Source organism: Sebastes fasciatus, chromosome 8 (assembly GCF_043250625.1).
Source record: "Sebastes fasciatus isolate fSebFas1 chromosome 8, fSebFas1.pri, whole genome shotgun sequence".
Classification (NCBI taxonomy): domain Eukaryota; kingdom Metazoa; phylum Chordata; class Actinopteri; order Perciformes; family Sebastidae; genus Sebastes; species Sebastes fasciatus.
The window spans coordinates 6,979,146-7,103,409 of record NC_133802.1 but is presented as its reverse complement, the minus strand read 5'-3'; the positions used below and the strand labels follow the sequence as shown (position 1 = coordinate 7,103,409).

General features: G+C 42.2%; 7 protein-coding genes across 19 annotated transcripts; 3 read left to right on the top strand and 4 right to left on the bottom strand.

Moving 5' to 3' along the window:
• Positions 1-6,903: 6,903 nt before the first annotated feature.
• On the bottom strand, positions 6,904-19,670 carry LOC141772239 (histone-lysine N-methyltransferase SUV39H1-like). 3 transcript variants are annotated; one of them, XM_074643028.1, is made up of 6 exons: positions 19,535-19,670; positions 18,620-18,765; positions 13,857-14,516; positions 10,730-10,876; positions 10,190-10,319; positions 6,904-9,640 (listed from the first exon to the last, which is right to left on the bottom strand). In XM_074643028.1, exons 1-6 carry the CDS (start codon positions 19,578-19,580, stop codon positions 9,507-9,509), a joined length of 1,263 nt encoding a protein of 420 aa, XP_074499129.1. In that variant the 5' UTR covers positions 19,581-19,670; the 3' UTR covers positions 6,904-9,506. The 3 variants fall into 3 exon arrangements, with proteins under 3 accessions (XP_074499129.1, XP_074499130.1, XP_074499131.1); XM_074643029.1 differs by lacking the exon at positions 19,535-19,670 and adding an exon at positions 19,314-19,467; XM_074643030.1 differs by lacking the exon at positions 19,535-19,670 and adding an exon at positions 19,010-19,154.
• Positions 19,671-22,643: 2,973 nt separating this feature from the next.
• Positions 22,644-29,980, bottom strand: LOC141772238 (organic solute transporter subunit alpha). Of its 2 annotated transcripts, XM_074643026.1 has the most exons (8): positions 29,893-29,980; positions 29,691-29,787; positions 27,441-27,592; positions 27,235-27,308; positions 26,816-26,971; positions 25,177-25,288; positions 24,519-24,771; positions 22,644-23,099 (listed from the first exon to the last, which is right to left on the bottom strand). In XM_074643026.1, exons 2-8 carry the CDS (start codon positions 29,752-29,754, stop codon positions 22,678-22,680), a joined length of 1,233 nt encoding a protein of 410 aa, XP_074499127.1. In that variant the 5' UTR covers positions 29,755-29,787; positions 29,893-29,980; the 3' UTR covers positions 22,644-22,677. The 2 variants fall into 2 exon arrangements, with proteins under 2 accessions (XP_074499127.1, XP_074499128.1); XM_074643027.1 differs by lacking the exon at positions 29,691-29,787 and having other exon boundaries at positions 29,893-29,954.
• A 463-nt stretch (positions 29,981-30,443) lies between these two features.
• LOC141772237 (protein-serine O-palmitoleoyltransferase porcupine-like) lies at positions 30,444-42,676 on the bottom strand. Of its 3 annotated transcripts, none has more exons than XM_074643022.1 (13): positions 42,573-42,676; positions 42,017-42,159; positions 40,735-40,927; positions 39,849-39,892; positions 39,460-39,641; positions 39,240-39,370; positions 37,963-38,088; positions 36,968-37,068; positions 36,371-36,447; positions 35,587-35,650; positions 35,310-35,395; positions 33,547-33,657; positions 30,444-31,960 (listed from the first exon to the last, which is right to left on the bottom strand). In XM_074643022.1, the coding sequence occupies exons 2-13, from the start codon at positions 42,150-42,152 to the stop codon at positions 31,859-31,861; spliced, it is 1,353 nt and encodes a 450-aa protein (XP_074499123.1). In that variant the 5' UTR covers positions 42,153-42,159; positions 42,573-42,676; the 3' UTR covers positions 30,444-31,858. The 3 variants fall into 3 exon arrangements, with proteins under 3 accessions (XP_074499123.1, XP_074499125.1, XP_074499126.1); XM_074643024.1 differs by lacking the exon at positions 42,573-42,676 and adding an exon at positions 42,303-42,566; XM_074643025.1 differs by lacking the exon at positions 42,573-42,676 and adding an exon at positions 42,309-42,566.
• A 3,565-nt stretch (positions 42,677-46,241) lies between these two features.
• LOC141772236 (uncharacterized) lies at positions 46,242-47,666 on the top strand. The gene is made up of 5 exons (XM_074643021.1): positions 46,242-46,400; positions 46,493-46,545; positions 46,740-47,048; positions 47,109-47,474; positions 47,581-47,666. The coding sequence occupies exons 1-4, from the start codon at positions 46,384-46,386 to the stop codon at positions 47,447-47,449; spliced, it is 720 nt and encodes a 239-aa protein (XP_074499122.1). The 5' UTR covers positions 46,242-46,383; the 3' UTR covers positions 47,450-47,474; positions 47,581-47,666.
• Positions 47,667-52,669: 5,003 nt separating this feature from the next.
• Positions 52,670-73,233, top strand: myt1a (myelin transcription factor 1a). Of its 7 annotated transcripts, none has more exons than XM_074643016.1 (23): positions 52,670-52,949; positions 53,903-53,971; positions 54,146-54,200; positions 55,905-55,944; positions 56,048-56,113; positions 56,555-56,829; positions 58,036-59,190; positions 59,948-60,067; positions 60,903-60,993; positions 61,514-61,627; positions 62,438-62,658; positions 63,253-63,455; positions 63,562-63,777; positions 63,910-64,058; positions 65,364-65,426; positions 67,396-67,464; positions 67,733-67,795; positions 67,886-67,969; positions 68,726-69,001; positions 69,418-69,509; positions 70,392-70,495; positions 71,341-71,484; positions 72,068-73,233. In XM_074643016.1, exons 3-23 carry the CDS (start codon positions 54,146-54,148, stop codon positions 72,209-72,211), a joined length of 3,744 nt encoding a protein of 1,247 aa, XP_074499117.1. In that variant the 5' UTR covers positions 52,670-52,949; positions 53,903-53,971; the 3' UTR covers positions 72,212-73,233. The 7 variants fall into 7 exon arrangements, with proteins under 7 accessions (XP_074499117.1, XP_074499119.1, XP_074499116.1 ...); XM_074643018.1 differs by having other exon boundaries at positions 52,672-52,949; positions 58,033-59,190; positions 68,780-69,001; positions 72,071-73,233; XM_074643015.1 differs by having other exon boundaries at positions 52,672-52,949; positions 58,033-59,190; positions 72,071-73,233.
• Positions 73,234-75,499: 2,266 nt separating this feature from the next.
• asxl1 (ASXL transcriptional regulator 1) lies at positions 75,500-94,323 on the bottom strand. Of its 2 annotated transcripts, none has more exons than XM_074643011.1 (11): positions 93,869-94,323; positions 88,994-89,077; positions 87,257-87,376; positions 85,872-86,073; positions 83,314-83,483; positions 82,953-83,037; positions 82,638-82,804; positions 80,984-81,080; positions 80,395-80,500; positions 78,631-79,726; positions 75,500-78,535 (listed from the first exon to the last, which is right to left on the bottom strand). In XM_074643011.1, the coding sequence occupies exons 1-11, from the start codon at positions 93,923-93,925 to the stop codon at positions 75,962-75,964; spliced, it is 4,758 nt and encodes a 1,585-aa protein (XP_074499112.1). In that variant the 5' UTR covers positions 93,926-94,323; the 3' UTR covers positions 75,500-75,961. The 2 variants fall into 2 exon arrangements, with proteins under 2 accessions (XP_074499112.1, XP_074499113.1); XM_074643012.1 differs by lacking the exon at positions 93,869-94,323 and adding an exon at positions 87,472-87,528 and having other exon boundaries at positions 87,257-87,374; positions 88,994-89,065.
• Positions 94,324-96,997: 2,674 nt separating this feature from the next.
• On the top strand, positions 96,998-116,812 carry LOC141772231 (zinc finger protein PLAGL2-like). Its single transcript, XM_074643009.1, has 2 exons — positions 96,998-97,918; positions 106,772-116,812. The coding sequence occupies exon 2, from the start codon at positions 107,218-107,220 to the stop codon at positions 108,511-108,513; it is 1,296 nt and encodes a 431-aa protein (XP_074499110.1). The 5' UTR covers positions 96,998-97,918; positions 106,772-107,217; the 3' UTR covers positions 108,514-116,812.
• Positions 116,813-124,264: the final 7,452 nt, after the last annotated feature.

The following is a 124,264-nucleotide window of genomic DNA, read 5'->3' as shown; positions in this document are numbered from 1 at the left end:
CGGATCATGATCCGGATCACCACCAAAATCTAATGGATTGTTCAATGTGCTACACCCCAACCCTCCAAACAATTTAATTTAAAGCCCTTGTAAAAAAAAAAAAGCAAAATGACAATGCAAGTAATGTGATCGGTGAATGCCCCGGCTACCGCCGGTAACCTGACTACCGCGGCAGGCCTAGTAAGTGGACAGTTCAACTGCTTTCATGGTTTAGACATCAGCTGACGTTTAAGCGATCACACATCGACTGATTCCAACTGCGTTTAGCTTTCACACTTCAAATGACACCTTAACTCCTTTCAGTGCTTGCAAATGCCAATATAAAGAGGGAGAGAGGGAAGATAGAAACATTATACACACCAAAGTCCTTCAGTTCACATATGGACATGAGTATTGAGTTAAGAAAGACTTGGGGGGGGGGGAAAAACACAATCACCCTTAAAGCCCCTTCTAGCCAGCGTCACTTCCTGTTTGGATAACTTTCTTTCTCAAACAGAGAATGGGGGTGTTGCTAACAGTCCGACGTAATTCATTGCCATGACAACCAGATTTCATCGTTTTTCAACCCACAGACCACAAATGAGACAAGAATTAGCGCAACACACCGACTCTCTATCACTCGCTCTCTTCTTTTACCGTCTCCTCCCTGCGAGGCGGCCGTCTGGCTGCTGCAGCAACAAGGAGCCACAGCGCTTAGAAGGACGGATAGACATGTTGTCGAGGTCCACCATTTGAGAGGCGAGCCGTCCACCAGCACCGACCGCTCTCGCCTCAGCTCCTAGCACCGACACCACAACGGGCTGCACTGAGATTCATTTATTTCTCTAACGGGACTTTCCTCTTGTTTTCTTTCAGGCTGAAAGTTGTGTTCCCCATCATTCAGACCTGTTAGAGGTATCGCTTCTTTCTGTTAATTTATCTCCAGCAGGAGGAGACGGTAAAGAAGAGAGCAATTGAGAGAGTCAGTCTCTGTAAGGTGCTAATTTTGTATTGGGATTTCGTATAATTCGTTGTGTTGATTTCACCCGTTCACAAAAAATGCCATAGTGAAAATACACACACAATATGAAGGTGGAGGAAAATAAAAATAAAATGAAAACCCTCAGTTAGCTAATGCAACAACTGGGCTAGCTAACTACAGCTAACTAGCTAACTAACTAGAAAGACAAACTGACAGACAGATTAACATATTTATCAGTTTGCCGCTGCTCAGACACAAACGAGTGCGCCTGCACAAGCTTGGAGGATGACCTTTGACCTGCAGCTTCTACTATAGTCATATGTCATATTCCCAGTTTACCAACAACCTTATTTATTTTTTTTACTTTAAGCACAAAATTAAGTAATTTGTCAAAAAAAAAAGAATGTCAGTGTGGCTGATCAACTTAATCAGGAAATAAATATTACATATTATGTCAAAATACACTGGAGGGGGGGGCTTTAAATCTTTTCAGTTGATTTTTGCCATCATGAAATACATGCAGACATCACACAGCGCATCATTCAGTCAGGGAATAAGAGCCACACAGTAAGTGATCCAACTGTTCCTGAAAGCTTCCTCTGTGGTTTCATTTGACCAGACACAAGCTATCTGTCTGGCATCAACCACCTGTGTCTCTTCACTTGGAGCTCGGGAAGTCCTGATCCTCCACAAATCCAGCAAATCCAAAGCAATCCCTGCCACATGAGGTGAAGTAGACACTCTTATGGTTAGATGGTTGGCTTTTACCAAGGACACGCTGAACACCTATCTGGCCTATATTCTCATCCAAGGAGCTTTGAGAGCAGCACGGACCAATCGCCAAGCTGATTCAGGGAATTAGTGTCATGACCCTCCTTCTTCCATGCTAATCTACCTCACTGGTAGCCTAAAAGGTGCCAGAGTGCATTAAAGAAAGGCATCAAAATAGAGCTTTTTTTTTTTTTTTTTAAATGATTGAGGTAATGTCTTCAAATTCTATAAGCGCCCATGGTGGTAGAGGTCTCATTGAGCTGTAAAATGTATCCTAGGAAGTAGAAGGAAGTAGGAATTTTTGCCCAATGATGCCAAAAACTTGTTGCCTACCGAAGCTTTAATTGTCTGAATTTTCAAAATGCTGCTGGCGACTTGGACCAAGCACGGTAGACTGATCATCAGCTCCTTTTCTAGAGAGGAGAACTTAACTACTGTTTAATAGTTCAGAGTAGCCTACTATACAGTCCATTTTTTGCCTTCTGTAGCACACCTAGTTAGCATGTGTGGTATCTTTGTTTATATATGTAGTACTTCTAAAGGTCATTGGCATTTTATAGATATTTTCATTATTGTTACTTCTCATGACTAAAGTCAAAAATATGAGTATGTTTCAAAATGTGATTATCATTTGTTTCTCATACTGATACAGCTCAGTCTCAAGTTTAGCTGAAAGTAACTGAGGTGAGACAGCAGTTATTCCTACAGGCTGCAAAACAAAATCATTTGGGTGTTTGAGCTTTGAGTTTGTTTTCACATTCATCTGCTGAAGAGGGGACGTTTCTTTATGCTCACCATACATCTCAGTTTAACACCTGGATGCAAGTGTGATGTGGAACTTGAAACTTCCAATGTAACTGAACAATATTTGCATATTCACAGATCATGGATTTTTCAATGAGGAGGAGACGGAGATTTTTTTTAAGATTTTCTATCTAAATCAGGGGTCTCAAACTCGCGGCCCGCGGGCCAATTGCGGCCCGCAAGACGATATTTTGTGGCCCCCACCTTGATATGAAAGTTTAATGTTAGTGCGGCCCGCAAATTTTTTTTTTTTTTATAAAGTTTTTTATAAAGTTTTTTTTGGGGGCATTTTTTCATTTTTATTGACAGGACAGTGGATAGAGTCTTGGAAAGGGGGGAGAGAGAGAGTGGATGCGGAAAGGGCCACAGGCCGGATTCGAACCCGGGCCGCCGCGGTCAGGACCAAGTCTTGTTACATGGGCGCCCGCTCTACCAACTGAGCTAACCAGGCGCCCTCGGCCCGCGAGTTTTATGTGAATGGCAGTTTGCCGTGGAAGGTCCCTTTGTTGCGCGAGCCCGAGCTGAACGAACCTACCAATCACACTGGGGTATATGGCTCCCGGGGACGGGCAATCGGCCGGGCTTGATGCAAGCAGAGAAACATTTCACAACAACTGTGGCGGCGCCCGTGTAACATCGCATAAACTCGATTAAAGCTTGATTTATACTTCTGCGTTGAATCGACGCCGTAGCCTGACGTGCACCTCTCCAGAAATGTAACTACACGTCGCGGCGACGCAGACCGCAACAGCTGTGATTGGTCCAGTCTCTCAGCGATGCTGAGCGGCCAGGACCAAGTTCTACTTCTCTCTGCCTCCATCTTTTCAATGTTTGTTCACACAAATCCACTCAGATATATTTTCTCTTTTCGGCGTTGCAGTAATGTCAGTAAAAGTTCTGTGGTTCAACAGTTATTAGCTCCAACTCCCTCAGTTTCTGTTTGTAGTACAAGAAGAAGAAGGAAACTCATAGAGACGCCGCCGCCAACTAGCGGTTTGGTGGTGTAATTGCAGAGCAACACAAACACAGCAGGCACAACTTTATTGCGGAGTGACACCAAGTGGAATGAATATATATCTTGTCACACAGCCCCAATCATGTCTTTTTCAAAGCCTGCAGTGAAGAGAAAGGTTGGTGACGAGCACAGACAATTTCAGGAAAAGTGGGAGACGCAATAGAGGCCATGTTCAGAAGAACCGTTCATGTTCTTCAATGTTCCATTAATGTTCAGGACAGTTCATGTTCAGAAGAACCCATTCAAGTTAAAGAACTGTTAATAATGACGTTTGAGAAGATTGTTGTTTTTTTTAACAAAGCTTTTTTTGTGGAATACCTGATGCGGCCCAGCCTCACCCAGACTCTGCCTCCAGCGGCCCCCAGGTAAATTGAGTTTGAGACCACTGATCTAAATGATGATATGTAAAAAAAAATTTTATTTGACCTCACTATATAAATGACCTGTGGTGACCTCTAAGATAATCACAGCCTCATGAAACTTTACAGCCACAAGCTAGAGGCCTACAGCATTCAGAGGATGGATGGCTTTCTCAGCTAGATTGATAATAAGGGGGTTTCTGAGCAGTTTACACAGCAGAAGTGCTCGCCATCCAATCGTCAAAAAATGCAATTCTTGCAGAAATCTCAAAATGTCAAAAGTTTTTGATACTAAATCACAGCATGGCTTTTTCTATGGTATTCCTCAAAGGTCTTGGTGTCTTAATGTGGTATTTTGGAGGGATTATTGATAATTTTTTTATCAATTCTCGAATGGAAAAAATTGCTAAATTTAGCACCAAATCTGTGTAACAAATCAATCAATCAACCGAAAAATTGCTGCAACAACTTATGAGACATAATAGAGCATGAGGATGACCATCATATACTTCTATCATCATGTTCTAAACCCTTATACACTTTTACAATTAATTAAAAATAATTAATTAATGTTTATTTCTCAAATTAATCTTCATGTTCTCAGCTTTCAGATGATGTACACCACTTCTATGTGACATCTACTGTGATCTTCTATCTGACGGGTGTATTGTTGGTCTCAGAGTGTTAAACATGACATAAAGGGGATCTTCAATCGTACATTAATTTTAATGTAGACTTTGGAACGAAAAAAGGAAGTACAAAAAGAAACACGTGTTTGGGTTGGGGCAGAACCTATATGACTAAGTGTGCTATTTATTGTAATCACAGTATAGAATGTAGGAGGTTGGCTGGTATGCAAACTCATATGACCTATATTTAAAGATTGTTGGTGGAACGACGATTTAGTTGCATCAAATTAATTTGTCCCACACTGAAATTATCTTTGTCTACCTGTTTCGTGTCTGCAGGGTCATCCAGGACCAACCCTCCCGTCTGGAAAACATCACATTATAGATTTTATGCATTTTATTTTTCAATCATTAGTTTTATAAAGGACATATTGTGGAAGTAGTTAACATATTTTTCAGATATGAAGCAGATAATTGTTGTAATGGAGTTAAATGCCAACAATTATGCTGGAGGAAAACAACTCAAACATGTTCTGTATAACGTGGCTATAGCTGGTCCAAAGCACCACCTAGTGGTAAAAAGTGTTGCTTACTTTGAAAGTGAGGATTAGTTTTTTATCTCATTCGCTTTGGCTCAATTCTCAATTCTGAGGATTATTTTTTTTCAAAACGATGAGCTCAGATCTCTGAACAATGACTTTGTTGTTCACAACAAATTAGAATTTCTCATTAATTCAAGCAAATTGCATGTGTGCTAAAGAGTTAGTGCAATTTGCACAATAGCCACTTGCACACGTCTCTCTGCTTCCTCTTCTCAACTTCTAAACATTCTTTCATCGTTTGAGCCGTCACATGCAAAATGATCCATTCAATCATCAATCTTACATGTATATTCCATAAATATCTATGACATGGTGTAACGAACTGTGAGGAGGTACAATTAGTTTTTTACTGAACTACAGCAGGTTCTTTCACTGTTGCAGGGTTTGTTTTTTGACATGGATGTCAGTTTTTGGCACATTTTCTGTTCTGACTTTATATGAAAGATCAAAGGTGAATTTCTCATTTATAATACATGTAACATTGCTACACAAATACATTTACTGTATAAACACGGTTTCTGTGTACTACAGTATTGACTTTTCCCAGTAAACGTTGATGTACTGTTGAAATGAGAATCTAAAACAGCATTCAGCTAGACAGAACTGACATTCTGGTGTAGTACAGTAACAAGTCAGTGTCAACGACAAAGTAGAACAAAACAGAGATTTGTATATAAGACACATGTCTAGGGTTGACAGCTGTGGTAAAAAAAAGAACATCTAAACATTTTGACCAGTACGGCTCACACGATGACAAAACAACTTTTCATTTTGGTGGCGTTGGCCAGTTTACTGACACAGTAACTAGGTTTAGAAGCATGAATGAGAAAGACTCATAATTCAGCAATCGCTTCTCACATTTTATATTCCAAATAAAAACATTATATTACACATATATTAAATAAGGCTTGTTGAATATGTGACATCTCCACCAAAGAAGTCCCAATATGATCAAACTGTTTGCTGAGAGAAGAGCAATGGATTTTTTAGTACCCTCCTATGATCATATAAAGTATAGTTTACTGTACATTAATGCAACCGGAAAGTTGCATCAAAGGACATTTGGACAATGTCCTCAATATTTTAACTTTCATATAAACCTTATGTCTCTACATATCTTCAGTGGATTAAAAACAATGCCAGAAATCGTATGCTAGCTGTGTGGTGATGACAGTCTTCGGAGCGGACTGTCGGTCCAGAAGAGTGACATTCTAGTAGTAGTAGTAGTAGTAGTAGGTCGTGAAAGGCTCAGGGCTCAATTTGCCCTTTTCTATCCATAAGCAGTCATCGATGGAGGAGGAGCCCACTCGGTAGGGAGGTTGTGTGGCCACTGCCCGGCCAGTTGAGTAATTTTTTTATTATTATAACAAATAAAATACAATGCAATATGATTAAAACAAAATGAAATAAAACCGGAAACCGGAGTGACATTCTCCCCAGTGTACAGAATTTATGTAAATCACTCTCTCCTTGGCCTCTTCCCTCCACACCAAAAGTGACGGAAAGTAGAAACTGAAAAAAATGATCTAAAAAAAAAAGAACCCCCAGAGAGTTGTTAGCGTTGAAAAAAAAAATGACACTGAAAAAAAGTGACATTTAGAAGAAAAAAAAATCGAAAAACAAATCAGAATGCAAAAGATTTAATAATTTGTAATGCTTACGTTTTATTTATCAGTGGAACTTTTTTCAGTGCCAAGCTCCATAACCAGCATGTACTATAAAACAGAGTAAAACTACAAGAATTACAACATGAAACCATCAGTTAAAACCACTTTAAAGCCATTTATTTACATTGTTTTTGTTCTCCACATTTAAGAAAGTCATGCACTGAAGTACTAATAACTACAATGTTTTTATATACATACTGTAAAAGAATCACCTATTTGACCACAAAATAGATACTGTACAGTCACAGGAGTGACGGAAAGGAAAGTAAATGGAAAAAGTAATTATGACCCCCCCCACTCACTTTACAATCAGTTCGCCATAATCACAAAAAATACGTACTTATCCCTGCAGTGTGGTGCACTGGCACTTTGACTACGGTTACTTATCAGTTCCATTATTTTAGTAGAATGTGGTGACTGTGTCTGCCTGGAGCCTTTAGTGACAACTGTATGATCATTTCACTAGATGCAAGTAACAAAATACAAAAGGAGAGTCATTTCCTGGCAGTTTGAGAATTACTCTGTAAACGTCCTCGGAGCTGTGTTGGCATTCTGAAATGAAGGTGTGAACAGTGCCGAGTTTCAACACATCAACACAGGGTGCTACAACAACGTCAGGGGGTGAAGCGGACCATTAAAACTATGCAGTTGTGTAAAAATCATCTCTACCAGTTATGGCATTGCACTGACCAAGTTAATAGCTGAGATCTGGGAACACTAAAAAGAATCCCAAGAGGTCAAGAGGTCCCAAGCAGTCGGACGACCAGACAGGTTGAAACAAACCGACAGCTTATCCTGATTATTTAAACCGCTTTCTTCAAAGGTCCCATATCCTGCTCATTTTCAGGTTCATACTTGTATTTTGTGTTTCTACTAGAACATGTTTACATGCTGTAATGTTGAAAAAAAACCTTATTTTCCTCATACTGTCAGCCTGAATATACCTGTATTTACCCTCTGTCTGAAACGCTCCGTTTTAGTGCAGATTTAGGTAACAGATTGGGTCCATGTTTACTTCCTGTCAGCTGATGTTATTTACATACACTGCAACGAGGAAATAAACTGCGACACATTTAGAATGTTTATGTTTAAAATTGTGCAATGGTCTAAATATTGTATATTTGTGACATCACAAATGGACAGAAATGCTAACGGCTTGTTTCAAACGCACAATTTCTGAATACGGGCTGTGTATTTCTCCGTATATTGAGCGTTTTGATAGTTTAACAGTATTTACAAAGCACTTAAACCTGCTTTATAATATAAAAGACATGAAAATCTCACTTTTTACAATATTGGACCTTTAAAAGGACAAACTGGACGTGAGAATCTAGTTATGTTGCTAATAAATCCTCATTGCACAGTACACTACAGTAAGTACACTAGGTCAAAGCTGACGCAGGAAGTGTGTCTGTAAACTGTGATGTCACAACTTTACTGTTTGCTTTCATTTTCTCTTCCAAATAAGTTTGACTAACCTGGAGTGTGTGTGTGTTTCTTCACCCATCAGACTTCCTTTTAGTGATGGGGCTTTTTTTCCCCCACATCTAAGCTATTAAATTGGTGAGCACAGTGTTTTCACTGGTAGAAATGACGGTCAAAAAAAAAGCCCCAGTTGTAATAAACCAGAATTATCATTTAACAGGGATGAAAAGGCCTGGGCAAATACCCGTGTCATGTAATTGTAGATCACATTTTAGAGCATGGAAAAAGCAACCACAGAATATGTTTTACTCAAAAAGTAAATAGGCCGTTCATTCTTGTACTGCTACTATACACGCTCACTGATCTAGCTTAATAGAAATATGTTTAAAATCATTGGAATTAAAGCTGAAGTAGGCGACATTGGCGCAAATATGATTAAAAAAAGTTATTTTTATAAAACGGTTGCTATATCGTGACAGTAGTACATGAAGCAGGTGCCCCTAACGGCATCTGCAAGATTTTAGAGACCGGAGGAAAACAAGCAGTAAGAGCTGATCTGAGGTCCACTGTCCTATGAGAGCCGGCTGTCAATCACTCTCAAACTCCGACCAAACGGTCAAACTAGGCAGCGCTGATCAAATATGAATCAATATTATGTTACATTAATGCCTATTTCTCACTTCAAATTTTTCAGAATCATCTTGTAGTGTACTGTTTAGCTGTAAAATGAGAAAGTTTGTGACGCCGCCGCCATTGTGAATTCAGGTGAAGGAACGCAAAGTTACGGTCACATGATTAGAGCACAGCCAATAGGAACGCTCTCTCAATGAAATGACCTGTGATTGGCCAAAGTCTCCTGTCATGGGCTAGATTTTCTAAAGCCTGAAAACAGAGCCATGAGGAGGAGCAGAAGTCTAGTTTTCTCTCAGAACACTTGAATTACAATATGTTGAAAGGTTATTATGGAATTTTTGCCCAAGATGCCAAAAATATACTGCCTACTGCCACTTTAAGCACTCAAATAATCCACTGATGCAGCCTTCAATTCACTGGAAACCAAGAAGCTCTACATTCTGTTGGAATAAATCATAGATTTGATTTGATTGGGGGTTTTCATCTCGGAAGGGTTTGTCATGTTCACATATAAAAAGTTGATGGTGAATTTAAGCTTTCATAAAAGATAAAAAAGAAAATAAAAAAAATTATATACAAATCTGTACAATTTTGTCCATCTTTGCACAGATGACAGTGTTGCGTTCCCAGCAGTCCTTTGTCAGAACAGGTATTTTCGACACGAGTCCGATCCACACCGACACTCCACTCGAATCCTCTTCTTCGGAGAGCTGGGGAGCCCCGCTACACTGAAACTGGAGTCCATTTTGGTGCTCTCTGTGTCGACTGGATCAACTGGAAAGAAACAGAAGTCGGGTTGGAGGGGGTCTCGGTTGATAATCCGGCAACTTAACTTTTGGTTTTCGCTTTTCTGATCTGATCCGATCTAATCAGCTTGAACACACGTTGGAAATCATCAAAACAATTTTGAATATTTAGCGTCTATTTGGCAGCGATTTTGAAAAATGGCCAAACCTCCCAGGGGCAAAATATGCAGTGCCCCGATATCTATATCTTTTCATAACATATAAACCTACGTCTGTGCCAAATGCACAATTATTATGAATATTTCAGCATAGCTGCCCCACTGTAAGCTTTAGACCGAGTTTAGTATCTCCCCTAAATTTAGAATTAAAATGAAACTGCTTCACAATCTTCCCTGGTAAATACAAGCAGAGGGCAGGGTCTCAGCAGATATAGACACCGCCACACACTTCTGGATGATTGAGAGGGATTACTTTTGTATGAGTCTAGACGTTGTTTTTTTTAGGAAAATGCTGTATATTATACCTTTGAAGCCAGCTGTTGTGCCAACTTTAAATCTGCTCAATCAATGACACTTACTTTGCATCTTGTAGTCGAAGGTGAGCTCCTCTCCTGCCCGAATAGCCCGCGTTGAGAATAAAGCTATTCTTGGGAGCCTCTCGTCGATGTTGTCGATGAACACATTATATACCTGAAGGTTGGGGTTACACTGCAAAAAGAACACAACTTTGTGTCAGGAGCTTTTCAAATTATGGTTTAAAATAGGAGCTATGCACACACTGCAAGTTACACGTTCAACAAGTCACCGCACGTTTATTCCTTTGTTTTACATTGTGCTGCAGAGAGACTTATGGATCCTTTTCAAGACACTAGAGATGCCAGGGATATGATTTATCCACATATACCGTTCATACATACACCGATCAGCCATAACATAAAGACCACTGATTGTATTGGTGATTGTATGCATCAAAGGGTTAAATCTAGCATTTATGAAGTGCTTAGAGGATATTTTAAAATATCGCGTTATACAGTATATTGTGTATCGCGATATAGCCTAAAAATATTGCGATATTATTTTTAGGCCATATCGCCCAGCCCTTGTTTGAAGATACTCACACTGTGGTTCACAAAGTGGGAGATGTTGCCTTGGTGAGCCGCATCCACCGTGTACACGTCCTCCACATAGTCCAGGTCAAACAGGTACGTAGAACCTTGGCGGTCGTACACATGACCCCTCCTCTCCGCTTCATCTGTTGTGATGATCTGGAGGAAACGGGAAAGGACATTACTGGAACAAAAGCCTCACTCATTTTTGGATCCAACACACAATTATTATATTTATTAAAAATAACAAAACAATAAACAAAAACTTAAATACCCACTCTGGGTATTTACTGGAAGTATCATTATCAGCACGCACAAACTCAGCCGCAAAAAATTATTTCAATTCTCAAAAAACTGATGTTGACCACCATTGCTAAAGAGAAGGAAAGTGGCATCAGCACTGGCCAAACATGGACAATGAGTGACTAGACAAGTAGAAGCCTCTGTGCAATCTAATAGAAGAGCCCTGCATTAAATCCTACCTTTGTTTAACTCAGTGGATTCAGTTTTTTGTTGACAGTTTCAGAGAGGTGTCATATTTGTCAGCGGTGGTGTTGTATTGGATACATTGTGGTAAATGGACTTGCATTTATATATCGCTTCTCTAGTCTTCCGTCCACTTAAAGCGTTTTACACTACATGTCAGCATTCACCCGATCACACACACACATTCCTACACGGATGGCAGAGGCTGCCATGCAAGGTGTCAACCTGCTCATCAGGATCTAATCAAAACACTCATTCACACACACCGATGGCACAGCCTTCGGGAGCAATTTGGGGCTATGTGTCTTGCTCGAGGACACTTCGACATGTGGACTGGAGGAGCTGCGATCGAACCGCCGACCTTCCGCTTGGTGGACGACCTGCTCTACCTCTGAGCCACAGCCGCATTAAAAAGGCAAGAGTGAGCATGGCTCACATACCCCCGCTCACTGCTTGACCCCTACTAAAGTAGGGCCAACGGTTTTGCCCTTTTGGAACTAATGGCATTAATGGGCATTAACTAATTAACTAATGGGCACCCTGGACTTCTAAGCCCCAAAAGGCGCAACTAGACCACACTGTCAACCATCATACCAAATCTGAAGTTCCTAAGTTAAATAGTTTCTGAGTTCTGCTCCGAAAACGAAAGTGTGACACGCGAACGGACGGAATTTCTAGTGTTTTTTCCCATCGTTTATAAGCATGGGGTAAAAAAAAAAAAAAATGTTAGAAACACCTTTCAATGTAATGCCTTGAAATACAACCATGCTTCTCTAAATGACTAGTAATGAAAATAATACTTCGGATTTGTTTAATCATCTTTAAAAAGGGGAATTTATCAGCCAACGAAACTGACATCATGAAACAGAAAATGCTTCAAAGCTTAAATTATTGATACGATACTGAGTCAAATTTAACTGGAAGACTACGACAGAAACCGCCATGAAACGATTAGCTAGAATGAGGACTCATCTCTGTTGAAAGCTGTTGCAACTGCAGAAACACCCAGTCCACTCGCCAGTGTACATCGACGTCACATAAGGAAGCTTGTTTTATCTCATAAACATTATTAAAATGAGTACAGACATCAGCTTGCAGGGAGCACAAAAACCCGCCAACATCCAAGTTTAATTTTGGCGTGTCATCAAGTTACTCACAGGATTAACGTTAGCGTTATTTAGCGCCATCTTATATGACCTCCCGCTGGCGACGATTGTCATTTTCACTCACATAAGATGTGAAATGCTGCACTGTAAAGCTCAGCTGTCATTAAGGAGAGCAGCGCTGCAACACCAGCCGGCTGAAGTGACGGAACACAGGAGAGTTCAGTAAAGAAAGGACAGGATAGATATCTAAGATCGACCTGATGGATCCTACGCTGGGTTCGGCTTATTACATCTCTGGTAGACGAGTTGGAAATCACAGTGATGACAACAATTTATCTGTGCCCAGGTGTTAAGCTCGCTGGAAGCAAAATTATTGCTTTGAATTGAAACATTGAAGACACAGTGAAGCTCATTTTCTCTGAATGAAAAACAAATGCGTACAGTAAAAAGCACCTGTGTTTAAAGCCGCCCTCGTCAAATGGATTGATAAGCCATGGTCACGCAATACCCCGAAATTGAACTTTATTGATCCTCGACCGGCTCTGCAGCACCGCAGCCTCTGCAGCACACGCAAACCGGTGCCCGTCTCCCTCCATGCTTTTTTTTTTATTATAAAAATCATTCGCTCATAGTGATCAATTTGACCTGGACAGACAGGCTCACTATAAGCTGTAGTTCCCTCAAACAATGTATAACGAAGATGAGCATCAGAGGGGATTTAGAAGTGGGTGACCGACTGAACCAGAGTCTGTGATTGTTGGAAAGACTTACCGAGATGGTTTTGGTGAGTTGTATTTTGTTTCTGTCGAGTTTGACTGGAGTGTGTTTTATGATGCTCCGCAGCAAGAACAGCTGATCTCCCAGCTGAAACTACAGCAGCGGGGGGAGGGGATGTGCGCACCGTGCAACAAACACACCTAATGTAGGCCTACAGCTACATGTTGCAAAAGTTACTTAAGGAAAAAAAAAAAAAGAATCTTTTTAATGTAAAAGGTTATATGAAAAAGTTGTTTCATAAGTTTGTGTGATTGAATCGGTGCAGAATTTCATAATCGGTGCATCCCTGACAATTTTTAAATGATGTGTGGTTTACCTGTTCACATGCTGCTAAAATGCAGACAAAGTGATCAAGCAGCTCTACCACATCAATTCTGTAATATCAATAACTGTAATTGCTGGCTACTGTATATTTGGTGCACTCTGCACATGTCTCACTGATGATAATGAAGCATGATGGGGCATGTTTTGACATACCAACAGCAAACAAAAAAAGGGCTGCAGTATATAGCAATCCATCAACAAACAAGGATTGGCTTCAGACAGCTGCAGTAGTCATAAAACAAAACAGTGAGCCTGCAATATCATTTTAACATGACATTGTTTTAATGTTGTTGTCTTGTGACAGTTCATGTAAACTTCAGGAGTCTAGTGTGTTCTAATTTATTACTTAAGATGGCTTTTTCATGATTGAAAGCTGTATTAAGCCAAAAAGTTTAAAAAAATGACAGGACAGAATGACTTGAAAGCTGTTTCTGACCAGGTCTTACCTCTCCCACGTACTCCATGATGAATGTGTTCCTCTTGATATGCTGCAGTGCGCGGACGCCCCATCCCCGGCCGTTCTCGGTCTTAAAGATGCACAGGTCGAACTGGATGCCCTTCTGCACCACTCTGTTAGGACAGTCGGTGCAACAGCTGCATCGGGTGTTACACTCGTATATGGGCTGTCCTGCTCGGATCCGGACCTGCCCCCTGTCGTTGTAGGCCATGCGGTGCAGGGAGGCCCCGGGGCAGCAGCCATTCACCGGCTCCTCTAAACAGTTCTTACACTCGCAGCCCACAGCCATCTCATCTAACACGATGCCCTGACCTACTTTGTAGTTGTTGATGTAGGTGAAGTTTTTTGGAGGGCCCTCAAAGTCCACTTCGTTCCTGACAAAAATGCGACCCGGGTGATTGCGTGTCTGGTTCAAATGGGCCTCCCAGCGCTGCAGACGCTGACGGAGTTTGGCTTTTTGGACCAGGAATGAGGCAACTTCCTTATCCAGTTTTTTAGGGGTGGCGCGTCTTTTGTGGCGCCTCAGCTCCTGATCCAGGTCCAGGTGGAACTGCTTCATCAGTTTGGCACATTTGAGGTTCCTCTTGGGTTCCCAGGTGTTATCGGACTCTGGGAAGGTCTTCCACTTTACCAGGTAGAACACCTCTTCCTGAAACACACAACTTCTATTAGAAACTATCCTGCTCCGGAGCAGGTAAGGATACAGATAACAGATCAACTCGTATAAAAGCACCGCCTACTGACAAATCAGAGCTCGGTGCGTGGATTGTATAATAATATTACACAAAGACGAAGAAGTTTAAGTCATAAACCAGGCTAAAAACATTCACAAACCGCCGGAGTCGGGGACGCAGCTGAAAGAAGGCTGAAATAGTCATACACGCCACATTGTTGTCAAAGGGCGTAATGAAGTCTTTTCATTCATTCTACTCTGAAAGCTTTTTATAATATCGCTGACCCATCTAGCCGACTATATCGGACTTTCCAGGTCGTTAAATTAATAAATCTGTTCATTTACGCATTCACACATCGGTATTTTTTCTTTTGCCAGGTGTCCTTCCTGCAACTGTGTTAATTTTAGCCTGGATTATGTGTTTTAACTTCTTCGTGTTTGTCTAATATTATAGTTTGTAAAACGTGCCACTCTGCTGACAGTAGTCTTGTCCATGTTTGTGATTGGTCACATGCTGCAAACACCACCCCTTTCATGTGAACGCGCTCATAGTCAGATAGAGAAACCCTGGGGAGATTTACCGAGTTGATAAGCACCGTCGTAGGACCGTTTAGCGGGAGGTCGTTTGTTAGGGTTAGTTAAGCCAGATAACGAGAAGATACCCTGGGTATGTTGAACTCGCTTCGTAGTACAGGCCTCAGATGTTAGTGGTTTGACAACTCACAGCCCCCAACCATCATGCCAGGCTTAATGTTTACGATATGATTCCATTGATTCAAACTATTTGTATCACACAAAATCTTTTTCACCACCTAATAAATTCATTTCAGCCCTCTCAAGTACATGTTTACTTTAGTTTTGTCCAAAGAGTTCAGCAGCTAGTCTTTATTTATTTCAGTCCTCTGTGAGGGTGGGGGCTTTCCAATTTCAAACGTGTGGCCTTAAACCTCAAATGCACTTATCTCTCTGTGCCTGCTGAACGTTTCCACCCTAAACATGTAGACCAGTTCATTTTCTCTCTGAAAAACCTCAAGATAAAGCACTTGCTAATCTGCACTATGAGACAGGGATATGTGAAACTTTTGAACGACAGTTTGTGATCTCCTTCCACAACGCTTGACTGGGTCTAGGCAGATGTCTGAGAGGACTTCCTCTATATGTTTGAATGATCTTTCATGCTTTTAGGTTGTAGAAAGTCCACTTTACTAATAGATGCTATTTAGTATGAAGGGTTTGTTTGCAGAAATATAAGGGATTGATACCACAGTATGAACGGAATGGCAAAATCTCTGACAGTTGTTGACAGAAGTATAATGTCTCACAGTATAGTAACCTTATTATTAGGAACAATTCAATTGTTATGTTAGAGAAACAGTATTTAACAGAGCGTACTCTGGGTTTGCAACACGTTCACAAATTGCCACTAAGCCCCTGAAAGTGTTTGTCTCTATAAAGCCATTTGGATTTCTGCAAGTCTCACTGAAAAAAAGAAAATTGTTGTGGGAAAGTATTTCAATTCTGCTGTCATGGTGGACTTAGATGACTACTGGCTTGTGCTCCATGTTGCAGTGTCAAATCAGACCACTCACACCACTGGCAAAGTGGAAGTGAAAAAAGGCAAACTGCATACACCACAGTCCGTTAGATTGAGACTTCCTGGTTCAATTTTGACCTGCCATACTTTCAGTTTTATAATGCAATGGAGGATTCACAGATTCACTTTCATATAAGTAGTTCAGATATTATTTGTTGTGTTAGAAGCTAGTAATATTAGTATTATAGTAGAAAGCCCAAAAGTATTCCATAAGCACCTCTGCATTTTAAAAGATACAGGGAAACCCAAATTTATTAAGGATTTGTCACAATCTACCCTGCATCTGATAGTGGTCACTCCACTTTATCACCGCGAATATTCGGATTCACTTTTTTATCAACCACATTAACTAACTGAGGGCATCTGAGACTGCATCAAATAGAACCAAACCTTTTTGCATATTTCACATTAGTTTTTGGAGAAAAGGCGCTCAATGAACACATGACTGTTCTGCCTGGAGCAAAAGACACACAGAATGCACTGGAGACACCGTGGTGGCTGCCACACACTCTGTGTCTTCTCCAGGCAACTCCATCTGACACATCTTTACCTCACACATAGACAGACTGTGAAAATGAGGGAAACACTTGCGGTGTTTATTGTTTCCTAAATGTTGACTATCTGATTTTATCAGCTGGATATGAGCGTATAAAGACTCTTAACAGATATGAAAGTGTGAGCCACGCAGTGTGCCTGTTCAGGATGCACCGGTCAGACTTTTTCAGCCCAGAAACCGATAACAATACCTGGGTTTGGGTATCGGCCGATACCGAGTAGCGATCCGACACCAGAGTTAATTAATAAGCTGTATGCCTCACTGCGAGGAAGTGACTGGGATCATTCTTTTATGTGTAAGGCAACATCAGGCTGGACTTAAACATTGCTTTCCTAACTTTGTAAAACAAAATCTGACAAATAAATACATAGATATACATTTACTGAATTGTAATTTATTGGTCTGTCAATCGATTGAAATATTGAAATCACGATTAATCGCATGATTGTCCATGATTAATCACAATTTTTCTTATCTGTTCAAAATGTACCGTAAAGGGAGATTTGTCAAGTTTTTAAATACTCTTGTCAACATGGGAGTGGGCAAATCTGTTGCTTTATGCAAATGTATGTATGTATGTGTATATATATATATATATATATATATATATACACATATATATATATATATATATATATATATATATATATATAGTTTCATATGATGCTACTATCTTCAATCTACCGCCAAAAGATCGATTGCGTTGTTGCGCAAAATAAATTTGTGGCGTTACGATTTTGCGTTAACGCGTTATTAACGCATTAACTTTGACAGCCCTGGTAATTTATTATTAAAATAATAAATCGTACAAAATTCCAGTATATAACGTATATAGTATATAAATATAGAATTGAATTGAATAGGTCGGCTCCATTGTCACCGATACCGTAACCCTGTATCGGTGCATCCCTATAGTGCCTGTGTCCCTACCAGTCCATACTCTGGCAATATGCATTTTGGAGTATGCCTTTTTCGTTTTTTGTGTGCACGTACAATTTTGGTATGAATCCTACGCAGTTTCAAGAACTTTGATGTGATACCTTGTCTCCAGGAGTACGCAGTACACTACAGAGCAATGAATGGGTGCAAGATAAGCAGCAAGGAGGCATTCATAAGGGAAAAGAAAGAACCCACGGAGTAGACGAGTACACAAGCTGTATAAGTCAACTTCTGACTTATACAGTGGTTATTGTAATAACCCATACTGTAATAATAACACAAGGAAAACTGGATTAACCAGCTGCTACATTTATATTATAACCTTGAGCTCATTCAATTGTACAAGGAATTAATCGAGCGGAATAAATGTGGCCTGGAGCTTCAGACAGTGTCCTGAACAGTCAAAGTATAGTGTAGAGGCTATGTAATGCATACTTCTTAACACGAGCAATCAGGGAATGAAATTAGCACCTGCCAAATACAGGGTAAATGTTGGTTGTGGCAGGTGAAAATTGGTAATTAGGTGATAATTAGCAAGTTACCTATTTGAAATTTCTTTGGAAGTACTGCCAAATTACCCCGATATTTACCTATACATTTATTGAAAATTACTTTACTATAAACATTATTTCATAATTATATTCCGCTATTTCCCAATAAGTGGTAATTTATTTAATACATTTCCAGGAAAAGAATACAAAGTTAATTGAAAAATTAAGTGTTACCAAATATAGTCATGCATTAAGGTTACATGATATATTCCATAATTCTACGGTCTGGTACCGCTGACTCAGTGTTTACAATTTTAAAACCTAGATTTCAGAAGTGGGAGACAAAAAAAATGAGTGGCCGGTAGAAATGTTCAGTGACCTGCCCCAGTGGCAGAAGAGGAAAACGGTTAATTTCAGACCCTGCTGGCAATGTACCATGAAAGAGCAGAGCTTGTTAATAGTTAGTAAACAGTCATGTGTCATAATACTGATTATTTACCTTGACCCTCTTGTAGTCACACAGGAACTCCACATCATACTCGTTGACGTTGGCTCTGTTCACCCCCAGCTGTGGACAGTAGAGTCTCTCTCTGCGACACAGGGCTTGCAGCTCATCCCAGGACATCTTCCACGGCACGCTGCAACCTGACAACAGCAAACTCCCTTTAAACTACAGAGTAACAATGCAGCGAGGCTACACACCAAACTCCTGTTAAAAGTCAGTGGATTTAAACCCACACTGCTCATTGCTGGAGGTGCAAAGCAATATCACACGACTATTAACATCGTCTGGATGCGTGGGTTCATTCTGCATAACGCCATCACACAGTGAGGAGCGCTTTATCTCAATACAAATCACATTTTCATGATGATAACTGCACTTTTTTACCGCCTAACAGGTCAGTTGAGGATGATCCGGAGACCTAATCGACACTGAGACCAGAACCAATCTTTGGTATAAGAATCGCCTCACGGAAACACCAAATGATCAGCCAGAAACACACACATTGACTTCCATTTAAACGCATGGCGCGTTAAACTTATCCACAGTTTTGCCCGCTAACGTAAAACCACGCAGCCCTGCCGTAAAACACCACGCTTTAAACTAACTAACTAAATGTTTTTTAAATAGATAGCATGTTTCTAAGACTAGTCAAAGTTAATCTGAATGCACAAGCGGAGCATTTACTCACAAAGGAGTCTGAATTAGACTGGAAGTACTCGGGATAAGTAACTTCCTACTAGAGTCGCGGTAGTGATCAACACCACCGCGCTCACTCACGTTACGTGCACGAGAGGGCAAGAAGGCGTATGTGACGTCTTTAAAGGGTTTACGATGATACCTGAACAAATAACAAAACTAAACACACACATATAATGAAATATAAAGTCATATGTAGTCTCCATGAGTTACCTTTCAAATTTTCCGCCATGTTTTGCACACAGCCGCCAAAATACATGAAGCTACTCTGCTGGGGAGGATCCTGCTGCGGAGGAGACGGTAGCGGCCGCTGATTGGCTGAGCGTCATGTAGCAGCTTTCTGATTGGCTGAGCGTCATGTTGCAGCTCTCTGATTGGTTGAGATGTAGTCAGGAGGGTTGGTCGGAAGAGACGTCTTACGAAGCTGGTTGGATTCACTAAACAAGTTAGGAAGCCTCCGTAGTGACGGTGGTCTGCCTGCTGGCTGCATGGCCGGCTGTTGTTTGTTGTTAAAGTGGTAACATGGTGGCAGGCTTTGAGTAGGCACATCATGTAGACACAACTAGTACAACATAGCACAGTTCCTCATTAATAGATGAACATTCAACACTAGCGTAGAGCTGAATGCGTCGCTCATCCTGTTGAAATTTAAGCCCCTTTAAATGTCACAATCCTGCGGAGCCCCCTAGACCTCCTAGGACAGGGGTCAGCAGCCTTTACTATCAAAAGAGACATTTTAGGCAAAGAAAATTTAAATAAATCTGTCTGGAGCCGCAAAACATTTAAGCATTGTGATGAAGGTAACACAGCCTATAGTCTAAGTATATAGTATATAAGTCTAATGCAGTGAGGGCCAAAGTGCAAATGTACTATGGAGTATTAGGGCCACATTGAGGGGAAAAACATCTGAGATTCACAGAATAAAGTCATAATTTAACAAGAGAAAAGTTGTAATATTACGAGAATAAAGTCATAACTTTACAAGAAAAAAGTCATAATATTACGAGAATAAAGTCATAACTTAACGAGAAAAAAAGAAAATAATATGTAAAATTACTACTACTTCGTTCTCATATTACGACTTTTTTTCTCTTAAACTTCTGACTTTATTTTCATAATATTATGAATTTATTCTCGAAGTCTCTGATTTTTTTTTTTCCCCCAATGTGGCCCTAATACTCCGCCGTACCGTCGTACCACAGACCTACAACAATGATAAATAAAAATGAAAATGTAAACAAAAAACAGTTATTCAATTCCATTTTTAAAAATCCACAGGGAGCCACTGGAGAGGAGCTAAAGAGCTGCATGTGGCTCCTAGGAGAACATTTTTATGAACTCATTCACTCAAGTAAGTTAGTCTTAATTAGTTTAATAAGTATAATCAGGACGAGACCATTGATGTGTGAAGTGATTTTGGTGGTACTACACTGCATAATACTGAAGTTATTGAATATTTTTCCCATTAAAAATTCAAAAGAATTATGCAAAAGCATATTTTTCCAAACTAAGTATTGTAGTACAACTATGAGGAGATCATTGATGTGTGAATTCATTTTGGTGGTACTACACTGTATAATACTGAAGATATGGAATAGTTCTCTCTTTTCGGCGTTGCATTTTGTAGACGGCCCCTGACCACTCGTCTCTCAGCCAGCTGCGCATAGAGACCAACGTTATGTGTTATGTGTTGATTCAAATTAGGTTGTAGCTCGTTGTCTACCTTACTATGGTTAGAAAGAGCCGTTGTTTGTGTTTACAATGTTTCTGTTATGAGTTATTGATCCAGGAAGTTTGAATCTGTCAATATCTTTCCCACTTCATCAAAGTACATCAGCAATGTGTGGACAGTCAGGAATGATTGGAACGTTACAATAATAAATTATTTGCGTTGTGCCAATGAGCATGGTGAAGTGATGGACTATTGTTACACTGCTACTCTTAGCGTTAACTATAAACTTGATAGTTACTGAATTAAAACTACCCTTCGGGACGTGGTTAAAGCAAGAGAGATATCTTTAATGTCCAAACTCAACAGTGGGACAACTGAAAACTGACAACAAATTTACGTAAACGAACGTAATCTACAACACAAATCATCACAAAAAATAAATGTACACTATGTTAAGTACATTTACTCAAGTAGCCTACTGTACTCTTAAACGACAGTGTGGCTTCAAATATGCACTTTCTTACAAAAGCTTTTAACGCTGTTTTAAACAAGAAAAACAGCAATTTGTTTGTTTTAAGAGTGACCCCCGGCTCCCAGGAGTTTGACATCACAATCTGCTGGCTCTGAACCCTTTGAGTTTCTGGACAAAAAAGGTCTCCAGAACCTCCTGACCACTGCAGACCGGGAACATCCAACAAGAGCTGCAGTTCTGGAGATGCTCTGAACCAGTCGTCTAGCCATCACTATTTGGCCCTTGTCAAAGTCGCTCACATCCTTACGCTTGCCCATTTTTGTCTGCTTCCAACACAAAGTTCAAAATGTTCACTTGCTGTCTAATATATCCCACCCACTGCCATGTACCATTGTAACGAGATAATCAATGTTATTCACTTCACCTGTCAGTGGTCTTAATGTTATGGCTGATCAGTGTATGTAGCCTATTAACCAGGTGAAGTGTAATTCCTGCACTGCAACACCTAAGAAATCAGTGAAAATCTCACTACTATGCAAATCATTATTAAATTTAAATGTATCTCTTCTCTGTACAGATCTTTCCTCAAAGGAGAGTACAAGACATGTGATTTACACATCAGATATGTATGCTGTAGCACATAAAACAAAGCTGTAATTACATTTCAGTTGGACTTTAAATGTAGAGCCTGTGTACAAACTGTCTACGCTTGGAGAAAAAAGAACCATCATTCATTTGGCAGATGCTTTCAGCCACAGTAGATCAAGGAGAAGTAATGTTGCAGGAACATGCAGCAAGGCAATTTATCTGTATATTGTTACACAGGATTTCAAAAGGCGTCAGTTTGTACCCCTTTGAAATCCGCCTGTATTCATCAGGCCTTATATTTTCCACAAATGATAATTAGTGTGTGAGGTATACACGACTGCAAAGCAAAAACATATTCAGAATACATTACAAAAAACACATCTAGGGATTAAAAAGAGCAACATTTCTCATGACTTTTACATTGATGAGACCCAGTGTTGCAGCTTGTGGCAGCAGTTTATAGTTCGCAGTTTCCTATATGTCCGGTAAGTGTGTCACTTTTTGCCCTATTTATCATAGTACAGGGTGTGCAGTCCTCAGGGCCCCACATAGACCCAAGTCAGTACCAGCATCTTCAGTGCTTAAGACGTATTTAGTCTTTTGTTAAAGGTCTTGCATAGTTGGTCAAACCACAGTGACGTCCCTAGAGTCCTGATAGTTAATATCAGCTCTGACAGTAATGTGGGTCAGATCTACACCAGGTTCCTCTGCAGACCTGCGCTCCACAGGTTGTGGCCTCCTTGGCCGCTGACCTCTGACCTGAGGGAAGGGGAAACCATCCAGAGGTGCATGCTCTATCCTGCACAGGCTGTCCTCGCTATCGCTGCTGTAACCGGGATTGGAGGCGCTGAAGAGACGGTGGCCGAGCTGGCCGGGCTCGTGATGCGTCGTCTGAACGTCGTCTGTTTGAACACCCTTTTCCATCTGCCAGACACCGACGGGCCCCTCCGCGTCATCCGCCACGCTCGGCTCCACTTTACGGAAAGTGTGGCGGGCGTACAGGCCGATGCAGAACATCTCCACGATCACACAGTAGTGGTAGATCACTGAGGTTGGACAGAGAACACAACACACAGGTTTAAAAAGGGCATCAACCGCCGACGTCTACAATGTTTACATGCAGTTAATTAAGGAGGAAACAGCCTTGGGTTTCTTTGCCTTCTTTTCAACTTCTCTGGCAAAAGTGTCATTTCAGTTTCCATTCGGAAAATGCTTTTTATTTGTAATAATATGATGTCATACAAGAGAATTATGTCTATTACCTTCGGTTACATTTTATTTTTTAATTCATTTGAAATTTTAGCACTTGAGTATTTAATTAACTCGTAATTGTATATGTAGAAGGGGTGCATTTAGGATAAATGCAGAATGTCTTATGAGGGAATACCACGGCTATAAAAAGTGTGCTATGTGTAATGCGTAACAACAAAATCTTGTCAGTTACTCCCCCCTTAAATTCATTAGAGAAAGTTGGAAAGACTATGCAGGTGTTTGGGGAATAACCTACTGTACAACATCGTTTTGAGAAATACTGTTTTTCTTTTAAAGCTGCAGTAGGCAGAATGTTTTTGGCATCATTGAGCAAAAAATGCATAATAACCTTTCAGCATATTGTAATTCAAGTGTTCTGAGAGATAACTAGACTTCTGCACCTCCTCTTGGCTCTGTTTTCAGGCTTTAGAAAATCTAGTCCGTGACGGGAGACTTCAGAAAGAGAGAGAGAGCGTTCCTATTCCACGGAAGCAGCTGTAAATCACTCACAAACTCCGATCAAACGGTCAAACTTGGCAGCGCTGATCAAATATGTCTCAATATTCTGTTACTGTAATGCCTATTCATGACAGAGTTTGCTCCGGCTGGTGGGCGGTGCTTTGTATTTCCTCAACGGATCTCAACATGGTTGCCGGGTCACAAACTTTCTCATTTTACAGCTAAACAGTACACTACAAGATGTTTCTGAAAACATTTTACGTAAGAAATATGCATTACAGTAACCGAATATTGATTCGTATTTGATCAGCGCTGCCTAGTTTGACTGTTTGATCGGAGTTTGCGAGTGATTGACAGCTGCTCAGAGACGGCAAGGCTCCAGCTCAGCTGTGATTGGTTGTTTTTCTCCGGTCTGTGAAATCCTGCAGATGTCATTAGGAGCACCGGAGGACACAGAGGCACATGACTTTTTTTTTCAGATTACCTGTCTCATGCAGTACTGTCAGGATATACTGACCGTTTTATAGAAATAACTTTTGAATCATATTTGCTCCATTTCTACCCACTGCAGCTTTAAGTGTGATTAACTGTGCATACTGGAATGTGAGGCCAATAGAACATCTGGGAAAGAAACTATGCAAAAACAGGGTGGTTTGGAAAACCCAGTTCTATGAGACCTGCTAGTTGTTCTCCTAAACTACAGATGGAATGATTTGAGACAGAGATTGGAAGAGGCCAGATGTGCTGGGACTTACACTGGGACCTGGTCAGGACGGAGAAGGGAGGCGTGCAGGGGATAACCTCCAGAGCACCTATGGTCTCTAAGATGCCGCTCTGCAGGCCACACAGCACCAACACCACAATGATGCAGATGAACTTGGCTCTCAGTCCGTAACCAGGTAGAGCACTCTTAGTGGCTTTGTAAAAGAGAAGGTGGCCGTAGAAGGACACAAAGGTCGACACGCATATGATACCGTTCACGTATAGGTTGGGGTTGACTGAATCCACCTGGAGAACAAGAAGGTGGTTGTCACTGATTTTATCCTTCAACTTATCCAGCGCTGTTGAGAGCAGGAATTGCTCAAGAGTATACAGTCAGCCCACTCAAAGCCGATGATTTCAATGATTGTTAGTTTGAATGGGATGGATATTGCAGCTTTGGTAGGCTGCTATTTTGACAATGTTTTGAAATACTCAGATATAAAGACTCAGTAAAAGGAAAAAATATCAAACACCTTAACAAGGTAAAGCACTGAAAACCATCTACTCTCGACTAGCAATTTACTGTGATTTAAAAACACAACAACTGTGTTCAACCAGAGCGTGTAGAAGAAAAAGATCCTCCATACTATAAAATACAATACATTACACTGAGAGAATATGCACAGATCGAGGTTTGAACAAATGCCTCACATCACCGTAGTCGTACTGTTCATCTGTCCACAGGACCAGAGTGACAAAGAACAAGATGCTGCGGACAACAGAGAGCTGCAGCACGGCGGCCATCATCCAGCCAAGGCTGGTGCTGCACACACAGGAGAAGAGAAGAAGCTTTAACATGTGAGCAGCATGTCAAGTCACATTGTCTACAGACAATCATACAACTAAAAGGACTGTTTCAACCTTATTCCTAGCCCCCATGATGCCTTGCTTGAATTACGGGTGTAATTTTCAATGCGTCACTGAACCGGAACCGGCGTTTTCCATGCTAACGGTACACTAATCGTCTCTCCTAGAGCGGTGTATTAAAAAATATAATAAAACATGTGAGAACACCACCTATTACAACTCAGATGGGAAAATGTGATCATAGCTCTGTCTTCTATTATGGAGGGATGGGAGGACGACCTGAAGAAGTGGCCTCCGGGTTTTCCTCCGTTGGATCCTTGTCGACAATGAAATGAGCACACATAACTTAAAGGGTTTATGGTGGTCTCTTCAAGTTTAGGTTTCTCAGCCACATACTTCTGGATTCCTCGTCTGTAGGTCGGCGATGGAAACTATACCATCGGTCACAAGAACAATCCCTTTTTGTTTTGGGTGCAGGTTCAATACACTGTTGTTGAAGCCACAAATTTAGCTTTGTGTGGTTGTTAGTACAGCCGCAAATTTAACGTTAGTTAAATATCTGTTAAAAAAATAAAGCAGGATTTGCTAAATTGAAGGCAAATTACTTTTTAAAAAAAAGCACCGCTAGCCTAAGCCCCCAGGAAGAGCGCCGGTCATTGATCCCAATTTTCGTAGTGGCCAAACGGTGGTACTACAACCTCCGTGTCCGTCACGTGATGCCATTGGGCCCAAAAATACTTTTCCCGTAGACTTACATTGGGAACGAGACGTCTGTAACTCAGCGGATAATTTTTTTTTTGACGTAAATCAACTTCCCAGTACGAACACTCTAATAGCCCTTTTTTAAATCATTAGGTTTTGAAGTTATAAGACGCACTAATAGCCGAATACAGAGTTATTTCCCTTCCTCCGTTCATGTGAGTGAGACCCAGACCGAGGCTGGAGTGCAAGCCGTGACGACGGCGTGACACTGGGACCCCGTGATCGAGTCATGTGACCGAGCGGACGCTACTGCGCATGTTCCATGTGCCCAGGATCCGGGTACTTCTCCAGGCGGAGTGTCGAGCCATTTTGTCTTCATGCGCCTCTGAGAAACTTTTTTATAGGAATGAACGAGGCCCCACCTCCAACGCTGTATCCAGTTCTCTTAATACATCCATTGCCCTTACATCCACGTTAGCCTATGAGACTAACTAGCTTACTGCTACTTCCGCTACCTCACTGGAAGTTACGCCCATGATCATTTCTACAGTAACGAAATGCATGTGCATGCACTTCATTGTGATATTGTCAATAGTTCTACAAATATATACACAAACACAGATGTGACCCAAGCTGCCACCATCGCAACTGGAAGTTCTCTTAAAATGCCGCACCTATGATAGCCACTAGCCGTTGGCTCCAAAAAAAATCTTGGGAATAAAAGCTAATAAAAATTCAATGCACGTGTAGTTTGTGACACAGATCATTGTCTGGTGTGTACCTGTTGATGGCCACCATTGGGAGACAGCAGCAGCAGCAACAGGGGAATGGATCTGGAGATACCCGTTGTCCAGACAAAGCAGCCAGCATGCGAGCTTTCCCTCCAAAGAAGTCTGTGATCAGTCCCATGAATTTCAGTATGGTGATGGAGTGATACCTGCACAGACACACACATTCAGGCAGGGCAGCAGATGTGATTACAGTCTCTCAGTACAGTCTCTCAGTACAGTCTTAAATCTATGATAGCATCCCCATAGGAACGCTTGTTTTAATGGCTTATTATTATGATTCATTACTTTACTTTATGTCCTAAGGTGCTCACTGTGTGTGAGTGGGATGTTTGTTGTTTTTAGTTTAGTGTGAGCTCACCAAAACAAATTCATATCATATATCTTTGAATCTGAAGACTTGCTAACTCACAGTGAGGCAATGAAATTACACAGCGAGGAAGAGCGTGGCACATACAGCGCTATGAGGGAGGTCAAGGCAAATACCTATAAGATAAAAACAACATTCAAAGATTGAGACACAATGCAAGTGCACCTTGGACCAAAACAAATTTAAGATTTCTTTTTTTGCACTGAGAGAGGTCTGGCTGATTGTGGGAATGAGGAGTTTGACATTACCGGGTACATTCCTAATATCCACAGGTAGAGCCGTTTTCGTCTGGACGAGGTGATGTGGCGCAGGAAGAAGCCCACTTCCTCCAGAAACACCCCCAGTAAAATGACAACCAGGCCGGCTGGGATGAGGAAGAGCCATAGTTCATCTTTAATGGCTGAGAAAAGACAAAGTCACAAAGCGTGATTGAAGACTCATCTGGAGTGTCTCATTTTACTACCGCCTGATAGTCGCACTGAATTTCCATTTAATTTCACTTGATTCATTCAGCCTGACATCGTTTTCATCTTAACCAATTTATTTTTGACAGGATGGGTTGTACTGTTTTGTTTTGGTCAAACCAATCAGTAGCGACTGACATATCGACATAGCTGTTGCTTGTATGCCAGACCCACAATAGACCAGAAAAAAATGACCAATAATCCCTCCAAAATATCACATTAAGATACCAAGACCTTGAGGAACACCATAGAAAAAGCCATGCTGTGATTTGGGATCAAAAACTTTTTGAAATTTTGAGATTTCTGCAAGAATTGCATTTTTTGGTGATTGGATGGCGAGCACTTCTGTTGTGGAAACTGCTCAGAAATCCCCTTATTGTCAATCTAGCTAGGACAGCCATCCATCCTCTGAATGCTCTAGGTCTCTAGTTGGTGGCTGTAACGTTTCATGAGGCTGTGATTATCCTAGAGGTCACCACGGGTCATTTTATACAGTGAGGTACAAAATACACTCTATACATAGTAAACGTTATTTAGTACAGGGTTTTTTGTTTAAATAAAAGAATAAGAGGATGTATATCATCATAAAGAGGACATAGAAAACCATCCCAGCAAGCAGCGTTCTCGTCAGTATCAAAATACAAAGCAGACTCGCCGGAACAAGGTGCTAAAGAAAAGCCGATTGGTCTACCTGCCCATACAGTTGAGGATGAGGATTTCATCCTCATGATGGAGACCATACCCAAGAAAACTAAATTAAGCGACTCAGTTGACCAGCTTTGCAATGATGGAAAAGAAAAATTCAAAGAAAGACACAACACGCAAAACAATTTGGCTCTACATATGGACAAAAAAAAGGACTTACAGCATCATTCCTAGTAATTAGAGCATACTACCTTTGCACTCAGGAGAACAAAGTGAAGCACATATTGTTGACACTTGACCAGATCTCCCACCCACATACTGTGGGTGAGTGTATAAAGACTTGTGTTGACCAATGCACGGAGGACCGGGGGATAACAAAATACAAAGACATCTGACAAACTGATATCGAAAGCGACATGGTTGCAGCATTCAAAAACGAGGCAAAAGTGAGCATGGCTCACATACCCCCCCGCTAACTGCTTGACCCCTGCTAAAGTAGGGCCAAAGGTTTTGCTCTTTTGGAAAAAATGTTGGGCACCCTGGACTTCTAACCCCCAAAAGGCACAACTAGACCACACTGTCAACCAGCATACCAAATTTGAAGCTCCTAAGTTAAATAGTTTCCGAGTTCTGCTCCGGAACGAAAGTGTGACACGTCAACGGACGGACAGAAGGACACGCGGAGCGCTATATACCCCCGACTACGTTGTCGCGTGGGTGTAATAATAATGAAGGTCATGATGAGCCCAGCAGCTCTGAGGAAGAATCCCAGGAGAGTGATGAAGACTCTGACTCCGAGGTTGTCAAAGACCAAAGGTAAATTCTGTAACACTTTCTATGAAGAAGACCACATCTGTAGTGCGTTATGAGGGCATTCATATTGAATTATAATACATTTATAACGCTTCATGACTGACTACACTCAAACACACATAAAACAACATAGATGTGACCTACAAATGTCTTATGGGTGCTCTTGACTAGTTATAAATTAGAGGTTTCGTTCAAAAATGCTAATCAGCTGTTTCAATACAGTTTTTGAGCTTCACAAGTAGAGGCTTTATACTATATTTAAGATTTGAAACATTCATTTCTGGCATGCTGTGTACAAGCATATGTAAAAAAAAAAGAAAAAAAAATCCATAATTGTGTAGCTTGTATGCAAAGAAAATTTAAGCATTTTGGAAACGTGTAATTTGACAGCATATTCTGTGAAAACAACATGAATTATGTTAATGGTATAGTCCACAACAGACGAATGTTGTGCTAATTGTGTTTTTGAAAATGTGGCTACAGATTGGACGAAAGGATGTTTTCGATTGTAAAAAAAACTGTGATGTCATTTCCCCTTAACGTTCAACTATTACTTAAGTAGAGACCTTTACTTACCACTGAAGATCTGAGATGACAGAGGGATCTCAGGGCCAATCCAGCTACAGTTTGCTCTTCCCATTCTTTAGATAAGGCTTCTCTACACTCTGTCCGCCTGTCACACAACAAACATACACAGACGGGCAAATGTCACACAATCAACTACAAAAACCTGCTTTTGATTAATGGCCAACTGAGTGACACAGCTCACCAAACTCACCTTGTAATGTCACCTGGATCAGGGATGAGAGGCCGGGGCTGTTTGGATTCTGTCCTGTTGTTTCTGTGTTGATCTGAACGCTTCCTGTCTGATTAATGATTGACTAGATACAGGTAAGTGGACAGGTGGGGGATCCAAGTCCATTCTGTAAGAGGCTAGATGTTCATCTAAGAAGAACAAGTAATTCAAAACCTGCATAGGTTAGTCAAAGCGCCACTAGTCAATCAATAACGTGAACGTTTTTTAGTCTGATTTAGCATATTGTTTTCGGATTTACGGCACATTTACTGCAGCTGTTGTCAGTGAATTATCTCTGATAAACCCACCGTATACACTACCTGTTCAGCAGTAGACAGATAGAGACTAGTGGTGAACACAGAAGAGCATTTAGCAGCTAAAGAGTTAATATTCCCCCTCAGTGTGTGGAGACCAAAAACAGAGCTTCTGTTCATTAGGTGACACAAACACCACTCCAAATGAATGTGAATGTTAATTAATTCAACTTAACCATTAATGCCTATTTGACCATACAAATACACCTCAAGTGCAACTTGTTTACATTTTATTTATTACATCTAGCCTACCTATTTTACAAGTGCAATTACCTCCGTTTACATAACATATATTTTTATATTTTATACTTTAGTGTAACACTTCTGTTTATACTTATTTATTACATCTACTTTACCTGTTTTATATTGCTTTATAACTGTGTGTTTTACCTGTTATATGTTTTATCTGCCTCGTTTAGTCTTGTCAAGTATTTGTTTTAAAGCACTGACCAGAAGTGGCAACTGTGAATCTCGTTGTATTTAATACAATGACAATAAAGCTTTCTATTCTATTCTACCAGCTTCTCAGTTGCTCAGTTAACTCTGGCTCACTCAGACATGTAGTCACAGGTGATTCATTAGGGACTGATAGTTTTGTGTTTGTGTCACTGTCACTGTGTTGTTCTGTTTGTATGTTACAGTTGAGTTGTGTGTATTTATATAAAAGTCCATTTGGAGACGGCTGTTGCAGACTAGATTTAAGCCGTAAATGCAGCAGTACGTACCGGTCCATGCTATGTACCTGTCCCTATAAAAATACATTACATAAATGTAATGATTACTCACTTTATTAAGTGTTTTTCTTCTTTTTTTTTTTTTTTTTTTAAATCGAGGTAGGTGATTATAGTTAACAAAAAATATATAAAATATAATAACCAGAGTTCAGGGTTACATCCTGGCTGTGTCAGTATGATGTTTACAGACAATCACAAACCCAGAGTTTGTTTGACATTTACAGAAACATTTAAAAAGAAAAAATACAAAAACATAACATAATAGCAGCAGTACAAAAATACTCCGTTGTAACAGAAGAACATACAGTATGAATAATGACAGTTATGGACCCTTTAAAAAAAACTACATGTATCAAAGCATGCTAAACTGCTGAAATGTTTTTTGGACATGGACATTGTCCAACAGCAACATTACAATGGAACTAATTCTACGGTCCAAATACAGTTACCCTTGCCTGTCTCCAATCAGTTGTCTACAGGCAAAAGTAAATGGATGCTTTGCCGGGTCTGTTCGGAGGTCATGCACAGAGTGTTCTTTCTTTTTTCTTTCTTCCAGTCATATTGTCAATGCAATCAAACCATTGGATCCTTCTCTGCAGTTCATTTCACAGGGCTCGTACAGTATACTGTAGGTATCCATCTCTCCTTTAACAATTAGTCACAGTTCTAAACGGGTCTAAAGAGGTTTGTTTATTAACACCATCTTCACATCCAGAGATCTGTGAAAACCACCTCAGCACACCTCAGTCCTCCGCCTGTCCCACATGTCCTTTCCACTTGAGCAGATCCTCATCCTTCGTTCCGTTAGATAACGACACTCCTGATATTCACCGAGACAAACCCGTCGTATTATGAAGTTTCTGGTGTCTGCCGGCCTTCCCAACTGCTGCTCTAATGACATCACTGAATTAGACGGTAGAAGACCCAGCAGGCGAACACCACCCAGTGGCTCGCCCAGTTCAGCTCAGACCACCTCTGGATGGTGTGGATGGCTGCGTAACCCTGCAAACGGGAGCAACAAACAAGCACACGTGAATGGAAAAAGTAACGCAATAAGACCTTCTCTCAGTCTGTGCAGGCCTGATCATCATTGTGGTGTGTGTGTGGTGCAATCATGTGCTCTGGAACAATAGTGAGACTTCAAATCCAAAATTTAAATGCATATTGTAAATTCTCCAACAGTTACCTCAACTGCAGAGAGAACCAGGCCTTTGTTTGAATCTGGCTAACATTAGAGAGAGGCCTTTATTCTAATCCATCTATCCATTATCTATAACCGCTCATCCTTAGAGCAGTGGTTCTCAAAGTTTTTACATCCTGTACCACCTCAGAAAATATTTGGCTCTCCAAGTACCACGCTGGTAACGCAGGAGGCAATATTATTCCTAATAATAATATTACTTATTGTTGACTTTTGTCAGCCACAGCCACGCTGTACAAAGGGGTAGCACTAGAGCTGGCATTTAAACTCTTCCATAAAACCATAATAATAGTTCCCGTTTGGAGCCACGATTGCAGTGTTCATCATTTTAGCTACCTTCGCTTACTATCTTGTCATCACAGTTTAGCTTGTAACTAATCGTGGATGTTTGCACGCACTACTACCCAACTACGTAGCTGCTACGTGGCGGGGTGGCAGAGTGTGCATACCTTTTTTTGTTTCAAAATAAAAATATTATACAGACAAGCCAAAACTTATTTTAAATCCCATTTCAATGATCTCATTGTTACGGTATTTTCATTTGTAGTATTTTGATAGTATTATATGTTTTTAAATTAATTTTATTTCATTTGTAAAAAATATTTCAGAGATTCCTCCGCCTACCACTAGAGGGAGTGTACCACCACCAGTGGTACACGTACCATAGTTTGAGAACCGCTACCTTTAGGGTCACGGGTCGGCAGTCAATCACAACCATTGATGCTCTCATTCACACTGACAGGGATTTAAAAGTCACCAATCAACCTAACCTGCATGTATCTGGACTGTGAGAACTGCTGACACGGGGAGCACATGCAAACTCCACACAGATGGGAGTGGGTGCTAACCAAGAACCCCCGTTGCTGTGAGGTGACATTGCTAACCACTGCACCACTGCCCTTTTTATCTCTAATGTCCCTGTTTTACTAGCACATGCCATCATACTTTAGTTAAAGCCACCCTGTTTTCTGATCTACTTTCTGTTTGAATGTTGCCGTCAATCTAAACCCAACACATCCTCCATGTTTACATGAAGTCTTGATACATTCAGTATAATGTACATGTCCACAGCACTAATTCCATCAGTATAACAGTCGTGTCATACTCGCCACTCTCTCTTCGCTTCTTTAACACGAGTTCTGTTTCCTTCACTGTATTTTTGTAATCTCTTCACTTTTGCTGTTCAGCCTCCGTCAATTAAACTCAACACTTCCTGCACAGATGTTTCACATTAAAAGCCTTCCAGCAACTCAAAGGGCATAATCCCTCCCTTTTCCTGGTAGACTTTCCATTTCACAAGTGTCCTGCGTTATATCTCGTTGACATTTACAAGGCATATAAATATTCCTTTTTCCTTGGACTCCTTGAGTCCTCAAGTTGCTCTTACCTCTTCTACTTCCTGTTCGTCAACTCCAGGATCAAACATGGAGCCCAGGTAGGTGAGGTGGAAGATGGCCAGGAGGCTGAAAACCAGATTCAGCAACATCACCCAATACTCCTACAGATCGAGAGAATAAAAGAATAAACTGTGAAACAGCCACGAGACGATCTTCATAGTGTCTGTCAATCTTTTTAATCCTTAAGAAGCAACTTAACACCCCCTGAAAATCTTTGCAGACTTCCAGTGGTTTAACTTCTCCACTTGCTGCAGAGATGTAGCTAGGTGTACTCCAGGACCCTGGGACATCTCTGCTGGGTTTGGTTACAGGTGCAACAAAGTCTATTTCTGACCACATCCAGCAGTGATGCTGAAACTTTCAACCAGAGAAGGCAGCAAAACATTGCTTTTTAACCTGAGGTTAAGTTACTCTTCAAAGCTTCTGGACACTTAATCTACTATTATGTTTTTGAGAAGCAAAATTGTGACAAATCATCCAACAGATAAAAAAACACAACCAGAATTTTCTCACATAAGACACCAGACACCAGTACAGTGGGCATTCAATTCAAATGAAATCAAGAAGGTCAAGTATATAATGCAAAGAACCTTAAAGTGCTACACCACAATAAATCCACAAGTATTAAGCGAACAGAAAATTAAATATCATGAATTTGTAATTACCTAAGCATTAACTGTATTGGTGGCCATGCCATCAGCTCTTAGTGAAATACAGTTTGTCATTCATGAGGTTGTTCAGGGGATTTGGTGTAGGTGACACACAAAACAGTCATTCCTCTGTGTATTTATACTCAGTGTTCAGCAGAAACAAACAAATATTTACATATGTAAAAACACGGTTTTATGAATGAAAGTGAACCTGTAAACATGCGACTATCATCCTCCGGTCAGGAGCAATTACACCAAATTAATCACAGACGTCATCCGCTGCACACTATATGTACCTCGCACACCCACACACTCTCCCTCTCTCGCAGAATTACAGAGATGTGACAAGTTAAAGTAGCAGTAGGCAGTATATGTTTGGCATCAGCAGGCACAAATTCCATAATAACCTTTCAGCATATTGTAATTCAAGTGTTCTGAGAGAAAACTAGACTCATGCACCTCCTCATGGCTCTGTTATCAGGCTTTCAAAAATCTAGCGTTCCTATTGGCTATGCTCCAGCTGGTGGGCGGTGCTTGGTATTTCTTCAACTGATCTCAACATGGCTGCCGGGTCACAAACTTTCTCATTTTACAGTTTAACAGTAAACTACAAGATGTTTCTGAAAACATTTGAGGCGTGAAATAGACATTCCAGTAACAGAATATTTATTCATATTTGATCAGCGCTGCCTAGTTTGACTGTTTGATTGATGTTTGCGAGTGATTGACAGCCGGCTTTCATAGACAGGCAGCTGGATGGCAGATTTTGTGTGAGAAACAACAGCGTGGTAAAACAGTCTCAAAAGGATCTTCAGAAATCCGATGAGATTCACAAATACATTCCCATTTAAAAACGCTAAATTGATGATTCGTAAATGAATATGAGGGTTGTGCATGTTATTAAGCCAAGCAAATGGGGATGTTTTGGGGAATTAGACAATGTATTTGTACATCTGTTATTTATTTACAAATGATGTTAATAGGGTGGGAGGGTGGAGTGTTATTGGGTGCAAGTGCTCCGTCTACAGACGGTAAAAGATTGATGCATGTAACGTGGAATTGTTCAGCATCGCTCACACAGCTGAGTAGAGCTTAAGCCGTACCTTCTTGTGCTGATGGCTGCAGTCAGAGGTGCAGGGTCTGGACAGGATACAGGCACTGAAGATGGATGCAAGCTTCTTTCTCAGAACTGAGGATAAGAAAAAAGAAAGAAAAATCACAGTAGTCCCTAAGTACATCATACAGAGCACACACAGCCCAGAGTAACCTGCTTTAGAGCAGTCTTGGGTCAGGTGAAAGTGATAGTTCTATTATACCTTTCAAAAGGTTCAACTTTCACAGTTAAGTACTCGGATGTACAAGCGGATATGTTTTTCATACCGTGTTCAACATATGTGATGAAGCCCAACGAGAGTAGAACAGCTCCCAGGTGAAAGCTCAGACCCTGAAGAAAAAAACCCAGCACACATTAGGTTCAAGTAGTGACAGTCAATCATTCAACATCTACCGCCCACATACATATATCTCTTAGGGCTGGGCGATATGCAGAAAAAAATCAAATATCATTTTTGACCAAATACCTTAATATCGGTATTGCGACGATTATGTAGGATTGGTGTTTTCACAAAATATTTACACAATGACATTTTTTGGTAAATAATCATCAGTAATGTGGATATAATGACTAAGTGGGTAAAGGCAAACAATAAGAACAGCTAGAACAGTCTGGTAAGCTCTAAAAATTACATCATTTTACTGTAACGCAGCCATTAAAACATATATCATCATCATCATCATCATATCACAATATAATATATAATATCGATATATTGCCCAGCCCTAATATCTCTAAGCAAATTCATTTTTTCAATGATATGCACTTCTTATTACAACATCAGTATCTTATGTTCAGAGAAAAGTAGAACTACAGATGGTCTACCTGTGTGTTAAACCTTAGCATTCTCAGCTTTTCTATGAGTGAACAATTAAAACCACATGGCACAAAAGGATGGCAAGAGATTGTAGTTTATCATGTGTTCCATACTGAAATATAAGCGGATGGGCTTCCAACAAAAGGATAATTGTCTCTAACATACTGTATCTTAGAATGGATCCAAATACTGTAAAGGGCTCTGGAGAAAAGAATATATATCATCTTACTAACATGCAGTAAGGCGCTGGCTGTGTACGTCACCAGGATGGCTGGAAAAGTCCCCAGTTTCATGGCGTTTTTAAAGGCATCTGTTGAACATGGAACAGCACACAGTAAACAAAATATAATGCCTATACTGTATATAATTAAACAATTTGAATGTAACTTTTATAAAAAACATGTAAATACGATATTGTAAATGTGTTTTAATGCGACAATGAGGTGATACTACCTAGTAGCAGCCGAACAGTGTAAGTACCAGAAGGCCTGCAACTAGCTATTTTTTTCGTTATCGAGTAATCTGGTGGGGAGGGGTGGGGGGGTTGTGTTTTTGATATCGATATCGATATCTCGATAATATTGTTATTGCGAATTCTTTTGGCAAGGCTAATCGAATAGATTAGAGAAAGAAAACATCATCTGGGAACCATGAATGTCTGGCCAGTAGTTCTCGCTCTATGAAGTGCTGGATGGATCGGTGTGTGACCAACTTCACCATTCTTAAGTCCAGCATCTAGCAGGGTAAACAGACTGTGGGCTTTGTGTATCGGGCAGTAGTGTTTAATGATTCTGGAGTGTTTAACAGACTGAGTGGAGGCTAGGACTTACAGGTTTTCAGCCATCGGGACATGGGGATGTTCCAGGACGTCACCACCAGCACCATGGAGCGAGGCATTTCCACACTGAGAGGCTTCACCACACTCATATCCCTGCATAATAAAACACACAGATACATAGTATTAGGGAATATAGTATTAGGCATTCACTCATTCAGCCCTCCATGTGGTCTGTATGGGGGTGTGCTACTAAGCAAGTTGGACAGAGCCAGGCTTTCTTTGCGTTAGCTGGCTCGACAAAACCTAAAGCCCTATTCAGAGATAATGGGTACCACGACAGTAGTTATCAACTCTCTGTTAACCAGGTTTTCTACATCAAGAACGGGCAGGGAGGCATCCGATTGGTTCTTTCCAAGCGGACCACGAGGCAGTGATTGGTAGACGTTTTTACAGGATAACAGCAACTCTTTTAGAGCGAGCACGGGCAAATGGCCAGAGAACACTACAAACATATTTAGTAGTTCAGTGAGAACAAGAAAAACCTGGCGAATAGCACGGCACACAGTGTTAATATTCCGATTTTCTACATCACCAAGTCAATGCATGCAAGTTCCCGTGGAAAAAAAGTGCAACGCAATGCATACAGATTGCACTACTGTAATTGCACGGCTTTGTTCAGATGCATTAGTAACGTACAACTTTGCATATAGTCCCTCAGATGAGAATCTATATTAGAGATTATCGTTTGGAAAAGCCAGCGGATCTATTTGGTCTATAAAAACTACCTCTTACAGCTCAGGCATCAAGGTCCACGGGATTTAGCAAGAATGGTGATGCCATTACCAAATGAGTTGATTAGTGAAAGACGCTTTGTCTGATTTAAATCTGAAACTCCTCCGGAGCAGCAAAAGTGACCATGGCAATCTAGCCGGGTTAAAAGAGAGCCACCTTTTGTGACCTTCCTGACGTTAGGCTCAACATACCTCGCTAACCCACTAATCTCATTTTGTAGTACACCCCCTCAGCTCAGCTTCCAGCTAAACTTACCATTTGACGTTGTCTTTTTCTTCAGTGAAGCCTGCTCCAGCCAGCATGGTGGTGCCTTCGCTGAGGTGGCCCACAAAGTAGTTACTGAAGTGGAAGGACACTGCATTCTCATAAGCTCGCAGCCACCTGTACAGCACACCACACACAAGTCAAAGACATACGTTATCTTTAGTTTTGCTTGGCAACTCAAACACTTTGATCACTTTCACTTGAACTTCTTCTAAGAGGACATCTTAACCTCCTCTGAGTTGAAGTTCGATGTTCCTCTGGCACAGATTACTGACTGGCACTTAAGTTTTCAGATTTCTTCCCCACTTTTCTGCAGTAACATGGATTCATAGACATACAGGAAGTCCATATGGAGTAGTGAACTTCAGTCGCATGATAACAGCCAATACACATTCATTTGTTATCGCATGACATAAAGGACTATACTGGTGGTTTTGCATGTTAAATCCAAATAACTACTATCTGCTTACACCCTCCGTTTGTGCTGGTCATTCCAAAGTGTGCTGCTTTTGTTGGGTAAAATATTTTTGAGACTCTAATTGTCCTTTCCCTGTCCAGCTCTGCACGCCTCTGTATGCTCTGGCTCAAACTGATACACTAAACCAGTTGCTCTGTGGAAAGTGTTATCATCTTGATCATCCAATGATAGCTCACATCTGAGTTTGATATAGTTGACCCCCCCCCAGGTAAACACTGTTAGCGCTGTTAGCACCATTAGCTTCGAGCCGCCATGTAGACAGCCGTGCGGAGGCAATAGAAATGCTCTGAATTTCGCACCTTTAAGATCCAAACATATGCCACATGATGACACCATCTACATCCACTGATGAAGATGCAGTTGAAAGCTCCAGAAAAGACTAGTAAATGGACCTTGAGTTCAAAATGTTTTGTCTAAGTACCTGATCGTGGATTACTGTAGCATCATACTGATGATATAATCAAGCACAGTACCCTTTTAAACTGACCTCTGGACAGATGCCAAGTGCTTTCTAGCAGTAGGAACACAGTAATGACGGGAGCAGAGCAGCCAGATCCAATAATCATTTGTTTTTAACACACTGTAGTAGACTTATGGGACCCTGTGGGGGGGGGGGGGGGGGGGAGCAGTAAATTCTAACCCTGAAAACAAGCCTTACCTTTCTCAAATGTATCTTGGAAGCAGGGAAAGAAAGACAGACAGTATATGTTCACAAACCAGTGTATTGTAACAGCTGTTGTATTGTCAAAACTACCTTAGTTGCAGGAGGACAAATGAAAATTTGCCTTACTTCTGAGTGACTGCGTTTCCATAGATGGGGATTAACAAAGGGAAGAGGTAAGGGGCGATGCAGGAGGAGACCAGCAGACAGATCTGACTCTTCAGGAGGCTGAGGGAGGAATTACGCAGCCACAACCAACTCTGAGGAACAAACCACCTCATTACCACCACAGCACTATACATGAAGAATAGCATGTGCACAGGGGAAACTGGAAGCATGAACTACTCACAAGTTTTTTGCCCTCAACGGCGTTCTTATAACTGGAGAAGCTGATCCAAGGACCGAAGACAACAGTGCCCACAAAGAAAACATAGCCCAGGAACTCAGCTGGGGAGGGCAGGCTGCCCACTGTTCCTCTGTCCAGGTCGAAGGCAAGAGAGATCGCCTTCATGGCCACCACCATCTGAGAGCCTGACACACACACACATCATCATCATCACTTAAAAAAACCCACACTTGGACAATACTGCAATTTATTTTTCATCATCTAACAGAGAAGCTTTATCCCAGACACAACGTAGCAGCTATGGAACACTGCAGTAGTGTAGAAAACAAGATTCAAATCAAGAAAACAACTAAGCAAAACAGTATTCTCAGAAAAAATGATGGGATATTTACCTCTTATTTTGTGCCAGGTCACCATGTCAATCAAATGCAGCTCTCTGAAATGAAGAAGAAGAAAAGTAATATTACAAGACTTGAATACTACACAGAAATGTTGTAGGTTTGCAGAACTTCTTATGAAATTAATTAATGGGGAATTTGCACAAAATTACTGAGGAAATTGTTAAACTACAAAAGGTAATGTCGACGTTGACCGTGCAATAATTCAAGCAGAAGATAAAGTGGGATATACTGCAATTCATTTTCATTTGGATTGTATTAGTCCAGTAACCTGGAGCACTTGTATTTTGAGATTTGTTTGAGTGAGAGTGAGAGAAGGTCCTATAATCCTGTTCCCATTACACAACTTTAGCCCCAAGATTATTTATCTTTTAATACAAATTTAAAATTTTTGTAAATTTTACCCTGAGGTATCAAAAATGGTATTGAATATCGATATTTTTCTAGGAATTGTATCGAAGTTAGAAATTCATGTATCGTGACAACACTTGGCAGGTCAGACTCGGAATTGGCCAGGAGTAATTGCAATCTTGCATCTCTAGTCAAGTCCTATGGAAGGAGGCTGAGTACGCGTCATATCTTTGGGGTACAACACGTGCGCAGTCAAATCTGGTCTGCTGAAATTGAACCACGCACGTAATTACGGATATCTAAAATTAGAGTTATGCCTACCTAAAATAGAATTAGGGATATCTAGAATTAGAATTCTGACGAGGCAAAATGACGTTGCAGATAATGAATATCCTGTCTAGCTATTAAATGTTAAAACGGCCTGCCGTATGCTGCATCAATGGGCACATCCAGGTCTGTTTTTATTTGAAAGCTTCAATAATTAATTTCAGTTTCCAGGAAACTGTGACTTTTTGCCGTGTTTTCTCACCCAACAAGGAGGTATATGAGGATGACAGCCGAGAGGAAGAGGCCTCTGCTGCTGGAGTGTCGGCTGAGGAGCAGAACGAGGTAACAGAGTGCACCGAGCGACAGCACCCACAGCATGTGCAGCTCAAAGAACAGGAAGAGGCCGTACATCCCAGCCAACACGGACACTACATGCTTCGCAGTGGACAAACCTCCTGAGGAACACAAGCAGGAAGAATACAATGAATTACAATCAAGTTCAACGGCCTCTTGTTTCCCTAATGACGCTTACATCTGACTGAAATACATCACATCAAAATTAGTTGAATTTGTGTTGATTCTAACCAGGTCCAGGTGGAAACTGAAATTCTATACATGCATCTTCTCAGAACCTACACATGCTGGATACGGTCTATCATGGAGCACTGAGATTTATTACAAATTGTAAAGCCCTTACGCACCATTGCTCTTTCTATGCTCGGTTAGGATGGTCTGCCTTGTCCACCCGTAGACTGAACCACTGGCCTGTTCTTATTTATAAGGCTATTCTTGGTCTGCTTCCATCTTACCTACATCCTTCAAAAAAGTACAGGAAGTTACCGTCTTCGCTCACAGGACTTAATCCTACCAACTGTCCCCAAAGTCCGTACTGAACTGGGCAAAAGGGCATTCAAGTATGCTGCTCCATCTTCTTGGAATCAGTTACAAAAGGACCTGAAACTGCGAGAGCTGGTCTCTGTGAATGTCTTTAAAGTGCTTCTAAAAGATTTTTAATCTCAATGAGGTTTTTTGTTTTACTCCTGGTTAAATAAAGGTTAAAAGGGACTGTTTGTAACTTCTAGGGTCAGCATTGATTCATGGAGAGACCTTCGTCTGGTCAGCAAACATTACTGCCAAGCAGGTGAAATATAGAGTGATATTGTGGTTTTAGCTGACGTGTGTCGCCTCACTATTTTGAGCGATGCTCGTTCATGTCTATGTAGAGCGAGCAAGCGCGAGCCCGACGCTGACTTTCGTTGACTTCACGGCCACAGGTGTCGCTGTTAACAAGCAATTTCTGATTCTAACAAACAGTCCCTTTAAATAAAATAAAATAAATAAACATGTATGACATGGAAAATCTACTTTGAAAAGTTTTTTTTTTTTTCAGTTTGATTGTCACTTTATGTGACTAGGCAGCAAAATATTACAGGATCCACCTGATTATCAGAGTGTACATCTTGGATAGGAGTAGTGTCAGTGGGTCAGACGAGCCTCAATGCGAAGGCTCCTACTTGCTGATATATACAGTCAGTGCAGCTCACCCAGTCTGAAGCAGAGTCTGCAGATGAGGCAGAGCAGCAGCAGCCTCCAGACCTGCTGGACGCCCTGCTGGACTGTACTGACTCCACAGCTCTCAGCCAGCTGCTGCACCACCGCCAGCCTACTGGACATGTCCATCCTGCAGCTGCACACACACACACACACACACAGGCTATTACGACATGTATTACAACTTTCATCAACCTATGAAAATGACTGGAGGACAAATAGACAAATGAAATCCCATCAAATCATCATGCTTTCAAACATGCTGCTTTCTAACATCACCGTTACTTGTTGACTTATCCGTGATTTAGTCGACTTAATATCGCGATAACTCCGCGACAGAAATCAGCGCAGTTCAGTGAGATGTGGCAGCAGGCCCGTCGGTCTGTGAACATTAGTGCAGCGAGCCGAGGCTAACAGGTTACAGCTAACTACAGGGTGTTGTTGTTGTTGTTAGCCAGGCAGCTGTAGGAGAGGGGTTAAAGGCAGCAGGACAAGACCGTCCAGACATTAATAAAGCCTGCAGACACACTGAGAAGTTAAACTACATACCCTCCGTTCACTCTTCTTCTACCACTGTGTCTTCTCTTCTTCTTCTGTGTGTTTATTGGCGGTTGGTAAACCGGCTTAGAGGTGCATTACCGCCCCCTACTGGACTACTGGAGTGTAAGACAGGAGAATGTGCAGAAACAACACAATTAAATTAAATTAAAAAAAATTAATGAGGAAAACTCTAGATTCGTTTAACTAAATCAGTTTGTCTTAAAAACTTAAAGGTCCCATACCGTGCTCATTTTCAGGTTCATACTTGTATTTTGGGTTTCAACTAGAACATGTTTACATGCTTTAATGTTTAAAAAACCCTTTATTTTCCTCATACTGTCAGCTTGAATATACCTGTATTTACCCTCTGTCTGAAACGCTCCGTTTTAGTGCATTTCAATGGAATTGCAACCGAATTGCATTGCTAGGCAACAGTTTGGATCCATGTTTACATCCTGTCAGCTGATGTCATTCACATATATACACTGCAACAGGAAATAAACTGGGACACATTTAGAATGTTTTTTTGTTTAAAACTGTGAAATGGTCTAAATATTGTAGATTTGTGACATCACAAATGGACAGAAATCCTAACGGCTTGTTTCAAACGCACAATTTCTGAATACGAGCTGTGTGTGTTTCTCCGTATATTGAGCGTTTCGATACTTTCACTGCATTTATATAGCACTTAAACCTGCTTTATAATATCACAGACATGAAAATCTCACTTTTTACAATGTGGGACCTTTAATAATTTCACAGTATATGTTAGCTGCCGTATTCCCCAAGAGACCTGACCATGAAAAGTCCTGATGTTTTCCCTTCCTTAGTGACTGAAAAAGGTGATTCCTCTGGATAGTGTAATTCCTGCAGTGTATCAGTACATGTTCAACAGTTTCTGGTTGGTTACAGTGTGTGCATTTCCCAGTTGGGTGCTTGCCTATTCTATATAGTGTGTGGTTGAGACCTGTATGTCCTATTCTCAGTCGAGTCATGACATTTTCTTCCCTTCTTTTCCAGCCCACCTTTCTCCCTGCCCCTGCCCAACATGTTTTTGTATATTGTACAGATGCCTTCCAATTTCCTGATCATCCCAGTACTCCTGCCATACTGTTTGTGCATAATGTCCTGATGAATTGCTTAGCCTCAGCTTTACTTAAAGGGACTATTTGTAACTTTGTACGCGCATAAATGTAGCGGGTCGTCACACATGCGCGCTCGCATATGCGCGTTCGCGTGTAGCCGCTGTACACTCCTCCACTGCCTGCTCTCCTTCACTCAGACAGCTCAGCTCGCTCCACCTCTAGACGTGAACGCGCGCTCAGTCCACACTGCAGAAGAGTTAGTTTAGCTCTGAGAATATCTAGTGAATGTACAGGGGACGTTTGTGCAGAAATAACTGCTGCAGCTCCTCCAGACCAACAGAGGTTTTCCGTGTCTTGTGAAGTGACGGAGCTCTACAGAGATTTACGTTGTCTTCTCGTTACCGACCGGGTGCCGGTGTCTCCCTGCTCTCCGGCTGCGGGCGGAGAGAGCAGGAAGACTCGCTGCAGAGCCTCGCTGCATCAGCCTGCACTTAGGCAGGAAAAGCCAACACTAGGATCAGATCTAAATCATGTTCATGGAGAGACCTTCGTCTGGTCAGCTAACATTACTGCCAAGCAGCTGAAATATAGAGTGATATTGTGGTTTTAGCTGACTTGTGACGCCTCACTGTTTTGAGTGATGCTCGTTCAGGTATATTGAGAGCGAGCAAGCGCGAGCCCGACGCTGACTTTCGTTGATTTCACGGCCACAGGTGTCGCTGTTAAGAAGCATTTCTGAAAGTTACAAATAGTCCCTTTAATGGAACTTGTAAATCTATATTCTTAATTCTGAGTGTTTGTTTGGCCAGAATATCTACTTGCTCATTTCCCTCCACACCAAAATGAGCAGGAATTCTACTACTTCTTCTTTTTCTTCTACTTCTTTTTCTTCTACTTCTTCTTCTTCTTCTTCTTATTGGATTTGGCAGACTAGACGCTGCTATGGTGTATTGCTGCCCTCTACTGTTTATTAAATGATCCACTTAACAGTTAAATTATTTTATATAGTCCAATACTGTGCAGATACTCCATCAGTTTCTTTATTTTAGTCCAGTTATCCAGGTTGAGTAATGTGTCCAGGGTAAAAAACAGTTGCTCTCAGGTCTCTGGACAGCTTTCTCCTTTGAGGTGAGTAGTTCTTGCATTGATGTATATTGTGATGATTCGTATTGTAGGGCTATTTCTATTTTATCCACAAGAGCAGCATTCTTTGCCAAGTAACCTGCCTCCTCATTTCCTTCTTCACCCATGTGTGCCGGTATACCCAAAGAAAACCCACCTCACACCCTGCTCTGTTAATTTTGTATAGCGTTTGATAAATCTCTGTCACTGTGCATATGACTGAATTACCTGGTTTATTGTCCTCTACCTACCAAAGTGCCCATAATATTGCCATCATCTCTGCTGTGAATACAGACATCTGATCTGAAATTCTACTCCCCTTTTTAAATCTTACTTCAGGAATGGATATTCCAAAAGCAGTTCCTCAACTGGGGATGGAGCTGAAGAGATTTAAGGTTAAAATGAAGGCAGAATATTCCCCAACAGATGCCAACCAAGAACAAAGGCCTTTTTAAAAGGTTTGTCTTAATGACCTTTCAAACATGCTTAGCTTTTGACAATCTTCATCATGTACGTGTCCTATTGTAAATGATTATTTTCTAGTAGATTAAATTGGCCAATACCAACACTATCTCTGGAGTTACATTGGATTTTTCATGAAGTTTCATCTTCACTGAGCAGTATAGTTACTGCTGTTACCCTATCTCTGTTTTTTCATTTTTTTTTAAAACACAGAAGAATTGTCTAAATTCTAATACATGGTACCAATTTTAATTTAAATTTAAATTTTTTCCCCTGGCTGGATTGCTGACATGTAATGCATCCATGTGGTGGCAAATCTTGAGACCTGATATGAAACCTCAACCTTTGGGGTGACCTCTAGCTCACCCAGTAGAGTGTGTTCCCCATGTAGGCGGAGTCCTTTCCTTGGTAGTGGCCTGGGTTCAAATACCTAAAAAATAAAATTTAAAAACACATTGTTATTCCACTTACCTGATTTTGAGCTCATGAAAGATTTGAAAAACCTAAAGCAAATCTACTCAAGAAAAACAGGCAAACAAATGGAAGATGATGAGTTTTTTGACTGCACCCTGCATTATACAAACAAGGAAGGGAAATAGTGTAAGGCCTTTTGAGTGAATTAAGCAAGAACTCATGCATATTGTAAATGTATTGGTGCAAATTGGTGTGAAATTTTCCTTATTTCATCTGTCATTTTGCCAAAATCAATTTAATTTGGCAGTTCTGAATAATACACGTGATATTTCTTTTTGAAGTGGTTAAAAAAATACAACACAATGACGAAAAAGATACCACTTTATTTACTTGAATGAACAGGCTTTAAAACATGGGCAATGCATTTCCATGATATCAAATGGTTCAGTGATGCATTGCTGGAGGCGGGACAATGATGAGTAATTAACAGTAATTTAAATGAAGGACACCTGTGTGTCACAATGAACCCAGCCCCATGACTTCTACCTGTTTTCAATCAACCTTTTAGGAGCAGAGAGCTGTGATTGGCTGCCAGAACAAGTTAAAATAATTGCACTGCAGGTTTCCTGCTACTGCGCCACTGTGGAAGGAAGACTGATGTTTGGTAGTGTTGGTTCAGCTGAAGTCGGATTGAGGCATTTCAGTTTGCATTTGATTTTTTTTCTCTGGCTGAAACCATGGGACTTGTTCTACGGTAACTTTAAAGTGTTTCTTTCTGTACTAAACATTATACATTTAGAGTTTCTAAAGTGACAGATTGTTGTTTAAAATGGCTTTCTTTTTTAGTGTGGTGCTGCTGTGGCTGCTGTTTATTGGAGAGCTACAGGCAGGCATTACATGTAAGGCTACAGGTTTAATCTGCACTCATCATGCAAACTTTTAAAGTTTTCCAACCAAGTTTCATGCATTTTAGAACTGCTCTTTTGCAACATGTTGAATTTATTAACCTTGGGGTTGTAAAACAGAAATTGATATCTTGGATTTTTCACAAGAGGGGATAGATTAGTTGACCTTGTGTGGTTTTTATCAACAGCTTCCTATCATGGCCCTGCGTCTGGCATTGGGGACATGAGCTACAAGTCCCAGGTTCCTGGCTACCCGTCCCAGCCTCAGCCCCAGGTTAATCTCCTTCAACCAAGGTCTGACTATAAACCCATGCCCCAGCAGCCCATATCTGAGCCGCATCCTCGGTCCATGCCCGAGTGGCCCAGGCCCATGCCCGAGTGGTGTTGGCTCGAGCCCATGTCCGAGCGGCCCAGGCACATGACCTGGCGGTGTTGGCCCATGCTCGAGCAGCGTTCCATGCCCGAGCCGCCCATGCCCGAGATGCCCCGTCCCATGCCTGAGCGCCGTTGGCCCATGCTGGAGCTGCAGTCCATGCCCGAGATGCCCCATCCCATACCTGAGCGCCGTTGGCCCATGCTGGAGTCCATGCCCGAGCCGCCCATGCCCGAGCGTCCCATACCCGAGAGGCCCCGTCCCATGTTGGAGCTGCAGTCCATGCCCGAGCCGCCTATGCCCGAGCGTCCCATACCCAAGCGTCGCATGCCTGAGCGCCGTTGGACAATGCCCGAGATGCCCCGTCCCATGCCTGAGCGCCGTTGGCCCATGCTCGAGCGTCGGTCCTTGCCCGAGCGCCCCATGCCCGAACGGCCCGTTCCCCCCCAGCCCATGCCCGAGCGGCGCTGGCCCATGCGTGAGAGGATCACTAAAAGTGGGACCCGTCTCGCCTCTGAAAAGTAAAAGAAGATTTGGATACAACTGAAGAGTAAGTGTATTTTAAGTCAGTTCCTGCTAATGTAATGGAAAACAACTTGTATGTTTTGACCTTCCATTCTGCTTACTGCCACCAATTACGAATCTTGTCATTTCAGATATCTTGGTGTTCAACTGATGGGCCTTGTTGACTTGAAGCTTCTACAATGAGTTTTTGGAGAAATAAAATGCATTTTGTACTAAATTGGTGTGTAACTCAAATTTTTACAAGTTGAAAGGGGTGTTATTTGTTCTACAAAACAGATTTGTATATAAGAAACATTTCCAGGGTTGACTGCCATGGTGAAAAACACCTAAATGTTTTGACCAGTACGGCTCACACAATGACGAAACAACTTTTCATTTTGGTGGCGTAGGCCAATTGCAGTTTTTCTCAATGCTTTGGCTCATTTTTTTTTAAACGGTCTTAACATTCTCTAAACTGTAAGTGCAATAGTCACAACTGTATTGCATGTCTGCAAAAGGTAGTAACTCACCCAAAACGCTTCATTCATGCTTCAAAACCTAGTTACTGTGTCAGTAAGTTGGCCAACGGCAGTCAACCCTCTCACACATTATGTAAACCGGGCACCTGTTTTTTTTTTTTCCAAAATAAAAGCCCCAGAAGGTATCTGTCTTAACATGGAACTCGGGGTGAGGCTTTTTTTTTCAAAATAAAATCTCTATAGAGTAACTCATCTACTATTTTCTGTCTAGTGACTTAGTTTTAAAGGTTCTTGCTGCTAATACTACTGTTGCTGCTACTACTACTGTTGCTCTTGCTGCTCCTACTACTACTGCTGCTAAAAGTTTGTTCCTCCCAAATATTAACTTCTGTCCAAGTTCTTACAGTTTTAAATGTTTTTTCCACCCAAGTACTACCGTCAGTCCAAGTACCTATAATTCTAAGTTTATATAAAATACTACTACTTTAAATACTACTTTCTGCCTCATGATTTACAGTTTTAAAGGTTCATTCCACCCAAAAACTACTTCCTGTCTAACGAATTAATTCATTTCAATCATTCCACCTTTGACATTATTACAGTTTAGCTTCCAGCTTTTCTAGCAATGTATTTTAGCTCTTACCTTTTTTGGGGGGTCATGCAGTTCAGCTCTCAACTCTACCAGTTTTTTTTCAATTTAAGAGTACACATCCATCCATCCATCTTCAACCGCTTATCCGGGATCGGGTCGCGGGGGCAACAGTTCCAGCAGGGGACCCCAAACTTCCCTTTCCCGGGCCACATTAACCAGCTCTGACTGGGGGATCCCGAGGCGTTCCCAGGCCAGAGTAGAGATATAATCTCTCCACCTAGTCCTGGGTCTTCCCCGTGGCCTCCTCCCAGCTGGTCGTGCCTGGAACACCTCCCAAGGGAGGCGCCCATGGGGCATCCGTGCTAGATGCCCGAACCACCTCAACTGGCTCCTTTTGACGCAAAGGAGCAGCGACTCTACTCCGAGTCCCTCACGGATGACTGAGCTTCTTACCCTATCTCTAAGGGAGACGCCAGCCACCCTCCTGAGGAAACCCATTTCGGCCGCTTGCACCCGCGACCTCGTTCTTTTGGTCATGACCCAACCCTCATGACCATAGGTGAGAGTAGGAACGAAGATTGAACGGTAGATCGAGAGCTTTGCCTTCCGGCTCAGCTCTCTTTTCGTCACAACGGTGCGGTAAAGCGAATGCAATACCGCCCCTGCTGCTCCGATTCTCTGACCAATCTCACGTTCCATCGTCCCCTCACTCGCAAACAAGACCCCGAGGTACTTGAACTCCTTCACTTGGGGTAAGGACTCATTCCCTACCCGTAGTAGGCAAACCACCGGTTTCCTGCTGAGAACCATGGCCTCAGATTTAGAGGTGCTGATCCTCATCCCGACCGCGTCACACTCGGCTGCGAACCGATCCAGTGAGTGCTGGAGGTCGCAGACCGATGATGCCAACAGGACCACATCCTCAGCACACCGAACTGCAAACCCTCCTCCCCCCGACTACGCCTCGATATCCTGTCCATGAATATCACGAACAGGATTGGTGACAAAGCGCAGCCCTGGCGGAGGCCAACCCCCACCGGAAACGAGTCTGACTTGTTGCCGAGGATCCGAACACAGTTAGGAGTATACAGTCCTTTAATATTCAGTATTTTCAACAATGCTTTGCAATTAATTTCAGCTGTCAGCATTCCCATACATTTTCTGCAAGATATACATTTTCTAGTTGCTGATTAATTGGATTCTTGGCCGTGTGTGTGTTTAAAAGGAGGAGGGGGTATTATCAGCTCTATCATCTGTTGTGTGGTTTCAGGTGCTGATATGAGCAACATGTGCTGTCCATTAGTCACTGGGAACAAAAGTTTTCACCTGTAATACTGTCATATACTGTATGGAGACAAAACTGGATTAAAGTTCAATGAGGGTGCTCAATATACACAGTAAAATAAAATAAAACTCAAAGAAAAACCCTGAGTGAAAAGCATGAATAAGAGTGCAGGGTACCCGTTACTGTAGAAATGTTAAGCAATGAAGAAAACTGTACAGAAAGGTGTATATGTTATCATATGACAATACTATAAAAACTGTACAGATGTTGCATCGATGTTACAAATGCTCCAGTATTAGACAGAGATGAGATATAGGGGGGACTAATTCACACTCATTCATATATTTATTCATGTTTACACCACTTTTTGAAATCAGCTGTAACAAAATCATTTCAAATAGGTGTGTAATTTTAACCACTTTAAAACAGTTACCATCATATAAATATACAAAATGAAATAAATAATAAAAAGAGAATGTATTTATTGATAAAGGTATCAGTTCTATTAGGAAAACAAGTTTGCTATAACAGAAACATTTCCTTGGTTCATTATCTTTTTTTAAAAGTTGTGTTTTCTTTATTGTGGTTAACTGTCTTTTGTTCTTATTGGCTGATCTGGGACAGGAAACTGCTCTCTGAATGGCTGATCTGGAGGGCAGCAATGAACGGTGCTGTGACTGGCTGACGAGTTTGTTCCTGTGGTGTATGGCTGAAGACCACCAATACTGTATAGGCTACAGTACCAGTTGGTTCATTTAGTGAACAGTTGGTGTATAGTAGTCTACTAAAACTACTACCACTAGACTTAACTTAAATTAAGCTTTATTACAATCGTCATATACATATATAGGCTACATACATGAAATTTGAGCTCTGCATTTAAACCTGCAGTAGGTAGAAATGGATCGAATATGATTATAAAAAGTAGTTTTTTTGAAAACGGTCGCTATATCTCGACAGTAGTACATGAGACAGGTAATCTGAAAAAAAAAAATCATGTGCCTCTTTGTCCTCCAGTGCTCCTAACGGCATCTGCAAGATTTCACAGACCGGAGGAAAACAAGCAATCAGAGCGGATCTGGAGTCTGCCGTCCAGCTGCCATCTATCTATGAGCCGGCTGTCATTCTCTCCCAAACTCCAACCAAATGGTCAAACTAGTTACTGTGATATCTATTTCTCACCTCAAATGTATTCAAGAACATCTTGTAGTGAACTGTTTAGCTGTAAACGGAGAAAGTTTGTGACCCGGCAGCCATGTTGAGGTCTGTTGAGGAAATACCAAGCACCGCCCGCCAGCCGTAGCACAGCCAATCAGAACGCTCTCTCTCTCTGAAATGACCTGTGATTGGCCAAAGTCTTCCTGTCACAGGCTAGATTTTTTAAAGCCTGAAAACAGAGCCATGAGGAGGTGCAGAAGTCTAGTTTTCTCTCAGACCACTTGAATTACAATATGCTGAAAGGTTATTATGGAATTTTTGCCCAATGATGCCAAAAATATACTGCCTACTGCTTTAAAGGTCCCATATTTTAAAAAAGTGACATTTTCATGTTTTTTTTATTATAAAGCCGGCTTAAGTCCTATATAAATACTGTGAAAGTATCGAAACACTCAATCCACAGGGAAATACACGCAGCCCGTATTCAGAAACTCTGCATTTGAAACAATCTGTCAGGATTCCTGTCCATTTGTGATGTCACAAATATACAATATTTAGAACCGTTACACAATTTTAAACGTAAACATTCTAAATATGTTCTGGTTTATTCCTGGTTGCAGTGTATGTGGATGTTATCAGCTGACAGGAAGTACACATGGACCCACGCTGTTGCCTAGCAACGCAATTCCGTCACAATTCCCCAGAAATGCGCTAAAACGGAGCGTTTCAGACAGAGGGTAAATACAGGCATATTCAGGCCGACAGAATGAGGAAAATAAAAAAATGTTTTTTATCATTACAGTATGTAAACATGTTCTAGTAGAAACACAAAATACAAGTATGAACCTGAAAATGAGCATGATATGGGACCTTTAAGCTTTATTAAAATTGTCATATACATGCATATATAGGCTACATACAGTACATGCAATCTGACCTCTGCATTTAACCCATCCTAACCCCAAACTACCACTAGCAGCAGTAGTAGCCTACTAGCATATTGCTGCTGTGTGCAACTACTCAGCTGGTTTGGAGTGTTTTATTGACTTGAGGGCTGTGTTTTTGGTGCGATACTCCTCCTCCAATACCACCGTCCTCCTCTAGAAATATTGACACCGTGTCCAACAACAACAGCCCAGACCAGGCCGGGCCGAGCCGGGCTGGGCCGAGCCAGGCCACAGACCCAGACCACAACCACATCATCCTTTTTTATCCATCATTCTCTTGTAAGACATCATCTTTTTTTATCCATCACCCTATTAAACACCATCCTTTTATCCATTTATCTATCTACCTATTTATATTTAGTTTACTTTATTTTATCTTATTCTTTTTAATCTTGCCTTAATTTGATTTGCACCCTGACAGCCAGCCACTCCCATCACCCCTCTCAAGTCACAGTCACATCATATTGATCTTGCCCAGTTATGTTGGCTTTTTTAAAGTTTTTTTATAAAGTATTTTTTATTTTTATTTTTTATTTATTTATGTTTTTATTTTTATTTATTTTCTCTCTCTCTCTCTCTCTCTCTCTCTCTCTCTATATATATATATATATATATATATATATATATATAGCCCTGACCTATCAACCAGGCTCACGAAGGCTCACGAATTTACGCCAGGTCGAGCCAGACCAGACCGAGCAAAGGGCGGCCCCTGCTCTGTATAGGAGCAGAGCTTAGTGGGTGATATGAGCTGCTGGCCGGCTGCAGCTCTCCTGGTCTCCTGCAGGAGGCGGTACAGCGGGGTTTCTGTCCATGGTGCTGAAGACTCGGCTGTCTCTGTCCGGGGTGCTGAACAGCAGAGAGAGAGAGAGGAGCTGCCTGGTTTATTCTAGTCAGTCTGAGGCTCTGCTGCTGTCCTGCTGGTTCAGTCCTCCTCCACCGTGTTCTGGTTGGTGTGTCCCGGTCTGCAGTCACCGTAGAGCGGCTCCGTGAGCGTCTATCTGCCGTCCGGAGATGTGTTAGCGGAGGGGGGATGGTAGGGCAGCAGTCTGACTACAAGGTAAGGAAGGCTTTATGGCTCTGACAAAGAGCGACAAGCGCACTTATTTTGTCGGTATTTTTTCCGGGGCCTCGGCTTGCAGGGCCTTTATACGGTGGATCCACACCGAGACGGTGATGAAGCGATATGTTCGGCTGTAGATCCACTGAGGATGTCAGCGGAGGATTTGTGCACGGTCCGACCGCGATCAGGCTTTTAAAGAGATTATTATTATTATTATGGTCGGTCATTATTTTCCAGCCTCTTATAATAACGGCCCGGTGTCGATGCAGTCCAATTTGTGTTAGAAGTGTAAAGCGGAGCGCCGTTGGCCTTTGTATGTTGTGTGTTTCTGTCAGTGTGCCAGTTTATAGGAGAAGAGAAGAGAAAGGCCTCGTCCTGGTTAGCAGCCCGGCCTACATCTCTATCTGTCATCCACACACAAGAAGCCTATATTAACCTGCTGCTCTATACTGGATTATTCACATGTAGTTTTTTTTATTGTGTGAAATATATTCTGCCTGCATGGCGAAATAATGTATAGTCAATAATTAGACATTTATTCCATCCTGAGTGAGTGTTATAGTGAAGCCTCCCAGCAGGCGCACAGTCACTGTGAACCCTGAGACCACTACTGGGCTGTCAAACTGTCAGCTACCACATACCTTTGTGTTCGGTCTCCAGGAGCATATAGAGGAATCTCCACATTGAATAGATTAACGGGATATATTTCGAGGTTATGACTGTAATTTATTTAATTTTTTTCGAATATCTTTGATAAAAGATGTATTATTGTTTAGAAATAGCTTTATTTAATATTTATTTATTTATTTAATAAACAAACCATTATGTGAAAAATCTGTGGATTTGCCCTCAAAATGTGTTGATTTGTTTTTTTCTAATAACTAAAATAGTTCTTTTTCATCTCCAGCTCACATTAAAGGGGTTGTGTTGATGTGTGTTTCATCCAACAGAAAATGAGTTCAAAGGTCAGACACTGAGCCAGTGGTGGACCAGGGGAGAGCCAATCAACCAGCATCAAAGTATGTATCTATCTATCTATCTATCTATCTATCTATCTATCTATCTATCTATCTATCTATCTATCTATCTACAGTATCTATCTATCTATCTAAATTGTATCTATATATCTATCTATCTACCTCTCTATCTATCTATCTCATCACTTATGGATCTTGCCTCTCTCTGTTATTCAGATGAGTCAAGACACTGCAGAGACACGAACCCGAACCCGCTCAAAAGGCACCCGGGGTCAGTATGGACACACACACACACGCACGCACGCACGCACGCACGCACGCACGCACGCACGCACGCACGCACGCACGCACGCACACACACACACACACACACACACACACACACACACACACACACACACACACACACACACACACACACACACACACACACGTACTCTCATCAGATTGGACGTAAAGTGACACTGATATGTGACATTTCATATTTGCATATTCATCCGTGGCTTGATTGTAAAACAGGCCAGGGAGCTGTGGGCCCTCACGTTGAACTCCACATGGTTTGCTTAAAATTTCCAAACCAACTAATGTTGGACTTCTACCCGGCCTCAGATTTGCTGTGTGGCAAATTAGTTTCTAATGATTTTAAGCATTTTAATTCTAACTATATTTTGGCCTCTCTACAAGTAGAGATCATGGCCTATAGGCCCTTATAATTTCAGTTGGTATTACAGTTTTTCTCAATCGCAGTGGCTCATTTTTTGAAACAGTCTTAACTTTCTCTAAACTGTAATTGTCACAACTGTTTGATGGGACATCACAACTCTATTGCGTGTCTGCAAAAGGTAGTAACTCACCCAAAACACTTCATTCATGCTTCAAAACCTAGTTACTGTGTCACTAAGTTGGCCAACGCCACCAAAATGAAAAGTTGTTTCGTCATCGTTTGTCAAAATGCTTAGTTGTTTTTTTTAACCACAGCAGTCGACCCTGGAAATGTTTCTTGCATACTGTATACAAATCTCTGTTTTGTTTTACTTTTTTATTGACACTGACTGACTGCTGTTGTGTATCTCACTGAGCTGTTTAGATTCCCATTTCAACAGCAGGTAAACGTTAACTGGGAAAAGTCAATACCGTAGCACACAGAAACAGGATATGCACATGTGTATTTATACAGTAAATGTATTTATGTAGCAATGTGTTACATGTATTATACATTAAAAAGAAAATTAACCTTTGATCTTTCATGTAAAGTCATTATACAGTGAATAGAAAATGTGCCACAAAATGACATCCATGCCAAAAAAACAAGTGAAAGAACCTGCCGTACTTCAGTAAAAAAACAAAAAACTAATTGTGTCTCCTCACAGTTCGTTACACCATGTCATAGATATTTATGGAATATACATAAGTTGCAAAGAGGACGACAAAAGGGTTAACTCATCGGTTTTGATCAGCAAGACATGTGCAAGTTGTAGACAAACTTACTCTTTTGCAAACACGTGCAATCTGCTTAAATTAATGAGAAATTCAAATCAGTTATTAATTACAAACTAATTGTTCAGAGATTTGAGCTTATTGTTTTGAAAAACATAATTTTCATACTTGAATTGAGCCAATGCGAATGTGCTTTTCCTACTATAACAAGTCAAAATGTCTGCTGTGATGAAGGCCTGTTACCAAACCAAACAATTTTGCTTTTTGTTCAATGCATAGTCTTTTTGGGTCCCTGGTGGACTGTGGCCCAAGGGCAGCTGGGTAATCCAGCTATGACTACAAGTTTTATACACACCTCATGAAGACAGAAAGGGACATTTATATACTGTAATACTGTGCAAGTATGGATTTTACAGTGTGCAAATAAGCCGCGAGTAAAGCCTCCACAAAATAAAAAGCATCATTGCCTTTTTTTACACTTCGAGCTCTCATATGACTTTTATTTCTGCATTTTACTGACTCTGCTGTCGCTCTACAGTGTCGTCAGACGTGGGACAAGACATGAAACAGGAGTTGAGGTAAGTAATTTTATTCTTCAAACAGAAGACTGTCAAGATGTACGAAGCGTGTACCTTGTGTGTACGAAGTGTGTATTAAATGTCTTGCTGTGTGTGTCAGCAGCAGCTGCCCCACCCCTGGATGCGATGGCAAAGGCCACGTCAGTGGAAGATACTCTCGACATAGAAGGTAGGATTCATTCACTGTGTTTGATCAAACTATCTGCACAACAGCTATAGTTAGCCAGTGCTTTGTATAAGTTATCACATAACCTTAAAAATCATACAAAATCAGCACTCAGATAGAGAAAAAACAATTAGTACAACATGCAAATTAATGTATTAATGTATTAATTATGTTATCATTTTATGTAAAACCATATGTGATAGTTGAACATGTTTGCACAAGTTATTATGATTTAGAAGATGTAATCTAAAATAGATGTTATATATTGTTGTTATCATATAACAATGCAACAAGTATACAGCCCTGCTAGAAGCTCCAATATTCATTATACATCTCACAATGTAAAAGTGTTGGCCAGAACAACAACACGGTGTTGATTTTGCTGTTTTATGTTAGAATGTTAGATGTTAGCATTCACTTACACACCCATCCCGCTCTCCTCAGCATACTGGGATGCCCAATAGTGAAGAAAAGGAAGCTGGAGGAGGCTGAGGCCGAGGCTGAGGAGAACCAGTCTGCTCCCAAAAGGAGGAGCCAGCCTGCCGTACAAGAAGAAGCAGCAGACGAAGGCTTCACCGCAGACGGCGACGCAGTAGAAGAGGAGGAGGTGCAGAAAGAGGAGGAAGAGGAGGAGGTGGAGGAGGAGGAGGAGGTGGCGGAAGAAGACCTCAAAGAGAAGAAGAAAGACAAAACAAAAAGCAGGCCCGAGTCAACAAAAAGTGAGTGAAACCATATCAGAAAAAGTTACCATGAAACATTACAGCACAGTGCCAGAACAAGGGGGCCTCGCTTTCAGGTGTCTCTCATCAAACCAGGCCACCAAAGTGGGATTCCCCCTCAACACTTTCATTTGAATTAAACTATATAATAATTCACCAAAAAAGCAAAGATTATAGAAACGTCAGGAAAAAAAAATACAGTGGATTTGTGTAGCAGAACAATGTTGTTGTTGTTGTTGTTGTTGTTGTTCCTATCCCGTTAGCAGCTTATATCAGACCACAAACCCAAGTCTGGGTTAGGAGACTCATCCCTTTAACTAATTATTGTTAGACTGGCTTAAAGCTTCAATAGGCAACACGTTTTTGGCATCATTGGGCAGAAAATTCCATAATAACCTTTCAGCATATCGTAATTCAAGTGTTCTGAGAGATAACTAGACTTCTGCACCTCCTCATGGCTCTGTTTTCAGGCTTTAGATAATCTAGCCCGTGACGGGAAACTTTGACCAATCACAGGTCATTTTAGAGAGAGAGAGCGTTCCTATTGGCTGTGCTCCGGCTGGTGGGCGGCGCTTGATATTTCCTCAACAGATCTCAACATGGCTGCAGGGTCACAAACTTTCTCATTTTACAGCTAAACAGTACACTACAAGATGTTTCTGAAAACATTTTAGGAGAGAAAAAGGCATTACAGTAACAGAATATAGATTCATATTTGATAAGCGCTGCCTAGTTTGACGTTTGATTGGAGTTTGCGAGTGATTGACAGCCGCTCAGAAACGGCAAGGCTCCATATCAGCTCTGATTGCTTGTTTTCCTCTGGTCTGTGAAATCTTGCAGATGCCTTTAGGAGCACCAGAGGACACAGAGGCACATGATTTTTTTCAGATTACCTGTCTCGTGCACTACTGTCAGGATATAGTGACCGTTTTATAAAAATTACTTTTTTTTATTGTATTTGCTCCATTTCTACCCACTGCTGCTTTAAGTACACATAATGAATATGATGTTTTGGATATACTGTATGTTGAGGGGAGAAAAGTATGGCATGTGAGAGTAGCAGCAGACTCGAATTGAACACGCTCACTGGCTTTACTTCATTAATGCTAAACAAGTTAGATAAGGTCAACTACAGTAAAAGGCCAGTCACAATGCTACTATGTAGAGATGACAATGACATTCATCTATACTTGTCATCCACAGCAGACTGCTCACTGGTGACAACAGAGGACACAGAAACAGCAGCTTGTCCTCCGGCTGAAGTTGGCGATCACGAAAGCTTCACCACAGAGACTGAGAACGAAACTGAGACGGAGAAATCTAGTGAGGAGGTGAAGCCGGTAGCAGTCACTGACGATCATCAGCAGGAGGCAACAGAGACAAAGGACGAGGAGGAGGAGGAGGAAGAGGAAGGTCAGCTGGTGACAAAGGACCAGTCAACAGAGCAAGCTGCAGAAGAAACGGGTGTCACTGAGCTTAAAGAGACGGAAGAAGAGGAGAAAGAGGAGGCAGAAGAAGAAGAAAAGGAAGAGGAAGAGCAACAAGAAAGGCAAGAGGATATTGTAGAAGAGAAAGCGATAGAAAGACATATGATAAACCAGGAAAACTCTGATCACCAGTACTCCAGTGGAGATTACAACCATCAGGCCAAAGAATCAACAGGGGAGCAGAGTCAGAGGGAGGAACAGGAGGAGGAGGAGGAAGAGGAGGAGGAGGAGGAGGAGGAGGAGGAGGAAGAAGAGGAAGAGGAAGAAGAAGAGAGAGAGGAGAGGGAGGTCCACCAAGAGGTCGACACTCCTTACACTTTGAGTCCACGCGCTCAGGGATCTGAGGCTGAGATGTCACTCAGGGAAGAAAAGGTCAGCACTCCTATGACCGAGGAAGAAGAGGAGGAAGACGAAGACGAGCGAGAGGAAGAAGAGGATGAGAGGCAGGAGAAGGAAGAAAGCGAGTTGGTGGTGGAGGAGGAGGAGGAAGAGGAGGACCGAGACTCCAGCAAAGCCTCTCCGACCACAGTGGTTATAGAGCTCCGCTCAGAGGAGGATGATGACGAGGACGATGACGATGAGGAGGAGGAGGAAGATGAGGAGGAAGAAGAGGAGGAGGAAGAGGAGGAGGAGGAGGAAGAAGGAGAGGAACAGGATCGTATCTCAGAGGGCTCAGGAATCACGGATGACTCAGAGAACTGGGATATGACTCGTGGGAACCTGGGTCTGCTGGAGCAGGCCATAGCCCTGAAGGCGGAGGAAGTGAAGGGGGGACACGAGGCCCGGAGCTCTCCGGACTACCAACCATACAGCGCCTCCAGCAAGAGCTCTGAGCCCACTGCCGTAGCACGCCGCACCGCTCACTACAGCAAAGGTACACTTCCTGTTACTACTACCAACCAGGTCAACGTGGTCCTGTTTATTATACAATATGAAATAGTGAATTTCTATGTTTAGTAAATGTCATATATTCTAGGTCTAAATATTATACTCATCACTCAAATTCATTTATTTTGCGTATATTAAATTTTGGTAACACTTCATATTACAGGTCCGCAAATTTCATGGTAATTAGGTGATAATTAGCGAGTGATTTATTTGAAATTTTCTTTGGAATTACTGCCAAATTACCCCAATATTAACCTCAAAGTGTATCAAAAATGACTTTGTTTGGCTGTCTTGACTTGACTCTGGACTTTTAATAATATCATCTTATATTTATTATAAACATAATTTAATAATTCTATTCTGCTATTTCCCAATAAGCAGTAATAAATAGCTGGTCATTTTTTTAATACATTTCCAGGAAAAGAATACAAAGTTAATTGATATGCTTTATTTCCACGTCTGAAAAAAATGCCTCATGTTTGGCAAATCACTCAGTGGTAATGAAAATGTAATGAAAAGCCTAATAATGATGTATTAAATACATAAAACATCATACTACATTAGCTGATTTTTAACAATAGAAAGTGTTGCTATCAATGCCCATATGTGTGATTCTGAGCCTGGTAGTACTTGGTAAGAGGTCAGAACCAAAGTTTGTGGTACTGCCCACAACCTTGTACTACTTACTGATGTGCTTAAATTCATTATTGCTCTCCATTTGAATCACGCCATCCTCTATTCAGAGAAGAAGGAGGTGAAGTGTCCGACCCCGGGGTGTGACGGGACGGGTCATGTGACCGGGCTGTACCCTCACCATCGCAGTCTATCTGGATGTCCTCACAAGGACCGAATCCCTCCAGAGAGTGAGTACACGTTAACCTTTCATAACGCCACAGACCGCCGGTGCAAATGTGAGGCTCCTGATGCATATATTCTGTCACTTTCAGAGCTACAGCAGATGTCAGTCAGCTAAAACACAACCAAGAGTTGTCTATTTTAATGTAACAAACATTTTTAATTTTTTGATATTCAACAGCCTGGGAGCTTTTAGAGTGAAGGCCTAGTTATATTTTCTTACTTTTGTGATTAACCTAACTACTATGGGGTCAGATCAGTCTCAATATTAATGAACGCACACTGATGGATTCACAAATGTATTTTGTGATTTATATATAAATGACTCTCTCCACAAAAATGTTTTTCACTGGACACATAAATGTAAAAGAAAATCCACATAAAAATCATAAGTTTCACAAATATATTTCTGATGCAGACACAAATACGTCTTGTTTTAAATAAATGTAATAGAAATCCACAAATATATGTATTTAAAAGTATTTGCAATTTTCAAAAATCGTACCCTCTTGGGGACACGCTCATGTGATTGGCTGAGAAGGAGGGAGACGTCTGATTGGCTACAGATAATTCCCTGTTGGAAAAAAATGCATTTGTGAATCCTTCTGTGTGCATTTATTAACATTGACACTGATCTGACCCCGTATACTACCAGCATTAGTGTTACTACTATCACTACTACTTACGTCTGTTATAGAAAAACATACTACACTAATACTACTACTGTTTTTACCACTACTCTTTTTCAACTGCTGTGTATGTTATTACTACTGCTAGTGATGTGAAACTTCTACAGCAAGCTAAACAGACTGACCTGAGTGTGTGTCTGCTGTGTGTCTGTAGTCCTGGCCATGCATGAGAACGTCTTGAAGTGTCCGACTCCTGGCTGCACAGGCCAAGGCCATGTCAACAGTAACCGCAACACACACCGCAGGTTAATGAAACACCCAAGGGGACACACACACACACACACACAGTATAAAACACACACATGGGCCTGACTAGCGCAAAACATGTGGCCAGTGAACATATGCCAGATGTTTGGTTGAGGTTGTATTTTGAGTTTTGAGATTGTTAAGAGGATTTTTCTCATAGTTCGGATTTCAGAAATCTATGCATAATGTCATAGACATCAATGTTAGTCTATATAGTCTATGGTTTGACAGAGTTTCAGTTTTAAATGATAGTTTAAACGTAGTTTCGGAGGCCTTTAGAGTCAAATTCTGGAATAATTGGAATGGAAATGATGAAAAATGAAGATTTGCACAAAATATTGAGTGAAACCCCAAGAAGAACCAATCTCTTTTCTTCTAATACTACTAACACATACTTACACTCACTGTCTTTAGAAGGCTTATCCATAATTCAAACTCATATCTGCATATGAAATGTTTACCTTTTGTGAGAGTTTTGTTCCATTAAATGCAAACATCTGGATATGCCTCCCCTGTCAGTCTGTCCGGCTGCCCCATCGCAGCAGCAACTAAGCTGAACAAGACGCAGGACAAGCAGGTTCATTTACAGCCTTCATCCAGCGAACCCTCGTCCAACTCTGACAGAGTGCTCAGGTGAGACATGCGAGCAAAATATATATTTTTTCCAATTCAGTATTTTAATCCATATACATACAACTACAACCGATTAGACTGTTGTCAGGCTATTAGATAGGCGTTATCAGTCACTATAAGCCCCATAGATATGGTTCATTAGGGGCCTACTACACCCACTAGTGGGTTTTATCATCTTTTCACATGGTAGATCACCGAAAGGATGTATAAAAGAACACGACAGCGACCTCTAGCGACCGTAGTAATTATGATAGGAGCAGAAGCAGAAGTCAGCTGCTGTAGTATAGACAGTGTGAAACACCATAAGGGGTGAAGGATGGGGACGATGTTTGGGACACGAAACACAGGGTTTTCACCCAGGAGACTGGAGTTTGCATCCTGTGTGAATCCAACAATGTGTAGATGTCTTTGTGTTCATAGTTATTTTAACCCAAAACATGATGTTTTTTTAATTTAGTTGCCTAAACCTCAAGAAGTTTTAGTTTTATTGCCTAAACCTAAAGAAGTTGTAGTTTTTTTGCCTGAACCACAAGAAATTGTAGTTTAGTTGCCTAAACCTAAAGAAGCCTTTTTGTTTGTGTTCAAAACATGACATTTCATTTAGTTTCACAACATGCTAGAATGTTTTGCTTTTAAGGTTCACTTTCACTTTTACAATGCGGTAGGTGTAGTAGGTCCCTAATGACCCACATCTATGGTGCTTTCAGCGACTGATAAAGCCTATTGATTAACCTGATGACAGTCGAATCGGGTGCCAACTATGTCCATGTCACTATATTGATAATGCATAACTAATGACTTTTCCTCCAGGCCCATGTGTTTTGTGAAACAGCTGGAGATCCCTCAGTATGGCGCCAGCTTTCGGCCCAACACAGTGACCACTACGCCTCGAGCTAACCTGGCCAAGGAGCTGGAGAAATACTCCAAGGTGTCTTTTGACTATGCAAGCTTTGATGTCCAGGTGTTTGGAAAGCGTATGCTCATTCCAAAGACTCCCGGCAGCACTGAAACACCACCCAAAGCCTTCAAATGTAAGACACTTCACCTCCATGCTCCACTTCTATATTTGATTTTGACATGCCATGCGATTTCTGAGTCTGATGGCATATTTATGCTTGGCGAGGCGATGTCTCAGGCGTCTTTTTGCGCGGCCTATGTAGAAAAAGCCCTTCTCATATGGACAAGACAGGCGCTATATGACAAAGGTGGTGTTACAGTTAATGAAATCACTTTGTTTATAGGTTTTATCTGTGCAAAATATTTAGTTTGCATCACATTTTTTCACAGTGAGGGCAACGCATGCATCTAAAGGTGCCAAACAGCTTGTTCTATTAATTGGTATGCACAAATGACTGTAATTTGAGAGCATGAATTAGTCATTGCTGGGCTCACAAATTAGTTTTTGTTTCCCCCACCTGCCGGGCTCCATACATTACTGTGTGTTTACCTTCCCAATGAGCACACACAATAATGCATAAAAACAGACCTGATATTACTGTAACTACCAGCAGCAGCTCTGTATTCACATTTAGCTATACCGTTGCACACATGTAGTTTTCGGCTACACAGTAGTCTGCTCTCTTGTTCTTATTCCAACAAATTCATTCTGCTCCATTCCCACACAGCTAAATCATTCCCTAAGGCCTCCTCCCCCAGTCACAGCGTGTCAGGAGGCTTTTCTAAGAGCGCATCGTCCTCCAGTAGTTACGACTACAGCCAAGATGCAGAGGCGGCCCATATGGCAGCAACAGCCATCCTCAACCTGTCCACCCGCTGCTGGGAGAGGCCAGAGACCATCAGCACCAAACCCAGGGAACCCTGCAACAAGGTACACCAGGACTTATTTAGACTAGCTCAACAGTGCACGGCACTATCATTGTTCTTGTATATTTTGGTCGCTTTAGTTGCACTGACCGTGTATCTGAACCCTGCAGGAGTCGGACATTGAAGTGGATGAGAACGGCACCTTAGACCTTAGCATGAAGAAGACCAAGAGGGAAGGCGTGCAGCCTCCAGAGCCTTCATCTTCCTCGTCTTCATCCTCTCAACACATCGGAGCCACTATGTCTCAGGGCCACACTCAGCCAGAGTGGGAGGGGCCGCTGGACTTCACCAAACCTAGTGGAGTCAAAGAGGAAGACCACGAAGAGGTACACCACTTGTAGAGATCCCATCACTGTGAGAAAAGACAGACAGATAACAGGAGAGTGAAAGATAAGGCTGTGCCAGAGTAACCTACCGATGTTTTTCCTCCATGTCACCCGTGTTTTACCTTTCTTCAGGTGGAATACGCGGCTCCTTCATACACCTCATCTGATTGTGAGGAAGAGGACCAGGAGAACCTCGAGGAAAGGAAGTACCCCGGTGAGGTCACCACCAGCAGCTTCAAGGTCAAGTTTCAGCCCAAAGACAGCAAAAAAGAGGTTCTTATGTAAGTCACAGTTGTTTTTTTTACCATACATCCATTTAAAAACATTGTTCCACTTATCATTTATTAACTGATCCCCATAAAAAGGCTTTTTTACTGAGATGAGATGTCTGGAACATTGATATAACAACATTAACACCACTTAAAGAGAGTCTGTGGGGACACGGACCAGTTAGAGTTCAGGTGGGACCAGATGATTGTGATAGGCCGGGGACAGACTGGGCACGTCAGGAGCGCGTGGCGGCTGCGCGATTCAGGCGTCGGGTGTTCAGACCAGCTGCGTTTCTGCTGCTGCCTTGTAGTGTACTGTTTAGCTGTAAAATTAGAAAGTTTGTGACCCGGCAGCCATGTTGAGATCTGTTGAGGAAATACCAAGCACCGCTCACATGGCTGGAGCACAGCCAATAGGAACGCTCTCTCTCTGAAATGACCTGTGATTATACCTCCGCGACAACGTAGTCGGGGGCATATAGTGCTCTGCGTGTCCATCCTCCATTTCCGTAGCAGAACTCGGAAACTATTTAACTAAGAAACTTCAAATTTGGTATGATGTTCCCAAATCATGTACAATTAATGAAATATCATACACTATCACCCGGCACCGTGGACACAGAGTCCAGGTGTTGAAATACAAGCAAGTAAGGAAGTGGTTAAAACCTGGAGAGCATCAACAAGACAGACCACATTTGTCTTCTACTGACTTTATCCTGAGGAAGGTGAGCTAATAACAAGCTACATTGTGCTCAATAGACTAATTCCATTAGTTCCAAAAGGGCAAAACCTTTGGCCCTACTTTAGTAGGGGTCAAGCAGTGAGCGGGGGTATGTGAGCCATGCTCACTTTTACCTTGTTGGTCAAAGTCTTCCGTCACTGGCTAGTATAGCAGTAACAGTAGTACTGTTTAGCTGTAAACTGAGAAAGTTTGTGACCCTGCAGCCATGTTGAGATCTGTTGAGGAAACACCAAGCACCGCCCGCCAGCCAGAGTACAGCCAATAGGAACGCTCTCTCTCTGAAATGACCTGTGATTGGCCAAAGTCTTCCTGTCACAGGCTAGATTTTTTAAAGCCTGAAAACAGAGCCATGAGGAGGTGCAGAAGTCAAGATATCTCTCAGAACACTTGAATTACAATATGCTGAAAAATTATGATGGAATTTTTGTCCATTGATGCCAAAACATTGTTGACTACTGAAGCTTTAAATTCTTGTGGAAAAAAAACAAGTCAAAATGTATACTTTCTGGCATGTCAGTATAAGCACCATCTTGAAAGGCAATGGACTAATCTGTGAGTGTGTGTCTTGGCCATAGATGTCCCACCCCAGGCTGTGATGGCAGTGGACATATCACTGGCAACTACGCGTCACATCGAAGGTAAGACCCGCACTCTGACAAGGAAATGATAAGTGAAGTATATTTGTTTTACAAATCTATGGTGTGATTGCACTTTAACAACAGATTTGTTGATTCTGAGCAGAGTCATTTTATAAGGAAAAGGGGGAGTGATCGGTAAATTTGATTGCATTTTTCCCAGTTTGATGATTTGCTTGTTGAAACGCTGGGGAAAAGGTTGACAAAATTACGAGCTCTACTAAATCCTTGCATTCTGGAAAGACTCAACAAATCTGATCCTGTGGAAATGTAGATAAGCATGACACAGAGCTTGAAATAGGTCAGTACTCAACGGTACAGAGTCCAACTGAGTACCACTGCTTGTCATTCAGTACAGCCACTTTCTAACGAAATGTAGGTGCGGTAGTTAGATAGGTGTAGTTACTGTCAAAATACATCCCTTTTCTACTCAAACAAGCCACAATGCGGCCAAATGTGCAGCTGTGTTAAGTACAATATGTTGGAAGTTGGAAAGCTGGTGGATAAGAGCATAGATTTCTGCCTCTGTCCATACATTGTGGCCCGTACAGAGGCTGGCAGGTAGCAGAGATATGTTTTAATATAATTTATGCACTTGAATTACGACTTGTATTTCATATTACAAATGAATCAGTCAAATGAATAATTCTTGCACTTGCTCATGCCCCCAAATACTGCATGTACATGATTTGTAGGCTGCCTTACGCTTCGTCCACACTGGGAATGTCAGTAGCGCGTGTCGGCTGCGTCGGCTGCGTAGGCTGCGTCGGCTGCGTCGGCTGCGATGGCTGCGGCGGCGGTGGCGATTGCGTCGGCTGCGATGGCTGCGATGGCTGCGATGGCTGCGATGGCTGCTTAGGCGGCGGCGGGTGCGGCGGCTGCGGCGATTGCGTCGGCTGCGTCGGCTGCGGCGGCTGCGGCGTGTGTCGGCTGCGTCGCGTGGCAGCTGTGTGGTTCACGTGCCGGGTGCGTTTCAGCTGCGTGCCGGGTGCGTTTCTGCTGCAGCTGCTGCTGTCAGCCCTTTCTTTCTACATAGAGTTTGCCTTTCATAATGGCCATTTCATTTAATCGTAAATGTCATATACATTTATTTTAGACAGAGAAAGGTTAAGAAACGTGTGGTAATTTGTAAATAATAGTAATAATCCACAATTAAAACCTCGTACTATATTCATTTTTGGAGCTCTGCAAGTCACTGCATGTTCTACAACACTGTCCGACACATATTTCAGAATAAAAGCCTTGTGTTAAGGGCTTTGATTTTGAAATGAAAGCAGGAAGTGTTGATTTAAAACACCGCGCGCGGCTCGCATGGGCAGTGTGGCTGCTCTAACCCGTTAACACGGACGCCGAGATAAAAAAACAACAGGTAACGCAGCCGCCACGCGCTCCTGCCGTTCCCAGTGCGGACGAAGCTTTTGGAAGTTGGAAGATCTTCACCACAGTTCCTTTAAAAAGAGCCACACTATTTTCAGATTATATTTGATATGACTGGTGTTCAGATGACATGGGTCCAAGTAAAATAATCTACTGAAATGATTGAGGATGTTTCACCTCCATTCAAATGTGACCTCTTCAGTTCTAATGAGACGGGTACCGTAACACCTGGAGAAGGAGCATGACTCCATGGACCATCTGACCTTCATTAGAACTAAAGAGGCCTTTGAAATCAGCAGCAACACATCTTCCAGTGGATTGTTTCATTTACACCTCATATCATTTACACACACTACCACACACACACACACACACACACACACACTTTCATCATTCTTTATTTTTCCTACCCAACTACTCCACTACTTTAGAGATCAGATAATAAAGTAACTTCCTGTCCTCCCTGTGTGTGTGCTGCCCAGTCCTGTCCTGGCTCTGTAGTCCAGTTCAGGTTCTGGCTCTTTCCTTCACTCATACTCAGACATCCTGTTCTCAGTCTGGTTTTCTGACACTCTCTCTCTAACCTATCTTCCAGTCTGTCAGGCTGTCCTCTTGCTGATAAATCACTTCGGACCCTCATGGCTGCCCACACAGCTGAACTAAAGTATGTCTGCTTTCTCCTGTCTCTCACCTCCAACATGTTCACTGAGCACTCAGTCTGCAGCTACAGCTCTGTCCCTGCTCTCCTTTTAAACTAATAATAAAATAGTCAAAATCAATTATAATATAAGTCCAATATTGAAAAATCAAAACCAAAAAACTATGAGCCCTAATGATTTAGAGAGAAAAAAAAAAGTGGTTTCTGCCTGCAGTCTGCTGATGATGTCAGCCTGTGGAGTGAAAGAACGTCTGTCTGTCTGTGTGTGTCTCAGGTGTCCGACTCCAGGTTGTGATGGATCAGGCCACATAACAGGAAACTACGCTTCACATAGAAGGTAGGGGCTCTTCTCTCCCGCTCTGCCTGCTGTGCCGTCAGTTACTCTGTACAGACTGTGATTGGTCCTCTCTCTATTCCTCTCTGCCAGTCTCTCCGGATGCCCTCGAGCTAAGAAAGGCGGGGTCAAATCAACCCCCACCAAGGATGACAAGGAAGACTCTGAGCTCTTGAGGTGAGCAACAGTAGCTCATTGGCTCTAACCAACCAAGCATGCATGCATAATGTTAGACTGTCTCTGTACCACGGCTGGGAGGATAACGGTTATAAATAAGTACTTAACAGCAGTTGGATTGTGGATATTCATAATCATTAGGATGAATCCTAATGGTTTTGGTAGGGCTGTCAATTTGAATATTTAATCGCATGATTGTCCATGATTCATTGTGATAATTGCAAATTTACTTTTTTATTTTTTAACTGTTCAAAATGTACCTTAAAGGGAGATTTGTCATGTACTTAAGACTCTTATCAACATGGGAGTGGGCAAATATGCTGCTTTATGCAAATGTACTGTATGTATATATTTATCATTGGAAATCAACACAAAACAATGACAAATATTGTCCAGAAAGGTAGTGTCAGCCTCGGACTGGTTGGGATCTCCACCCGCACAATCCTTTTAATGATGTCCAGGATAGATCACCAGTATTGCTCCAGGCATCTTCATGTCCAGAACATATGTAAAAGAGTCCCTGTTTCAGACTTACATCTAGGGCAATATTCTATTTCATTTAAAATATTTAAATTAACTCTTTTATTTATGTAATAAATCATACAATTGATGACATTTGTCTTGTCTTAGAACATTCTGGGACATACAGTATACAGTAGAAGTGGTTGCCAAATATATTTGTGGTGAATTTTTCTTCAGCACTGCTTTTCTATTATAATTTTAAAACTAAAAATTGATGTGTCAACCTCGTGTTAGCGTCTCGACACCTTCGTCTCCACACTCCGTCAGTGAGAGTCTGCCTGTATCCAGGTGTCCGGTTCCTGGGTGTGACAGTCTGGGCCACATCAGTGGGAAGTACGCCACCCACCGCAGTGCCTACGGCTGTCCGCTGGCAGCGCGCCGGCAGAAGGAAGGTCTTCTCAACGGCACTCCCTTCTCATGGAAGGCCTTCAAGACCGAGGGCCCGACCTGCCCGACGCCGGGCTGCGACGGCTCCGGCCACGCTAACGGCAGCTTCCTGACGCACCGCAGGTATGTCCTCGATATATCTGAGAGTTTCAGCACACAGGAGAGCAGTGTTACAGTCACAGCTTACAGTTTCATCTCAATGTACAATGATTTCAATCCATTGTAAGGCAGTTTCATGTAGGTTAACCTACCAGGAGGCCCAGCTGGGTCCCTATGAATACAATAACAACAACTAATGATGGGGACTCAGGGGTCCACCCACTTCTCCTCCACATGTCCCCACATCTTTGTACATCAGGACAACTTGTTTTGTTGTGTCCACTACTGTGTCCACTGTTCTCTATCACTATAGATAAATAAAATGTGAACTATATACTGTACAGTTGACTAGTGTGAGGGGTTTTATCCCTCATGAGCCTACAGTAATACAGTACATACAACATCTCAGCCTTGTTAGAATGATCCGCTGCTTCTCTCAGTCTGTCAGGTTGTCCCAGAGCGACGGCCAACAAGAAGAGAACCAAATTCCCCGGAGACGAGTATATCACCGCAAAGTTCAGAGCCAGCGACGGTAAGAGACACTCACTTTCCCCTCTGCCTAACAGTACATCCCACATGTCTCCCAAACTATTACTACTAAGACATCAAAACACAAAAAAAGTCCCTCAGGTTTGTCAGGGACAACAACGTTCAACACATAACATGCACAGACTTAGAGATAGATAATAGCACAGATGTAATGTTCTCTACAACATTGGTTTTCAAAGTGGGGTCCGGGGACCCCCCGGGGATCCTTGAGGGTGTTCGAGGGGGTCCCCATCCATAAAAAACACAATGACAGTATGTATGACTATTTAGGTCATGGGTTTCATACACTTTTCTGTAATAAAACATCTAAAAGCAAAAATTCTGTCAGATGGAGGACCCTGGGACAAAAAGTTAGTTCAAGGGTCCTTGACGTGAAAAGGTTTGGGAACCCCCGCTCTGCAGCTTAAAGCTAAAGTTGGTAACTTTGAGCAAATATGATACAAAAAAAAGGTATTTTTATAAAAAGGTTACTATTGGTGCCTTCAAATTGGGTCATGTTTACCATGTTTACCGTGTTTACGAGTTGGGCCCATATGAACACCCCCCTCATGTCGTATTCACCCACCTCGGAAGTGGAAAGTTTCTGAAATTTCCGAGTGTTTTTTCATGTAGACAGAAAGTGGTGGAAGTTAAAGAGGTAATTTTTTCGGCGCATAATAAGTTAATATATTGTAATTTTAGCCGTATATTGTTTTTCTTCATAATTTTATAATATGTCTGAGGAATATTTCATTTATTGGACTTGTTGCTGCTACATGCAGCGCCACAAATATAAAGTGATGCCTGTAATAGACATGCGTGACAGCCAGTGTACTGTAGGTAGGATGGGCAGTTGTCTTGATATTCTGTGTGTTGTTGCTCTCAGTTCTGGACAACGATGAGGACATCAAGCAGCTCAACAAGGAGATCAACGATCTGAGCGAGTCCAACTCAGAGATGGAGTCCGACATGATGAACCTGCACACTCAGGTGAGCTCAGCTGTTTAGCTCACTGCACCGCTTCCAGCAGGTGGAGGATGACACACCCGCTAACGTTTTAAAGTACATCCAGGAGACTGACTGTAGAGAAAAATGGATGCTGCACAGACTAGCTTCATTGATGCATTAGTAGAGCTGGATATGCCCAAGACATTTTCCCCATAAGCTGCTATTATATAGATATATACTGTATATATACACCAATCAGCCATAACATTATGACCACCTGCCTAATATTGAGCAGGTCCCCCTTCTGCCGCCAAAACAGCCCTGACCAGTCGAGGCACGGACTCCACTAGACCTCTGAAGGTCTGCTGTGGTATCTGGCACCAAGCCGTCAGTAGCAGATCCTATCAGTCCTGGCAGTTGCGAGGTGGGGCCTCCGTGGATCGGACTTGTTCGTCCAGCACATCCCACAGATGCTCGATTGGATTGAGATCTGGAGAATTTGGAGGCAGAGTCAACACCTCAAACTCGTCGCCATCCACATGATGTAAAAGAAAACGTGATTCATCAGACCGGGCCACCTTCTTCCATTGCTCCGTGGTCCAGTTCTGATGCTCACGTGCCCATTGTAGGCGCTTTTGGCGGTGGACACGGGTCAGCACGGGCACCCTGACTGGTCTGCGGCTACGCAGCCCCATACGCAACAAACAGCGATGCACTGTGTAACAAGATAACCAATGTTATTCACTTCACCTGTCAGTGGTCTTAATGATATGGCTGATCAGTGTATATATATATATATATATATATATATATATATTTCTGGTTCTATTGTCAAGCTGGCTGTGTTGCTGCTTCAGGATTGTGTTCTGTGTCCGTCTCTGCTTCAGATCAATTCAATGGAGAAGAACCTGAAGACTATGGAGGAGGAGAACAAACATATCGAAGAGAGGAATGAGGCCTTGTTCGTGGAGCTATCCGGTCTGAGTCAGGCCCTGATACGCAGCCTGGCCAACATCCGCCTGCCCGCCATGGTTAGTATATACCACAATCTTTTGGTTTGTTTAAAAAAAGAGGACGAACCAGGAGGAAATAATTCCCCTTCCATTGGAAAGGATCATTAATTTTAGCCTGAATGGAATCGATCAGACATGCAGGTTAGGTTAATTGTTGACTCTAAATTGCCCCGTAGGTGTGAATGTGAGCATGAATGGTTGCTGTGGTAGTACCATCAAAATCATTTCACACATCAATGGTCTCTTCCTGATTATACTTATTAAAATAATTAAGACATTTTGATGGCACTACACTATAAAAGTGAAGTTATTGAATATTTTTCCAATTAAAAATTCACCAAAATTGTTGTAGTACAACTATGAGACAGAACGAGTTACCTAACTCGAGGGAACGATTTACTAATTTAGGGCACGAATTAATAAAAATGTTCTCCAAGGTGTCTAGGGGGGGCTCCGTACATTTTCATTCCTACTGAGGGGAAAATGTCCAACAGGACATTATGTAGCCAAAGCAACTAACATTGTTTTATTCTCTGTGTGAGTGATAAGTAGAAATTTACTTCACAAACTTTCTGACTTCTGAACTTGTGTGTGTGTTCAGCAGGAGCCGCTGTCAGAGCAGAACTTTGACAACTATGTGGAAACCCTGACCCACATGTTTACCAATAAAGACTGCTACCAGAACCCCGAGAACCGGGCTCTGCTCGAGTCCATCAACCAGGCGGTGAAGGGCATCGAGGTGTGACGGACGGACGGGACAGACGGGAGGAGGACAGGGGGGGCGGGGGGGGCATCACAATGACGACACCAATCTTTCTTTCCAAACCCTTTAGATACTGTATGTAATTAATTCTTCTCATTTTGGAACTTTGTCCGTTTATTTCTATATGTTCTTTGCATTAGTTTGCTGTTTGCATGTTGCTTTACGACGGTATGAGCGTGAACAGATTAGGGCGTGGATGTCAAAGTGTGGTGGCGCACTGGAGTTAAACTGTTACTGTAAGCAAGGGTCGTCTCGAGGTATACACAGACAGGCACAGAGAGAGCAGAACAAAGTCAGGAGTGCAGTATACAGCCTGAGCCGAGCAGATTCTCTTAGTTAGTGAACATATCCCATCTCCACTCAATAATGTTGATAGTATTCTATATGAGCATAGTGATGTTGCACCTCCAGGACTAGTTTGTAGATTCATTCTTACTATTGCTGTGTAACTATTTAAGTCCTTTGCAAATGTTGTTTTAATAACTTATTCATTCATGTCTGCTGTATTATTTTTTATGTTGGCCTATTTATTATTCATTATATATTTATTAACTTTTTTGTTTTTATTTATTTCAAAATGCTATCTGAGAAGATTTTAAATGGTGACCAAGAGAAGGGAATCATTTCCTCTGCATTGTTGAACAAAGAGGAAATATTTTAAGAGATCAACTATGAATTGTTTTATATATCTTATTATTTATTTAAAAATACTGGGATCTTTTTAAGTGCAAATATTTTGTAACTGAAAGTTTTTTAATCATTTTCTAAAGATTTTTTTTTTTTTTGGTGCTTATGTTTATATGATTTTTCCTTTTTATTTTCACAAACTATTTTGAGTACATTGCAATACACTGGGAATATTGAGCTGCACATATTTGGTATTTATTTGGTGATGAAGAACAAAGTGATGGTGAATATTTATTTTGTATTGTCTGTGTGTTATGATGGCTGTGTATGGATTAGTCTTTAAGTTGCTCTTGAAATAAAGGTTAACCCACAGTAAATGTGGACTGGACTGATTGTGTTTTTGTATCGACTCAAACTTTTACATACTATTATTTTTTAGATGTAGGACTGTTAAGATACAACAACTTGTACTTTTTGTACTGTAACAGCCATTCTGGGGCTAGCTCCATCAAAGCCATCAAGTATTGTTTGTTCAAATTTAGTTTAAATGTTACGTTTGAATAAAAATGCTATGAGAAGAAGCAGGATTACCTGATCACTGATCAGTTAGAAACATACCACTATTACTAAAATCAAGGGCTGGTAGTGGTCATGAGTAACTACATCCTCTTTATCATTTAGCCGCTGAAGATGTGCACAGCTGCTCACGCACAATACCTTTGTCCCGATGATGTCACACGTATTACCCATCTACTGTCTGCCTCCCTTTGCAGTCTTTCAGCTGGACTTGGGAGGAGGCTCCAGCCCAGATGTTTCCGTGCCCAATCCCTCCAACTTGGTGGTTTCTGTTCCAGTCTTCCAGCGAGCTTGCAGCCTTGGCAGATCACTAATATTTGTATCGATACTACTGATACTCAGTGTTGTGTTGAGTATCAATAGGATCAATAACAAAAGGGGAAAGAAAACTCTCTCCATAGGTCACATTCTGAGAACATTTACCACACATGTGATTAACACATTAATTACACAAGACATGCTAAATGTTTGTTGAATCATTTGGTGGTAATGTAAATATTCACAAGTAGCCTATTAATGATGCATTCACCTCATACATGACACTCTGCCCTCCCCAACAAGTTTGTGAATTAGCTGATTTTAATAATAAAACGTATTAGTGTGGTGGCGTTACATGGCTTGGCCCACCACAGCGGTGGACTTTCATAGAGGAATATTCATACTGTCGGTCTGGGTCTCTCATAGAGGTCGACCGATAGTGGATTTTTAAAGACCAATATATTAACGATAGTTTGGAGCCGGAAAAAGCCGATTACCAACTATTCGGCCGGTGGAACTGAACATCAGACTCAAAGTAATAAATACCTGAAGATCAAACTAACCATAATTTATTTTTTGTATGAGAAAACTGAAAGGCGGCACAGCAACATCAGATTTTATGACGTGCTTTACTTCTATCGACTACTTTTGCAAACATCGTTTTTATTAGACACATTTTTTTGTCGCTCTAAATTTAATCTTTAGTAAGAGACATGTGATTTGGGGGATTATATTGTTGGAATGTGTTTGATTTATTTATAATGGGCAATGCGCAACTCTGTGGCTCATGACTGGCTTAGATAACATTAATGTTCATGCGTATTCCCGGGGTAAGGACGATCCTAAAGTGTGTGATTTCATTTCATAAATGGATGATTACGTGGCTGGATTATTTGTAAAAGAGAATGCCAATTGGTAAGTAAGTTGAAGTAACAGTTGAATGATTTATTTTCCTCCCCGTCTTGTATCGTGGACAAAGAGCTGTTGCGTTACATATATATTCAAGAGATACATTTTGTGGGGAGAAATAAACTGAAAACTTGTGCAGAAAACAGTGACGTACATCCCCGCGTGACTGGTGCCGACTGCGCAGCCATCGGTCGCTATCGGAGCCCGGTTCCAACGATTACTAAAACGTCACTCGAAGAGCGCAGACCTCCACCCCCTCTCCGTTCAGCTTGCGCCATCATCAACGTGTATTTTCGTTTATGTTGAGATCAGCTGAACGTAGCAGAGCATCGTAAAACACACACTGAAACACTGGACAGAAACAAAATAAAACTCACCGAAACGTTCGTCGTTACTCTTTCCAACAATCACCAAGTGTGCTTTGGTCGAACTCAACTGTAATTTCGCTGAGTTTAATGTGAAAAAAAGCATATTCTACAGTTGTTCCCCCACAACCCCTCTCTCTCTCTCTCTCTCTCTCTCTGAAGGAAAGAGGCGGGGTCATGCGTCATTAACGCGTCATCAGTTACACTGCGCATGTGTTATACCCAGAGGTCTTAATGCTCAGGCTGATCGGAATCCTTAAAAAAAAATCCTAAATCCAGATCAGGATCTGGATCACCACCAAAATCTGATGGATTGTTCATTGTGCCATACCCCACCCCTCCAAAAATCATTCAAATCCATCACAGACTTTTGATGGATTTCTCTCATACTGGAGGTGGTCATTATCTGCGATTCATTTATGTTCATCAAAGGCTCCGAGGACCCCGTCACCGTTCAATGATCACTTTATTAGTTCATCATACTTAACAGACAGGAGTTTAAGGGAACCATGAAATGAGTCAGAACACAAACCAGTGAAACGATGTCATTTACTCATTTTAATGGTTAAAAAAATACTTCTTTGCGCAAAGAGACAACAATAGGTCCCTGTTTGCTGAGGAAACGAGGGACCAAAACAATGATGGCCATCAAATGATGACAGGTGGAGCGAGATAAGATGAGGTAAATGTTTTTGAGGAAAGAAAACAAAAAAAAGGCACAATTTACAATCAACCATGCCCCAAATTCACAATAATAATAATAATGATAATAATATTAATAATAATAATAATATATAAGTACAGCTAAAAAAAAATCTGAAAATCTGCAACAACAAAAATACAGACCAATTATATTATACAAAGCAAATCTTGCCCGTCAGGCTCCTCCTGTGTGCTCAACCCTAATCAGGCTTCTGTACACTCCGGAGCCCCCCCCCCCGTCCTGCTGCTGATACTGTACAGACAGCAGTTCTGAAGCGACCGGGGCTTCAACATACTATCTGACCACCAGACATGACACGCACAGTTTGGAGGGCCCGATGCAATCATCATGGCAGAAGGCACCGCAGCCTTGGCACATGATCATGGCTTTGAGGCGGCACGAGCACTTGAGCGCCACCTCCTCGGCCGTACTGTCAGTAAAGGCCTGGATGCTGAGGGTGGTCTGGCCGGAAGCCAAGCGGGGGCGCAGATGGAGCACGCTGTCCGCCATGCTCCGGGTGAAACCGCCATTGTCCATCAGTGACACGTTGGCCGTGTAGCTTACTCCTCCGACGCCGCCGTGCTTGGGGAGCTTCCCGTACAGCTGGAAGGGAAGGACAGAGGCGGAGGAGGGGGAAGGGGAGGAGGAGGAGGAAGAGCCGGAGGAGTAGGCAGATTTGCCGTGCTCCTTCTTCGCCATCCTGGCTAAAGTCATCTCCATGTTCAGGAGTCCCTCCATCGCCCCTCCGCTTAGGTAGCCGTCCACAGAGCTCCCGGGCTCCTTTTTGGTAACACTCGTGAGTTTGATGGGGGATGATTTGGCAAAAGCCTGGCAAGAGGAGCGCGCGTTGATTTCATTCTTTACAGTGGTTGCAGGAGACAGCTGCAGTTGGTAAGAGTGTGGGAGCTGACACTGTGGGGGCCGCCAGTTGATCTGAATAGTAGGAACCACCTCTGTGGGGCAGGGGTCTGCGTGGTTAGGAGAGGGGCCGTTACGCATGGTCTGGCGGGTCGGCTGGGGCCTGTCTGGAGTGACCCCCTGCGAGGGCTGAGGACCATGATGAGAGTCTTTTATAAATGCGGACTCCACAGTGGTCTGAGAGCTAAGGTCTGACTTACTTCTGGAGGAGGAGGAGGAGGGTGGCAGAGAGGTGATGACCGGGACAGCCCCGGGGGCCTGCTGAGACTGATACTGTGACGCAGCTGGGGCCTCCATCAGACAGGAGACCGGGCGACCTGTCGGAGACTTGTTGTGGATCTGAGAGGCCAGTTCTGGGCTAGGAGACTGGGCTGAGATCTCAGGCCTGTTACGAGGCCCTGGGGTCCTTGCCACTGGCGGTCTGGATTGGGGTCCTGGCAATCGGCTAATCTCCAGCCTGTTGGCAGAGTGAGAGGGTAGAACTTTCTCCAGGGCCAGACTGCCTTGTAGTAGCTGAGTGACCAAAGGGTTGTTGGCCTCCACACTGGACACTGGTCTGACTGAGCTGGCCAGTCTCTTGGAGGCAGCAGTTGGGTGAGTAACAGAGTGCTTTAAACCTCCACGACACTCCTCTTCAGTAGAGCTCTGTCTGGAGGCTCTACAATCATCGCCAGGCTCCATTTTGACCACAACGTTGGTGTCCCTGAGCCCCTGCGGGTGGGCTGTGGGCAGAGACTGGTGGTCCTGGGAATGGGGGCCACTGTGCTGAGGGTGAGGCAGGCCGTTGGGGAAACAAGGCTGAATGACGGTCTGACCTTGGCGGTTGGACACGTGGGCTTGGATGACTGGCTGCTGGTTCTGAGGAGGAGGGCTGCAGATGACCAGCTGGCCATTTCTCTGGATGCTCACTTGGGGGCCCCAGTCCCGGTCAGGCTGCTGCTGCTCATCCTCCTGGAGGTCATTCTCACAGTCTGAAGCCGTTTCCGTGGAGTCGCTATGTGTCCCGGCCTCGTCTTCTTTCTCTCCGCTAGAAGAGTCCACTTGTTGGGGAGAGGACGCGCCCGTTCGCCGTCTCTCTGCAGCCGAGCGAGAGAATACATCCTGGGGTTCCACGTGGTGGGATCCGTGCTGGATAACACCCAGCCCAGCCTCCTTCCCTTGTACCTTCTCTTTGGGCTGGCGGGAGCTGGCCAACGTCTGAATAACATCCACACCCTGAGCCCCGAACCTAGGAAGGGAATCTGGGATGGAGGTTGGGGCCAGTGAGGGTTTTTCACAACCCTGGTCAGCCATCTCTGAGGGGGCGTTAGCAGACTCGGGCACCTCGGGCTTTGGAGAGGGCGAGTCAGCTGCCTTGTCTGTGAGCCGATCGGAGGAACTCTGGACACTGGCTGATGTTGCTTCTACTTCCTCTCCAGCATCCGGCCCCCCAGCTGCCTCCTCTCGAGGAGGGCTTGGGGTCTGTGGGGTATCCAAGGACATGGAAGTTGAGGTAGTGGACAGGGAAGGGGACGGTTGGGGCGTGGGCTCTACATTGAGAAGCTGTAGTTGTGTTCCAGACGAATTAGAGCCTGAAGACGATCCCTGCTCCTCCATCCCACCACCTCCCCTTCTTCCACTTCCTCCTCCTCCTCCTCCTCCTCCTCCTCCTCCGGGCTCGACGGGTCCTGGGTGCTCTCGCGCTCGTCGTCCACTGCTGCTATCCGGTAGCCCAGCAGCATGCCGCAGCCTGGCGCCGGTCGGCCCTGTCCCTTCGCCAGTGGCTGCAACAGCAGCAGCGGCCTCGCGCTGGGCCCGGGCTTGCTGGGCACGGGCTTTGATGTCCGCCAGGGTGCGCGCGCCCCCCGTCCCCGACCGCCGCGAGCCCTCCCCGGGGGGGACGATCCGGGGACAGATCTGGTAGGTGGGGTGACCTTTGACCCAGGGAGGTTTGATTCTGGACAGTTGGATCTGGGACAGAGACATAAAGAGACAGCGAGTCAAACTTTACTTGGACAACAAGTCATTGCTAAACAGGCAAATCATTTTTGTGCACAAAGTCTTACCCGGATAGGCGGCACCTTGGGCTCCTCCGTTGTCGGCTGCGGCTTTTCTGAACGGACACTGTCAATTGTGGTACGAAAGGACTGACGGTCGTCAAGCCGCGGCCGCTTTTCGGGGAAGCTGGAGAAGGCCTGGGTCTCATCGGGCCTTCTCTTCTGCTCCTTGAGCTGAGCGCTGGAAACGGGGGTGGTGGCTGGGCTGGCTGAGGGGCTACTCTCACGGCTGCTGGTGGCGGTGCCTCCTGTGACGGAGGTGACCACGGAGGCGGTGTCATCCAGGGGATCGGCGGCGACCGCGGCACTGGAAGACGCCGAGGAGGACGAAGAAGAGTCCAGACCTGCGGCGAAAGGTCCCTGTCTGTCGGAAGGCGAGGAGGGCGAGGAGACAGGCGAGGAGGCAGACGAAGAAGAAGAGGAGGAGGAGGAAGAGGAAGGCGAGGAGGTGGAAGCCAGTACAGGTGCAGCCTCCTCTGGGAGCAGGCGGGCCGCAGCTTCGGGCTCTTCGTTTGCGCTGGTGGAGGCTGGGCTGGGGCTTGGGCTGGGAGTCGGAGTAGGAGTGGGAGTCGGAGTCGGAGTCGGAGTCGGAGTGGGAGTAGGAGTACGAGTAGGAGTAGGAGTAGGAGTAGGAGTAGGAGTAGGAGTAGGAGTGGGAGTAGGAGTAGGTGTACGAGTAGGAGTGGAGGCTGGCAATGTGACTGGCTCTGGAGTGGGAGAGGGCTTTGGCTCGATGGAGGTACTCTCTGCCGGGAGCTCCACACCGCACTCAGCCTGCAGCACCACCTCGCCTTGAACGACCGTGTTGTCGGACATGGGCGAGCCGATAGAAACTGCCGGGGCGTCCAGCGCGACACTGGCCTCGGCTGCTTCTGCAGACTGCAGGGCCGGAGGAGTGGCCTTGCAGAGGGTCCGGCGGGCCCTCCGACGCAGGTCGGCCCGCGTGCGTCTCCTCATCCTTCCGTCTCTCCTCCGCCGACCCACGCTGCGTCTCTTGGGGGCACCGGTTGCCGCCACGGCCACGTCACTGTCCAGCACACTGGCTGCAGCTTCGCTTGCTTCGCTCATGGTAAGCTTCAGAGACTCCTCTTGTGTCAGGCCAGACCTACGGGTACACAAACTATGCTTTAGCGCACTGTGGGAACACTGACATTTAACATCTTAGTGGTCTTAACTGATGAAGGTCATGCTCGAGTTGTCTAAACTACATGGAGGACGGCAAAGGAGATGACACAAACGGCTTAAAACATGCGGTCAAAAATGAATATCCCCTGTCCATCGAGGTAGGGCTGGGCAATATATCGATATCATGATATGAGACTACATATCGTCTTAGATTTTGGATATCGTAATATGGCACAAGTGTTGTCTTTTAACAGTTTTAAAGGCTGCATTACAGTAAAGTGATGTAATGCCCTGAACTTACCAGACTGTTCCATTATCAGTCATTATAGCCACATTACTGATGATTATTTATCAAAAATCTCATCGTCTAAATATTTGGTAAAGCACCAATAGTCAACCCTACAATATCTTCACGATAGAGGTATTTGGTAAAAAAAAAATAAAAAATAACATAATTGATTTTCACCATATCGCCCAGCCCTACATCAGGGCTTTTCTAAATAATACTATTGATACTTGCACTAAAATAATCAGTCAACTAATAAATAAATCCTTTAAAAGGGAACCACCCCAAACATGACAGAAAAACTAATATCGCTGTTGTGCGAACAGTGAATTCAGACTTGAATGAAATGGGTTGGCTCTTACTTTTGCCCATGGTACTCTTCAAAAAACTTTTCCTTCCACGCCTCTACCTTCTTCTCTTTCTCCATTTCTTGCCGGAAACGCACCTGCATCTCGTGGGTGAACTCACCTAAATGTGTCAAAACACATACGAAGGTTTAAAAAAAAAAGAAAAGAGTATAGCTCCACAACTGAACTTTTTGAAGCGTATAAACCAGTATAATTTGGGGTATAAATCTGACTTAGCTGCCCTTCACTTGTTAAAATAAGCAGCTGCTGCTCAGTTGTAGTAATTGTTCCAGGACAGTGCTACCGTCAGCAGTATGAAGTCAGGACATTCCCTGAATCAGGTCCCTGTATGGGCTGACTCACCAATATCATGTAGATGTGTTTTTAACATTGTATGGAATCCTTTTCATTCACACCACTTAAAGAATACTGGAGCACATTCCTGCTTGTTGTCTCTGCAGGCATTTATGATGTCTTCACCTTGTTCATAACAACCTTAAGATTAGCTCTTGCTTCTGCTATCACTACCTCCATCCCCACAGTTTCAAATCTAATGTGAATATATAAATCCTGGCAGCTTGTCCATGATTGACCAATCACTTACCCTCCGCCAGCCTCTCCTTCCAGCTCTGGGAGGCATGGGTGAAGAACTCATTGTTGAGAGCCGAGCTACTCAGTCTGGCCATACCATCTGGTCCAATCTGCACGAGAGAGGGCACAATGCACGAATAGCAGTAAAACAATAATGCACCTCAAGGAATAAAGTGGCATCACATTGACCCTAACAATGACTAAACACACCGTGTGTGTGTGTGTGTGTGCCTGAACTCGGCTTCACAAAATTTAAATTACAGGATTCAAAAATACAACAAACAACTGGGCTAGCATATTGCAACCTGCCCTAAATTGCACACTAGTTCAGTTTGTCTTATATCCATCTCCACACCCACTGCTGACATTTTTGCAGCACGCAAATATATTTTTCCTTGTCACTTAAAATCACATACCCCCGCTCACTGCTTGACCCCTACTAAAGTAGGGCCAAAGGTTTTGCACTTTTGGAAAAATTTCAAAAATGTTGGGCACCCTGGACTTCTAACCCCCAAAAGGCACAACAAGACCACACTGTCAACCATCATACCAAATCTGAAGTTCCTAAGTTAAATAGTTTTAGAGTTCTACTCCGGAAACAAAATTTAAGTTGAAAAAAAATAACAGTTTTTGGCCAAAATGTCAAAGATTTTGGGCACCCTGGACTTCTAACCCCCCAAAAGGGGAAAGTGTGACACGCGAACGGATGGAAGGATGGACGGAGGGACACGCGGAGCGCTATATACCCCCGACTAGGTTGTCGCAGGGGTTATAAAAATCCTTGGAAGTTTCATGTTAAAACAAATCTGACAAAATGTAGAAGTTTCTCTTGTATTGTAGTAGTCATTGCATTGTTGAGGTCCCGCCAACACACCCGCCCAAGCTCATCAGGAGCCGAATACTGATGTCTCTATAAGTACATTTGTGATCCAATTGACACATATTCTATTACACAGACTCGTAACAGTTATGGAAAGTTAAAATTACATCTCCTCTCTCGTATAATTCCCGCGCCTCCGGCTTAACGACTACTGCACTCAGAGAATCTGTCAATCATGACGTCTCATCCCCCTTTTAATAGCATCAACTAACTAATTAAAACCAAACGGATCAGAAAAATTAAAACTTGAACATGTATCAGCGTGATAAGAACTACCTAAAATTACAGAAACCATCTTTGCGAAAAGTTTATTTTGACGTGTACTTTGACTTTTTTAATTTGGTCCAAGTCTCATCCGCTAACATGGATGGGGGGGGGCGGGATTCATGAACTATCCTGCAGCCAGACACATAGGGGCGATCGAGAATTTTGGCTTCCCGGTCATGTTGTCCATCTTTATTTACAGTCTATGACCGTTGATCACACATCAAAAGGTGATAACCAGGAAGAGCAGTGTTTCATGTTTGGGCCTTTTTCTCTTTTAATTAACAGCAATCAACACCCATTTAGCTTTAAATGCACAATTTTGAATGAATTTGACAGCTGGAATAGATGCAGAGCCATTGGCCTGTCATGTTGACTCCTGCTACTGCACTAAATGTCCAAAACACTGTTTTTATTTGTTTTCTCATTTCTAATGATATGTGTGAATGTTATATTCGTGTATGCAGCATCACTACAGACATAAAAGCTAGTGATAAACGGGAAGGACAGGATCGCAACGTACCTGTCGGTCCACCTCTGGCAGCAACTGCAGCAGCTGCTGCTGCGAGTGTGTGGGGAAGGCTGAGAAGGTCCGCACATTGATGAGGGCTCTGATGTTGGTGTTGACCAGGATGGAGCCTGGTGTTTCGAAGTCTACATCCACCCCTCCCCGACTCCTCTTCATGGGCCCTGCCACAGCAAAAAAAATCCTATTTGTATTCTTTCTGCCAGTTGTGTTTAATAATTAGGATAACGTTGAGGCTGTTCAGCATTCTGAATTCTTGCTTTCATTACTTGTGTGTTGTTAATGTTCTCAGGACAATAGAGTGGTTCTTACCTGAGGGAACGTGCTCTCCATTCACTTTAAGAGGGGTGAGGACAACACGAGGCATCATGACTGCTTTCTTCCTCTGTCTCCCTGACTGTAGCGACACAAATAGTGGGATGGACAGGTGGACACAGTAGACAGTTCTACAGTCAGTATATCACGCAGCACTGTTCCTCTACAGATCAAGTTAACACATGGCATGACAGGGGAGACATGGCTAATCTCTTTAACTTGTCAGGAGCTACACTATTCACATCCAACTCTAAAACGGTGTGCCAAATGTCACTGTAGAATTCAAATCCTTGACTACTGAACACATGTTGTAATTTCCATTGTAAACAGTCAGTGGCTTTCACACATTGGTGCTGACCTGTCTTGAGCGGCTCAGTCTGGTCTGGGTGTGTTGAACGTGTTGGGTCTGCTGCGCGTCTATGCGTCCCTGCTGTCCTGCTGCCCTGCTGAGGCGGGTCTGGGGCTGGTTGATGGGAGGGGGCGGTTCCGTGGAGCAGGAGGCGCTGGACGAGCTCTCATCCACCGAAGCTTCAGGTCAGAGGAAAAACACATTTACAACTGCACTCAGTGGCTGACGCACCTCGTGCTGTTGGCAGCATTTAACAGCAAACAACATTAAACTTTCACATGACCAGTGATGTTGATCACGGGACCCACAGGTGGTCATTTAAGTGGGTCCCAGGGAAACTTTAGGGGTCCCCAATAAAATTGTTTTTTTTGCTAAAGTGAAGATACTGGCATCATATGAAACTACAAAAGATAGGTACCGACCAATGTCATACTAGCTTGTCGCGAAGCAGGTTAAATAACGCTCCAATCTTAAGCTAAATTTTGTTGAGGAAAATCTGGCATGGCCATTTTCAAAGGGGTCCCTTGACCTCTGACCCCAAGATATGTGAATGAAAATGGGTTCTATGGGTACCCACGAGTCTCCCCTTTACTGACATGCCCACTTTATGATAATCACATACAGTTTGGGCTAAATCACAATCAAGTCAGAGTTTGCCATGTTGTGATTTGAGCATATTTTGTTATGCTAAATGCAGTACCTGTGGGGGTTTCTGTACAATATTTGTGATTGTTTGTGTTGCTAATTGATCTCCAATAATAAATATATACAAACATTTGCATAAAGCAGCATATTTGCCCACTCCCATTTTGATAGAGTATTAAATACCTGACAAATCTCCCTTTAAGATACATTTTAAACTGATAAAAAATTTGTGATTAATTGGCTTAATTTATTAATCGCAATTAACTATGGACAATCATGCGATTAAATATTTGAATCGATTGACAGCCCTAATTTACTTGCATTTATATTTAAACTATATTGTAACTGCGCTGTTTTATGTCTTAGATTAGGAGGATCTAGATCGAAGATTTTCATTGCCAATGACTGCTTTGCTAGAATTGACAAATGACTACTAAAGAACCTTGAACCTCGGAGTGTGGATCGGGAAATCACGGACGTGGAAAGTATGTCCGAGGCTTAAGAGTAGTTTAATGTGTGCGTAGCGAGTGTGTGGTTGAGCGACAGAGAGTGCGTAAGGAGTGGATGTGCTCAGAGCAGACAGTGTTGGTGACACACACATCACTTCTGAAATGAATCTGGCACCTCTGGTTATCAGGGGAAAAAATAATGTGTCCCCTGGACACGTCGACGGTGAGTTTACTGCATTCTTTCAGATTTGAATGCGTCAAAGATGCAGGGCGTATACCGATTAAAATCACTGCAAGATATTAACTAAGAAAAGACACATGCTGCTCTTCCTGAAACTCATCTTTAAGCTGGGGACACACCAACGCAACATCAGAACTAGCGGCGACGAAGGCCGCCTGTTGCGTTGCCTCAGCCGCCTTTGTTTTGGCCGACAAGTTGCACCCAATCACACCGCAGAGACTACAGCCGACAGCCGGTTAGGACGGATGTTCTGCGCCTGCGTGAGATGAAATAACTATCCACACGAGCAGGTCGCGATAGTCATATTGTAGTGATATTCGTCAATCAAAAAAGGAAACCGGAGGATCGAGGATTGTGGATATACAAGCCGTTTGTTATGATACGTACATAAAACAAAGCGACATTTGCCGACCATTTTCACACCACTCTCTCTCACCACTTAGCTTCATGCCAGACGGCAAACTGTCTGACGGCCGACCGTCGGCTTGGTGTGTCAGGAACGTTACATCCCAACTTTGACTCTGACAAACACTGCAGCGACAAGTATCTCATATTTTTTATCTTCTTTATCTTAGCAGAGTTCATAAACGAGCAGCTTCCATCTGAGCTAAAGTTCACTTCCTAGTGTTTTGGCTTATATTAACAAAGCTAAATTCACAGTTGTTTAGCTGAACCTTTATGATTGTCGCACCATGCCTTCGGCAAAGCTCAGTGAGTGCCTCTGATTCGAAGCAGCAGTCTAACAAAGAACCCCTACAACCTAAAGGCAAATTCAAACCTTCCATGTCCCCGAGGTTCTGGTATGTGTGACGTAAATATCATCATCCGCTCACGTCCGTGAGGGTACACGTCTAAAATTAAAAGACATAATTCGTCTTTGAAGGAACACAAAGACAGCCAAATGGCGTTGAACTCAACCAACTGGAATGGGTGTGGATCGGGAAATGCACATGCATGGACCCATTGGTGAACCCTACAGTAGTATGAATGGAGCCGAGTGCACATCCGCAAGACTGGAACACGTCCGCAGCTGTCTGCGGAAAGGAAGTTTGAGGCTTAATGAATGAACTCAATGTTTCTACAATAGATGAGTAAATTAAAGACCATTTTTTGACAAGGAGTTGTTTCAGGGCACGGCTTGGGGTGACTAACCCACCGTTATGGAAAAAACCCTATTGGAGAGGCCTCAGGTGTGTGTAATGAGAGGTCTCTGGTGTGTGGTGTCCTGTTACCGTCATTGTCTCCGCTGGCAGCGGCGGTGGTCTCAGTGGAGTCGCAGCTTTCCTGCTCAGCGGCCTCGTTGGGGCCGACGGAGGACACCACCGCGCCTGCTGCAGTTGTGCCGCTGCTGGAAGCCGGGGCGGTGGTGCTGCTGGCCGCCTCTGTTGGTGTCTCCGACTCCGATGTTGTTTTTGTCCACTGGAGGGCGTTCTTCTACAGAGCGTGAAGAAAAACAATGTTGTCTGCATGTGAGACGCACATCAGAAGGTTTTCTCCTGTCAAATGATTTTGAGGTCATGCATCAAATTGGCTGCTACATTGAAGTATTCAAAATAATATGCGATTTAACAGATTGGGTAACCCTGTGGTGTATATATCCCTATTAGCAGTTACAGCCACCCATCAATACTGACATCCTTTGGTGTCCATACTCACTGGATTATCCACCTTATTCTCAGGGGCAATACTGGAGAAATGATTGTGGGCGTAACTTCCGGTGAGGTAGTGGAAGTAGCAGTAAGCTAGTTAGTCCCATAGGCTAACCATAGCGGCTAACCACCAACGGCGCTTCATTTGAAAAGTAATTCACCTTCATTTTACAAAATCCTGCTTTATTTTTAAGATAATTAACCAATGTTAAATTAGCATTTTCTAAAATGTCCTTTGCAGAGCTGTGGTATGTTGTTCCGTACACTTTACGCCCGTCGGCACCACTCTGTAGCCAGACAAGCTTGTTTGTGTGCTCATTCTCCGGGGGGAATATCCTTTAGATAGTCTGCACTTTGACTGATGTCTTTTGAACCAAGAGTTTTTGAGAAAAGTGGGGAAAAGTAACGCCTCCACCTGTGTAGGAAAGATCATTAAGCTTAACGGTGTTCCATACAGAGCGCATAACATGCTTTCAACGTCCAATCAATCGCTCTAGGAGAGACGATTAGCGTACCGTTACCATGGAAAACGCCGGTTCCGGTTCAGTGACACGACCCGACGGAAGTTACGCCCACAATTCACGCAAGGCATGAGGAATAAGGTGGATATGCCACTGTGAATAAACTCTTAACAGCAATATATTATCTGACTAGCCTTACAAAAAAAATGCTGGGCCAACTGTATTTGTCTGCATCTTCTTCAGTAGTATCATAACCTAGAGCATCTCATCAATAAGTCAGTCTGCAGGTGCACTTCCATAGAAAAGAGTTCCCAACAAAGATACTTACTATGCAACCTGTGTACTATCTTGAGTAACTGTCTAAAAAAAAAAAAAAAAATCCCAAATGCAACTTTTTGGAGCAACTTTCTGCTGACACCAATAATGATGGTGATGTAATCTTACATAGAGGACATTTAGCAGCAGAGTGGTGAGGCGTTGAGAGTGAAGAGGACTGTGTCTGTGTACCTTGAGAGTGAACAGGCTCATCCGTCCAGGCAGCTTGAAGAAGATGCTGTTCTTGACTCGGTCTCCCCTCACCTGGGAGTGCAGCATGGTGACCAGGCAGGCCAAAGGGGCTGTACCACTGCGCACACACACACACAGTTACGGTCAGTTCCAACTCACGTGACTGAACACAATGGACTAAAGACATAAAGACAAATTGAAATCTGAAGACGTACTAGTGCTACCCGGTGATGACAGCTATGGTTGGGCGATATGACGATACACTGCACACTGTGAGACAATAAGTCAACTGTGAGAGATTTTGTTACACCATTTATATTCTGGTATCCATCCCTTTAAAAAGGGACTCTATGTAAGAATCAAAAACTGCTTGTTAACAGCGACACCTGTGGTCGTTAAGTCAACGAAAGTCAGCGCCCTGTTGCTCGCGCTCGCTCTACATAGACATGAACGAGCATTGATCAACACAGTGAGGCGCCACACGTCAGCTAAAACCAAAATATCACTCTATATTTCTGTTCTGTTATGTGCACATTATGGTTATTGCTTTTGCGCTGTTCTTATTGTTGTTTGCTTTGTATTAATTTTATTATGTACATGTTCAGCGCTTTGGTCTACTGCGGCTGTTTTTAAACGTGCTATACAAATAAAGTTTGACTTGACTTGATTTGTTCAGGGGGTGCATGTCCACTCACTTTGCAAACAAGTCTGGCAGTTCTGTTGCTGTGATCAATTTATCCCTTTTACGACACAATTCAGATTAATGCTCGTGTGTGATCATTGGACATGCATAACCTTGTTTACAAATAGCTATGGGACTGAAAATATTAATGAGTGAGTATGAAAATGGGTGTGTGGTGTATTTATGATGCTTTCAGCTTTGCACTTAACACATTTTATCGGCTCCTCCTTCATTTGGAGTGGATTTTCTTTGGTACCGTATCATTGTTATCAACTTAAAAATAGGCATTACTTTGGATTGACAGGGGACACCAATGCTGCCTGCCATCTTCCTGCCAATTGACAAATCAGTCAAATAAATTCACTATGCCCAGGGGTACATCTAATTGTGTTCTTTTGCGGCACCCAATTTCCCCCCCAAATCCAAAGATTCCCTCCCAGCTCAAGTTGACGTCTTGAGATTCATTAAAAGTTCACATTTGAATCGTTTCAAAACATCAACAGAGCTTGGCACAACAACATAATATTGTGTGTATTGTTATGGTGAAACGGTGACTGTGATGTTTTCCACAATTACAGTATAGGGGGCATTGTGTTTGTCTTTACCATGAAAACACAATGCACCAAGAGCAAACACAGGCCTTAGAGAATATGAAAGAGCATGAAGAACAGGACAAGTGTTTGGTTACAGAAGAGAAGTGATTAGTGTATGCAATAAAAGGTCTTACCTCCTGTTTAGGCCAGCAGCAGGCCAAGGGGTCCATGTAGAAGGAAATAAAATAAACAAAATTCTGTTATAGCCACACTGATTAACATGTTCAGTTGATGTGTGCGCTGCTAAAAAAATAATAGGCAAATACAAAATATAATCAACAAGCCATATTCAAATGCAATGATCTACTCTGAATTGAACGATGGACAAATGCCTGATGAGCCACAGCGTCACTGCGCTTTTTATTTGCTAACATCATTTACTGAAGTCAGGTTCAAGAGAACAACTTTCTTTTGTAACAGTAACAACTGTGTTTGTGTGTGTGTGTGTGTGTGTCTGACTGACCGCATTTCCTTCAGCCCCTTGGTCTGGATGACGTGGAGGATTTGTTTGGGAGTCATGGGTGCATCAGAGAAGTTCTCCAAAACCTGGAAAACATCCACATTGTTTTTAACCACACAGATTGATGAATACTTCTGCACTGTTAAGATGTTAAGAAATAACCCTGAACACATGACAAATCAAGATCTATCTAGACCCGAGAGCAACTCCCCTTTCTCCTAGTGATTTAACATCATGGACTAACTCAAAAATGGTCTTAGAGCTATTTTAAAGAAGCGATACATTGCCAAAACAGCGAAGGAACCTTTTAGTTCCTGGAAAAGTATTTCCAGGGACTAAACGTTCCCAGGTTTGTACTGAATTTTTGAGGTTGATATTTGAACGTTGAAAATGTATGCACATGTTAATGGATGGTATATGGACTTGCTTTTATATAGCGCCTTTTTAGTCTTCCGACCACTCACTGACTGAACCGCCGATCTTCCGATTAGTGGGCGACCTGCTCTATCTCCTGAGCCACAGTCGCAAACAACCAACTGTATGTAGCAAGCAGGACATATTTTAAATAGAAAATAACCTTGACTGTAAATTTAAATCCGTACTTGAACATTAAGTGAATTTTTGATAAGTTAAAATAATGTCATCAATGACTAATTCATCTTTTTGTATTTATCCATCATTTACCCATACGCTTTTGTTTCTGCCCATTCCATGCAAATGAAAGGAAAGCCTTTTCCAGCCAATCTTTCTTGTCAACAGATTAGGAATGCTAATTATAAAAAAAAAGATTCTGACCGATAGCCGACACTCATTAACCTAAAAGATTAGTGCCTTGCATTAAGAGGTGCTGTGGTTGAAGTGCCAAACAAGCCACCCAACTGCAACGATAAGCCGATGCACCAACAGGTTAAACCCATCATTTATCGCCAGCTGCAGTGTATGTGCAAAACAAACAACTGAGTCCCCAGTTCACCCGTCCGAGAGAGTTACCGTAGCCGCCACGATGCTGCGTGCATTGTCGTGGACACATGCAGCCACTTTTCCAGTAAAAGGCTGCACCGCATCATTAAGTTTAGCAGCAAGGTTGTTAGCTATGTGTCTGCCTGGCGTATTCTGTCAGGGGCTGCGGTTGAAAAGTATGTTTGCTTAGGAAAGTTCCTATTAGAGTGAAATGACCCGCAAGTATCTAAGTGGCAGCCACGATAACAGCTGATTGAATTCTCTAAATGCTAAGGAAAGGTGATTCAATACTTTCTTTCTTCTCATCTCCTTTAGTATAGGTTAAAATGGACCATCCTTTACGAAAGGAAAGGAGAGAACAACATCCCACAATTCCTTGCGGCCGCAACCTTTAAAGCAACGCACCATTCTGCCATTCATGAAAACAAACGATATACTTATCTTGCATATTATTTTCATACAGTCATATACTAATTGGGATTCATCTTGACAAATATGAGTGAACCTCATCCAACGTTTATCAAAACATATATCTCCTTCCAACCTCTCCCCAGGCACAACGTTTAACCATGACTAGCTCGAAATCCACAAAACCAGCATGAAAATGAAGAAAATCGGAAACGATTGCATGACGGTCTATTGAGCACAGCCGTATAGAGAGGCATAGTCCCGCCCCTTCCAGTGGACCAATTTGGGACCTTCTTTCAGAAAAAATATGACGGTAGTCAACGGCGAGAGAGAAATATTTTTTTGATCCCGTTTGAAACGTGTAATTCATGGCAGATTTCAAACGGGATCAAAACAATATTTGTTATATATGTATATATGTTATATATTATTTTCACTCAGCGCGATGTAGGGTGCAGAAGGTAAAATATCTCCCCAAAAAGAGCGCAAGGAACGGCATTCACTGCTTCTAGGGAACAACAACAGTCGCAGCTGTTCTCATTGGTTGCGCTTTGAAAGGTCATCGACAACTGAGGTCACAATTGAAATAATTTGAACTTTGAGCGCAGCGCTTGGTGGCGATTTACTGCTGTGCGCCACGCCAATGGTATCACTTCAGCCTAGTTGGGCGGCACCACTCTCGCTTAGGAAAAAAATGGCACAGCCAGAGCAGAGCAATTTTACCGCTGATCAAGTGTAAACGTCTTGACGCTCATAAAGACAAGGAGGTTTTCTCCCTCTCTTTTCCTGTGTGTAAGCGTGCATATATGTGCATTAGGCGTGAGAGTGCCCGAGTGTTTTGTAGGCCCAGTTTGTTTCCCCGAAAAAAGTAAATCGGATGTGGTGTGAAAAAATCTGAGATTTTATTTTTTAGACCATATCGCCTAGCCCTTACTACAGTGCATGGGGTGTGGCACTTGAACATTGGCTATGGCAACTCCCACCTGCATTGACGTGAACTAATGTTTAGCCCACCCTATTTACGAACAGTGAAGAATATCAAAAACAAATTTCTCTCTCAAAGCTTTAACAAAAATTGGCCACGATAAGCTTCATAAAAGCAGAATATGTGGCTAAGTGCAATCCAGTACAAAGCACTGGAATGCACTTAAGATTGTATTGGTGTACCTAATAAGAGTGAGACCACTATGAGGAATATGAAAAAGGACCATGAAACTGAATCCTTCTCATATACTTCATCTGCAGTCAGTATGAAGCACGGCTGTGCTTTCAAAAGTAATTCCTTTATTTGACCGTCTCTGTTCAAAAATAAGGAGTGAATAGCACTGATTTCATAGTATGCAGCACCTTCATGTTTTGGAATTGATGTAATTGTACACTGCTGAGAGACAGTGAATGCATTTCTCTTATTTTACCAGCTGTACTGAGTAGAAAGCATGAGGCCTATCTGGCCAAAACAGACCCAAGTAGCTAGTGGACCCATTGCCCTCACACTGGGGATAAACACTACACACTAAGGAAAACCACACCTGATCACAATTCTACACAATCCTAAATGTACTCATGCCACATGTACCCAACTGCACGGTTGTCCGTGTGGTTTTTAATTAACTAAATATACAGTAAATATTAAAGTTCACTTCCTGTGGAAATAATCCCACCACTATAAGCTTCATAAAAGCAGAATATGCAGCTGAGCTTTGTACTGGATTGCATTTAAGATTTTATTGGTGCACCTAATAAATGTGAGACCACTATGAGGAATATGAAAAAGGACCATGAAACTGAATCCTTCTCATATACTTCATCTGCAGTCGGTATAAAATACGGATGTGCTTTCAAAAATAATCAATTATTCCTTTATGTGACCTTCTCTTTTAAAAAAATAGGAGTGAATAGCACTGATTTCATAATATGCAGCACCTTCATGTTTTGGAATTTATGTAATTGTACACTGAGAGCTGAGAGACAGTGAATGTCTTTCTCTTCTTATACCAGCTGTACTGTAGTAGAAAGCATGAGGCCTATCTGGCCAAAACAGACCCAAGTAGCTAGTGGTCCCATTGCCCCTCACACTGGGGATCAACACTAAGGAAAACCACACTTGATCACAATTCTACATAATCCTAAATGTACTCATGCCACATGTACCCAACTGCACAGTTGTCTGTGTGCTTTTTAATTAACTAAATATACAGTATATATTAAAGTTCACTTCCTGTGGAAATAATCCCACCACTATAAGCTTCATAAAAGCAGAATATGCAGCTGAGCTTTGTACTGGATTGCATTTAAGATTTTATTGGTGCACCTAATAAATGTGAGACCACCATGAGGAATATGAAAAAGGACCATGAAACTGAATCTTTCTCATATACTTCATCATCTGCAGTCAGTATAAAATACGGATGTGCTTTCAAAAATAATTCCTTTATTTGACCTTCTCTGTTCAAAAATAAGGAGTGAATAGCACTGATTTTTTCATAATATGCAGCACCTTCATGTTTTTGGAATTGATGTAATTGTACACTGAGAGCTGAGAGACAGTGAATGTCTTTCTCTTCTTATACCAGCTGTACTGAGTAGAAAGCATGAGGCCTATCTGGCCAAAACAGACCCAAGTAGCTAGTGGTCCCATTGCCCCTCACACTGAGGATAAACACTAAACACTAAGGAAAACCACACCTGATCACAATTCTACATAATCCTAAATGTACTCATGCTACATGTACCCAACTGCACGGTTGTCCGTGTGTTTTTTAATTAATTAAATATACAGTATATATAATAAAGTTCACTTCCTGTGGAAATAATCCCACCAGTTTACTAGTGTTAAACGTCACACCTCTTTCCTAAATATCCAGTTGCTTCTCGTTGATCTTGAGACAGATCTTGGTTGATTTAACTAACATTAACAGCACATTTCTTTATTATGTCCCTGCACCATCTGTACTAACAATACAGCTGAGCTAGCTGGTGGCTAACGTTAACTCGTAGCTGTTATAACGGTATATCAGCATAATGAGCTAACGCTAATAGCCTGCTACAAGTTAGCCTTCTCATTAACATTATAAGTTTAACGAGGCCACGTTTTGCTGACTGGTTGTGTTCACATTAAGTGCAGAACCGTGTCTGGTGTATTGTTGTATACTCAGGTTGCTAACATGGTAATTAGCGTAGTGCTATCTAGCGAGCTAACTGCTAGCCTAGCAAACAAAGAGCTCCAAACAGGAGGAGGTGGCTGCTAGCATGCTAGCCAGCGTTAGCATGCTGCGTTACGTAGCTCTTTATGTGTCAACAGCCAGACAAGACATGCAGCACATGTAGAATACAATGTGCCCTGCAGGTACATTTAATCCAAACACAACCTGCCTGTAGCTCTGCTATCAGCTAGCTGGTAGTAGAGGCAGTGGTCGTGAGGAGAATGAACACAACAAACACACCTGGATCCATCACTGCACATCTATTCACACATCATGTCCATGCAGCTGGGAGAGAAAGTGTTTTACCATGCGAGCTGCCTCAGCCCAGGTCCGCTCCTTCTTTCTCTTTTGTTTGTCCTTCATTTCCTCTGCTGCTGCTGCTGCTGTGTCTCTGCGGCTGTCCTGTCCTGCTGGGTGTCTACAAAGCAAACCTCAATGCGATGGCGGTTCAGCTAGCTGCTTAGCAAAAATGGCTAACTAGCTCCGTCCTAGGTGAGCTGTGTAGACCCAGAACAAGACGTCCCTTTTTATACCTCGAAACGATGGTGTCCGCTAGTGTCTGGTGATAATCCTCGCTCTTGTTGTTTCCACTGCCTCGTTTTAAACTAGCTCAACACACATCGTCTCTCGGTAGCACAGGATCAGTGGTAGTGAGTGCAGAGCTGCTGGCTGGCTGGTGCTGCAGGACAAGCCTCTTTGGAAGGAATGCAACAATCAGGTCAAAGGTCAAACCCTCCGCAGGAATGCAACAAAACAACCTCCAGCCCCCTCCCCTGCATGCATGCACATAGTACATTTTGAACAGATGCTGCATACAAATAATCATTTTATGTCTTTGTTTGGATTGAGCCTTCCATCCTCCACCACACAGATATTACTGTAATGTGGACTGTAATGCTGTACAATATGCTGCCTTCCACTGTGTAATTGTCTGAAATATATTAATTATTTCTTTTTTTTAAAAATATTTTTGAGAGTTACAAGTTTTTTTAACATGGTCATGGAGCATATTACTGTATATTTGTATTCTGGGGGTATCGTTCCTATGCAGAGGGTAGTTTAGTTTATTTATTGACTACACTGAGGGCGTTTTATATTTTAATAATTTATTTATGTATTGTGTTGAGTTGAATGTGCTACTTATTTTGTACTATAATTACCTTGTGCCTTTTCTACCTTTTTTCTTTTCTTAAAGCTGACTCGGTGTAAACTGCTCAGAATTCCAATGTACTTAGGTGCAAATGCTAAATAAAACTCTTGAATCTTATATATTCTCACTTACTTTACACTATTCTCACTATTCCCACTTACACTATTCTCACTTACTTTACACTGTACATCCTATATACCAATTTATAGACTGCACATATGTACATATTACATTTATTTATTGTACATACTACATTTATTTATTGACGGACTGTACACACTATGTTCACCCATTCACTCCGTATCTTTTATATCTCTATTATTGTTTTTATAATTTTTGTATACCTTTACCGCTCCTGTGTTTCACACTGTTTGCTGATGTTTGCTGATGTTGCTGCTTTGACACCTGAATTTCCCTGCGGGGATTAATAAAGGTTCATCTTATCTTATCTTATCTTATTTTATTATCCAGGGTTGGAAATTAGCACCAGCCACCGCCAGACAAATGCTGGTAAAATATGCAAATGGTTGCTAGATTTGCTTCCCTCACCAGCCAAAAAAAATCAATGGTAATCTATTGTAGTGGCTGGTAGATTTTGGAGTCCACCAGCCACAGTGGCAGGTAGACAAAAAAAAGTTAATTTCCAATGCTGGTATTAACCACATAATATATAACAATAGAGTCCATCTACTAGATCACCAACATGTTGTGTAATTCATAATAATGGAAAAACTGATACAGAAGCTTACTGAGCACAGGATCTTAGAATACTATGACATTTTAGCCATTATACATTATAGTCATTAAATAAGGTAACAGACACCCAGGCCTTTTTTTTAGTCAAGTAGGACAAAGATTAAGATTTCCAGCAAGGATGTTGCATGAGAGTATTTCAGCAGGGCAGTGTGTGTACACAGTCCTCTGGCTGAAGGATGCTCCTTACCCCACTACTCGCTGCTGCATGGGGGTTGAATTGACCCTTTAAGAATGTGAAACATCAACAAACTAATAGGCTATCATTGTATTTTTGACTCAATAACTTGGTATCAATAACGTTATAATGCTTTCACACAATATTTAATCCGAACTAGGTCCTGGTGATATGCTAAAACTTAAAAAAATAAAATAAAATAAAATCTTAGACCCTACTTTTGGTACCGAGCAAACTGCATCCGTTGATGAAGGTTCTGAAATGCATTTGAATGTCAACAGCTATTTCCATCAAGAATGAACTTTCATGCTCAATGAGAAATATATTACTTTTTGTATCTTAGGTCAATTGATCCTATAACAAATGGAATCCATCAACTCACGTGATATAGTTAGTTCACGTAGCTGAACACCATTAGTTAATTAATTGGTTAGTGGATTGACAAAGAATCATTCTGAAACAATTTTGTAATTTGATAACATCTCCTTGGGCTTTGGGAAATTGTGATGGGTATTTTTTAAAAGTATTTTCCCACAATTGTTAGACCAAATGATTAACTGATTAATCAACACAATGATTGGTAGATTAATGGATGCTGAAAGTAATTCTTAGTTTCAGCCTATTTATTCAGTTTATTCAGTAGAGACAGTTATAAATCTAAAGAGCAGGAAAACAGGGCTTGTCATTTAAAAATGAAGGTTTCTTTCAGAGCAGTCAGGTTGAATATAAAGTAGATATCTGCACTTGTGCAAAGTGTGAAACCCAAAATAAATGATTCAAATTTGAGAGAATAAGTCTGCAAGCATGTGCATACCTACAAATTTATATAGATCTTTTTTTTCCCCCAGTATTATCTTTATTAAAATATATGTTTGCAGAATTGTGATAGTGGGGAAAAGTCCAGTCAATTATGTATAATATCTCCAACCCATCTGGACCTTGATGTGTCCGCTAGCAGGATAAGTCTGGGTACATAAGGAACATTGACCCCTGTGATTTTCTTGCTACACTGACCAAACATGTAAGGCATTCTGTCAGACACCCAGGTGTGATGTTTGATTACAGCCTCAATTTTGAATTTCATAGCAGCAAGGTTATTCAATCTTGCTTCCACCACCTCAGGAATAACCACAATCCTTTCCGTTTAGATTTTTAGAGATACTGAATCCATCATACTTTAATATTCTCACAAAAAAATCAGATAACAATTCAGACTCAATACAAAAAACATAGAAAAGAAAACATATTGTTTCAGTTTCAGTTTTAACGTTATACAATGCCTTGTATACCTGCTTAAACAATTGAGCAATAGAGCAGCTCCGAATAGTTCAGAACTCTGCAGCTACTGTAGACTACTGACCAAAACCAAACGATGCTCTCACATCACACCAATTCTGGCCTCTCTACATTGGCTCCCAGTCTCTTTTAGAATTGATTTTAAAGTGCTTTTAATCACATGTAAAGCTCTGAATGACCTGGCACCGGAGTATATAACTGAGCTCCTCATACGGTACTGTCCGAACAGGCCCTGTCAGTCTGCGTCTTTTAACTGTTCCAAAGAGCAGGTTAAAATCAAAAGGTGATCGTGCTTTTGCAGTACTGGCTCCCCGACTCTGGAACAGTCTTCCACTGAGCATCAGATCAGATCGACTCTGTCACGATTTTTAAATCCAGTCTTAAAACTCACTTTTATAGAACGGCTTTTCCAATCAGCTGAATTTGTGTTTTTTGTATGCTTGTGTGCTGATGTGTATGTATGTGCATATGTAATTGTATGAATATGTATATGCTTGTTTCTTTATTTTCCCATTCTATTGTATTTTATTTAATCATTTATGTTATATTGTATTCTGCTGTCTATGATGTGAAGTTCCTTGGAAAGCACTTTGTGCTTTGGCTTTGAAAAGTGCTCTACAAATAAAATTATTATTATTATTATATTTTTTTTTTCCATTTCGCAAGCTCTTTTGGACTTGCATATATGTGTCAAATTATTGATATTGGTATTATTATTATTGGTGAGTGTGTTTGTGTGTGTGTGCGTGTGTGTGTGTGCGTGCGTGTGTGTGTGTGGATGTGGATGGATCTGGTTCCTGCTAGAGTTCCCTCTGAGCCCGGGGTGGTGTGACGTCACTCTCCCACAATGCATGGCTTCCAGCGCGGCGCCCAGCAGTCCAGGCCCGGACTATAACAAACATCTTTAAAACTTGTTCACAAAATGTCCATATGGAGCCGGAACGGAGGCTGGACGGAGAGCTGGACCGAGGCTCAATCGGTGAGTTATCGTCGTGTCCGTCTGTGTTGACTCTGAACCGGAGTTTAACGGAGCTCGAGCAAACCTCCAGGAGTTAGGAGTTAGCTCCCGTCACACAAACTCCGATACAACTTAGTGAAGCGCTCATCTTTTGTGTTTTTAACCAGCATGCTGGTTCGGCTGACTCTCTAACTTCGTCCACAGCCCTACTAACACTAGTCAGTGGGTTCCCTCGACATATAACTATCGTAATACACACTCGAACCTCCAAACAACAATCCTAATTTCTCCTCCGCCGCCTAATTTTAGTGAACAGTGCCTGCAGCCAGGCTAGCAGTCACATTTAGCCCCGGTCCGGTAATGACCCCGTCCCACCACACTCACTATAACGACAGCGACCATTTCACCGTTTCACTCAAGCTCTTCTCAGCCTGGGAGAAAGTATCCCCCTCTTCATTTGGTTGCAACGGCACAAGCATTTTCGTTTACCGTAATGGAGAGGGCTTAAGCAGAGAAGGTGTGTGGATTAAAGCTTTATGGCAGCTCCATGCAGGGGACCCACAAGATGGCACTACCAGCTCCCATCACCTTACTCTTGATGCAAAGTCCACATTTAGTCCTTTTATCTAGACATTCGCTGGTGGCAAATGTGTTTTTAAATTCTCTATTTGAGTGAAAGTGGTGGCACTACAATAGAAAAATGAACCATACTTAGGTGAATTAATAAAGGTTTTTACAACACATGTCATAAGTGAAGGCATCATGCTGAAGTGAAGCAAGCAGTGGTCCAGCTAGTGGCAGGTCTAAATACTGGATGCAGGGTCTAAAATTAAGTTTTTTCCTCACGTGCCACTGGCAGGTCACTGAACATTTCTAGTAGCCACACAATTGTTTTGTCTGCCACTTCTGAAATCTATGTAGAACGCTCTAGAATCGTAAACACTAGGGCTGTGTATTGGCAAGAATCTGGCGATAAGATACATATCACGATACAGGGGTTACGATGCAATATATTGCGATATATTGTGATACTGTAAGTAAGGCAATATATTGCGATTTAAAAAAAACAACTATCATAGTATAAATATTACTGCTATATGCATAAAAAAGTTAACTTTTTTATACAATCAGAATAGTAGGATCTGCATATCTTTGCAAATAGAGTAAAGTATTTCCTGAGTTAATCTTTGCATGTAAACTATTAATTAGAATTCAATACAGGGTATTTGAGAATCAATACAGTATCACAAAACATAATATTGCAATACTCAATATTTCCATCGACCCCTAGTAAACACAGAGTCAGTGGTAACAGACATTAGAAATATGGGTCATGTAACCTGACTATTTTTAATTTAGGAATTGCTTTTTAAAACAAATATTTCTTAATATAAGGAAAACCTATCTGCCATGGTGACAGGTGACCTGAAAGTTTGACCTGCCAAAGCCAACATTTACCCTGTATTTGGCAGGTGGCAGGTGCTAATTTCATTCCCTGACTGGATGTACACCCTTGAGTAGTTTAAGATAGGCAACATATTTAATTTATGAACTTAGTTTGTCTGTCAATTCAATTTCATATCTATAGCCCCAAATCACACGTTTGTAACAAAGAGAATTACAGTACTCAAAAACACCAAATGGACTGCTACAGTTGTCAGGTACTTTTGTAAATAATGCATTGCTTTCTTCTAAAAATTTAGTTATGTTGTAGGATTAGTCTGATTGATATTATTAAATATGTTTCTTCTTGTCAAGAAATGCCATGTGCAGAGCCAAACCAGCAAAGAATGTATCCACTAACAAATATTGTTCTGTGATTCAAAGCCTGATGTATCTTATTCCTCTGTGCCATAGAGCTCCATTGTTGCACACACGCTGTAGTTTATTTTGACTCAATTCCACATACACCGTACTGCTGCCCCAAATACTCAGTAGAGTGCCAAATGTGGATTGATCCACCGCTGAAAATAGTTCCCAACAAATGCAAAATTTCCCTCTGTTTGAATAAAAACTACAGTGACCAGCTGTTTTAGGAAATTACTGAGCCTTTTCTAAAGATGAGACTCTATATTTGTGAGGTGTTTTTAAAAAGTATATATGTATATATACACTCATTGGCCAATGTATTAGGTACGCTTTGCTAGTTCCGGGGTGGCCTTCAGAATGGCCTTAATTCTTTGTGGCATAAATTCAACAAGGTGCTGGAAACATTCTGCAGAGATTTTGGTCCATATTGACATGATAACATCAGTAGGTGCTGGTGTACGATTTATTATTTTAATAATAAATAACAATTCATAAAATTCATGGCTTGACATTAATGCTCGTTTACTTGCCAGGGGCAAGTAAACTCTGTGTTCGAGCAAGTGGAATGCCTAATGCGGTTGACCAATCAGACAAGTGAAAAATAATTGTGATCTTTATTAGGGCCCCGATATTCAGTAAAAATATGCGATTTGGAGATCAGCATTACTGCTTTCATTTGAATGCCCAGAGTACGCGCCACTGCTCCGAGAGTGAGATGCTCTGAATAACTGAACGGTAATGTTACATTCCAACAGCGCTCTGAATTTAAGAACGGTCCAGTTTGTGCCACAGTGCGCTATGGCGCTCGTAGTAACTATTTATGAATGCACCCATAGGGGGAAGCTACATTGTGAACCACAAATCCGTGATGACATCGGCAGATGGAGAGCTAGTTAACGTAAGCTGCACAGTCCGCACATGGGAGAAGTTTGCCTTCAGGACTTTCTTCCAGAACGGGTATATTTGAACCCAAACCATGATCTTTTCCTAAATCAAACCAAGTAGGTTTGTTTCCTAAACCTGTCGGAAAAGGCTTTCTGTCAGAAATCCCTGAAGGCAAACTTCTCCCATGTAAATAAGGCACCTAACCGCTAACATTAATGGATGTTCCATTGGGTTACATTAAGGTTCAATCTCTGCTCAGTAAAAATGAGCATTAGGCGAAGGTAAATTATAACGCTGTCTGGTAAAATTTAGTTTTTGGAGATAAACTTGAATAAATCCAGTTGTTTTAAGGAGATGTTTTCACAGCAATATAAAATAGATATTAGAGTGGGAATTATGACCTGTTTAACTTTCAAACACTAACTCTGGGAGTTGTAGCATTTATTAATAGACAGCCTAATTGTACACACTGCATTGCTACATTCACAGCTATAACGTTACTGTTAACTTCATACTCACAGTCAGTCACACACATACTCACTCGCTAATGTTACTAGCCGCTTGCTGACGGAAACCTGTCTTGTCTCGTAAACAAACACGTGTGCCTTTTCTGTTCTTCTTTCTCTGTCTGTCTCTCTCTCGACCGCACACACCGACACTCACTCATGTTAAGCACACAACCTACGCACTGAGTTGTTCCTTAAAGGAGTTTGCTACCTGTATAACACATTTATGTTTAAAAAACATCTTAAAAATACATAAATCCCAGATGATTAGTCCCGGCGGGGAGTCAACTTCCCATCATACACAGAAATGCGTCAAGTGTTTTGTTTGTGGCCCCTTATGTAGGAACAGTATCTCTGTTATACAACATATAATGGTTAATGGATAAATTACGGAGATTATGGAAAAGCCGTGCATACCCCCAGACATGGTTTATGTTAGCCGGCATATGCCAGCTTTTTGCCAGTATCGCGTGTAGTTGTCCGTCAGATTAAACGATCAGTGGCCAAAATGTCCATTGGGAAATATGCTAAATGAATTAATGAATTAAATAATGGCATATTAAATAGCCTAATATTGTAAGATATGTTGCCAAGGCAACTTAAATATAATCTTACACAAAAGTTTAAAGGGACTGTATGTAACTTTTTACATGTATGAATGTTTTTTTTGAGAAAATCCAACGGATGTGACGTTATGCGCGCTCGCGAGTGCCTTAGCCGTTGAAATGGAGTCCGCTAACGGCAACAAATGACCAGCCCCCACCACAACTCCGACTCCAACACAAACTCCACGGAAGCACAAAAAACCCAAAGTTATATCTAGTGAAGGCCGTCTTGCAAAACAGGAATGAGACCGACGTCGGGCGTTGTGGGAGAATAGCAGAGCCAGTGCGAAGAGTGTGTGTGCACGTGGGAAGTGAGTGGTGAAGCAAAAGAGAGAGAGCGGCGATGAGTGTGAAAATGAGCGCGCGGCGGAGCAGAAGAGTTAGTTCAGCTTTGAGAATATCAAGGGAATGTACAGTGGAAGTTGCAGTTTGTGTAGAAATGTGTCTAGTTTCCCTGCTGCTGAGTGAAGTGACGGGGCTTGACTCAGAGCAAGTAACGTTATCGACTCCGGCCCAGGAGACCAAAACGACGGTGTCTCCCCTGTGCCTTCTGACCAGGGTCGGGAGGCTGAAGCAGGAAAAGTAAACACTAGTATTAACATTGACTGTGCCTTTGATTCATAGAGGGACCTTCGTTTGGTAAGCTAACACTACTGCCATGCATGTAAAATATATATTGATAGTGTGGTTTTAGCTGGCTAATGTTGCTAACGTTAATCAACATGATGCCTGTCAATTACAGTCAATCTGGTGTGTGTCGGTAGTGCAAGCAAAAGCATGAGCAACAGGATGCTGACTGTCGTTGACTTACCGGTCACTGTTAACAGCCCTGGCTGTGTAAATGCGAAACAAACCAAGTGGATCGGACTAAGCCACTATAATGATTATAAAAATAATGATTACATCTATGTTTCTTCAATACTTTTGGATTTCAGACTGAGACAATTACAGAGACGAGGAGCGCAGCGCTGCGCTTGCTGTGAGTGTGTGCGTGCTTTAGAGAAAGACAAAAAGGAGAAGAGAAGGTGGACTCCGTCATTAAGACTGGAGACCTACTGGGAAAGTGGTTGCATGTGTCCACGACAATACACGCAGCATTGTTGCTGCTAACTCTCCCGGACGGGTGAACTGGGGACTCCGTTGACTGTTTCGCACGTACACTGCAGCTGGCGATAAATTATGGATTTGACCTGTTTGTGCATCGGCTTATTGTTGCAGCTGGGCGGCTTGTTAGGCACTACAACCACAGCACCGCTGCATGCATCGCACTAATCTTGTCGGTTAATGAGGGTCGGTTATCGGTTAGGAAAAAAAAATCTAAATTAGTATCCCTCTGCATTACAAGTGTGCTGTAATGTACAAAAATACGGTTTTGTTTCTCTCGTCTCTTTTTTTTCCCCTTCTCTCCTCTGATCGCTGCGTCACCGAGGGTGGAGGCGGAGCTTGTGTGCGCAGAGCTGAGAGACAGCACTTAGCAGTCAGCTAGCTCTCGCTACTAATATCACCGGCTCTGATTCAACAATGTTGAACATGTAGGCTGAAGTTCAACAAATAAACCAAGCAAGAGTAGAAGAGCTATAGTTAAGGAAAAGTAACTAGCTAGCCGCTAGGCTAAATCATGCGGTGTAAAATGCCATGAAGGAAGTGCCTTGAGTATTGACCCTTTTTGCATCAACGTCATGATTACGTCACGGTGTTAGCTGGAGGCAAAGGAAAGGAAAGACTGGAGGCAAACACTAGCAGTGGGCTAAAGTTACACATCAAAAATTAAATTTTGCCGTTTTGATATGTGCTAGAATCGAGGTAACGCATACATTTGAGTTGACAAACTGTGATTCAAGGCTCTAGCGAGCTACAATATCAGCGAAACATTTCAGAGATGGAGAGTAAATGTTGCTAATATTTAGCCTTCTGCTAACCGCAGCCAATGGCTCATGGCTGCGGTTAGCAGAAGGCTAAACTATTAGCAACCCTTTCTCTCCATCTCTGAAACGCTTTGCCGATATTGTGCAACTCTCTTTTTGACTGACTTTACTGAAGGATAGTTAACTATAGGCATCTAGAGATTTATACGCCCTCAATTTATATTTACAGCGTTGCTGTTGGCCACCAGCCCGCTGGTCAGACGGCTAGCTACTTAGCTAACTTAGCAAAGTTGTCACTCATCTGACGATAGCACTATGCAGTGTGTGGATGAAGCATTACGTTGTTACTCATTAATAAGAACAATAGAATAACTGATAATAATTAATGTTGATAATGAATAATGTTGTGGGGTTATTCCTTATTTCATGGGCTATTTTGGGATGTATACATTATTATTACATACTTGTGTATTTATATAAAAACAAAGCAATCGAATACTGATTTATAATATGGTCGAAGCTTTGAAGCATTTGGGTCAGCCCGATTGTTTTCCTTCATTAGGTGCACTAAAAGGAGGCACCGGAACCAGATTTTTTCACAGATTATCTGTCTCATGTACTACTGTCAGGATATAGTGACAGTTTGAGTAAATATGACAAAAGGTTATTTTATTAATGTTACTGACCATAGTGAGGTGGATAACTACAGAAATTAGCGAGCTAGCATTATTTTGTTGACATAATAGTAGTCTTCAGTACATAGCCAACTCTGTGAGATAGATAACTAGCTAGGAACGTTAACTAACTCTTAACTTGCAAACATTATCATATGGGTTATGATTAATTTTTACAAACTTAAACACCATAATTATATATAATAAATATCAACCTTTTTATTGTCAAAAATATTGATTTATCGATACATATCAATACTGAATATTTGAAACGGCTTCAATACTCATATTCTGCAGTATCGATGCACGGGTGCCAGCTGCGTTTTCCGCTCTCTCTTCTCTCCCACAGCGAGTTGACACACGCGCGCACACCACAACGCTACAGCATAGCCGCTCCAAGTCAGTCACTCCAATTTAATATAATAATTTGTGGATTTTGTTATGGTTATTCCACAATCTCTGAACATTGGTGTTTAGTTTGGCAGCATAATGCTGAAATAACTCCTAACATAGCTAGCATGACTGCTATAACTATATGGCAAATAACTAGCGCTTAGTCCATTAGCTCAATGCTAACACATAATGGAATTACCATTATGGTGGAAATTAGCATCGCAATCGCGATAATATTGTCTATTTCGATCTATTTAACTGTTTAACATAAAACATGTGTGCTCATTCTCACAGACACTCTTTTCCTATGATGTGTGGAAATTAACTAATAGCTGCAGATTCAGCAGCTATTAGTTCATTTCCACGGTGCTGATTTCACATTGCTAAATTAAATCTGCTGCTCTGCTGCTTCAACACTCCACACTGACCAACTACAGCAATCTCACAGGGGTCAAAACTCAAACTCAACACTAGGTGGAGACATTGTGTACCAGGAGAGGACAGCACATTGGTGTTAGCTCATTAAAGATGATGTTTTAATAATTGTTAATGTTTACCACAGTCATTCTGCTGTTCTCTGTCACTAGCCAAGAGAAGAGAAGTCGTTGTTGTCGTGTTATAGGCTTGTTATATTTATCTTTTCATAAAAATCAAAAATTTTATGCATTCAACGTTGTGTCGATTTTTCCCTGTGGTATCTAATGTCGATAGGTATTGTATCGAATTTCGAAATTCCAGTGTTGTGGCAACACTACTACCTTTTCATCTGAATCCAAAATGATTACCAACATTTTGGGAAATAACTTACCACAAGATGATGACTTGATCGGTCTGTTTTGCTGATGCCTGGTGGTTTGTCTGCAGTGTGCTGCTTGGGTGTCATGATGCGTTACTCTGACATCATTTGTCTACCAGATGATTGGTTGATATCATTGGTAAGGTGGGCCCATAAGCTACATGTCAATATCCAGGATTTATTTACCGGTAAGGCTCAACAAAACATCCACAGATAATGCGTCTATACCCAGCTAGTCGAAGCATGGACATAATACACAATACACAACTGTGCCACGTCTGCCACAAGCACATACTGTACACTGACAACCTAAATAACTAATATCGCCACTGTGACACCACTGGGTGTTTATTTGCAAATTTCAACTGATTGCTTATTTTTTGGTAAATATTTACCATGACCTAAATGCGTTTCCTTGAATTCTGGTGATCTCAAATGTATCACTAAATGAATGAGTGTCCCCAACTTAGTTGTAAACAACACCTTAAATGGTTTTTCTAAACTGTTTGGTTCCAAAATTTAAACGTGTTTGAACATTAGACCTGGTGGACTGGCAGCCATCTTGGATTTGACCTCTCACGGTCCTCAGAGGTCAAATCTGATTTACCTCCACATCTGAAAATAAACCTTATGGTATGCACTAACTATGATAGAAATTTCATGCTCTTCTCACAAAATGCGCGGTTATCGTGATTAGCCACTGTACTATTAATTTATAAAATCATTCTGGCTGTCCTCGACCAAAGAAATTCTTAGTCGACTAACACTCATACCATTTTTTTTCGACTAATCGGTTAGTTGATTTAACCGACGGGTCTGTAAAACTGAGTTTCTCCGCAAAGAATCACACATAAGCACCACTTTAAATCTGATGTTTACCAGAGATGTGTTTATAAATGGAATAGAATACTACAGCAGAGGTTCTCAATCTTTTTTCAGCCAGGGACCCCTTACAAGATGGAGAACATACCGGGGACCCCCTCATGTATATCCCTGGAATTATTTGACAAAGCTTATTTTTTACACTTCTACAGTCTTAGTTATGTGAAAGAACAACACAAGCGAAATGTATTAGAAAGATATTAGACATGTATTTAACATATTTTCAGATTCGAAAAGTTATAGATTTGTTAGATTAGAACGTAATCTATGAACTATTATAATGTAGATTTCAAAATTCAAACATTATTTGTTGGACTACGAAGCCTTTTGTAAAAAAAAAAATATAAATTATATCATGATGATTTAAATGAATGAATCTAACAAACTTTTCACGGACCCTGCGCTATTAAGCCCAAAGTTATCATTTGCACAAAGTGACACATTTTTTCTGTTTTGCAGGTCTGTAAAGATGTCACGCTGCCTCGGATTCAGCTGCTGTGACTGTGGCGTTCAGGGCTGCTGAATACTAAAATAGACTGCGGGCCAACACAAGAGCTCTTCTCAAGAAACACACAGACCCAGTCAGAGCTTCCACGGCTCCTCATCACCGCAGCCCTTTTGGGGTTGCTATGGCAGCTGCTGTCACAGAAACCAAGTGCTGGACACAGGCTTGCCCCAGTAAGGCAGGACAGACCACTAGTCATTGCCACAAGAGACCATCAAACAGTCAACAAACAGCACTTAGCATTAATTCTAGCACTCTAAGTTAACAAAACGAACCAGAGGTCTGTAGGCTGATGGTCAGCTCTCTGGAGGATCCTCATGAGTCTTGTCTGTGTCTGCTCAGGCTCTTGGCCAGAGTCCCTGTGCAGCAGCAGAGCCAGTACTGTTCCTTCTGTTAGACCATGTTTCACCAGCAGGACCATCTGAAGAGCCAGCTGCAGGAGAGCCACCCAGGCACCAGGCAGCTCTTCCACTGCCAGGAGTGTGGCAAGCAGTACAACACCCAGCTCGGTTACAGACGCCACCTGGTAGCAGCCCACAGTGCTACGGCGGGCCTGCCTTGTCCAGAGGGGGCGTCTTCCCTGCTTGAGCACCTAGGCAGTCATATTGACAGGCCTCCACCGTCAGAGGGCAACTCAACCGCTACTGTGCCAGTGAGAGAAAGGAAGTACTCATGCGAGCGATGCGACCGCCGCTTTTACACCCGTAAGGATGTACGCCGTCACGCTGTGGTGCACACCGGGCGCCGCGACTTCTTGTGCCCGCGCTGCGCACAACGCTTTGGCCGCAGAGACCACCTGACCCGCCATTTGAAGAAGAGCCATGCCCAGGAGTCGGGGTTGATGCCACCCTGTACGCCCAGCACGCCCGTGACTACGCCGGCCCCTGCCACCCAGTGCCCCGTGAAGGAGGAGCCCAGCCCCGTGGCGTCTGATATGGGCTCGGTCTCCAAGGAGCCCATGGAGACGTTCTCCAGGGACATGTACAATTCCTACCCCATGGCCAATCCCGTCCCCGGGATGGGCCACCCTCACGGCCTCATGCAGGGCTCCTTGTCCTCGAACATAGGCGTGGCTCGCCACATGCCCCCCCAATCTTCTCACCCCCACCACCATCATCTGCAGCCCTCGGTGGCTCTGCAGCAGCAGCCCTACAGCAACATGGCCAGGTATCAGCACGGATCTACCTCATACCCTCGCGCCGACGTGGACAGTTTCCTGCTGGACCTGCAGAGTGCCCCCCCACCTCACCTGAGTGCAGTCAACTCCTCTACCTCGACTTCTGCCTCCCCTCAGAGGGAGGTGCTGGGTGAAGGCGTGGGCGCTGGCGGCGACCCTCACCTGTTGTCCAGGAGCCCCGCTATCTCCTCAACCGAGCTGTCTTGCACCACTAACATGGACCTCGGGCCTCTGCTGGGCTTCTTGCCTTTCAGCCTGCCACCCTACAGCCCTCACATGGGGATGGGAGGGTTAGTGATGAGCTATCCACCCGCCACCACCACCACTTCCCCCCCATCCTCTTCCACTGGGTTGTCCTCCCAGGCTCCAGGGCCTTTCACGTTCTTCCAGCCTCCGCAGGCTCACGTACCACAGGGCCCTGGAGCCCATAACCACAGCCAGCTACCTCAGGCATACAGCAGTCCTGCTATGAGCACTTCCAGCTCCCTACCTCACTACTACCAGGCCTTTCAGCAGTAAGCAGCTCTTGTCTCCCCACAAACGTTGCCTTCATACATGCTCATGGTTTTTTTTTTTCACGGAAAAGGGTAAAACATGAGAACATTTTTTATTGTAAAACAAAATGTGTGACTTTAGCCTGTCAGTGCTAATGATGCTAATCTTAGTTTTTATTTTTATTTTTTTTGTTGAACACAACAAATCACCTCATCAGTATTACCTCATTATTTAAAAAGGAAGCTTGAACATTTGAGGAACTGTAGATGGTCTCACTACAACCAAAGTAGAGTACTACTTCTTTTTTTGTCAGACCTGTTACCAACAGTGGATGCACTTAACACACGTCACAGGTGCTGCACAATGCTGAGAGTTATCCAAGTTTTAAGTTGTCATGGAAAATGCTACCGTGTTAGGGAACGCCCCCTTCCTTGCTGAAGCTGACTTGATATTTTCTCATTTTTGAATATTGGAGCATGAACGGCCTTACAGAGTGAGAAAAGTAGGCGTAACTCTGTTTCAATTAGTGAGTATGTGCAAAAAAAAAAAAGATTGAGAATGCAAACAGCGCTGTCTGTATATGATATCTGATAGTTAACTCACTAAAATATGCAGTAGAGCTTCCCATCCAGCAGTACACCTGCTGATGTGTCCAAGTATATCAGCAGATGGGAAATGACCATTGATGTAATAACCAAATGTTATCATCACCCATTATTTCAAGTGATGTAAATGTAACCTTTTGTCTGCCAGAATTAGACCTTAGAATTTGGCCTAGTTTTTTTAAGTGTCCGTAAGTGCAGACAATAACAGTTACAGTTAAAAAAAATAACTGTAAATCTAGACTGCACTTACTATTATTAGTTAACTGAACAACTCGTGACTCAAAAATGTCACACAATGTTACTGCAATTTAACTGCAAAAGCATTTGAGAGTAACGTCAGTCTTAAATTCTGATGTTGTATATTGGAAAAAAAAAAAAATGTAACGGAGCAGCTCTTATAGCCAGAATTCCCCCATCGGAAGCCCTGAAGATTTTTAGACGTGGTTATCTGATGTCATATCAGCATGGTGATATAAACTCTAATGCTAAATACCTACTTGGCAATATTACGTAGCATCGCTAGGTTTAAATGCACTTGCGTTTCATTTTCAACGTCGCGGGGGCCTTTAAAGGTTGAAGTCGTGCTAAATCACACGGAAGGTAGAAAGCTGCTGCTCCACTGCTGTCTGTGGATAAACCTTTCTAAAAAATGTTCTGGCCTTGTTGGCCAGAACATTTGACAACAGTTACTGTTTAGACAGAGAAGTGTTACTTAGAAAAAAAATGTTCTATGTAATGTATTTTACTGTATTATTTAAAATAGTTAAAGGTACAATGTGTAGGATTTGGCGGCATCTAATTGTGGTGTTTGCAGATTGCAACCAACTGACTGAGTTCTCACTCCTCCCTTTCCAAGAATGCGGTAACGTGAGCCGCAGAGTGCAAAATCGTGGTAACACCGTTTGCGTCATCCTTACCATAATAACACTACTTGTGGAACAACCGAGGTCACACGGTGGCTGGCAGTAGCACACTGCGGCTCACGTTAATGCTGTTTCACAAGCGTGTCGGAGAACTACGGTGGCCTTCAGGCAAACGCAAAAGGCTCTCAGTGTTTGGTTTGTCCGTTCTGGGCTATTGTAGAAACTCTGTGAAATGGACCCACTCCCCTATGTAGATATGAAGGGCTCATTCTAAGCTAACGAAAAACACAACAATTCTTAGTTCCCCCTAAATGTTACACACTGTTCCTTTAAGTTTTTGAGACACTGCACAGATCACCTATTAACTGCAACTGGCAACCAGTGGATGTACCAATTAGGGCTGCACGATATATCGTCTCAGCATCAACACTGCGATGTGCGCATGCGCGATAGTCACATCGCTGGATGTGCAATGTCGGCAAATGAACTCGAATGTGTCGTGCTACAACTTTTTTTTGCTGCTCAATTTATTTATTTCAATTTATTTTTATATGGCGTCAAATCATGGCAGAAGTTATCTCAAGCTGTTTTTCATATCGAGCAGGTCTATACCGATGCTGCTTAATGCAAAAGATAGTTCTCATTTTCCATGACTAATCCAGTGTTTGTTTTTTTTAATTCACTTTTTATTGTTTTTCCAAATTATTTTTACACTTCTAAACGTGTGGGGTCCGCATCTGCCCCGGGGGTTCAACTCGGCGGGTAAGAGACAGCCGCTCGCTGTGGGAGGATCCTCTCCCTGGCGCTGGTTGGCCCTCCTCCGTAGCGGCGCGCTGCAGCGACCGGCTCTAGTAGGGTTGGAAAGGCCCAGGGTGAAGTTAGCTCGCGGCTCCGACCATTAGCTTTGCAGCAGCCCTCACCCGGACCTCGCCGCTTCCCGGGTTTAATGGACTTACTGCTTGATGTGGGACGGGGGGCTCCCGGCGTTACTGTCAAACAGGGTGGACTGTCCTCAGTCTAAGGGGTCTGTGGCGATGTCGGCAACCTGCCTGACCTGTTTTGAAACACGGACCCCGTCTCATTTATTTCTATTCGACAAATGTTTTATGATTAAAGAAGTAATCAGTAGTAGAGCATACATTTTTTACAAAAGCACAAAATTGTGCTTAATTTTGCTCTCACAGTGCACCAGATTGATGCATTATACTTTAAAGCTGAATATTCCTGTATTTTTTTTCATATCGCAGGAAACAAAATATTGCAATATTCCAATATCGTGCAGCCCTAGTACCACTGAAGTTCCTTCAGACTTTTGAATTGCCGTCAGTCACAACTGATCTATTTCTCCCCTCCCGCGATGCTCCTCGCAATCCTCAGTGTGTCTTACTCCTCTCTGTCTGAACAGGGCCTCAGAAAGCAGTGCAGCAGCTGTTTGTTGTATTTACCTTAAATTCCTCGAATCCGCTGTGCAAAAAAGGTCAAACCGAGAACACTGAAATGTACATTTGCCGACGCTGTGCTAACCAGGTCACTGATCTCAGGGTTGCTGCCTGTCCTGTAAAAATACATAAAAACACACTCTTTTCCTAGGCGTGATAGATGTTAGCCCTGATAGCCATCCCACAGAACCCACACTCAGGTGTTAATGCAATTCATCATGAGAATAATGTTGGAAATTATGAGCGGTGGTAGGCGGTGTTTTCAGTGTCAGGTGGGTGTAAAGTGACAAACATTTTTATGACCTGCTGAATGACTGAATGTCCATGTTCCAGGAAACGGCTGACCAGAACTGTAGTATTATAGTCCTGGATCAAGGCTAGATAAATATGTGAAATTAGTGGCGTGTGGAGCTGACAGTCGTTACAATAGATTAAATGTTTCCACGTCACAGAAAACAAATCTGTGGAACTTCTCCTTAATTGTTACAAGACAGACAACCAGAACCAGAAAGCTCACCCCAAACCATTTCTGAACCTGTTGATAAGATATAAAATGTTTGTCACAGTCATTGTCATATTCTAGTTCATATTCTGTACACTCTCACCTTGTCATAGGAAGGAACTAGGGATGTTAATAATTAACCGTTAACCGACATTAAGCATTTTAACCGATTAATGCTATCCGTGAAATTGGTTAAAAGAAATGTTAATAATTAATTAAAAAGCTGAAAAAAACTCGACACTTAAAGGAGAAAAGCGGGTCCACCTTAACAGCCCACCTTGAGAGTCTGAGCCGGCGAGTGGAAGAGTTGTAGCCTCGTAGCATTTATTCACCGACAAATAAACTGTACACACACTGTCTGCTACACCTACGTTCACAGCTACGCCACCGACAACACACACGTGATCTGTCGGAAAGTGGCTGAAGTTACGCCGCGCTGACAGACCGTATGTGTGTGACAATGGTGAGCACGAAGCTACCAGCAGAGCTACAGATGCTAACCTAGCACAAACACACACTGTTTGTCGGACAATCGCTATTGTTCATCCGGGCAGACACACAGCGGACAACCTGCTAAACTAAACTAAATGCATGGTGGTGGTGGAGTCGGACTTTTACTGGGAAAGTTGCTGCATGTCCGTGACACTACACACAGCACTGTGGCTGCTAAGCTAACGCTCCCGGACGGGTGAACTGGGGACTCAGTTGTCTGTTGTGCTCATACACTGCTAGCTGGCACACCGCTGCATGCGAAGCACAAATCTTGTCGGTTAACGGTTAATAATCGGTTAACGAGGGTCGGTTATCGGTTAAGAACAATTTTTCAAGATTAGCATCCCTATAAGGAACATAAAAGCGCTTAGCAACATGTTGATCCATCTATATTTGAGTCTGAAGTAGAGGTCATCCAGCTCTCTCCCCCATTTCTATATTCTTCATAATGGAAGGTGGTAACCCGTAGCTACGCGATGTGACCTGGAGCACTTGGGAAACAGCATTGTAATTGGGCAAACTGGACCACTGGATCTGAGCAGGTGTTACTGTGACCTCCTTGCGGTGAATTCTGAATCAAAGGTCAAAGAATCTGACTTTATTCCTGAATCGAATGCAGCATTGATTCTATAAAACATTTCAAGAGCACTTGTACCCATTTCCTAGCTTTTTACTATGTCACCATTTGTATCGATCCAACACCACAAGGCTGTTGTGTTGGATCTCAAGAGTATCTGATGTAATTAGGACTAAATGATGACCCCTTGTCCTCCCCCTCCCACCCCCCCTCGTCCCAGCCTCCTCTTTGCTGCAGAGGCTCAGGGAAGCAGTTGAGGAGGTATCGGTCTGTTGATATTCAAGGTTCCTTTTAACAGAGTCACAGTGCAGCATGTCAAGATCAATGGATCCAGACCAGCTGCCTTCCAGTAATGGATGCTCCACTTCATGAAATTGGTAAAGTGTAGTGGAGATGGAGGAGCCCTCCCAGCTGGATATGTTTGCAAGGGATGGATGATGTGTGATATTGGAAAGAAGATATTTAGAGAGAGAAATATTCAGATGGCGCTCTCCCTTTCTGCCTTAATTCCACGAACTGTACGTCGAAGGACTTTCTCTCACGAGCATTGTAACCAGCCTCCAAGTGTTGCACCAATGTCTTAAAATACTACTGTTGTGCCTCTCTAAGAGTGTCTAATCTCCTGACTGGGTTTTAAGCACTTAACGACATTTCTAAAAAAAAAAAAAAAAAAGGATTAATTTGATCTGTACCTCAAAACACGCAGAAGTGTGGGTTTCTGTTTTTATTTGTATTTGCTTCTAGTTATTTTGGGCTCTTACTCGTGCCATTAGATTGAAACTATAAAAGGTAGATTTTATGAATCTAAACTCTTTATCTAGTGACAGACATTGACACTATAATTCGGTCAAAATTTTCTACCTCTACCTTGTCATATATCTTTCTGAAAAAAAAATCATTAGACTTAGTTTTAACCTGTAACAGTTAGGAAGATTTTACCACTGTTGAAGATGGGGAATATGCTCAAAATTCAACTTTGAAAGGACCCGGGGGTACACACGAGTCCTAGTGGTGTATTCCAGAGTCAAACATTGTTCTCTATACTTGCCTTTAATGATATTTCTACTTATTTACTACCTCAGAGAAGAGACAGGTGACTGTCCATCTAACTGCAGAGAAAAATGTCTGTGTAGAGTTTTATTTTTGTCAGAACAAGCACATGTACTTTGTAGCGCCATAGTTTTTTTACTGAGGTTAGCTCACAGCGGAATGATAGCGCAACAAGTACCACATTGCCTGGCAGTTCACGCTGCATCTGTTCTGCGACTGCGAACGTCTTCTGCCTCTTCGGTCTGGAATGTGTCCTCCGTTTATAAAATCTGGGCCTCGAGTCGAAAGGAATTCCACAGTTGCACGTTGGAATGTACAGACAACATTTTAGCACTGTGGATATTCACTCTACAGCACACTACACCTGAAAGCAACACCATCACTAACTATTCCAAATTGATGTTTCTGCTCTGAGCGATGCAGACGTATCAAGAACAATGCCAAACTCTCTGCTGGTTCCAGACTCTTCAGACAGTGTGAGGCTTTTTCTGTTATGAATATGTATATTTTCAACAATTAATGGAGCACTTGCTGCAGAGTCTGGACACCATTGGCTCAGGGAACATATTCTTCCCTCTTTTACAGTTTCACACAGGGTCACACCATCATGGTGTGTCTATTGGTTTGTGGTAATTTGATCAGTTGCAAATTTGTAGTATGCACCACTAAACCGAGATATCTGCTCAACTGACGAGTGCCTCAAGGTGTACGACCTGCATTACCACCGCTGTCCTTCCAATGACAACGCTGGTCTCTCTTTCAAACATTAAACATCTCGGTCTGCTTCAGACAAATAAGTTTGTATACCACGTTGACTAACAGTTCTGAGTGTCCAGCTGGTCGGCGAAGTGAAAAAGCCTGCCATCATACTCTCCTCCCGACTGAGCCCTGAATATCAGAGGCCTCTTATCTTTGTTGTCTGAAATACTCGTACAAGTATAGTAGGGATAATGTACAGCTAGCGGGTCACTGTTGTGAAAGAAACCCCCGACAGGGCGATGCCGCACCCTGACGCGAAGCGGAGGGGTCTCTCATCGCCCTGAAGGGGTTTATTTCACAACAGTGACCCGCTAGCTGTACATTATCCCGCTTATTACACGGCCACTTACTTAAGAAATCAATAATTTGACATAAAAACGGTCTCACCAGAGTCCGACATCAGAACTGCGCTCATAGCAACGGTCTGCTATACATAGCAACGGTCTGCCATAAAGAAATAACAGACCGCAGAACGCCGTGATTAACCAATCAGAATCGAGCATTCAACGCAGCCGTGTAATAAATGGAGATAACGGCACACACTTTCAGACAGTGTCACCTCAGAGGCGTTCATGGTGTTGCACTCCGTCGTTCACATGAAAGTGACAGAAGTAGTTGTGAAAAATGAAAAAGAGAGCTCCAAACCGTGCCTGCTTTCAGTAAATGATTTCCCTTTTTGCTGGGAAGCTTCAATGAACCTATGACTGAGGGACGTTTATTCATTAACATGTTACACTGTTTGATCGGTACACGTCCGCCGTTGCTGCGTAGCTTAGGACACGTTTGAAGACGGGACAGCGCGTCCGCACATCAACACTAAACACGTGGAAGCATTCCAGACTGAACGCAGAGAAAGCGACGCAGAACAGAGGATACCGGGATTCATTTCACTAAACCATCATCTAGTACTGTTGTGTTGCCTGCATTTCGGTCGGCTCTGAGAACCACTACGATGCAGGTCTCGACACCTTTTAGCTTAGATATATTTTGCATTAGGTGTTTGTATTATCACTTAATAGATTTTAGAAGACAGTGTAAAGAAAAGGAGTTGTCATTTTCTGATTGTCTGAACATAAAGTAATACAAAATAAATCTTTTGATTTCCACTGTGTCCCTGTGTTGTACTAAAAATGGAGATGACGAGTTGGCAGGTGGCCTGTAATAACCCTGACCTATATGAGCGGTAAAAACATGTAACATAACATAACATGTTGAGTCATGAACATTGAGAGAAAGGGCATGGTCTGCAAATCTTGAAACCCCTTCAGTTTTTTGTTTGTCTTATTCAGTTTGGGGGAGAAGTCCATAACAAAATGAGCCTGCTTCTCACTTGATTTATTACCTCGGTAAACACTAAACATTATGGTCTCATTCGCTAGTTCGAGACTTCTTCAATACAGCATGAAGGGCTATTCAAAAGTTACAGACGTCTCATTCCCAATGTGAGTCTATGGGAAAAAGTCTTTTTGGGCCCAATGACATTAGTGACAGACACAGAAATTGTAGTACCGTCGCTTGGCCACTACGAAAATTGGGATCAACGACCGGCGCTCTTCCTGGGGGCTTGCCCGAGACCCCTAACATATCAAATTTTCCACCACGTGTGATGAGTGCAAAGTTTAAAGATCCCATATTATAAAAAAGTGAAATTTCATGTTTATTTATTATAAAGCAGGCTTAAGTCCTATATAAATACTGTGAAAGTATCGACACGCTCAATCCACAGGGAAATACACACAGCCCGCATTCAGAAACTCTGCATTTGAAACAAGCTGTCAGGATTTCTGTCCATTTGTGATGTCACAAATATTTAGACCCTTTACACAGATTTAAACGTAAACATTCTAAATGTGTCCCAGTTTATTCCTGGTTGAAGTGTATGTGAATGTCATCAGCTGACAGGAAGTAAACATGGACCCAAGCTGTTGCCTAGCAACACAATTATGTTGCAATTCCATCGAAATGCGCTAAAACGGAGCGTTTCAGAAAGAGGGTAAATACAGGCATATTCAGGCAGACAGTATGAGGAAAATAAAGTTTTTTTTTTAACATTACAGCATGTAAACATGTTCTAGTAGAAACACAAAATACAAGTATGAACCTGAAAATGAGCACGATATGGGACCTTTAACAACTTTCTGAGCACCATGAGGCCCTCAAAAATGTTATTAATTTTTAGAAAAATAATAATTCCTTCAGTTTCAATAGAAGAAAAATATTGACAAAAACAAGAGGGACCGACAGCTGAGCTGCCCGGCCCCTAATGATATGATGCCCATTAATACAAGCTGACCGTAAAATATATGTATAAACAGTATATGCTTTATATGAAATCATCTTTATTGTCATCAAGCCATATTTAATGCAGTTTTTTTAAAGGCCCCCGTGGGCATTGCCCTCAGCTGCAGATATACACAAAGCACCTAACCTAAAGTATACTTTCAAAACATTATCTCAACAGTATGTCGACCAAATATACTTCATATGGGTTCATAAATTTCCAGGTATTGCTATCAGATCCTTTAAATCGGGAAAAATAAATATCAGTAGTTTCATTAGCTGGGATCAATAAGAAATCTTTGACATTTATTTACAATAATGTTAACAAAATTGACAAGTCAAACGAGATCCTACTGGTTTTCTGTAACATACTATGGATAAATAACTACCATATCAAGCAAAAACACATACAAATATTTGACAAAGCGGCAGATGACATTTCTTTACATATCTATAAAAGAATACTGTTTATTTACAAATCTGTGTCTTAAATCCATTTTAGTAATTGTCTTTTAGCATGCACCTTGTTGTTACTCTTGCATGTGAAAGGCAGTAGGTGTCGAATAAACTCAGATTAGACTATAGAGTTCATTTTACAATGTGGGTGCGTTCCTCTGTAGCACTTCAGGTGTTTGCAGCCTTGCTCTGCATCGCTGAGTGGATCTTTCTCAGGTTTTGTCGGACTCTAACAAACTCCATCAACTGGGCTTCCTCTTGTACCTTTTCCTTTTGTTCCTTCTCCCCCTAACAAGAGAAAAGGAGAAGCAATGGCACTGCTGTATTCATGCAAAGATGGCAAAAGGTATTTCTTCAAGACAAGGGCAAAAAATTTATGATTCTATGAAACACATAATGAGCATGGAATGGTCTCTGTGGACCAGGGGTCAGCAACCTGTGGCTCCGGAGCCACATGCGTCTCTTTAGCCCCTCTCCAGCGGCTCCCTGAGGATTTTTTTTCTTGTGGAATTGTGGAAATGAATAACTGTTTTTTGTTTACATTTTCAATTGTATCTATCTTTGTTGTAGGTCTATGTTACGACGGTACGACGGAGTATTAGGGCCACATTGAGGAAAATGAATAAATCTGAGATTTCGAGAATAATGTCATAATATTACGAGAATAAAGTCAGACGTTCACGAGAAAAAAGTCGTAGTATTATGAGAATAAGGTGAAGCTTGCCTTACTGTGAGCACACCTCATACTGATTATGTTTAGAGGGCCACACTGTATAGTGTATAGGGGCTGCACGGTGCAGTGGTTAGCACTGGCGCCTCACAGCTAGAGGGTCGCAGGTTCCGGCTTTGGGCCCTTCTGTGTGGAGTTTGCATGTTCTCCCCGTGTTAGCGTGAGTTTTCTCCGGGTTCTCCGGTTTCCTCCCACAGTCCAAAAACATGCAGGTTAAGTTAATTGTTGACTCTAAATTGCCGTAGGTGTGAATGTGAGTGTGAATGGTTGTCTGTCTCTATGTGTCAGCCCTGCGATGGACTGGTGACCTGCCTTCGCCCAATGTCGGCTGGGATCGGCTCCAGCCCCCCCGCGACCCCTAACGGGATAAGCGGTTGCAGATGGATGGATGGATATGTAATATGTCAAGTATCATTTTGTCTACAGTTTCCCCATGGCCTTTGACCCTTGCAGCTATTTCTCAGCTATATTTTTCAGGCTTAATTTGATCCCTTAAGACAGTTCACCTGACAGTTAAAATGAGTGTCCGTTTGCTTGAAAAGATGAAATGAAGTATTCTGCCGTTGCTGAACCCCAGGATGTATGTATTACCTCGAGTTGTTTCTGTTGACGTCTGAGCAGCACATCCTCCAGAGGAGTCCTGTTCTGTCCCTCCTCCTCCCGGTCACTCTGCACCCTCATCCTCCTCTCCAGCGCCTGCTGGAGTTCTGACCTGCTGCTCAGCGCCAGACCCCTTAGCCCATAGAGGGAGAGACAAAGCAGGCATTACATATGGGCGAAAAGTCAAGAGACAGGTGGTTTGTAGACGGTATGACGGGGTCTACTTTAGTCAGATTTGAAATATGAATGAAAAGGCTTAATTTGTACCCACACTCACCAGTTCACAATTATTTAGGTACAGTGCAGAGTACATACACTGACACACACACACACACTGACATCAGCTGACAGGATGTAAACATGGACCCAAGCTGTTGCCTAGCAACGCGGTTCTGTTGCACATTCTGTTGAAATGCGCTAAAACAGAGCGTTTCAGACAAAGGGTGATTACAGGTATATTCAGACAGACAGTATTCAGAAAAAATTATGTTTTTTTTTTTTACATTAAAGCATGTAAACATGTTCTAGTAGAAACCCAAAATACAAGCATGAACCAGAAAATGAGCATGATATGTCCCCTTTAATGGTACTGCATTTGGGCCTCTGTGATTTAACTTACCCATAAACTCACAAACTCATAGCAAAACAACACAAGGCAGCAGTACATTTGCTGTCTCATACATGATACGACTGGGCCAATAATAAACAAATACCTTGGCTTGAATACATTTTTAAAAATGGTGCCGTGGTAAATCCTTCACACAAATTTGGGTAAAATTACAAATCAGTGGGTTTTATATTGTCTCCAGCCTGGTTACACGATACATGACAAATTAAGATATCGTAAACCTGGATCCAAAATACTAATGGTAGATTCATTTAAAGTAATATTAGGATCACAATAAACTTGAGATGTTAAAATAGATAAAAGTGTGAGGTCAGATTACCGGGCAGCAACACCTTTGTGTTCGGAGTATTTTGCTTTCACTGGTATAGTGTGTGCAAGCAGTGGAGCCAGGTCAGTTCTCCTATCGGCGTATCACTTTACACTGATTCATGCTCCCAGAGGGCCTAAAGGACTGCAGCAGCATGGAGAGAAGGTGTATGGTTGCATGTTTGTGAGAGAGAGAAAGAGACTCTCATGTATTAATAATGACACCTGACTGAGGAGAGAGGCATGAGATGCATTTCGATGATGGACACAAAAGCACATACATTCTTACACAAAGCTGAGTTAAGATAGTTTAATGATCACGTCCTCATATTACAAAGGAATAATTCTTGTTTGTCGTGAAATCACATCAGAGTTCACCCATTCATATTTCAGCAAAGGATTTGACCGTTTTGTTGCTCCTGTATGGTACCTACCTCTTGTGGGCCAGTAGCAGCTCCTTGTGAAGCTCGTTGTGAGTCCTGGAAGCCTTAATGGGGTTTGACTGACCTGAAGAGGCTTTAACTTTGACTCCGTTATCTGGCATAGAAATCATATAAAAGAAAAACAAAAAAAAACATGAACAGAAGAGTAGTTATTCAGAGCTTGTAACTCTTGCTAAAACGAGACTTTCTGCACATGAGTAGTCTGTACCTATGTCCAGAAGGGAGGGCTTAAAGTGCAGGTAGAGTGGATGATCTGGGTCATGTGTGATTGTAAGTGGTTTGCAGATCAGGGATGAGGTGACACAATCGGATTTGTTGGGGGTTTGCATACCAAAGCGTTTGCTCTCTAAATGAGTTATCTTTAAAGTTTTTTTTCTTATTGGTGACTGTAAGCATATGGGGAAAAAAACAAATGGCACCAAATAGAAGAACTGGCTCGATAATACTGCGGTTCAGGAGAAGAAGAAGAAGAAGAAGAAGAAGAAGAAGAAGAAGAAGAAGAAGAAGGTGGGGTTGGACAGACAGATGATTTAGTTTACGGATGGCTGCAAGTCTCTGTTGACATAAATGTCCATGGTATGTCCACTGAGAGTCCTGACATTTTGGCCTAAATAATAAAATTTTTAATGTCGGGATTGATTTTTTTTTTGTCCTTCTGCCTAAAAGCATATTTCTCTTGTTGAAAAATGTTTGATTTGTCGGGTGATCCAGGGTTTTGAGTTTGGGTATGTTCTCATAGTCCTTACTGGTATCAAAGTATCCATACAGAATTTGATGTAGTCAGTGATGACCGAGGTCTGCTCGTCCAGCTCTCCATCAAAGACTTCCCTAAGCATGCACAGAAGTGTTATCATTTCACAGTTTTGTACATCCTCGATTCTTCCTCATCTACTCTCCTCGTGTCTTAGTCCCGCCCACGGGAGATGCGAGAAGAGGAGGCGAGGAAGAGATGAGAGGAGGGAGGAGTTGAGGCAACAGGCATTTAACAAATGAGACAATTTAAGTGACGTCAATTAAATATGACTCATGGCACAGCTGCATCAGCTGTCCATCGTTATACCGCTGTATTTTATGATCTCTGCCAGATGAGCATAACAGTTTTCGTGACAACTCATATTTATATTAGGGCTGTCAATCGATTGAAGTATTTAATCGCGACTAATCGCCTGATTGTCCATCATTTTTTTAATTAATCGTAAATGAATCGCATATTTTTACCTGTTCAAATGTACCTTAAAAGGGGATTTGTCAAGTATTTAATACTGTTATCAATATGGCAGCGGGCAAATATGCTTGCTTTATGCAAATGTATGTATATATTTATCATTGAAAAACAATTAACAACACAAAACAATGACAAATATTGTCCAGAAACCCTCACAGGTATTGCATTTGGCATAAAAAATATGCTCAAATCATAACATGGCAAACTGCAGCCCAACAGGCAACAACAGCTGTCAGTGTGTCAGTGTGCTGACTTGACTATGACTTGCCCCAAACTGCATGTGATTATCATAAAGTGGGCATGTCTGTTAAGGGGAGACTCGTGGGTACCCATAGAACCCATTTACATTCACATATCTTGAGGTCAGAGGTCAAGGAACCCCTTTGAAAATGGCCATACCAGTTTTTCCTCATCAAAATTTAGGATAAGTTTTGAGCGTTATTTAACCTCTTTCCCGACAAGCTAGTATGACATGGTTGGTACCAATGGATTCCTTAGTTTTTCTAATGTCATATGCTGTCACTCTAGCTTTAAAACTGAGCCCGCTACAACCTAAAAACTGCAAGTTGCGTTACTGCGAAATTAGTGGTTTTAAAACGAATTTGCGTCAACGGCGTTATTATCGCGTTGACTTTGACAACTATATATCCTATTAATTCAATTCACAACATGGCAAAATGTGAAACGCAGGAGCCATTGTGAAATCTGTTGAAGGAACACCGAGTTCCGGTCACAGCCAATAGGAACGCTCTCTCTCTGAAATGACCTGTGATTGGTCAAACTCTCCCGTCACGGGCTAGATTTTTTAAAGCCTGAAAACAGAGCCATGAGGAGGTGCAGAAGTCTAGTTATCTCTCAGAACACTTGAATTACAATATGCTGAAAGGTTATTATGGAATTTTTGCCCAATGATGCCAAAAATATACTGCCTACTGCCACTTTAAGTTTAGTAATTTTCTGGGGGATAGCATATATGAACCATGTGCTTGAAGGCTGAAAGAGGCTGTGCTCTAAAAGTGGATTGCGTACCAGGCACTGACCTCTTCTATGATTGTGGCTCTGTGCATGAGTATTGTTAATCATCCTGCTTCTGGAGGCCATCAGCTGGATCTCCATATGTGTGTCATTATCGTTGTTAGGAAATGAACCATTGATAGACAAAGTGGCCTGTGGTTGAGGTGTATTCGGTTGGGGTAAGAAACTTGGTCCGGGGGGATAGGATGGTTTGGCGCTGGCAGCAGAGGTGGTTCTCAGCGCATGAAAAGGCTCGGTGGAGGGCAGCACCCCAAGGACCTGGCGTTGAGCCCTATAGCTCCTATACTGCAGGCTGGATAGGTGCTGGGGGGGAGTAGGAGTAGAGGATGATAACAAGAGTCTGCACCATGAGAAGGGAGTTTGAAATCAGAAAGCAATGCAGACACAGCAGTGTGGAAAAAGATAGCTTAAGTAGAGTGTGTAATTTATCCTGTCAGTGAGCAGGTGTAGGCTTATATGTAAATGACTGATCACAGAGCAGATAAACAACGGTACAGGGACAGAGATTCAACGCCAAAATAACTAGCTCACTTCACTAGAAAAGAGGAGAAATGATGAAGGATTACAGAACTAGAAAATGTAGAAACTGATGAAAGGCTTGTTGCATAACAAGTGTTAAACTATTAAGAAGAAAAAACACAAATGCACACACACTGGTAGTTGCACGAATTTGCAACCAGCACTGAAGTTGCTCTTTTGCTTCCATTTTTTCAGAATTACAATCAAAATATCTTGTATATTATATTGCTGACATGGAGAAATATTCTGGAGTGTATAGATATAATGTAATGCATAGCACATAGAACACTAAATTTAATGTTACAAGATAGATGAATTATAAAACACTATGCATTTCTCATACACACTTTACATCTCGGTCATTCTGTGATCACAACTTAAGAGCTTGTTGAAATGTAAAGAGGTCATGCCACAGAGGAGGAATGTGACAATTTTGAAAAAGTACTAGCTGTGTGTAGCTCTATATACTGTACATCAAACAACGCAGTAGACTATAAAAGGAAAATGCATACGGGCTTCGGGCCTACCTGTGCTGTACTGGTCCTTCATGAGAGGCTGCTGTCTGAGAACATTAGCCATCGTGTGGAGCGGACAGACAGTGATACTATTGAGAGCAGTGTTACTTGAGAGCCCTGGATGTGGAACTTACTGTCCGGCCCCTCGTGTTCACAGTCAACAGGGAGAACACAGTTTGACAAATAGGACTAAGCGCGGCAATACTTGAGGACAGTGCTTTTACATGTTTCGCGACATTGTTGGTTGACTATGCAAAATATACCGTGCACACACACTGCTGGGATTCTCATTTCTGCAATACCATGTATTGTTATTTAACCATATAATTAAATTAACAATACCAATTTAAACATCTCCAATTAGCACAAAGAAGTGTACTGCACAAGAAATAAATATACAGTACTTAAGAGTGGCTTCAGAAAGTATTAAGATCCCTTCATTTTTTGCACACTTTTTTGTCTTGTTAATTTTATGACACCCCAGCGACAAGGTAGTCGGGGTTATATAGCGCTCTGTGTGTCCATCCGTCTTTATGTGCGTCCGTTTGCGTGTCACACTTTCATTTCTGGAGCAGAACTCGAAAACTATTTCCCTTAGGAACTTCAGATTTGGTATGATGGTTGACAGTGTGGTCTAGTTGTACCTTTTGGGGGTTAGAAGTCCAGGGTGCCCATTAGTTAATGCCCATTAATGCCATTAGTTCCAAAAGGGCAAAACCTTTGGCCCTACTTTAGTAGGGGTCAAGCAGTG

Bases quoted from the DNA above. Each gene is read 5' to 3' on its own strand.
- LOC141772236 (XM_074643021.1), top strand. The intron at 46,546-46,739 runs GTAAGGCTACAG...TTTTATCAACAG, and splicing joins GCTACAGGCAGGCATTACAT to CTTCCTATCATGGCCCTGCG. The intron at 47,049-47,108 runs CTGAGCGCCGTT...CCCATCCCATAC, and splicing joins CGAGATGCCCCGTCCCATGC to CTGAGCGCCGTTGGCCCATG.
- LOC141772238 (XM_074643026.1), bottom strand. From the start codon at position 29,754: ATGGGAAGAGCAAACTGTAGCTGGATTGGCCCTGAGATCCCTCTGTCA. The intron at 27,309-27,440 runs GTAATGTCAAAC...TTTATCTTATAG, and splicing joins GGATATTAGGAATGTACCCG to GTATTTGCCTTGACCTCCCT. The intron at 26,972-27,234 runs GTGAGTTAGCAA...GTGTCTGTGCAG, and splicing joins TGTAATTTCATTGCCTCACT to GTATCACTCCATCACCATAC.
- LOC141772239 (XM_074643028.1), bottom strand. From the start codon at position 19,580: ATGTATTTTGGCGGCTGTGTGCAAAACATGGCGGAAAATTTGAAAG. The intron at 10,877-13,856 runs GTAAGACCTGGT...CGTTTCCTCCAG, and splicing joins TCATGGAGTACGTGGGAGAG to ATCATCACAACAGATGAAGC. The intron at 9,641-10,189 runs GTAAGTGTCATT...GTTTCTTTCCAG, and splicing joins CTTCGACTACAAGATGCAAA to TTGATCCAGTCGACACAGAG.
- myt1a (XM_074643014.1), top strand. From the start codon at position 54,146: ATGAGTCAAGACACTGCAGAGACACGAACCCGAACCCGCTCAAAAGGC. The intron at 56,114-56,554 runs GTAGGATTCATT...CGCTCTCCTCAG, and splicing joins AGATACTCTCGACATAGAAG to CATACTGGGATGCCCAATAG. The intron at 67,465-67,732 runs GTATGTCTGCTT...TGTGTGTCTCAG, and splicing joins GCCCACACAGCTGAACTAAA to GTGTCCGACTCCAGGTTGTG.
- LOC141772231 (XM_074643009.1), top strand. From the start codon at position 107,218: ATGTTTCACCAGCAGGACCATCTGAAGAGCCAGCTGCAGGAGAGCCAC.
- LOC141772237 (XM_074643022.1), bottom strand. From the start codon at position 42,152: ATGGACATGTCCAGTAGGCTGGCGGTGGTGCAGCAGCTGGCTGAGAGC. The intron at 40,928-42,016 runs GTGAGCTGCACT...TGTGTTCCTCAG, and splicing joins CAGACTCTGCTTCAGACTGG to GAGGTTTGTCCACTGCGAAG. The intron at 35,651-36,370 runs GTTAGTAAGATG...TTTTTTCTTCAG, and splicing joins CAGCCAGCGCCTTACTGCAT to GGTCTGAGCTTTCACCTGGG.
- asxl1 (XM_074643011.1), bottom strand. From the start codon at position 93,925: ATGAAGGACAAACAAAAGAGAAAGAAGGAGCGGACCTGGGCTGAGGCA. The intron at 83,484-85,871 runs GTAACAGGACAC...TCTGACCTGAAG, and splicing joins TGCCAGCGGAGACAATGACG to CTTCGGTGGATGAGAGCTCG. The intron at 79,727-80,394 runs GTAAGAGCCAAC...GTGTACCCGTAG, and splicing joins GAAGAGTACCATGGGCAAAA to GTCTGGCCTGACACAAGAGG.